Source organism: Engystomops pustulosus, chromosome 2, assembly GCF_040894005.1.
Source record: "Engystomops pustulosus chromosome 2, aEngPut4.maternal, whole genome shotgun sequence".
In the NCBI taxonomy this organism is placed as follows: Eukaryota; Metazoa; Chordata; class Amphibia; order Anura; family Leptodactylidae; genus Engystomops; species Engystomops pustulosus.
Window position 1 is genome coordinate 106771078 of NC_092412.1, and position 141401 is coordinate 106912478.

At 41.9% G+C, this 141401-nt stretch overlaps 2 protein-coding genes and 1 long non-coding RNA gene across 5 annotated transcripts; 2 read left to right on the forward strand and 1 right to left on the reverse strand.

The window, feature by feature from the left end:
* Window positions 1–23589: 23589 nt before the first annotated feature.
* Window positions 23590–71237, reverse strand: LOC140118247 (uncharacterized). Of its 2 annotated transcripts, none has more exons than XR_011853160.1 (3): window positions 71162–71237; window positions 50978–51041; window positions 23590–24198 (listed from the first exon to the last, which is right to left on the reverse strand). It is a non-coding gene; the product is annotated as an uncharacterized lncRNA (long non-coding RNA). The 2 variants fall into 2 exon arrangements; XR_011853159.1 differs by lacking the exon at window positions 71162–71237 and adding an exon at window positions 70868–71030.
* On the forward strand, window positions 70903–113630 carry MRPS9 (mitochondrial ribosomal protein S9). The gene is made up of 11 exons (XM_072135888.1): window positions 70903–71093; window positions 75090–75269; window positions 88622–88684; window positions 88955–88985; window positions 90267–90346; window positions 100224–100312; window positions 104957–105032; window positions 106970–107138; window positions 107727–107835; window positions 111031–111200; window positions 113434–113630. The coding sequence occupies exons 1-11, from the start codon at window positions 70920–70922 to the stop codon at window positions 113523–113525; spliced, it is 1233 nt and encodes a 410-aa protein (XP_071991989.1). The 5' UTR covers window positions 70903–70919; the 3' UTR covers window positions 113526–113630.
* Window positions 113631–121076: 7446 nt separating this feature from the next.
* Window positions 121077–124377, forward strand: GPR45 (G protein-coupled receptor 45). Of its 2 annotated transcripts, none has more exons than XM_072133065.1 (2): window positions 121077–121407; window positions 122939–124377. In XM_072133065.1, the coding sequence occupies exon 2, from the start codon at window positions 123033–123035 to the stop codon at window positions 124188–124190; it is 1158 nt and encodes a 385-aa protein (XP_071989166.1). In that variant the 5' UTR covers window positions 121077–121407; window positions 122939–123032; the 3' UTR covers window positions 124191–124377. The 2 variants fall into 2 exon arrangements, with proteins under 2 accessions (XP_071989166.1, XP_071989165.1); XM_072133064.1 differs by having other exon boundaries at window positions 121077–121369.
* Window positions 124378–141401: the final 17024 nt, after the last annotated feature.

A 141401-nucleotide genomic window follows, 5' to 3' on the forward strand; every position in this document is an offset into this window, starting at 1 on the left:
TTCAAGGGGACCAAGGCTCTGCACAGGGAAGCTTGGCCAAACACCTGGGAACCTCAGAAAAGGATGGAAACACCACGGAAATGGACAGGAAACAGCAGGGGCAGCATGCATGGATGCCTCTGAGGCTGCTTAATCGCACCATTATGCCAAAATTATGGGCAACAGCATGGCCATGACAGAGTGACAGAATGAAGCTAGATAGCATCTAAAACATCCAATAATTGACCCTGACACTATAGGGGACTTCATGCAGAGGCAGCGGCAGCAGCGGCAGGCTAGAGAGTGGCATGGCGACATACCCTAAATGGACTCAGGCTTCAAACCAATGGGTGGCAGAGAGGAACCAAAGGAGGTGAGCAAGAAGCGCTCAAATAATATCGGTACATGATAAAAGTTTGCCAGTATATTTTGTGGATTACACAGCAGGGTGGCGACAAAGTTAACATGGAAGCCATGAAAACAACCCAAAATTCTGCCTGACACAGCTCGTTTGATAAGGGGACCATGTATGGAGGCAGTGAACTAGTAGTAGATTAAAGGTGCTGCAGTTAAAACTATGTTAGTTGGATCTTGGCATGGAGCTGGCGCTCCGCTGCCAGGCGAGCTTTCGCCAATCCAAGCCCCTGTCTCTAGGCTACTCCCCAAACAGCACTTCTAAGAACCTTTTGTATAAGATCAAGTGTAATAGCGTTCTTATAAGTTTAGGATATGGCGGGTGAGGGGAATGGAAACAGATGCGCAAGAAGCGCTGAAATAATATTGGTAAATGATAAAAGTTTGCCAGTATCTTTTCTGGATTACACAGCAGGGTGGTGAGAAAGTTAACAAGTTTGATGTGGAATGCCCTGTAATAGCTCTTGGGCGGTGTGCCTTTTATCGGCTAGGCTCAGCAGTTTGAGCACCGCCTGCTGTCGCTTAGCGACGGCACTGTTGCTGTGCCTAGAGCTACCGACTGATGGCGCCATGGCCACGGATGGTAATTCGGAGGAGGAGGAGGTGGAGGAGGGGTGGGAGGAGGAGGAGGTATAGTAGGCCTTTGAGACCTGGACCGAGGTAGGCCCCGCAATCCTCTGCGTCGGCAGTATATCACCAGCCCCAGGGTCAGACTCGGTCCGAGCGTGCACCAAGTTAAGTGTAGTAGCGTTCTTATAAGTTTGGGATATGGCGGGTGAGGGGAATGTAAACAGATGCGCAAGAAGCGCTGAAATAATATTGGTAAATGATAAAAGTTTGCCAGTATATTTTGTGGATAACACAGCAGGGTGGCGACAAAGTTAACAAGATTGTTGTGGAAGCCATGAAAACAACCCAAAATTCTGCCTGACAAAGCTCGTTTGATAAGGGGACCATGTATGGAGGCAGTGAACTAGTAGTAGATTAAAGGTGCTGCAGTTAAAACTATGTTAGTTGGATCTTGGCATGGAGCTGGCGCTCCGCTGCCAGGCGAGCTTTCGCCAATCCAAGCCCGTGTCTCTAGGCTACTCCCCAAACAGCACTTCTAAGAACCTTTTGTATAAGATCAAGTGTAGTAGCGTTCTTATAAGTTTAGGATATGGCGGGTGAGGGGAATGTAAACAGAAGCGCAAGAAGCGCTGAAATAATATTGGTAAATGATAAAAGTTTGCCAGTATATTTTGTGGATAACACAGCTGGGTGGCGACAAAGTTAACAACTTTGATGTGGAATCCATGAAAACAACCCAAATTTCTGCCTGACACACCTCGTTTGATAAAGGGACGATGTATGGAGGCAGCTATATGGACGACTTTTGGAGGAAGCAATGGAGACAACGTGTGGAGGCTGCTATGGAGACAATTTAATTTGGATAGTGCCTGTATGTGGCAGTCCAAAAAAGTTTTCAAACCAGAGGAGCAGGTAGGTGGCCCTCCAGAAAAATGGAATAGATTGAGTGCCTGTATGTGGCAGTCCAAAAAAGTTTTCAAACCAGAGGAGCAGGTAGGTGGCCCTCCAGGAAAATGGAATAGATTGAGTGCCTGTATGTGGCAGTCCAAAAAAGTTTTCAAACCAGAGGAGCAGGTAGGTGGCCCTCCAGAAAAATGGAATAGATTGAGTGCCTGTATGTGGCAGTCCAAAAAAGTTTTCAAACCAGAGGAGCAGGTAGGTGGCCCTCCAGAAAAATGGAATAGATTGAGTGCCTGTATGTGGCAGTCCAAAAAAGTTTTCAAACCAGAGGAGCAGGTAGGTGGCCCTCCAGAAAAATGGAATAGATTGAGTGCCTGTATGTGGCAGTCCAAAAAAGTTTTCAAACCAGAGGAGCAGGTAGGTGGCCCTCCAGAAAAATGGAATAGATTGAGTGCCTGTATGTGGCAGTGCAAAAAAGTTTTCAAACCAGAGGAGCAGGTAGGTGGCCCTCCAGAAAAATGGAATAGATTGAGTGCCTGTATGTGGCAGTCCAAAAAAGTTTTCAAACCAGAGGAGCAGGTAGGTGGCCCTCCAGAAAAATTGAATAGATTGAGTGCCTGTATGTGGCACTCCCAAAAATTGTTTAAAACAGAGGACCGGGTCGGTGGCCCTCCAGAAAAATTAAATGCATAAAGTACTATAGGTAGAGCCAGTGGGCCCTGTCAAAAAATAGCCAGTTTCCTCTGCTTTACTGTACAAAGAGCAGGAGAAGGAGGAAAATGAGGAGGAGGAGGAGGAGTGGATAAATTATTCAGGTTGAGCTTCCTTCACCTGCTGGAGATTGGAAATTAGGAGAAATCCATGCTTTATTCATCTTGATAAGCGTCAGCCTGTCAGCGCTGTCAGTCGACAGGCGTGTACGCTTATCGGTGATGATGCCACCAGCTGCACTGAAAACCCGCTCGGACAAGACGCTAGCGGCAGGGCAGGCAAGAACCTCCAAGGCGTACAGCGCCAGTTCGTGCCACATGTCCAGCTTTGAAACCCAGTAGTTGTAGGGAGCTGTGTGATCATTTAGGACGATGGTATGGTCAGCTACGTACTCCCTCACCATCTTTCTGTAAAGATCAGCCCTACTCTGCCGAGACTGGGGACAGGTGACAGTGTCTTGCTGGGGTGACATAAAGCTGGCAAAAGCCTTGTAAAGCGTACCCTTGCCAGTGCTGGACAAGCTGCCTGCTCGCCTACTCTCCCTCGCTACTTGTCCCGCAGAACTACGCACTCTGCCGCTAGCGCTGTCAGAAGGGAAATACTGTTTCAGCTTGTGCACCAGGGCCTGCTGGTATTCATGCATTCTCACACTCCTTTCCTCTCCAGGGATGAGAGTGGAAAGATTTTGCTTGTACCGTGGGTCCAGGAGAGTGAACACCCAGTAATCGGTGCTGGAATAAATTCTTTGAACGCGAGGGTCACGGGATAGGCAGCCTAGCATGAAATCTGCCATATGCGCCAGAGTACCAACGCGTAAGAATTCGCTCCCCTCACTGGCCTGACTGTCCATTTCCTCCTCCTCCAACTCCTCCAATTCCTCTTCTTCTGCCCATACACGCTCAACAGTGAAGGACTCAACAATGGTCCCCTCTTGTGTCTCGCCAACATTCTCCTCCTCTTCCTCCTCCACCTCCACCTCCTCCGATATGCGCTGAGAAACAGACCTAAGGGTGCTTTGGCTATCAACAAGGGAATCTTCTTCCCCCGTCTCTTGTGAGGAGCGCAAAGCTTCCGACTTCATGCTGACCAGAGAGTTTTTCAACAGGCCAAGCAGCGGGATGGTGAGGCTGATGATGGCGGCATCGCCACTGACCATCTGTGTTGACTCCTCAAAGTTACTCAGCACCTGACAGATATCAGACATCCACGTCCACTCCTCATTGTAGACTTGAGGAAGCTGACTGACCTGACTACCAGTTCTGGTGGAAGTTGACATCTGGCAGTCTACAATCGCTCGGCGCTGCTGGTAAACTCTGGATAACATGGTCAGTGTTGAATTCCACCTCGTGGGCACGTCCCACAACAGTCGGTGAGCGGGCAGTTGGAGGCGGCGCTGCGCTGCCCTGAGAGTGGCAGCATCTGTGCTGGACTTCCCGAAATGCGCACAGATGCGGCTCACCTTCGTGAGCAAATCAGACAGATTGGGGTATGTCTTGAGGAAACGCTGAACTATCAGATTTAACACATGGGCCAGGCATGGCACATGTGTCAGTCTGCCGAGTTGCAGAGCCGCCACCAGGTTACGGCCGTTGTCACACACAACCATGCCTGGCTTCAGGTTCAGCGGTGCCAGCCACAGATCAGTCTGCACCGTGATGCCCTGTAATAGTTCTTGGGCGGTGTGCCTTTTATCGCCTAGGCTCAGCAGTTTGAGCACCGCCTGCTGTCGCTTAGCGACGGCACTGCTGCTGTGCCTAGAGCTACCGACTGATGGCGCCATGCCCACGGATGGTCGTTCGGAGGAGGAGGTGGAGGAGGGGTGGGAGGAGGAGGAGGCATAGTAGGCCTCAAACACCTGGACCGAGGTAGGCCCCGCAATCCTCGGCGTCGGCAGTATATGACCAGCCGCAGGGTCACACTCGGTCCCAGCCTCCACCAAGTTAACCCAATGTGCCGTCAGAGATATATAGTGGCCCTGCCCGGCAGCACTCGTCCACGTGTCCGTGGTCAGGTGGACCTTGTCAGAAACGGCGTTGGTCAGGGCACGGATTATGTTGTCTGACACGTGCTGGTGCAGGGCTGGGACGGCACATCGGGAAAAGTAGTGGCGGCTGGGGACCGAATACCGAGGGGCGGCCGCCGCCATGAGGCTGCGAAAGGCCTCGGTCTCTACTAGCCTATAGGGCAGCATCTCCAGGCTTAGCAATCTGGAGATGTGCACATTAAGGGCTTGGGCGTGCGGGTGGGTTGCACTATATTTGCGTTTCCGCTCCAGCGTCTGGGGTATGGAGAGCTGAACGCTGGTGGATGCTGTGGAGGATCGTGGAGGCGACGATGGGGTTTTTGTGGCAGGGTCCTGGGCAGGGGGCTGACTATCAGCTGACACAGGGGAAGGAGCAGTGGTGTGCACGGCCGGAGGTGAACGCGCTTGTTGCCACTGAGTGGGGTGTTTAGCATTCATATGCCTGCGCATACTGGTGGTAGTTAAGCTAGTAGTGGTGGAACCCCTGCTGATCCTGGTTTGGCAAATGTGGCACACCACAGTCCGTCGGTCATCCGGTGTTTCCTTAAAGAACCTCCAGACTTCTGAAAATCTAGCCCTCGCCGCAGGAGCCCTCGCCACGGGAGCTTCACTAGTTGACACATTTGGCGCTGATGCACCAGCTCTGGCCCTGCCTCTCCGTCTGGCCCCACCACTGCCTCTTCCAACCTGTTCTGGTCGAGGACTCTCCTCCGTCTCAGAAGCACTGTGTTCACCCGGCCTCTCAACCCAGCTTGGGTCTGTCACCTCATCATCCTCCGATCCCTCAGTCTGCTCCCCCCTCGGACTTCCTGCCCTGACAACAACTTCCCCACTGTCTGACAACCGTGTCTCCTCATCGTCGGACACCTCTTTACACACTTCTTCCAGTACGTCAACAAGGTCATCATCACCCACAGACTGCGACTGGTGGAAAACCTGGGCATCGGAAAATTGCTCATCAGCAACCGGACAAGTGGTTTGTGACTGTGGGAAGGGTCCAGAAAACAGTTCCTCAGAGTATGCCGGTTCAAATGGCAAATTTTGCTGGGAGGGGGCAGACTGGGGGGGAGGAGGCTGAGGTGCAGGAGCTGGAGGAGTGCCGATTTCGGTGACATGGGTGGACTGCGTGGAAGACTGACTGGTGGACAAATTGCTCGAAGCATTGTCGGCAATCCACGACATCACCTGTTCGCACTGTTCTGGCCTCAACAGTGCTCTACCACGAGTCCCAGTAACTTCAGACATGAACCTAGGGAGTGTAGCTCTGCGGCGTTCCCCTGCTCCCTCATAAGCAGGTGGTGTCTCACCCTGCCCAGGACCACGGCCTCTGACCCCTGCAGTAGTTGGACGCCCACGTCCCCGCCCTCGGCCTCTACCCCTAGCCCTCGGGTTAAACATTTTGAAAATGAGAGTTATAACTTGAATTTTTTTTTTAACTTTTTTTTTGTTTTTTTGGTTTTTTTTTGTGTTTTTTAGTTTTTAAAACCAAACGATGCTATCCTATTGCTATGGCTATTTTATAGCCAAGTATGAAAGCACACTGCTATGCCAGATGAGATGACGCTGAGTTATGAAAAAAATAAACGTAAAATAAAAAAGGAAATGGCAGACTGTGCCTAATTGAAATACAACCCCGGGCCCTAATAAATTTTCCCACTTCGGTCTTTGCGATGGATATGTGCGTCACTAAAACACAGTGGTCGCAAGTCTGACTCCAAATTGCTCACAATTTGCTAGTAGATGCACTGCAACAACTACAGCCACCAGCAGATCAACCAGAAATCAAATATATATAACGCTACTGTAGGCGTAATTAAGCCGTTTGTATTCTCCTATGGCTATTTTCTAGCCAAGTATTACAGCACACTACTATGCCAGATGAGATGACGATGAGTTATGAAAAAAATAAACGTAAAATAAAAAAGGAAATGGCAGACTGTGCCTAATTGAAATACAACCCCGGGCCCTAATAAATTTTCCCACTTCGGTCTTTGCGATGGATATGTGCGTCACTAAAACACAGTGGTCGCAAGTCTGACTCCAAATTGCTCACAATTTACTAGTAGATGCACTGCAACAACTACAGCCACCAGCAGATCAACCAGAAATCAAATATATATAACGCTACTGTAGGCGTAATTAAGCCGTTTGTATTCTCCTATGGCTATTTTCTAGCCAAGTATTACAGCACACTACTATGCCAGATGAGATGACACTGAGTTATTAAAACAATAAACGTAAAATAAAAAGAAACTGGCAGACTGTGCCTAATTCTACTCAAACCCCTAATAAATTTTCCCACTTTGGTGTTTGAGGTGGATATGTGTGTCACTAAGAGCTAAACACAACGGTAGCAAGTCCCCCTGCAAATTCCTCACAATATGGTACTAGCTGCAAATAAAAAAAAAAAAAATTATAACGTTATTGTAGCCCTAAGAAGGGCTGTTGGGTTCTTTTAGAATCACTCCTGCCTAACAGTAAGCTAATAGAACACCCTAACGCTTTCCCTGACCAGCAGCAGCTCTCTCCCTAGCGGCATCCAGACAGAGAATGATCCGAGCAGCGCGGGCAGCGGCTAGTCTATCCCAGGGTCACCTGATCTGGCCAGCCAACCACTGCTATCTACGTGTAAGGGTACCACGTCATGCTGGGTGGAGTGCAGAGTCTCCTGGCTTGTGATTGGCTCTGTTTCTGGCCGCCAAAAAGCAAAACGGCGGGAGCTGCCATTTTCTCGAGCGGGCGAAATACTCGTCTGAGCAACGAGCAGTTATGAGTACGCTAATGCTCGATCGAGCATCAAGCTCGGACGAGTATGTTCGCTCATCTCTAGTAATGATCCATTTCTAATCTTTCGGGAATTTATCTGTGCCTATATTTAGTGGGGCCAGCAATGGGGACAGATCAACAGATAGGTTTATGACCATAGACACTATGGAAAACATTTCTTTCCATAAAAAAAAGTTTTGGGCATGTCCACTGAATATGTACTTGGTCACCTTTAATCTTGCACCCCTGCAAACAATTAGAGAGATGGGTCTCCTTCATTACAGAGTCTTTTTGACGCACGGTACCATCAGAGATGCATTTTTAAGTATGATTTATGCAGGGGGAACACTGGGAAACCCATCTAATTGTCCTTTCCCACTTAGGAATAATAAAAGATATTTGCGGTAATTGTGCCATTTTTGTTACAAAAAGTGCTGCAAAAATGGAGCAGTTACAAACTTTTTGGGGGATTAAAACACACCCATCAGGCCCTTTAGTCCAAAGCTCATGTAACTCCTGGTAATTACTTGAGTTAGTCAATTATTATGACATCATTCATCCTGGAAGTGTGTTACAGAAGTATAGCCTCACATTAGCCATGTGTTAAAATAATTGATAGCAAACATTTCAAATGTGTTTTTAGAACCTGTTGCAAAAAAATGATGAATATGACTGGCAGATAAACAGATCCTTATTGATACCTGCTAGAAAGGTTACACAAACAGCTAGTTTTAGAAATGTAATGTATCCTTCAACAATTTGTCAACAAGTAGTTTCGCTTCAGTTGCATATAGCAAACATTCATCTATAGTTACTATTTGCCATAATGTCATAGCTCTTCCACAATACACAGTGTTTATTGCGTTCCAAGATGAGCAAGGCTTGAGCATCGCTGAAGCCAAAAAATCGATGAGTTAGAGCTTAAGTTGACAGAGAGCTGGAAAAATAGTGACATAGCAAAATATCAAGAGAGAAAAACCTTCTTTTAATGCAGGACTGTGTGGTCAAAATACTGAGAATGAGCACAAGTAATAAATACACAAAATTGTTTTCTCAGGACATAGAAATGAGTGCACAATACAGTTGAACAAATATTAATATTTCTACAAGGAAATTTATGGCAGCATAATTCTCGAGAGCCTTCAACATCTTGAAATAGTAACATCATAAAAACACAGATTGCTTTCTATTGCTACAACTGCAAAAAATATGAATAGTAAATATTAATGCTGTTAGTGTTATTTTTACAAATGAAACCTAAATGTGCATACTAATAATATAAAATAATGCCTAAAAACATCCTCTACATGCAGGAATGTACACAAATACTATAGGGTAACATAGCAAACACAGGCTCTTGCATCCTTGAAAATGTAGCTGGAAAGGAGGTAAAACAAAGACCCGTTTAGTCTCTGTTCACTCTGTTCATTTTATTAATGTGAAAAGTTCTGCTAAGGGAGAATTACCAATACAGTGTCATATCTATTGTATCTTTTTTCTTTTAAAAATACAAATAGTTGGTACTTACATTTTGTTAGATTTCACTATATATATATATATATATATATCAGACATCAAAAATCTATTATCGATATATTTATGAAGTTGATATATGATGCATAATTGACAAGTAATATTCCGAATCTTTTCAATTTTTTGTGCCAAATCTTGGAACAAATGTAGGATGGAGGGAACGATGCATTTCAGAACATTTTGTAGATGACACTACATAAAACAGACAGAGTTATCCATAATTACATTTTACAACATGTATTACTGCATGTAAAGTGTTAAGTTAATGTAAAAGTTAAGATGTGAACATTATAAGTTGGGAAAGTGTAACTGGTGGAAGGAGCAACCATAAAAGGACAATGTACTGGGGTAAATGTATACATAAAAGTTTCCATATAAACCATATGTGTTTTTTTTATCATAAACATTTCCTTTAGTATTAGTGTAATATTTAACATTTTAGTGCCCATCTTAAAATAAATCCCATCTTCAGCATGACTTTTATAGAGGAATTGAGTGATATATGTTTTCATAAGAAAAAAGTTGTTGAATTCCAAATGTGGTAGAATTGAAGCAAAAAACACAGTTTCCCCACATACTTCAATGTCCAATTGACACATCCCCTTTATTCGTTGGGTTCTCTGTAACACCATACGCTGATGTCCATAACTTTTTCATACTTGGATGTATGGAGCTGGGTGATTTTTTTGTAGGATGGTTTTTTTGTAGGATGACATGATTTTTTCATTGATATTATTTTGGGTTCTATACAACCTTTTCATCTCTATTTTTTCAAATACTTATGGGTTACAAATGTGTTAAAAAGCAAGAATTTTGATATTTTTAATTTTTCCCATTATTGCTCTCACTGTGTGGTATAAGTATTTTTAATATTTTTATAGATTTTGGGAGACCTAACATGCTTATGATTTTATCCATTTTTATACATGTTCTAGGAAACATTACATATCGGGCTGAATGTCAAGCCTGGGAGTCTCAAAGAGACTACCAGCAGTCATGGCAGTGGTTTGTCCACAGGCACTTTCACTTTCAGCAAATAATTGATATTGTTTGTGTAAGGAAAAGTTATACAATTTTCCAATATACTTTCTATCAATTCCTCACCATTTTGCAGATTTCTGCTCGCTTTGCTTTTATAGAAAGTTTCTAAGGTTACCTCCAGTGAATAGAAATCTGTCCATGGTGATGTGATGGAGGTGCATGTGCACGAGCCGTTTTACTCTCAGTGATAATAACGGCTCGTGCACATGCCTGTCCATCACATTACCATGGACAGATTCTTACCACTGGAAATAAATAGAAAAGATTTCTATAGGAGTACAGCAAGCAGAGATCTAGAAAATCATGATGAATTGATACAGAAAATATATTGAAAAATTATATAACTTTTCATTGCACAAATAATATCAATTATTTACTGAAAGTGGCCAACATGATCAGTGGCAGCATTGAATGCAGCAGTTAGCAGCAGGTGTCCAATTTATTATACCTCCCTATATTGAGAGGGTTCAGCCTGTGAGCTCTCTCTATACAGCCCCTACAACACTATGTAGTATACAGTTGTAAGGAACTGGTTAAAGGAAACCTGTCCCCTGCTTTTATCAACTTAACTAGCAGCACTTTCAGGCAGGGTATGATTTATGCTTTCTATCATTGCTTCTTTTATGTGCCTCCAAAGTAATGTGAAAATGAAGAGAATCATGGTTCTTGCTACAGAACCAAAGATATAGGCGTCTAAGGTGACACTTCCCGTATAGCCTCTAAGCCTGACTCTTCTCTGGCAGAAGATTTGTTTGTTTTCACTTTTTAGTTTTTTTTATAGGTAAATAGACAAGATTTCACATAAAAGAGGGAGTTCCAAAAAGGACATTTCCTCTAACTGAGGAGGCCATTAGTTTATTGAGGTAAAAGTTAGTGACCGGTTCTCTATTTAAGGCTTTTTACATCAACTATACTTGATGTAAAACAAAACTACACTAGAAGAAAAAAGACAAATAAGAGAAAGGTCCAGCAAAGCAACTACACATATGTCTCCCCAATGCACAAGAACAACTCGCATCCCAAAAAAAAATGATTGCATAACTTAAAAAATTAATTTATAGCTGATTTAAATAAAACACAAGTGCTTTTGGGGGGTTTTCAACAGAGCTCCTCCAGGCTCCTGGGCTCTAGCTTTTACATGCCCTCTGAAGCACCTGTGACAGCCTCCAACTTTGGTTCCCACCCTGTGCCGGAATCTCACGACAGCAGTGAATATCATCCTTTCTACTCTGAGGAAGTGGAATTCATCACCAAGAACACCAAAAACAGACACAATAACTGTGCCTTTGTTGAAAAGTGGTCCTGGCTTTAATCTGCCTCCTCTCACCAGTAAAATCATTCAAACTTTTTCTGCCTTTGTCTATGTTAGCTCCACCTACAGCAGCTTGGCTTCACACATCTTGGGGTGCAGTAAATCATAGTATCATAGTTTATATGGTTGAAAAAAGACACCAAGTTCAACCAAGGAAGGGATTGGATGAGGTAGAGATTTATGGGAAACAAACATAACCATCAATGGTATTTAGGTGTAAAAAGGCATCTAGACCCTTCTTGAAGCTATCTGCTGTCCCTGCTGTGACCAGTGCCTGAGGCAGGCTATTCCACAGATTGACAGTTCTCATAGTAAAAAAGCCCTGTTGCCTCTGGTGATTAAACCTTGATTTTGAGTGCCCCCTCGTCTTTTGATTTGATTTAATCTGAAACAACTTTCCACCATATTTTTTGTGTGGACCATTCATATATTTATATAAATTAATCATGTCCCCTCGTTGTCGTCTCTAAATAAATAAATAAATGTAGTTGTTTTAATCTTTCCTCATACTTGAGACCCTCCATACCCCTTATCAGTTTTACGGCTCTTTGTTGTACCCTCTCCAGCAATAGGGCATCCTTTTTGTGAGAAGGACAGCATTGTGCTAAGGACAGGAAGTGAACAGGGAGATGACTTCCTGTCTGCTCAGGCCAAGATATGAAGAGACACTGAGCTGTCAATCAATAGTAGGATCATTGGAAGCCTGGAGAAACCATGACTCTTCTATTTAGAAATTAACTCTTTGTCTACTCATTTGCATATCAAAAATGGCTATAACTGAGGTACAGTGCCTCAGTGGAAGATAATTTTAGATGATACAGGGAGGACTTTTAACCCTTTATCAACAGGTATTAAATGGTGTGAGTGGTATAATTCTGGTGACAGGTCTTCTTTAAACTTTTAAGTTTTAAGGAGGGAAGTGGTAAGATCTTCTCAGCGTCTATTGTCCTCTATAATAAGCTGTTTTTCCCAAACGGGATGGGTGTTACAGGGGAGTCCACAGTGTGGGTATGCATCCTGTCCCTGTGTTAAGTCAGTATGAGACTTTATAGATCCCCATCAGAATTGAAAGATTTGTTAAATAAGATGCAACAGGCAAGATTTGTTTTCAAGGGTGAAGTACAATTAGGCACTCCCAAAAAACGTGGAGAAGTGACTCTTCATGTTCCCTTTCACCTTCCAGTATTCACTGGCTGTTTTATCTCTGTCAATTACTCATGAATATTTCTACATACAATGGGCAACATTTATTAACCCCTTAACAACCTGGCTCTTGTTTGTTTTTGCAATTCCATTTTTCTCTCCCCACCTTCAAAAATCTATAACTTTTTTTTTTCCATGTGAAGAGCTTTTTTATGCGTAGCAAATTGCACTTCATAGTGACAGCATTAAATATTTCATGCTGTGTAATGGGAAGCTGGAAAAAATTCCAAATGCAGTGCAATTGGTGAAAAAAACACATTTGCGCCATTTTCTTGTGGGCTTGGATTTGACGGTGCATTTTGGGATGCGGCAATACCTAACATTTTTATGATTTTTACTGTTCTAGGGAAAGAGGAGTGATTTGAATCTTTAGGGGTTTTTTTCTATATCATTTTTTTTTTACTTGTTACATTTTTTTTTACTACTTTCAGACCCCCTAGAGTACATTAACCCTAGGTTGCCTGATTGATCCTACCACATACTGCCATACTACAGTATATGGGGATTTTCCTCCTCATTCATTACAATGTGTGAATCGCACATTGTAATGAATAGGTTAAAACTAGACAGCCTGTGAGGCCTCTTCGGAAGCCTGTGAGGCCTCTCCATTCACCCACAGCCGACGTGTGATGCACTAGTACATCACGTGTCGGTAAGGGGTTAAAGAGTTTGCGCCAGTTTACTGTCTGACTTTGCACTAGAAAGACATGTACATGTATTTATGATTTGTCTGCACCAGTTTGGCGTCGCAGCTGCACTGACAACAAGACATAAAAAATGTGCACCAAACGGGGTGCGTTAATGCTTAGTCAGAATGTGTGCCACAATTCTATCTGTACCACAATTTTGCCATATGCACCCAAAAAAATGTGCCCAATTCCAGAGCAGTGTAGGTTGCACCAGATTAATGAAGGCCGTGCACCAGTTTTGATGAATCTGGCACACACTGCTCACTCCAAAGTAACTCGCTACTATATTATATGGAAGTATTTGGCATAAAGATGTGGGTTAAAAGAGCATCATGTTTAAATGGTTCTTACGAAAATTGTTGCTTAAAACTCCATTTTATAAAACTGATCCTGAAGACAATGACAAATACTGGATACTATGGGGTATTGACATAAGTATATGTCTGAACTGACAACAGTCTAGACTGAACAATCACAATAAATGGAACATTACACATTGAAAACATCTGCAGTAATTAGACTGTAATTATTTGATAAATTTGATCTCTGGGACGTTGTGGAAATTATAAATACAGTCCAAAGTGACTAATCAGGGAAAAAGTAATTTATTTAAATAATTTATTATACATTTTTTAGTTAATACATAGAGAGTTGACACATAGTTGTGGGGTGTTCATTGGGGAGTTACACTTCAATTCTAATTCACATAGATCTGGCCAGGAAGCTTGCCCTTAGCAGTGGGGCACCCCCGTTCTTGAATTACTTGGGATCAAAGAGCATGGGTTTTCTGGTGTGCTCTATGCATATACTTATTGTTAATTTTGAGAGGGGCATATTCCCCAAGGCAGATTATGGCACATTTAATTGCTTCTTTGATGAACTCCTGCAATTGTTAAAATACCCCCAGGGTTATGAAAATGAAAGTGGTATATTTTTTTGTATGAATGCCTTCCATGTCTCAGGGAAATACAGGGGAATTAACGTGTTAGAAAATTAAAAAGGAAATATGTAGATCTTAGAAAAGTGACTAAGGTCAATGGGGACCAGGAGAAGGTCAATTGAGGGATTGATTGCTTATATGGTGTCACATTCTATATATTTTTATAGTTGAAGTATATATGGATGAAAGGCTTATAACACTTCCTTTACACTGAGAAGATTAGTGATAGCATTAAACTACTTTAAAAAGGTATAATTCATTAAGGCTTTTTAACAATTTCCATGATGAAACATTCACATAACATAATATAGTTGAAGTCTCTTTATACACAAAAGTGTTGTATGTATATTAACAACATTAGCAACAAAGCAGAGAACAAACGTATACATTTTGAAAGGAGTGACAAATTTGAGCAAGTTTTTATTTAGCATACATTACATATTAAACACAAATGAGTTTTCCAGGAATTTTGGGGAACACCATGGTAGCCAGGGCAGGTATAAGCATAAAAAAAATTAAAACTGTACTTACCCTCCTCTGACTCTCCAGCCAGCATTGTGGAGGTTCAGTCCTTCGGCATTGCCAACTGGGATGGAAGCTGTGGGGATGGGTCACTGGACCTGCTTTAGCCAGGTAACTGGTGCCCGGTGACGTAGTAAAAGTGAATTCTTGGATGTTAGATCACCACTCCTTTTAGCCCAACCAACTGGACCAAAGAAGCTAGACCACTGCAATTCTGGAATCCGGAACCAGGGTCTGGTACGTATAAGTAGATATGGATGTCACCAATTTGAGCAGATAAACAGAAGTACAAATACCCCTGTTATACTGTAATTCATTACTCATCTCACAATTAGGAGAAAAACATCTTCAAGATTTTTTTTTAAGTCAACAATAAACTTTATTAAAGAGAACTGTGATAGACAATATGCACAGTGAACAAAGCACATATGGGTTGGTCTCGAAGGACTTATTAGAAAGGGAACAAAAGGGAACAAGAGTTCAAGATACATGGGTCATTACAAACAGAGAGATATCTCCACAAGAATGTAGGTATTCATGTAATCAGTCTCACGGTTGCTCCCGCGGGCCAGCTAATTGGTACTGGCCATTTCCAGGAATTGAATAAAAGCCGGCCTCTCCCAGCATTCCCTGCTGTATCTTTGTGCTATATGCTTCAGAGAAAGCTTGTTTCATTGCCTAGTGCCTGTCTGCTGATTTCCCGTTGTGACCACAGTTCTGTTTCTGACTTTGACTCCGTTCTGCCTGTCCTGACCTCCTGCTTTGTTCCTGATGCTGATCCCGTGCTGCCTATCCCCTACTCACTACTTTGTATCATGCCTCGGCCACCACCACGGGCAAAGTCGTGCCTGTGGAGCGACCTGTGGTATCCTGCCGCAGCAACTCCCTCCCGTTTTGCGGCAGCATCTGGTGAAAAGCAGGTGCCACTTAGACTCCGCTCCCAGGTGTCGGTTACGCCATTGCTCGCAGTGGTACAGAGAATCCACTACCTCAGATCCTGACAATCAGTTTGAGCATATAAAACAGGAGTACAAGTCAGACTGTACATCAATACAATACAGGTATAACAAGGAACAGTATAAAATTGAACAACATCAAACAGAATACACAACTATGCACTGGAATGCCACCACTGCCTGTGAGCCCAGCTCCCACAATAGCATTCAATGAAGATGGCAGAGACTAAAATCTAAGCTTAAAGGAAATCTACCATTTGTTTTTATGCATTCTGAACCAAACATACCTTGAAAATACTGTAATGACACTGATGCAGAAACATTTCTTGTTTAATGCCTTATCTGAGTGGTTTTGCTGAAAAATTCATTATAAAATTCAGGACCTTGGGAAAGCTGGGTTGCAAGCTGCCCGCCATTCATAAACACATTACACAGAGCTTCCTGAACTGTCCAGACAGGACTTATCAACCTAAGCTGGATGACTCAGCACAGCACCATCGCCGCATCAGCAGCTGGGGGGATGCAGTAATACACTAATTGATTACTTCTGCCTGTAATGAACAACACAGTGATTACAGTCATGGCCAAAAGTTTTGAGAATGACACAAATATTATATTTCACATGATCTGTTGCCCTCTGGTTTTTAAGTGTGTTTGTCAGATGTTTTTATCACATACAGAAATACAAGAAAAAGAGTTCATTTTCTAGGCAAATATTGATTTTGCAATTAATTGCTGTAAAGCTGATCACTCTTTATAACATTCTGGAGTATATGCAAATTGCCATTATAAAACCTGATGCAGTAGACTTTTTAAAAATTAACATTTGTATCATTCTCAAAACTTTTGGCCATGACTGTACAACATTCTCTGGAGCAGTACAAAATTAGGGTGAGGAGAAGTGCTGAGCCAGCCACAAGAGCGACAGAGAAATCAAATAGACACCAAATAATCCAAACCAAATAATTCAGCAATTAAACAAGATATGTTTCTGCATCAGTGTAGCAACAGCCTTCTTTATTGGTTCACAATGCATGAAAACAAATGGTAGACTTCCTTTAATTAGAAATTTAAGGGACAATTCAAGCCATTTGTCCTAGATAGCATGAAATTCTTTTCCTTTTTTCTATGGATAAGTATCCACTTTTTGAGGGGAAGTGTGGTATTGACTGAATGGTCATGAATGGTGGGAGGGAGGGGCAGTCATCCAGAATCTAAGCACCATTTTCCTAGCGTAATACAGGGTTTCAGTGAGGAAAGCATGGTCCATGGTAGAATGGAACAGCTCCTGATCCACCAGTAGTAGGCATAGCTTAGGATCCACAGGGACTGTTACACCCATCTCGTTGAACAGGAATTTGCTGACCTGACAGGACCGTAATAGGTGTAGAAAAGTGCTTGAGGTTGCAGAGCACTTTGGGCACAAATCTGGGAAGCCAGTATAGAATTTAATAACTCTGGCAGTTGTTAGATACACCAGGTGGAGTACAAAGATCTGTGACATCCTGTCCTCCATATAAAAAGTTTCATGGACTGAACATACTATAGTTGGAAAAACGAGAGATTGTCCTAGAAAACATAGCATTGTCCTGCAATGCATGAAAACAATTTAGGGAAACCTTATTTACTAACTAATTGTACCTGGTCGCTGAAAAAATATCCCTCTACAGTAACACTTCAGTACAGTAACACTGTAAGGATATCTGTGCTTTTGCAAGGAAAATATAACTTAAAGGGTTTTCCCAAGTTTTATGATTATCACTTATCCACAGGGGGCATTACCTCCGTGCTTTAGTATTACAGGAGCATGACTCCCCCTATTCCCTCAACTCTTCTACCTCTGTCTATCAGTTGTAACAGTGGGAGGGGGAAGTGCTCCTGCACTGTGTAACAGCCTGTGACCCTGAAGCATGGAGGGCTGTCTCATTTGTATGATTTTAAAAGTTGATTTTAGAAGGAATGCAGCAAAGGAGATTTAGTCTTTTTGACTTTTCCGGCCTGTTATAGAGTGTTTCCTGTGCCATTGGGGAACTAGAGTTTGCACTTACAGGGGAACTACGTAAATCTGTCTCCCACATCTAGATGCACATGATAAACTAAGTAAGCTGTCTTTACTGAAAAATGAGGTGAACAGGCAAATGTAACAAATACATCCCTCATGGTTTCATCAAGTCATTCAAATTCACTGATACATGTGTTCACATTTTATAGCATCCAAGTATTCAATAATGAATAGTTCAATTTATTTCACTGCATATGTATTCTGATTATGTATGGTAATGTGTATTACTCACAAAGGAGGGCAAACATAGAATTAAACTTCGTGTTTTATGCTGGAGATTGTAGTGTACCAAAGTCTAAATGTCTAGCTTGCTTGATATAGGTTATTATAAAGATTTCCATGGACATTTCCAAGCAGTAAAGTATAAGTGTACACATAAACTTGTATATGTAATGTACATAATATAGTTGTTCACAAATGGTAGCAAAGCCATATTGTTATAAAAGTAATTTTACAGCCGCTCATAAAGAATCCATCAGGAGCTTATACAATTATTAAAATGCCTAGAAGGTGTAAATGATATAATGTGAATTCAGTTCAGCTTAAACAGTTGGGAAGTCATTTCATTATTACCACCATTTGTGTTAATGCTAGAACTAGATGAGGAACTATGACTACTTGCTACTTAACACAGATTCATAAAAACATAACCTGAACAGTAAGAAGCATGCATTGGTAGACAAGGTGCCAAAACCTAAGCAAGTTAAAACATGAATTTGAAATGATATGTTCTTGGACAATAATATAATGCAATATAATGGAAATATTTCCTTGCTTTCTATACAGTGCATATGACCTTTTACCTTCAAAATGACTTTCTTACCTTCCCTGAACAGAAAGTACCTGTTTATAAAATAACCATTACATGGCAAGGGATACAATGGATGTAAGCGCTGATAGAAACTCTGCAGCATAAAATGATTTAAACAGCATGTCAATTATCTATTAAATGGAATACCCTTGGCAGTAAGATTTTGGCAGAGTGCTTTTTTTCTGAGAGGTTACTTTCACTTTCATTGAATATAAAAGTAACAAATTGGTTCTTCCTCAAAGATATCAGGGAACCATTCTGTTTCCTTGGCAGCCGGAAGCCTTCTGAAGACTCCCAGGCATGCTGATCTTCTAATACTGTTCGCCAAGTAATATTGTATTTCACCTATAGTCTGCAATACACGTATTTTTTATATGCATATATTGTATGTGCATACCATGCGTGTATATGAAGAAAAGGCAGGCGAGCAGCACTCCGTGGAAGAAGGTGTCTTTATTTCACAAGTGGATACAGCGACGTTTCGGCTGGCTCTATGCAGCCATTCTCAAGCATAGTGAATAGTGTTGCAAGGCGGGCTTAAATCTCCCGCAGGATGTGACATCATATATAACAGCCAATCAGTGTACATAGTGATCGGTAACATAGTTACAAAGATTATATTATACAAATTACAGCACCAAGTGATACTCAATACAGTGTAACAACATGTGAGTACATGTGAGTGCTTAAGCATATAAAATACTGAGGAACAACCACCGTAGCTCAACCCATTATTGAAAACAAAAGCACACATGTCAGTGGGTTGCGTAGCAACCATGGAAGCTAAACCACGTCATAAAGGATACCAAAGTGTAGGGCCCGGAGATCATGCCCAAACCTCTATGTGATAGCCATACCTATCGCGCGTCATGAGGGCACGCTGTGTGTAGCCACCGATTTGCCGCTATTTAGTCCAAATATCGGAGATTGCATGCGTGTATATGTATACACTGGATATCAAAATAAGAGAATAACACACAATTTCCTAAATGTAGTCCTAGGTTAATATATCCTAATGTTTAAATTAGCAGTATTTTAGGTTTATTTCATAAATTGTATATATTCTAACGCACAGAAATTTTTTTTTTTACTGATCGTGGGATTTTTGTGTCACAAGATCAAGCACTTACATGCACCAGGAAGAAGAAAGTGAACTCCGTAGGACCTGAGCGGGGAAGCGACACATGCAGGATGTCGGGCGCACAATCTTAGTGAATTGCGGCACAATGCATTATCGTTGGACAATGCACTTTCTGTGAACTCCTCGGACCGGGTAAGTAAATGTGCCCCAGTGTCTAAATGTTTAAGAACATTTGGACTAAATACAGTTCCCAATCCTCTCATTGGCAAAAAGAATCGAAAGGCTGGATTCATCTTTGATGAGGAGCATGTTGTGAGGACAGGGTAGAAGTGGTCCACAGTTTATATTAGTGATTAAAGCAATTTTAATTTATTTGGGTCTTAGATGAAACCTTGGGGGTTATTGATTATCAGGCCAGATCTATGTCTGTATATGGAACTCTGGTGCTCGTCAGATTCATTAAAGTGGATTTGACCCTTTAATAAATGTTCTTATACTCTACTTACTGTCTGGGATAGTTTTTTTAAAGAATCACAAAAAAGTCATAAAAGCATATAGACCAGCAGGAGACTGGAGTGACTATGCAACTATTGTATGTATATGCCACTATTGTAAAGTGGCAGAAATAGCCCTGTGTGACTTTTAATCAGTGAAAATTTGCAAAAAACTAAATGCAAGCTGTTTTTCAGACTTTTTTCACCAAAAATTCCCAGCAAAACAATAACCTCCATTATGTTCAATGACAAACTGGAGAAAGGTGGTGGAAGTGTAATGGTTCTGGGGATCTTTTCTGCAGCAGGAGGTGCTTATCAGAACCTTCTCCACAATACATTGTACCTTTGTTGCGTTCAACATTTAATCAGCCAGCAATTTTCATGCAGGACAATGCCCCCTGTCACATATCAAAATGGGTAAAGCAGGTCCTTGAAACAGAAAACATTGAAACAATTAAATGGTCAGCTCAGTGTCCATATCTAAACCCAATAGAAAACCTCTGGGAAATCCATGGTAACCAAGAAACTTACAGCAGTCACAGAACTGTGAAAGAGACTGGAAGAAGATAATGGACCAAAATCACACTAGAGTCTAACCCAACCATGGCCCCTAACAGTGCTGTACTGGGCGTCTCCAACTTAAATGTCTAATCGGCGACACCCGTGACATCATCATAGGGTGTCGATTAGTAGTCATGACAGCTGGGAGCCCGTTAAAAAATTACACTATGCAGTAGGAGAAGAAGCAGTATATTCCCAATATAATGCAAAATAGTTGTATTGCAATTTATAGTATGAGTGATTATGGCTTATGAAAAGAGGGGAGTTAAAATAGAAAGGAAATATTGGAAAGTAGCCCAGTGAGGAAAAGGTTTAAAAAAATTATAAAATGTTCAAATTGGTCGACTTTTCTAAATTGAAATGCAACAATTAAAGACAAGAAAAAATCTGAAACACATTGGGGAACATTTACTAAGAGAAGTGCAAACTGCACTAAAAGTGGGTTTGCTTTTGTATGTTGCATGGTGCGCCAGATTCATGAAGAACGTGCACCAGAAACCATGAATCTGGCACTTCCCTGTACTGGCCAGACAGAGTTTACTAACTTTTTTGTGGCACACGGCACACTTGTTATACAAAAATAACTTCTTAAACAAGAATTGTCAGAAAATAATAATAATAAAGTTTTACATTTTTTTGAGTATTAAAAGTAAAGCAATTAGGTGTCACAATAATCATTCTAAGCTGAAGAATAAAGAAAGATAATGACCCAGATATATTAAAAGTGGCGCACTGTGTATTAGTCTTCTTTGCACCACATTATTTATTAATGGCACAGGCTCTTAGTTAATCCGGTAATGGCACACAACTGCACCTATGTTTTTCTTGGTTCACTTTGATCATGCTGTGGTGATAGAATTGTGTTGCACATGAGTTATAAATGTGTCTCATACTAGAAACTGTCAGTACCACACCCCTTTAGGTGCACAGTATTAAATACATGTGCAAGTTCCAAAGACACTTTTTTCATGCAAACGTGACAAAGGACTGGCACAGACACAACAATATATCTGTCAATGGGTCATTCATGTTGCATAATAAATGGCTTATAAATAAGATCTGTATTTCTTTTTTTCATTACACTGTATTTAAATGTATTCCAGCTTTGCAGTCAGATGTACACAATATTAAAGGAAACCTACCACTACGGATCTACCTATTAAGGTAGATTCGGTGGCAGGTTCCTCTAATGTAGAATAGTATAGCCCTTTTTAATTCTTTTGTGGCCCATAACTTTTTAAAATTTTAATTTCCCCAATATTCAAATTTCCTAAAGAGGCTACTAGCCGGAGCTGAGGCTACACGGCGTGGCTACTCCACGCCCCAGTAGCCTCTTGTGTTCCACCTATCTTGACATCTTTACTCGTCCGCGAAGCTGGGTTCTACGCATGTGCAAAACCCAGCTTTGCAAACGAATGCACGCAGCTCCTGGTAGATGTCAGCGTAGGCGGAACACAAGAGGCTACTGGGGCGTGGATTAGTCGCGCTGTGTAGCCTCAGCTCCGGGTGCTCCACACCCCAGTAGCCTCTTTGAGAAATTTGAATGTTGGGGAAATTAAAATGTATAAAAGTTATGGGCCACAAAGGGCTATACTACTATACATTAGAGGAACCTGCCACCGGATCTACCTTAACAGATAGATCCATGGTGGTAGGTTTCCTTTAAGTAGTGCATTTAGGAAGTACAATTCGTTTCACAGAAAGCAATATAAAAATTTTTGGCCTATGAAACTTGTGGAGTAGAAACAGAAATGGTTAAATATCTGTACCACTTGGGATCTTTAAGAAGTATCCAAAGATTATGCTCTTTATGTCTGAAAGATGCTAGTCCCACCTGTGAGCCATACACTAATCTATAGAATAGAACTATCCTGACTTATTCTCCTAGATGTGGAGCCCTTATGTGCCCAGAATTACAGAAACAACCAAAAGTGCTTTGCTACACAATTTCCATAAATGTCATAGCAATTATTGTGCTTCTCTGTAACTTTTCTACAGTACCTTAGATATTATGTCTCCTGATAAACCATCTCTGGCTACTTTATCTGGGTGGGGAAAGGTCAGAGGGTGCTTATTCAATGGTGAGACCAGCATCTATCACACATTATTGGCACATATCATGGATATACCATAGAACAGTGATGGCGAACCTTTTAGAGGCTGAGTGCCCAAACTGCAACCCAAAACCCCCCTTATTTACCGCAAGGTGCCAACCAAATATTAAAGCAGTAACTTATTGCTTCCTGTTCAACAACTTTCAATCATACTGGCCTCCTGAGGACAGCAACACAGTAGAAAGATGGAAGATTTGCATCATTTTAGCTTTTTTCCAGTTTCCCTCTGTGCACAGAGAATCATGGGGCCAGCAGGAGATCCTCCAAAAATAATTCAGTCTTGTCTAATTCTCCCTCTTCTTACAGTCCCACGTAGTCTAGTAAATATCAAAATATGACTGAAAGCAGCCAGAAAGGACTTCTTTGAGTCCTTTCTGGTGTGCTGGGGCGATGGCCCAGGTGCCCACAGAAAGGACTCTGAGTGCCACCTCTGGCACCCGTGCCATAGGTTCGCCACCACTGCCATAGAAGTTTAAGACTAAAATACTATCTTAAGGGAAATTGTGGTTGTGGATTTTGATAGTTCTAAAGATTTCAAGGAAACAATAAATGCTTTTAAAAAGAGAAATAGTTGTAATGTCTACAGATACCCTAAGTTGTCTTGATAAAAAAAAAAAAAAACTTGGAATATTTTATAAAATTCAACCCCATAACATAAATAGCAGTAATTTCAAGAACACCTGAATTATTTCATTAAAAACATGTGGAAAGCAAAACATTGCCTCCACAATCTGGAAGATGCACAAACCATTTCATGTTTGTGACTTTTGCTGGCAGTGAATGGACTGTGCAGCAATCTTTGATTCCATTTGGCTGGAGGGTGTAGTGATGCAGTACGCTGTTGGCCTCTTCAGCTGTTAATGCTTCAAACAAAGAACTAAAGGTTTCTAAATACAAAGCTGTCATTTATTAGAAAAGTCAACCCTCATTTGCTTCATTCTTTGGGCGAGCTGCCTTTTTTTTAACCATACTTTTGTGTCACATCGTTTTGTATACATTAGCCATTGCCTGGAAATATAACAAAATCTTGCAAGAAAGAAAAAATTCTAAATGAGTTCTTAACTCAGTGTTCATCGACGCATCCTTTACAACATTACAGTTAGCAAAAATGGGGAAAAAAAATCCTGGATGGCTCAGCATTACATGATATATCTTCATTGTTTACAGAAATGACAGCTCTTAATGGACCATATTAGTTTTAACACAAACTATTAAATCTCCTTCATTAAATTGTTCTGTCTTCCATTACGAGGCCTTGTTAGCTGTGGGAAGAAGGTGCAAACTCGTCAGGAAACATAAGCACACATTGAGACTATTACAGATAATGCTTATTAACTAAGCCTCTGAGGAAGTTTTTCTTGGGTTGATCTCAAACATTTTCAGGGATTCATGTTCCACGTCTGAGGTCCCATGTTTCTTCCTCTTAAACTATCAGCAGCTGTAGCACATGACCTACTTCTGTAAAGTCCAATAATGATTTCCTTCCTTCAGTGGTTTTAAGATCCCCTTCTATGCCCTGTGAAAAAGGGGACAAATATGTTTAATTCAAGCACAATGTTCAAGAGGGACTTGTTGGTTTCAGGGTAGAAACTCAATACAGCTTCACTTTTGAGTGTTGGCCTAAAATTGGAACCATCTGCGTCAAAGGACCCTGTAAGATCATTTGGAGATGTATGGATATTGTAGCCTAAGGCATCAACATATCCACCTGCAGTTGGTAGCAAGGAAACTTAAGGTTTTCTTACAGTCTTAAAGATGCCTATCCTAAGAAGTCATACATATCACTTAACTAGGAAAGACATGTATTTAAGGAACATGCTAATTTGACACGTCAAGCATCGGCACACAAATTTTACAGCTGCTTAAAAAGAAGATTACCAAGTTCTGGAATGTATATTACATCACACTTCATTGAATAAAACATTACAAAGACCCTTTTTCAGAGGGAGAATCCATGTTATTTATCAGCAAAGAAAATTATAGTATCATTACCATTTTTGAATTTCAATTATTTGCTTCCCTCTTTCCACAGACGTTTTATTTTTATCTAAAAAAAATAACGTGTAGACACCTCCTCCATCGATCCTGATGTCCGCCGTGGTCCGTCTGATCTGTACCCATGCTTGTTTGCAAGGACACGGAAGTTGTGCTCAGGGAGCTCCCAGCCGGCAGAGGTGGCCGGCCACTTCCATCCGCCCCGATCTCTCAGCATTGTATGTGCTGGCACATGGTGACAGCTGGGAGTGGCCAGCCGGCCGGAAGATCCCCAAGCGCAGCTTCTGTGCACGCATCAGACGGACTGCAGCACGGGACATCAGGAGTGCCGAAGGAAGAGAGTACATGCCCCAGACCGCCATTTTCTTAGAGTCAGTACAGACATGGAGATACCAAATTTATACAGATATCTGCATTTATATAGTTATTATAAGTTTATTATGTTTCAATACATTGCACAGAAAAAAATATTACTGTAACTGTACATTCTGGCACCCATAACTTGTTTATAGCACATCGTATGGAGCGGTGTAAGGTGATTTTTTTTTTTTTTGCAAGACGAGCTGATTTTTTCTCATCATTTTGTGGGCTGTATGACCTTTTGATAATTTTTAAATCAAACTTATATGAGTAGCAAAATAGCAAAAAGTGACTGTTCAGAGACATGGATGATTTCTTTCCTTTACAAGGTTCACCACATGGAATAATAATTTTTATATTTTGATAGATAGGGCATTGTCATGGTTGCTCATGCGACCCATGTCGCTGGCAGCAGCAAGAAACGATGTCCTGCTTCTTCTGAAGAAACCTGGCACAAAAAAGTACCATCAGCTGCCATAACAAAAATTGATAAGACTGTCATTAAAAGGTCAAGGAAACGCTCTGTTGATATACCACCACCTTCATTATATCTCTATTCTCCCAGTATGTACAAGAAAGCTAGTATTACCTTTGTAATTGTTTCCTATATGAAAATTCCCAGTACTGATCTTGGCAGGTCACATGATCTCAACGTGAATTCATCAGAATGAATTTCTGGATATAACCAAAGGTTTGACTTTCACTTTCTGATGACTCAACTGCCTGGACTGTACCACATAGGCTTGCCACTGGGGGAAGCACAAACTCGTTTCACAGCTACTGAGGATTATAATTTACATAACATAATGACCAAATAAGAGTGCAGTCTACTGGCGGTACACTTATGATCTAGCCAATGTTGTTGGAGAATATAGCGCCCAGTCTTCCCAGCAGCCAGAGATGGTACAATCTTTATGTGTCTATGCGGTGCTTATTGATGCATCATGAGTAACACAGAAGACAGCAAAGAGGTAGAGAAGTTTAACAGTCACTATGGTGTCTGTGGAGAGAAGACAAGAGGCTGCACTGCAGGAGAGTCAATGGGGCTGATGTATTAAGACTACCAATTTGTAAAGATTGCTATACCCGATGTGCAACTTAACAGTATTACTAAGATTTTTCAACCTCTTAGTGACTGAGGTGGTGCAGAACTGATTAAATTGAAATTACCAGGTCCGGGCTCGCATACATTTTGTAGACACAGATTACAGTAAATTTGGCTGGTCAAGACGCCCCCATTCCTAGCTCGCCATGTTCCACACCTCGTCGTGCTGACTTTTAAAATGTGGTGCAGGTGGTTCAGAACGCCACATATCATGAGAACAGGATCTCCGAGCATGTGCCCTGCTGTTCCATTTAATTCTATGGTCAAATAAGGGGTTCGGCTATTTTTAGGCACCCCCATTCACTTTCCGTTTAAGTGCCGAAGATAGCAGAGAGTGATGCTCTGCAATTTCTGAGGATCTCATTCTCATGATTGATGGGGGTCCCACCAATCTGACCCTCACCAATCCGCTTGCATCCCCTATCTTGTGGATAGAGCATAGCTTAAATAGTTGCCAATACCCCTTTAAGAAGACATGCATATTAGTTGCTTATAGTCTCTCTATAGTTAGATGCAAAGTTATGCAGACAAAACAGAGTTTTTACAATGAGTATGACTCTTTTCTATAAAATAAGACATTGTCCACACGGCAGTAGAACAGATAAATGTAACCTACTGTTCTTTTGGCATTCCAAGATGGTTGATCACAGAGGACCATAAAGTATATACTTAGAAGAGCTTATTATTTGTTTTACCATGTAGGAATGAGAGGTGAGTCTTTCATAGCAGAATCATAAATTCTTAGACATTTGCCGTCTTCTAATATAAGTAGGTTATACATTATTTAATAGTCTATATTATTTCTCAAGAAAATTGAATTGTTACAGAATTTAAAATTGATATAAAATGTGTATGTAGACAGCAAGATCCAGTATAACAAGGAATAGTAATTTTTCAAATGCCATTGTAAAGCATAATATTTTTAATATTGTGCATATAAAAACAAAATGCTAAATCAATGAGATGTTTAGAAATGTGAGAAATATGTAAAAATGTTAAATAACCATAAAGACATTCATTCTTTAAAAACACATCCTTTTCTGTACTCTTCTGTAATACATGTTGTAATATAGCATCTACTCACGTATAGATATTTTAAGGTAATATATTATAATAATTTCTAATTAACTACAATACATTTCGATTTAATATATTACCCACAGTTTGACCTTTTGATTACTGATTACTAATTGTTACAACAGGTAAACAATAGTTTTGAATGAAACCATTGAAGTTTGGGTTCGACAAGTTCATCCAAATTTCTGAAAAAATTAAGTTTGGGCACCAGGACTTGAACCCAAATCCAAACACCATTGAAAGCAATGGGGACCAAAACTTAATAATGGCTGTAAAATAAGAGTAGTAAGGGGTAGAGAGCTACAAAATGGGGGTAATAACAGGTAATCACCCTGCCCAAAATGCGCTAGGTAATGTACTTAAAAGATATAGGGGTTTATTTACTAAGGGTCCGGCGGCCGCATTTCTGTTGAGTTTCTGATGTTTGCGGGGATCGCGCCGCTGGGACAGGGATTTGAAAGGGGATTGTGTGGCACGTGATCAGATTTTGGCGCATCGGTGCCGGCTTTCATGCAACTGAAATCGGGGGGGCGAGCTGTCAGACAATTCGACTGATTCAGACAGAGCGCGGGATTTAACTTTAAAATTGTGTTGCAAGCCATTCACTTACATGCACCGGGAAGAAGATGGTGAACTCTGGCAGACCTGAGCGGGGAGCGACACATGCAGGATATTGGGCGCACAATGTAAGTGAATTGCGCCAGACAGTCAGGATTGGGGAATGTACAGGACCGGGTAGGTAAATGTGAACCATAAAGATGTAAAAGATATAAAAGATATAAGATAAAAGCATTTAATAAAGGGCCCCTCTGCCTACTGTGACTTCTGGTGAAGCTCTCTGGATGCTTTACTATAGTCCCAGATTGCAATAATCAGTTGTAAAGTGCCTGTAATGAAGATTTATTGATAATCCTTGGTCCCATTAAAAAAAAAATTTGCCTGGAACTGCAATGATAAAATCGACATACAAATTCAACTTAAGAACATACCTATGTACCCTATCTTGTACGTAACCCGGGGACTGACTGTATATACATATTATGCTGCACATTGTACAGCATAATGGGGCACATTTACTAAGGACAGTGCAAAGTGCACTGTGTGCAAATAGAAAAGAAAGTTTTTATGCAGCTCACCCACTCGTCACACTTCTTGAGGAATGTCCACACCGGGTCCAAACACGTATGACTAGCACGTGTGGGAGTGCAATCGCGTGATGCCGATTGGACTGCAGACAGGAATCATAAGCTTCAAAAAGGTGAGCAGACGCGGCACATCCTAAAAACAATGTTGATCTTTATTCAGGTTTCTTTAAAACATCACAGGTGGTAGAGATATCGCCTACGTGTTTCGAGCACGTCTGTGCTCTTAGTCATGGCATATATTCTACTAAACAAGTAAAACATTTAAAACCATAAACCACCAATCACCGTTGAGGAGGCATATACACATACGTAGTGAGGAGCGTCACAGGGGTTGTGTACTCCCGCAGCGTCATCACAAAGATGTGATCTCCTAGGTAAGTAAATACATTAATATTACAACATTGCATGGCAAAAATCATTACTTTAGCTGGAAAGGTGAGTATCAATACAACAATCGCTGAAGAACAAGATATGCCGGAGAACAAGGTATGCAGAAAAATGTATACAGGAATATTTCTTTGTATGAACAAAAACAATGTTCATTTCATAGAGGGTATCTCAAAATGGAAGTATATCCTAACAAAAGAAAGAAACATCCGATCTTAAATTCAGACCTGAAGGGGCCCTTGTGCCCAGTTTGAAGATCCAAAACGCCTCATGTTTTAAAAGGACCCTGCGCATGTCACCTCCTCTCTTCCCTCTATGGATTTTCTCCAACCCAAAAAAACGATATGAAGAAACATCTCCTGTATGAACAGTGGCAAAGTGTCTGGACGCTCCAGACATGTTATTTTATATGCTTTTGGAGCAGTCCCGTAAATGTTCCGCAATACGTGTCTTTAATTTCCTCGTGGTACATCCTACATAGGACATTTTACAGGTTTCACATCTTATCACATAAACTATAAATGTGGAATCACAATTAATGAAAGTTTCTATTGAGTGTGGTCTGGCATCATTATCAAGTGAAAAGGAAACTGTCTGTTTGGCATGTTGGCATACATTGCATCGCACAGATCCACAACGGTAAAAGCCCTTTGTACTCAACCAAGTTTTCTTGTTATGACTATTTGTGTAATTTTGGAAGAGACTTGGGGATAATTTTGTTCCTAAGGTGGGACCTTTTTTGTAAACAAAATTACAACCGTTTTTTAGTATTGTGTTCAATCTGTCATCTTGGTATAAGATTGGAAGATTTTATTTCAGAATCCTTATTATTTGAGGAAAATCGATGCTATATTGTGTTGAAAAAGTCACCATTACAGATAATTCCCAGGCTCTGGAAGTCAAGTGTGTGCCCATCAAGAGCCCAGTGGGCAGAAGCCCTGAACAATATAATGAGGATGGAGGAAATGAGAGCCATAGAGGGATTGGTGGACTCACAATTTGATAGGTACACCAAGGTTTGGTCTCCTTGGATAGAGTTCCGCAGCTCAATGGAATTTGCTTCTTGGATAGAGGGAGTATAGACTGAACAGGTAAAATTTAGGATCAAGTGGACGAATCCTCATACCCCTTACACCCCCCCTTCCCTATTGTATTCCCACCCCTGACCCTTTCCTATCTCCCTTCCCATTGTTCCTAATGTGTTTTCCCGGTATATGTTCGTTTTATGTTTTTTTTTGTTTGGTTTTTTTGTTGTTTGTTAATGTTGTTAGTTTTGTTAATCAAAATTGGTCTTTTACAATACCCTTAAATATAGATCTTCATAGAGGGATGGCCTCTTTGGTGGCACTCATACAATGTTTTTGCTTTCCATGAAGCGGTTATCCATACTATGTTAGTTGTACCATTGGTTGTATGACATTTGTCTTATGTACACGAAGATATACATGCTGATATGATGAGTACCCGATTCACCGTTGTTACTTTGAACCTTGTTATTTGCCAATTTCAATAAAAGTCTATTGAACAGAAAAATGCCTTGTTTTCAATCAAAACTGTTTATCCTGGAAATAGTAATAAAGTCCGTGCCTTTTTTATGGATTGTAAGCTGTCTGATGAGCAAGTTTCTGTACAGAGTTTACAACCTGTCTGTTTTAAGGCTGTTCTATAAATAAACTTTGAAAAAGTCACCATTATACCCCCTTTCCACATAGCACCCCTTGATATAACATAATAATTACCTGAAAATTCTAAGAGTTTTATTTTTGTGCTATGTTGTATGCCAAACTGGCAAACTGGGGTTGTAATCCTGTAAGTATAACCTACTCCCATATTGCCCCTCGCTATTCCATATTACTTTGCTTCATTTGCTGGGACTATATATATATATATATTTGCTGGGACTATATACTATGATTGTTACAGTGCCCTCTCTTAATATTATATAGGATGTTCTCCCATATTGCAATATGCAGTGTCCTCACTTATGATTATCTATGCTTCTCTACTTTATTTTTATCAGTATACTGTACCCTGTGTCTTGCCGAGTGATTACAAAAAAAGGTCCCCAAAAATAGGTCCCCTTATCCTAGCCCCAATCGCGGCTGTTACCAAACACCAAACTTGAATGGAGAGGGCTTAGCCCGTGAGCCTTCCCCATACAACCGCACGTGACATGTGACATAGATATGTCTCACATTGGTAAGGGGTTAACGGAGGGGAGCATAAAGATGGAATTGCTAAAATGAAAATGTGCATTGGTGGGATGGGGTTAAGGGAAGGCAAGCTTCCATACATTCAGGGCCGCATCGACTATGAGGCGAGTTTATGTTCAGGCGGCAGAATGCTGAGCCCTTTAAAGACCGGCGAAATTTGCCGCTGTAATGTGGACAATTCGGGCGCCCATCGCCGCCCGAATCGTCCACCAGATAAATAAATCTCACCTGTCTCTTTAAGACACAGGTGCAATTTACATGCAGAGCGACACAGCGCCTTCCTGGCTGCTGGCGTCGCTCCGTTCTATGCAGCAACACAGGCGGGTGATGACGTCACGCCACCTGTGTCTCTGATCGGAGGAGCAGCTGATAGAAGGGCCCACAAGAAGACGGGAGTGGGCGTGGGAGCACCCTGCCTGGAGGCAAGTATGAGCTTTCATGGGCATTATTAATTAAGTGTGGCCGAATGCTAATATAACAATATTAACGTCATTAATATTAGCCTCAGGCAACAAATGCAGTATTCTAGAATTGAAGCTGAAGATTATGGTTATAAAACTTCTGGATGTCTTAAAGGGGTTGGCAAAGTTTTCCAGGATGGGATAAGGAAAACCACACCTCTTTTAGCTTCCTTGTAAGGTAGCTCCCTTAAAATAAAACATGACCTACAAGAGGCATTATGACATGATGCAGGGTTAAAACCAAACCAGTATATCTATTCCAGAAGGAACAAGGCCTCTTGTAGGTCATGCTTGATGTCAAGGGAGCTGCCTTACAAGGTAGCTAAAAGTGCCATGATTTTCCTTATTCCATCCTAAAAAACTCTGCATGTTTTCTCAGAATCCCCCTAGTGGAGCATCCATGGCGTGCGCCAAAAACCCGGGGCAATTCAGTGCAAAACGGAAAAATTTGGGAAACCCGACGGATATGGCCTTAGTAAATGTGCCCCATTGTTTGTTTTTTTTAAATAGAGCATTATTCCATACAACCATCAAATCACCAGCATGTATAGCTTATACATACTTAATGTTTTTAAGAAATACTTTCTATGTCGAATATATATCAAATAGGCATAAAGTGCCAAAAATCTAATACAATGACAACTTAATTTCAGAAGAGACTGATCCAGATGGTAGGCCAATTACTAGGCAGCTCCCTGTTTGATTCCAGTGTAATTCACTCATCTCAAGTCATTTAGGATCTCAGGCCCACACAGGGGTGATATTTCAGTTTCTTTGCTTTGCCACTGACAATTATATTGACTTTAGCTTTTTATAAGCAATGAAGAAGTCCCTTGTTTTCATACTGAAGGTGTTTAGTATGGGCAGAAAATTAATTGAAGTCAATTAAGCATCTGTCATTTAAGCAAGATAAATACTATAGCTCTAAGTCCTAAAATCTTTTAATTCTGTTTTGGTAATATCAGTTTTGTCATTGGCCTGCCTTTTTACAACTGTAGAGGAGAAATCTTATAAATCAATAGAAAGCAAATAAATACCCATTTTTATCTTTAAGTATGGCTGGCTGTATACAAAAGGGGAATGGATAGCTGTATACAAAATGGGGCTAGCTATATACTACAGGGGGCTGGTTGGCTATATACTACAGGGGGCAAGCTATATACTATTGGGTGATGGCTATATACTGGGAGGCTGTGACCAATGCATTTCCCACCCTCAGCTTATACTTAAAGGGAACCTACCACCCCGATTCTACCTATAAAGGTAGAAGGGGTGGTAGGTGGATGGATGGGACGTGAGGATAGCCCTTTTTTGGGCTAATCCTCACGTCCCAGGCGTCTTTTACAAAACTTTATGACCTCTATATGAAAAATTTTTTATGCGGCTACTGGGGCGGGGAGTAGCCGGACATTAGGCTACTAGTCGCGGCTACTCCACGCCCCAGTAGCCGCGTTACTCCGCCTACCAGGAGCTGCGCGCCGAAGATTATCTGGTAGGCGGAGTAACGCGGCTACTGGGGCGTGGAGTAGCCGCGACTAGTAGCCTAATGTCCGGCTACTCCACGCCCCAGTAGCCGCATAAAAAAATTTGCATATAGATGTAATAAAGTTTTGTAAAAGACGCCCGGGACGTGAGGATTAGCCCAAAAAAGGGCTATCCTCACGTCCCATCCATCCACCTACCACCCCTTCTACCTTTATAGGTAGAATCGGGGTGGTAGGTGCCCTTTAAGTCAATAGGTTTTCCCAATTTTTGGTTGTAAAATTAGGGGCCTCGGCTAATACTTGGGTTGGCTTATACTCAAGTACAATAGGAAGTAATAGGAAGAATTGCAAACCGATTTCTTTTCTCTAAGGGTTAAATGTTATTTATATGATTTCTATAGGGCTTTGATTTTGCCCATAAAAATATTTGACAACTGCCAAAAACTATTATACAGCACATTGAATGAGATTGTTGTTCTATTTAATGTATTAATTTAGTTATTGTTGGTTATAGTACAGGCGGTCCCCTACTTAAGGACATCCGACTTACAGATGACCCATAGTTACAGACAGACCCCTCTGGCCACTGTGACCTCTGGTGAAGCTCTCTGGATGCTTTGCTATAGTCCCAGACTGCAATGATCAGCTATAAGGTGTCTGAAATGAAGCTTTATTGATAATCTTTGGTCCAATTACAGCAAAAATTTTGAAACTCCAATTGTCACTGGGACAAAAGAAAACAATTTGCCTAGAACTTCAATGATAAAATATACAGTTTCGACTTACATTCAAATTCAACTTAAGAACAAACCTCCGGACCCTATCTTGTACGCAACCCAGGGACTGCCTGTATATAATACATGTTTGGAGGTTTCTATTCAGTAATTTCTATTACATAAGAATATCTTTATTCGGGGTGACCATGACTGGCTGCATTCCTCTTGGTGCTCTCACCCCCTGAACTAGGAGAAATGTGAACAAAACTGTTTATTTTATGTGCAGCAAAGACATTGTTCTCCCTATATTGGAGCCGTACTGGCCCCCCTCTCTGCTAGATATTTACGCCCGTATAAAGTACATGCAAACGCTAGAATACATGACAGCATCTCTACAAGAAAACACTGACCAGTTTTTTTAAAGTCTGGTCTCCTTGGGATGATGGGATGATATTGGAGACAACCTTCCTGCATTTTAACTCCTTCATTTTCTTCCCTTTTTCCCCCACTCCTTGATGGAGTGAAAAATCCATCAGTATATTTTTGCAGTTTTTTTTAAAAGTTTTTCTGTTATTTCACATTGTACATTGTTATAACCCGCTGGTTTACATGGCCTGACGTGTAGGCTACCATACAAAGCCGATCAGTTAGGCTAGCTGAACAAGACCCTAATCGCTCAAGTTTGCAATTACTCTCTCCAATTGGGACCAACTGCAGTCTTTGGATTCACTTAATTTCATTGCCCACCTTATGTAACTTTGCTAAGGGCCCTACGTGGCCCGCTGAATTGTCCTAGAATTGATGTACGGTATACTCTTTTACAATTGATGTATACTCACAACTGTATCAATGTCTTTTTGTAAAAATGTTTGTTTTTTAATAAAAAGTAGGTTGAATAAAAAAGAATATCTTTATACAATCAATATAATAATTGATGATACATAAGACTATGTAAATTTTTGATAACCATAGAAAAATTTTGCATGAAATTAATTTTTCCAAAGCTACACTCATGCTACATTTAGCCTATTTTATTATTGGTCCTGTTGGGAAAGCGACCAGTGCAGGCATTCAATGGATATTTTAACACTTTTATAACTCCATTTAGATAAAACTTGTCCCATTTCAGTTTTGCCCTATTTCAAAAACTGGTTGGGCCATTACAATCTATAGATCAAAGAACGAAAATGACTTATAAAACAAAAAAGGATGCAACAGAAATGGAAAAAAAGAGACAATTAGAGTTTTTCATGGATGAAGAGTTTAAACAGTTGTGCAAAGTGATCCATGGAAAAAAACAAAACTTTTTGCTGTTCATTTTTTAATGTCATGCTTCTCAATGAGATATATGCAGTCTTCTGTGATAAACCATACCTCTGACAAGATACAAAAAGTATATTTTACGCCACATTTATCAAAAGAGTTTCAATGTTATGTCACCTGAACACAATGGGGGGAGATCATTAAGGGTGGTGTTTAGAACGCCAATCTCAAAGATCCCCTTGTTGGCGGCCCTGCAATCATATTCACTAAGATGCTGCAGCCTTTTATTGGATATGATGTGTCAGGATCTGTACCACCACGGACGATGACATAAGCCGACACTCGGTTTTCACCAGTGCCCACCACAAAGCAGGTTAAACTTGTTGCGGCCTGGTAACACCAGGCACAACTTTGTCTGCAGTGGCGGCCAAGGCGAAGTACAGAATCGTAAGGCAAACTCGTGGTCGGGGACAGGCAGGAGGTCGAGACAGGCAGCACAGGATGGGAGTCGGTAAAGGAACCAGGGTCACAACAGGAATTCGGTAACACAGCAAATCGCATGAAATAGCTTTCTCAGAGGCACTAGGCACAAAGATCTGGCAGGGTGTGAAGGGAGAGGCCGATTTATATAGAATTCTATATAGAATTCTATGTGCACGGCCAGAGGACCGGGTCCACAAGCGGGGACCGGTAAGGAGCGCGGGCGCTGTGCCAGCATACACGGGGGGCGCAGATGAGCTCACTACTCAAGATACTGGACTGAAACATGACCTTGTACATGAGGCCATGGAATTGAATAAGGACAACAATGGCTAGCTCTTGTCCCAAATTCATGTTCATGTTGACACTCTACTTCATATTAGTTGGCTTAGCAGGGCTGGATTATAGGGGGCAACCGGTATGCGCGCACAGGGGCCCCCAACACTTTGTCTTTAAAGGGGCCCCTACCAAACCTGGGCGATTCGGGCGGTCAATCACCCACATTGTTTTTTGGTCCGGGCTCCCCGGGCCATATCCAGATTATTATTATTATGTGCCCCGAGGCCCCCGACTTCAGTCTATAGCAGAGTGAGCGAACAATAAGTTCAGAGGCATACCGTACAAAGATGGCGGCGCCCACTTGGTACACCTTTGATATCCACTTGCAAGGGAAGGGATGGAGGTCGGGGCACATCGGGGGAACGATGGAAGGTGAGTACAAGTTTATTATTTGACCTTGGACTGTATATAGTAATATGGAGGGGTGTATATAGGTATAATAGGAGTCTGTATATAGTTAGTTATGATAGGGGATGGTATATAGTTATAGGGCAGTGGTGGCAAGCCTATGGCACAGGTGCCATAGGTGGCACTCGGAGCCCTTTCTGCGGGCACTCAGGCCATCTTCCAAGGACAGAGTTCACCAAACACTGAATCTTCCTGCAGTCCTAGGCAACTTAAAAGATGCTGTTCTCAGCGCTAATTTAAAGCAACACTTTATTGGCTGTTTGGAACTGCAGGGAAAGTAAGAAGGTGTTGACAGAACTGCATTATCTTTGGAGGTCCTCCTGCTGGACCCACCATTCATCCTGTACAGAGAGGCCCTGGAGAGAAGCTACAATGATAGTTTGAATTTGCCTTCCTTCTGTCAACTCTATTAGTGGCATTAGGCGGCCAATACAATTGAAAGATGTGGATGAACTGGTAGCAATAAGTTACTGTATAGAATTCCATGCTGGCACTTCATGGTAAATAAGTGGATTTTGGTTGTAGTTTGGGCACTCGGTCTGTAAAAGGTTCGCCATCACAGTTATAGGGGGATGTATATAGTTATAGAAGGTTGTATATATAGTTATTATAGAGGGACCATATATAGTTATAGGGAGGCTGTATGTAGTTATTATAGGTTAGAAAGATAAAGTAATTGTATTGAATATCATCTTTATACTGGAGGCTTTTTGTTAATTATCTCCTCCCTTTCTTTTCCCCGTCATTGTTGTCAGAGGAGGCTAATTGTTGGTCTTATTATACAGCTAAAGGCCTGGAAAGGAGAAGATACCTGACAAATACAGTCACTGGTACGAAGATTACCTAAACTACAACACGAGGGGCTAGAAAAGTGATTCTTTAAAGGGGTTTTCCCACAAAGGAAAATTCTCAAATAGCAATCCCCTGGTGATATTTACACAATAAAGATCATTTTAATCCCTTACTTTATTCAGTTTTATTGCTGTTTTAGCTCCTTTCGCTCTCTAAGCAGACACATTATGATCCATCTAGTTCTGGTCAGTACGGGGTTACCTGGTTCCAGACAGCCCAGTATATCCTCTACTGAAGGCATTTGCAAGGTAGAAGCTGCATTTACCAATTCTGTCTTCTCAGCTCCATCCTGCATAGCACTTGATCGAGTGCTGCGCAGAGAAAAAAGGCTTTCATTTAACAAAAGAGAGGAAAAAGTTAGAGCCATTAAACCCCTCACCACATAAAATTTTGTGGGTTGTGAAGTGATTTATGGAAAGGGCTCTTCACTAGTCTGAACCCTCAATCGCAGCAAATAACCTCTTTGGAGCCACAGTTTAACCATAAACATAGAGATGTTGTCAGGATCAGTGGATCCTCTGGACCACCGCGGGAGATGTAACTAGCCAACACCCGGAACCGGAGCCTAGCGGCACCTGGTATTCACCAGAGCCCGCCGCAAAGCGGGTTGGACTTGCTGCGGCAGGATACCACTAGGTCGTTCCCAGGTGTGACTAGCCCACGGTGGCAGCCGAGGTCGAGGTACCTTAGCGGATGACAATCTCGTAGACAGGTCCAGGCACAGGGTCAGGGCAGGCGGCAGAGATGCAACGTCAGGTCCAAGTCCGGGGTCAGCAACAGGAGGTACAGGCAGAAGGGGACGGGAACACAGGCACAGGAACACAGCAACACGGAGGAACACGGGAAACACAGGACTTGGGAGCGGAGACACACAGGAACGCAGGAATACACAGGAACGCAGGAATACACAGGAATGCAGGAATACACAGGAACGCAGGAATACTCGCTTGGAAGCTTTCTCTAAGGCTATGAGGCAAAAAGATCCGGCAAGGGTCACAGGAAGGGGAAGAAACTTATAGCAGGCCAGCGCCAATTATTGGCGTGCTGGCCCTTTAAATCTAAGAGTGACAGCGCGCGCGTGCCCTAGGAGACGGGGACGCGCGCGCCGAGCTGCGGGAGCCAGGGAGGACATCGCGGGAGCCAGGGAAGGTGAGCGGGACCCGGGACCGGGGGCAGCAGCAGGAACACGGGTGCGCCCGCGATCCGAGACAGCGATCGCGGGAGCACCCGTGACAGTACCCCCCCCCCCTTCGGCCTCCCCCTCTTCTTCTTGCGGCCAATAAACCTCTGGAGGAGAGTCCGATCCAAAATGTTCTCTTCGGGCTCCCAGGATCTCTCCTCAGGCCCGAACCCCCTCCAGTCTACAAGAAAGAACCGCTTACCCCTCACGAACTTCATGTCCAGAACTTCCTTAACCTCATAGACGTCTGGGGAATCCGCCTCAGGAGCAGGAGGAGGGGATTGTTGGGAGAAGCGGTTCAAGATGACAGGTTTCAGGAGGGAGACATGGAAGGAGTTCGGTATGCGCATAGAAGGAGGAAGGCGGAGTTTGTAGGCCACTTGATTGATGCGCTTGATTACCTCGAAAGGACCAAGGAACCGGGGACCGAGCTTGTAGCTAGGTATCTTGAGTCGGACGTATCTGGAATATAACCATACTTTTTCACCAGGAGAAAAGACGGGAGGAGCCCGACGCCTCTTATCAGCCTGGGTCTTGATACGGTCTGTAGCTCGCAGAAGAGACTGGCGGGTCTGGTCCCAAATAGAGTTGAGGTCCAACAGCAGATCCTCAACCGCAGGGACATCAGAGGGAGTAGATAGCGGAAGAGTAGGGCGAGGAATACGTCCATAGACCACGAAGAATGGAGACAAGCCAGTAGACCCAGAGTCCAAGGACTTATATGAGAACTCAGCCCAGGGTAGGAGGTCAGCCCAGTTGTCCTGACGGGCTGAGACGAAGTGACGGAGATAGCAGCCCAAAGTCTGGTTCACCCTCTCCACTTGACCATTAGACTGAGGGTGGTAGGCAGAAGAAAAGTCAAGGTTGACCTGCAGTTGGTTACACAAGGAACGCCAGAATTTTGACACAAACTGCACTCCACGATCGGACACGATGTGCAGCGGAAGACCATGCAGCCGGAAGATATGTCTGAAGAAAAGGCTGGCAAGCTGTGGAGAAGACGGAAGACCTGGAAGAGGAACAAAATGTGACATCTTCGAAAACCGGTCCGTCACCACCCAGATGACAGTACAGCCCGAGGAGACAGGCAGATCAGTGACAAAATCCATTGCCACGTGGGACCACGGGCGACTGGGTATCGGTAACGGTAATAACAGTCCAGCTGGCTTGAGATGAGAGGCTTTGTTGCGGGCACAGGAGGAGCAGGATCCCACAAACTCCCGAACATCTTTGACCAGGTCAGGCCACCAGTAGTAGCGGGAGATGAGGGCCACGGTGCGGTGCACCCCAGGGTGCCCAGCCACACGGGAAGAATGTCCCCAAGACAAAATTCTCCCCAAGACAAGAGCAGGTCTAACATATGTCTTGCCAGGAGGTAGCTGCCGAAGATCAACAGGAGCTGCAACAACAAGCTGGTCCGGAGAAATTATATGCCGAGGAGCTGGTTCATCTCCAGTCACATCAGAGGCACGGGATAGAGCATCAGCCTTGACGTTCTTGTCAGCCGGACGAAAATGGATTAGCAGGTTGAAACGGGAAAAGAATAATGACCACCGGGCTTGCCTGGGATTCAGGCGCTGGGCTGACTGGAGGTATAACAAGTTCTTGTGGTCAGTGTACACACATACAGGATGAAGAGCACGATGTGGAGGTAGTGTCTCAGCTTGTCTCTTGGAAAACACATCTGCGAAGTCCATATACGGATCGGGAAGTCTCTGCAGGGATTTGTGAGACAACGTAGAAGTCCTGACAGGCAGTGGATGAAGGACCCGCATGCAATGTGAGGAACAATCCGGACCCCAACGGAGAATCTCTCCAGAAGACCAGTCCAGAACAGGGGCATGAAGCTGCAGCCAGGGGAGACCCAGCAGTAGAGCAGATGTGCTTTGGGGCAGCACAAAAAAAGAAAGTCTCTCTTGATGTAGGGCACCAACTTGCAGAAGCAGGGGTTCCGTGCGAAACCAGATGGGCACGGAGAGAATCTGACCATTGACCGAGGCAATGGACAATGGCTTCTCGAGACGAACCACCGGGAAGTGATGCTGAGAGACCAAGGTTGCATCCACAAAGTTCGCTGTAGAGCCTGAATCCAGGAAGGCAGACAGGACAGGAACTGATGAAGTGCTCTGGGCTGGCACAGTACAGACAGAGGTTCTCCTGTCGTCGTCTTGAACGCTCCTGTAGGGAGAGCCGAATTCTGTCCACCTGCATAGGTTCCTCAGCAGACAATTCAGGCGAAGGCTGGAGAGGTCTTTGAAAGGCAGGAGCCAGGCGAGGAAAACGTCTTACCCGGGCTTGAGGGTGCTTGGTGCGGAGTTCCTCGGCGCGTTCCTTGAACCGAACATCAATCCGAGTGGCCAGAGTGATAAGACCACTCAGAGTTGACGGGAGGTCCCGAGCAGCCAGAGCATCCTTAACCTGCGCAGAGAGTCCCTTCTTAAAGGTAGCGATGAGGGCTGCATCGTTCCAGGCAAGTTCAGAGGCCAGGGTGTGGAACTGAACCGCATACTCTCCCACAGACGAGCTGCCTTGGCGCAGGTTCAGTGAAGCAGTCTCGGCAGAAGAGGCCCGTGCAGGTTCCTCAAATACGGCCCGGAACTCTGCCAGAAAAGCCGTGAGAGTAGTCGTGACTGGGTCGCCTCTATCCCAAAGAGGGGTAGCCCAGGCCAGAGCTTTCCCGGAGAGGAGACTGACGAAGAATGCCACCTTAGACCGCTCCAAGACAAATTGCGAAGGCATGAGCTCTATTTGCAGAGAGTTATAAAGCCCCGGCAATCCTTGGGGTCTCCGTCAAACTTGCGGGGCATAGACAGCCGAAGTCGGGGTTCAGCGGCAGGAGGACAGACCGGAACGGCAGGGGTTGCTGGAGAGGGCGCAGGAGCCTGTTGCTGTTGCTGGGTGGCTAGCAGCTGTTGCAGCATGGTGGTGACTTGATCCAGCTGTTCACGCTGAGCGGCAATCTCCCGGGATTGCTGGACCACAATGGCGGCAAAGTTGGGACGAGTAGGAAGCGGAACCTCGGCGGGATCCATGGCCGGATCTTACTGTCAGGATCAGTGGATCCTCTGGACCACCGCGGGAGATGTAACTAGCCAACACCCGGAACCGGAGCCTAGCGGCACCTGGTATTCACCAGAGCCCGCCGCAAAGCGGGTTGGACTTGCTGCGGCAGGATACCACTAGGTCGTTCCCAGGTGTGACTAGCCCACGGTGGCAGCCGAGGTCGAGGTACCTTAGCGGATGACAATCTCGTAGACAGGTCCAGGCACAGGGTCAGGGCAGGCGGCAGAGATGCAACGTCAGGTCCAAGTCCGGGGTCAGCAACAGGAGGTCCAGGCAGAAGGGGACGGGAACACAGGCACAGGAACACAGCAACACGGAGGAACACGGGAAACACAGGACTTGGGAGCGGAGACACACAGGAACGCAGGAATACACAGGAACGCAGGAATACACAGGAACGCAGGAATACACAGGAACACAGGAATACACAGGAACGCAGGAATACTCGCTTGGAAGCTTTCTCTAAGGCTATGAGGGACAAAGATCCGGCAAGGGTCACAGGAAGGGGAAGAAACTTATAGCAGGCCAGCGCCAATTATTGGCGTGCTGGCCCTTTAAATCTAAGAGTGACGGCGCGCGCGCCCTAGGAGATGGGGAGGCGTGCGCCGAGCTGCGGGAGCCAGGGAGGACATCGCGGGAGCCAGGGAAGGTGAGCGGGACCCGGGACCAGGGGCAGCAGCAGGAACAGGGGTGCGCCCGCGATCCGAGACAGCGATCGCGGGAGCACCCGTGACAGATGTTCAGCCGCTGCTCCTTATATACCAGTGAAACACACTACTTTAATATACTGGTGTGATAACATTTATAAATATAAGACACTTATTGGTTGCTCAGCATTAATTTTATAACCTGCTGTGGGAAAATTTAAGCTGAGCTCTGATTGGTTGCCATGAACAGTTTTGCACTTCTGATAAATCTCCCCAAGTGTGTATGATGCCGTTTGTAGACATATTTTAATTGGTATATACTATCAAGGGTGTATTTTGGTCATTTAAAAAGTGGGTATTTTTATGTTACCCCTTTATTATAATCAGGTTGCACCAAATGACCCCCAGTTTAGCTGGAAACTGGTTGAGGCCTTCTCATGGGTAATTCCTTTATAATTCACATTAAAGAGACTTTTTTTTTATTGGAGTTCTTGCTGAAAGGGCCAAGTAAAGTATTTGTCAGTGACTCCCAGTAATAACTCAGCAAAAAGACATATATCACCAAAAAGCAGCAAGCTTAGCAGGAGCAGCAAAGAGCACCTAGCATTTAGCGTTTATGTTGTCCCTCTGTTTATTAAAAACGGATGGGAGCACTTGACAGAAAAATCAAACTTGTGGTCATGGCTCATTAATCTCTGTTGTATCTGTCAGATGTGTGTGTCTGGAGTTTTAACAAGGCTGTAGGATTTAGATTACTGGTGTGCCTTGAAATAGTATCCAATTTGTGTGTTTGATAGAGGGAGAGCAATGCATATAGAAAGGAGGTGGTTTATGGCCTCCTTTGCTTGCCACTCTGTGTTTTCTATCTTCACACCAGGCAATTCTATGTAGCTCTTACCAGGCACTTAAAATCTCTATATAATTAGTTATGTGAGCTGAATATGTATATCAGGCTGTGTTCCCCATATTATCTTATAAGAAAGAAAGGATACTTTGATGAATGTAATGTTTTTAGAGATGTTCTCACAGTGAAGTTTTTGAGAGGAACCTTGCCATCATTATTGCAGCTTTTACTTTATTTTTGCTTTATTGATCTATTTTAAAGGACACCTGTCATTAGGTCTCTGCCACTAGTCCTGTCACTACTACCTGTTGGAGCAGCTCACAAGGATCCCATCCCAGCCTTTATCTAGTTATTTCATACATTATTCATTGTAAAATCATCTATTCTTTATCATGTAAATGAGGCTGGTCACATGGTCAGAGGCAGTGATGTCACCCCTGTTACCCCTCCCCTCTCCTCCCCCTGCTCATGTCTGTGTGTAATGTACAGTAAAGCATGGCTAGTGTGTGTGCTGCATCTGCTGACATGCTGCATCCTCCTAATATACAGGTGTGAGACACAGACATCAGCTACACATGAATCTGACATGTTCTGCTGTAACATGGCTGCATCCTGGAGCTGCTGTATCTCTCCTATACACACGCACACACATGCACACACAGGCTGCAGGGGGCGTGGCCACCAGCACCAGGAAGCACATCATTATACAGCCTCACATCATTATACAGGCTGTCAGTCAAGCACTGGGGGTGTGGCTGTGCCTCCCACTCATGAATAGAGTGGACAGCTTGAATATGCTAATGCTTCATTGGACATTTCACAGGTCATTTGCATACAGCTTTAGGACCTCATTGCTTAAGTTTACAGGCATGTAGAGGGACAATGAAGGGATAGAGGCAATGCTCTCTAATGGCAGTTTGTGAAAATATATTTAGTTTAGGGGGGTTATTTTGCCTGACGGGTTCTCTTTAAGGTCAAAGGCCACATAGGTTTTTTTTTCTGTGGGTCCTAACACACAAAATGATTTATTTTTATTTTTGCAAACAACATTCTGATACAAAAAAAGATCTATGATATATGCCCTTCATCATTAAATCTCATGCACATGATTATGTACATACCACAAGCCATAAACAACAGTCCTGTGGTCCAGCAGCAGCTGACATCACAATTGTGCGCTGGCCATGCCGTACGCACAATGTTGTTGCAGACCTGGAGTCGGCACCTGCGCATATGAAGACAGAAGAGGAGCTCCCCGGGCGTCGGAATGGTTAGTACTCTGTTTATTTTTTTAATGTGCTGGCCATACTGGGTGCTGGCAAGCTATAAACTAAAATGGGCTGGGTGGCAGGCTATATACTACACAGGGCTGGCAGGCTATATGCTAAAGGGGGCTGACTGGCAGGCTATATACTACAGGGGTGTGGCTATATACTAAAGGGGGCTGGCTATATACTACAGGGGGCTGGCTATATACTACAGGGGGTTGGCTGGCTATATACTTCTGAAGGCTAGCTGGCTATATACAGGGGAGGCTGTGACCAATGCATTTCCCACCCTAGGCTTATTCTCGAATCAATAGGTTTTCCCAGTTTTTAGTGGTAAAATTAGGTGGGTTGGCTTATACTCGAGTATATACAGTAATGTAATGTTATTTATCATGTATTGGAGAGATTGGATTTGGAAACATCTAGTTTACTTACAGAATAATATTGGGAATACAGGGGATATTTGTACATATTTTGTGTATATATTGCTTTTAACCGCTTCCAGACAAAGGAACAAAAGAACGAAGAACAGTGCAGTAGAAAGTGCACAGCGCCATATTCCCCAATAAAGGCTCCCACTCAGGAGTTGTGGCAGTGCTGTAAACTGTGGGTGTCAGCTGTAACTAAGTCACTGTCAAAGTGGCTTCCCTCCATAAAATTTTTGTATTCCATAATAAAGTAAATTATTTTTTTTACTTCTGATCCCCATCACATTTTTAGACAAAAGATTAGGGTCATGTATTTAACATTTCCTAAAATCCCATTATAATAATAACTAGAGAGATAACTTTCAACACTGGCATGAGTTTACCATGGAATAATGGGCACAGATATAGTGTATTAATTGCAAAATAACATGTTCACTTTGTATTAGTTATTGTGCATTAATTTATGGTAGTTCCCTCTGTGGTAAAATCCTGAAATATGGAACATTTTCAGGTATATTAGGTGCAAAATATGTCTAGCCCAGATCTATCAACCTGCATCAGACACTCTCATAATTATAATGTTTGCCATACATTAGGACCAGGGCCGGCTCCAGGTTTTAGTGGGCCCCTCCGTGGGCCACCCTCCAGTGGCCACACTCCCCCCCCTCCCCACACACTAACCACCCCCCCTCCCCTGCGGACACACTGACCACCCCCCCTCCCCTGCGGACACACTGACCACCCCCCCTCCCCTGCGGACACACTGACACCCCCCCTTCCACCTGCGGACACACTGACCCCCCCAACCTCCCCCTGCGGACAAACTGACCCCCTCACCCCCCCCTGCGGACACACTGAACCCCCCCCTGCTGACACAATGACCCCCCCGCTGACACACTGACCCCCCTTCTCCCCCTGTATACACAGTGACCCCATCCCTCCCCCCGCGGACACACTGACCCCCCCTCTCCCCCTGTATACACACTGACCCCCCCCCTCCCCCTCTATACACACTGACCCCCTCCCCCCCCCCCGCGGACACACTGACCCCCCCTCTCCCCCTGTATACACAGTGACCCCATCCCTCCCCCCTCCCCCTGCGGACACACTGAAACCCCCCCTCCGGGAAAGAAGTATTTTACCTGTCCTGGTTTCCCCGGCGCAGCACCTGCAGCTGTCTTCGGCCTGGGCCTCCCGTACGCGCCGGCTCTAAAGCCGGCACACGTGACCCAATGACGTCATCATGTGCGCCGGCTTCAGAGCCGTCGCATACCCTGCGGAGCGCCGCATCGTGGGAACCGGGACAGGTGAGTTTTAGATTCTGCCTCTATGCTGCGCTCCCGACCAGCGCAGCATAGAGGCAGAAAAATGATCGATCCGGATGGTGATCAATTGTACCAGTGTCTCATAGAGACACTGGTACAATTGATCCGGGGGCCCGAGTGGGCCCCTCCAGTACCCCGGGGCCCCGGCACTTGCCCGGGTTGGCCGGGTGCTGGCGCCGGGCCTGATTAGGACACTTGATAAATTTTACCCAATGTTTCAGGCTCATTTGCATACAGTTCATCATCCTGGTGGTAGATGCCCTTTAACATTTAAAGTTATTTCCACGTAAAGTGAAACATGTCAGATTGAAAAATTGGCCTCTCAAAATAGTGAAAACTGGCTGTGATGGCAAGGTATGGTAGAGATTTCCCAAAATCTGAAAAGTAAGCAGAAATTTTGCACTTTTAAGAGGTGATAGATAGATAGATAGATAGATAGATAGATAGATAGATAGATAGATAGATCAATAGAAAAAGCAGGGTTAAGGGAAGACTACTAAAACCAAGCAGATGGGTTAAGAATTAAAAGATCTCTCAAATATGGCCTGACCACTCCACTCTACCTGCGCTGTGCAGAAGGTGCTGACTACGCAAGCGTGAGTTTTTTCTTGCTGTTTTCTGCAAGAACAGGAAGAAGAGGAGGGAGGTGAAAAGAGTGAAATAGAAGTTTTACTAGAAATTCAGTGTGATGATTCATGGAAGGCGAGGGAATCTTATGCTTGCTGAAACCGCGACCAGGGGACAAGATGGCATGGAGCCAGGTAAAACTTACATCTCATTCATCTTTTTCAAAATAAATGTCAGAAATTTTATAAAAACTGTTGGAGGATATGATGATTAATGTCTGTGGGGACATAGGCAACTTAAAAAAGGGGCACTTACGGCAGGTTCCCTTTAACCCATCTGTCTGATTTTGATAGCGTGTCTTCCCTTAACCCTGCTTTTTCCATTGACCTAGTCATTGTCCACATCCCAATTTACCTTCGGATTCAGGGTGATGCCGCAACCGCAAAGAGCCTGTTGGGAGAATATACACCATACTAGACCTCATGACTATTCTGGAAGCGCCATGCACCCACTATTCAAAGAAATTATCTGACCATTCAATTTCCATCTCAAATAATCCTTGGCTGAAGCAATGACAATACTCTCATGCTATCTCTTTAAATAATAGAATATTTTATTGGCACACCTTTTGCATTAAAGTCTTTGCATTCATACACAGAAAAAGGATTCAGAACCTTTATGGCTAATCTGCAATTGGCTTTTACAATCTATTATATTGTAGATAAACCTTTAGAATACCTGAGAAAGATATCAGAGGTGGTAAATCACTCCGGTCGATGCAAGGTTTGAACGACTTCACCGAGCTGAGGTGTGACCAGGATGCAGTCAAAACTACACTGTAATGTTAGCCTTTCGGTCTTGTACACCAATTTTCAAAAACAACCGCTAACAAGTTAGTGAAAACATAAGGAACTAAATAAAAGCAACAAAGGGGAAAATATTGATGGTTAGATGACTGGCTCAGGGCATCTTAAAAACAGCAGACCTCGCTGAAAATCCTGATACAGTGGGGAAAATAAGCAATTGATACACTGATGTTTTTTCACGTAAAAAGAATAGAAAGGTCTGTAATTTTCAAAGGAGTTACGAGTAGCTTCAACTGTGAGAGACAAAATCTAAAAACATCCCACAAAATTCACATAATTGTATGATTTTTATAGAAGTAATTTGCATTTTATTGCATTAAATAAGTATGTAATACGATGGAGAAAAATTACTTTGGTAATTACACTGGTAAATAGGAGGGACCTACAGCAAGAGATGATGATTCATCCTGCTGCCCACCACCTCCCTGTGTCTGTGAGTGCGACAGAGAGAAAAAAGACGCACTGGAGGCTGTCATGACAAGACGGCCTGAAAAAGAGAAAAACAGGAAGATGTGTGGAGATGCAAAGTGCAGCATGGGGAGAACAGGGAAAGGCTGAAGCTCTCACAGGAGGCAAAGACACAGGTAAATACATACAGAGACCTGTCTAATGGAACAGATTTATTGAAAAGTGGCCAACCCCTTTAAGTTCTTGACCTAGTTTGCACACACTGCAGCATGGATTGTGGCCCACTTCTCCATTTCGGGGCTTTATCAAATATTTATTTTCCCCTTATATGTAATGTTATTACCTTCCAAAAGTGGTTGAAGGAGGACCAGTTGGCAACCCTGCAATAGGGTTATGGGTACCCAAAGCTCATTTATGAAAATAGGGAGTGAATGCTTGTCTGCATGGGCTGAAAAGAGTTATCAAATACACAGTACTTTGCCCCTTGCGGAGCCAGAAATCCAGAGACCAGCTCTGAGTGGCCATGGCTTGTACATTGCCTAACGCGACTGCCATGGGCACCTTAGCATCAGTAATGGACCATGAACCAATGGTAGAAGGTGATCTAATGAATGTTTTCATTTACTTCAAATGAATGGTTTAGTTTGGTACCTATGTATCACATATTTGAGAAAGAGATGGAACTAGAATGTAGTGTGGCTCTCTGGGAAATGATCTTCTTGGAAACTCTTTTAGGAGAACAAATTACCCTGCCACAGTGCATGACAAACTATTTTAAATGACAACCTCAAAAGACCCCAGATCCCAATTTTATCAAGAATTTGTCCTACCAAAGGACAAGTTCTCAGGTCTTGTAGAGTCCATGTCATAAAATGTCAGAGATGTTTTGGCGGTGTGGATCTACACATTATTAGACAGGTGGTTTAAGTGTTACAGCTGAACGGTGTACATACGTATATTGGAATTTCTCATCAAGAATAAAATGCTAATTTTAATTTACATTAATAGTTCAAATAATAGTAAAATGCATTGGATGGTTATGGTTTGACCATATTTAGTTCCAGTTAGTGAAAAGTAAGTAAAATGTAACGTTTTCAAATGTTTAACCTACAACAGCTGGCCCACTGACTTTGAGGATGTAAAATATATGAAAGTGAGACTTATTTAACTAGGTGCAAGGTTTATTTTTCTTTCTGAATTCTTTCTCTTCAGACGGAAAGGAATAATAATTAAGCTGCACTTGACAAAGACCACTGTCACAGCGCGAACACTGTTTATCTTATGGCTGAAAAATATAATGTTCTAATCAAGCTCCAACGTAGCATTCATCTTTCCAAGACTAGTTGTTAATTATCTCGGGTGATTACTTAAAAACATGGGGCAAATTTCAGGACTAACAATAATGCGTGTCTGACTAATCAGTGTCAATAATCTAAAAATCTGAATCCTAATGTTGGCCACACATGCTGTGATTCTATGAATGGCATATGGCAGTGATGGCGAACCTTTTTGAGCCTCAGTGCCCAAACTTCAACCAAAAGCCACTTATTTATTGCAAAGTGCTAGCGCAGCAATTTAAGCAGTAATTTATTTCTCCTTGTTCATTGACAACTTTCAATCCTTCAGCCTCCCAAGGACACCAAAGCAGTTAAAAGGAGGAGGGCAAATTCACCTATCATTGTAGTAAGATTCTGCAGGAAGATTCTTTGAGTTCTGTCTGGTGAACTTTATCCTGGGGTGATGTCCTGGGTGCCCACAGAGAGGGCTCTGAGTGCCGCCTCTGGCACCAGTGCCATAGGTTCGCCACCACTGGCATATGGTGACTGGTCTGAAGGTAAAGCAGGCATGGTCACTAGCCACTATATTCTACAGAAAAATATATTGGCACACATTTATCAAAAGTATTGCAAACTGCACTATATGTGCCAAATTATTGAATACTGGGGCACACTGCACTCCGGCAGAGTGCACCAACTTTTTTTTGGTTCACCTTTAACATAGAGCGTGCAACACAATTCTGTTGAGTATCAGTAATAAATGTGTCTCGCAGTCGGACTTTGCACCGGAATGCCCCTTTAGGTGCAGAATTTTGTGGCGTGGTGCACAAAGACACTATTCTGGCACAGACACTTAATAAATACACGTGCAAGGAGTTTCCACATTCTTTTCAATGCAAAGTTAGACAGAAAACTGGCGCACTTTAATAAATCTGGGCCATTGTTCTCTGTGTACAATTTATGGAGTCAAACATTTGTTCTTAGCTGTAACATAGCTAAACTAAATATAATACTGTCTTTGGATCCATACATTGGCTGGCAGATGTCCAGTTGGCTTATTAGAGAGGTTTTAGATTATAGTATTTCTTTCCTACAATGTAAGGTAAATAAATCATTAAGCTCCTTTAGAGTGTAATCATTTTATACCCCAATAAATAGCAGTTTCTACAATGTACAGCACTTTTTACAAGATTATAAAAATGTCAGTTCATATTTCTATATGTACATCATTTTTGATATTTATACTGAAAGGTGTTTTCTCCACTTCTTTTCATCATATATACAATCCGTGCCTGTTCAGTCCATACATCTACTGCTCATGATTTACTCTTATAAACAGCATATAACATTACATGCTACAGAATTATATCTGACTCCCCTTGACAAAACCAATGATCAGCTAAATGAATTAACGCAGAGTATACATAACGTGCTGTTATAAAAGTGGAATGCCTCAGCTGTGAAGCTGGGTTACAAATACTGATGAGCGGACCCCCTCAAAAGTATGTGTGGGGTTGGGTTGGAAATTGCGCTAATTAACACCTGCAGGTGTTAAAGGACATCTATCACCAGATTGATGGTGGAAGGGTGTCCTAATTGGGCTGCCTGTTCCGTCTGGGGGATGGAAGGACTGTTTTATTACACATTTTCTGGCATCTTTAATAACAAAATATTAACTTTGTAAAACAGCCAGAGGTGCTCAGGCTGATGGTGCCCGGAACCCTCTTGGCTACTCCGGCTGTTAATGTATCCACACCCCCAGCTGCAAGCCTCCTCCTGCTGCCGGAAAACTAGATGAGAGCGCGTGTCCAGCTTCCTCCACGGCCCGGCTCTGACGTTATTGGCTGGATCCTAATTCCCCGGCCAGGAGCAGGAGGAGGTAGGGGTGGCTGGGCTTGCATAAAGTTAATATTTTGTTATTAAAAATGCCAGAAAACTTGTAAAAACAGTCTCCCCATTCCCTAGATGGAAAGAGCAGCCTAATTAGGAGAGTAATCTGGTGGTAGATGTCCTCTTTAAATACTGCCACCATTTACCCAGGTACCATCATGCCCCCTGTCACACCGAAAAATCAGTAAAGCAGTTTCTTAAAATAAAAATCAATGAGACAATGAAAGGACCATTTAGAAGTACTGACCTAAACCCAATGGAAAACCTCTGGGAAATCCTTGGTGACAAAGAAACTCACAACAGGCACCGAACTGTAGAAAAGATTGGAAGAATAAGTGGCCGCAGATGTGCTAAAGTCATTCAAAGCAAAAGCATGTACACTGAAAATTTTTCATTTTTTTCAGTGCTACAGTCATTGGCCCACATTTATCAAAAACAGTGCAAATTGCACAAGGTGCACGTCCTTTGTGAATCTTTTTTTTTGGTACACCTTTAACATATAGCGTGCAACACAATTCTGTTGAACACTGCATGTTAAATGTGGCGCACGGTCCGACTGTGCATCGGAACGCCCCTTTCAGTGCAGAATTTCGTGTCTAGTCAGGTAGAGTACAGCCACGACACAAATGTATTGCAGGCACTTTATAAATACACGTGCGAGCACTTTGTACTGAAAAGAACGTGCAAAGTCAGACAGAAAACTGTTGCAGGAGCTTTAATAAATGTGGGTCATTGCTGTGCTCGAATTATGATCATCACGTTTTTGCAAAATAAAAGTTTTATGTTGATATACTTATTATTATAATTATTTTATAAAACACTATCCTAATGGCATAGTGTATCCCTTAGTGGCATAGTGTACAAAAAAATCCATCAAATGTTGATCAATGTAGATTAGGTTTTTTTGTGATCATTCATTGTTCTCCAATTTTGATCTTTTTATTGATGGCACTAAGCAATAAGAAGCAGTACTTTAAATGGCTTTTGAAATAACAGTATGAATTTTAAAATTCCTTAAAATACGCAACAGACTAATTGAAAAATTACGTATTAATACTTTTATTGTAAATCCTCTTTAAATAAAAAGTGCTACTGAACAGCTATTCACCTTCACAGCTCTGTGTTTCTATAGCAAGGCTTAACAAATAATGATAATGAATCCTGCTAAACATATGCCACTTTTGCAAATTAAAAAGTGCAATAGTTCTAAATTAATTTTGAGACCTAATTTTAAGCTTGTAATTTGCTTTCTTTGGTTTTAGTACAATTTGATGTCATTTTTGGTGGCACTTGTTGAATAATTTATTTGACTGAACCTAATTAATTCAATAGCCGGCACTTAATAATCTTGCCTTATAAATGTCTGATATCAGAAATTCTCCTCTACAAAAAATGGGTTTTAGGCTTAGTTTGTAAATTGTGCCAGTTGTAAATTTACGAGGTGAACCAATTATTTTCCCTTTACAATTTATTTATGTAGATCAAAAGGTGTAAATAATTAATGATGAATTAAATGTCATCTAGACTCATAGGAATAATGCATCGCTGGAAATGTGTAAGAAAATAATATTGTAATTGTTTTCATTTTGTCATTTATCATTTCTATAGATGAAGAATTGACACCATCATATTGTATTTTTATGCATTTTTCTAGAAATCTGAGGAGGAGATTGGTGGGGACTGGGTTATAGAAGCTGGGCCAGTATACATCTGTTGGTTGCTTCGCTGCCTTTGCCACTTTCTGTCATTTTAACGTCAGCAAAGGGGTCTACAAATGAAGACACTATAAAAACTATTCGGTAGTAAATTGGCTGCTTTTCAGCACTTCTTGTACTGGAAAACTAAACATCACATTTGCGTTATAGGCTTAATTATGATGCAGATTGTGTAATATGCCAGTCCTACAGAAGCCTTGCATGATGCTCTAATCTTCAGCTGCACCTTCAGTTGGGATATGGTTACGTACTTTGGGTGACATTTTTTCATCTCCATTTGTTACATTGTTACATACATTGCACTATTTGTTACATTGTTACATACATTGCACTATTTGTTACATTGTTACATACATTGCACTATTTGTTACATAGGCACTTTGTTGTGATTCCTGTCATTTTGACTGGGCATTGGGCACGTTAATATCTGGGCATAATGCAATAGGAAGTATCACTAAGTTACCATCTTTAAAGGGTTGCAAACTTAGGTGCTAGGCTCATGACTAGGATACTTATTTGATACTCTTTTGACATGATTTGTTATCTATGTATGTTGGACAGGGAGGTGTACAGTCATTATTAAGTTACCAAACACTGGTGTTGCGTGGTTGACCTACACAGGAGTCACCGCCTTGTATCTCTTGTACATTATATTTTTAAATGTTCTTAAATGTATGTCTTTGTTTAGGTCTGTTTCTAAATAAAATAGATGACTTTTGTTTACAAAAATGATTTTGCTGAGCTGTTTCGTGCATCTCTTTTTTTCTCTTTGTCGATTAACAAGAAACCCAAAATAGCCACAGAACTGTGGTAGAGATCTCCAGTGTATATACACACATACAGATGTGGAAGTATTCCTTTGTGGTCATTGATGGTAATAGAGCAGAAAACTTTTATGCAAATAAGGTTAAAAATGCAAAGTGGTTGGCAATGGTAAAAAAAACTTGCAAGTGTCCAAATTCACTATTTTGTATCCCATAAAAATCAGAATTGTAAATGGTTGTACAGTCTAAAAAAAAACACCTTACACAGCTCTGCAGATACAATTTGTCCTGATGATAACAAGCCCTCATAGGGCTCTGTAAATGTAAAAAAGTTGTGGCCAGGGATGTAATTAGGAGATCACATGATGGGGCTTATTTACTAAGGGTCGCTTTCGTCGGACTTTCCAACATTTTTGGGGATTGCATGGCTTTGACAGGTATTTAACAGGGGTCTGCGCTTGCATTGTGTTGCAGGCGATCGGATGATCCGACTGATTTGGACTGAGCGAGGGATTTAAATTTCAAGACAATGCACTTACATGCACCAGGAAGAAGGTGAATTCCATCAGACTTGATCGGGGAAGCGACACATGCACGATCGGGCGCACAAACTTAGTGAATCGCGGCATATTGCATTCTCGTCGGACAATGCACTTTGTTGGACAGGTGAGTAAATGTGCCCCGATATCTGCCATTCTACCTAAATTTGTGAAAAGAGTATCTGCTAAGTTTAGTTTTCTGGCCCCCCTTTTACCCGCTGCAGGTCTTAAAATACAGTTGGAGTAATACAGTTGGGTTTCCAGCCACAAAATATTAACAGCCTTTCTGTAAGATATATTATTAATATGAGTTGGGTGGAGATGTGAAACCTGGCACCATTGCCAATCAGGTGAAGTAATATACACAGGACAGAACCAGAAGTAGACAGAATAGCAGCTGAACTTGTGTTCATGTTTAAAGAGGTTGGCCACTTTTCCTCATGTTTTTGTAATGTGTGTGTGGGGGCAGGATATTAGGGAATTTACCAAAATACATTTATTTAAAGTTCTGCTCTGCTTTCTTAATATGTGAAGCTTCCTGTCACTTACCTCATTAGCCAGACATTCCCGACCATAAAATGGCTGCAGATGGGGGAGTCATGTGATCTCTAACTGTCCATGAACAATCATTCTGCCAGGACCTTATGATAGTATTCATGAATAGAAGAGTAAGGTCCTGGCAGGGGCCAGTTGGTCAGGAATGTCTGGCTGATGAGGTAAATGACAGGAGGCTTTACATTAAATATAAGTATACAGAAAGGGTTCCCAAACTACGGCCCACGGGCCACATACAGCCAGCGGCCGGTTTTTATCTGGCCCCCTCGTCGCCTTCGGCAGTCGGGCAGGGGCCTCTGTCCATCCGGACAGGAAGCTCCTGCCTGTCACTGTATAGTGCTCGATGCGGCCGAAAGCAGCTGCTCAAGCACTATTACTGCAGGTGAAGCGATGTGCCCGGAAGACAACTCCGGCACACAGGTTCTGTGAACCTGGATGTGATTATGTCTTCATGCGGTCGCGCACCCCTTCCTGTCCAGCAGCAGCCAGAAGAAAGAAGACGCGGGAGCCAGAGGTGAGTACAGCAGTGAAAATATTGTGGCAGCATATGATATAATTAATGGTGGGGGGCAGCATATGATATAATTAATGGTGGAGGGGCAGCATATGAAATAATTAATGGTGGAGGGGCAGCATATGAAATAATTAATGGTGGGGGGCAGCATATGAAATAATTAATGGTGGAGGGGCAGCATATGAAATAATTAATGGTGGAGGGGCAGCATATGAAATAATTAATGGTGGGGGCAGCATATGAAATAATTAATGGTGGAGGGGCAGCATATGAAATAATTAATGGTGGAGGTGCAGCATATGAAATAATTAATGGTGTAGGGGCAGCATATTAAATAATTAATGGTGGAGGGGCAACATATGAAATAATTAATGGTGGAGGGGCAGCATATGAAATAATTAATGGTGGAGGGGCAGCATATGAAATAATTAATGGTGGGGGGCAGCATATGAAATAATTAATAGTGGGGGGCAGCATATGAAATAATTAATGGTGGAGGGGCAGCATATGAAATAATTAATGGTGGAGGGGCAGCATATAAAATAATTAATGGTGGAGGGGTAGCATATAAAATAATTAATGGTGGGGCAGGATATGAAATAATTAATGGTGGCGGGGCAGCATATGAAATAATTATTGGTGGGGGGCAGCATATGAAATAATTAATGGTGGAGGGGCAGCATATGAAATAATTAATGGTGGGGGCAGCATATGAAATAATTAATGGTGGAGGGGCAGCATATGAAATAATTAATGGTGGTGGGGCAGCATATGAAATAATTAATGGTGGTGGGGCAGCATATGAAATAATTAATGGTGGGGGGCAGCATATAAAATAATTAATGGTGGGGGGCAGCATATGAAATAATTAATGGTGGAGGGGCAGCATATGAAATAATTAATGGTGGAGGGGCAGCATATTAAATAATTAATGGTGGGGGGCAGCATATTAAATAATTAATGGTGGAGGGGCAGCATATGAAATAATTAATGGTGGGGCAGGATATGAAATAATTAATGGTGGAGGGGCCACATATGAAATAATTAATGGTGGAGGGGCAGCATATGAAATAATTAATGGTGGAGGGGCAGCATATGAAATAATTAATGGTGGGGGGCAGCATATGAAATAATTAATGGTGGAGGGGTAGCATATAAAATAATTAATGGTGGGGCAGGATATGAAATAATTAATGATGGTGGGGCAGCATATGAAATAATTAATGGTGGGGGGCAGCATATGAAATAATTAATGGTGGTGGGGCAGCATATGAAATAATTAATGGTGGTGGGGCAGCATATGAAATAATTAATGGTGGAGGGGCAGCATATGAAATAATTAATGGTGGAGGTGCAGCATATGAAATAATTAATGGTGTAGGGGCAGCATATTAAATAAGTAATGGTGGAGGGGCAACATATGAAATAATTAATGGTGGAGGGGCAGCATATGGAATAATTAATGGTGGAGGGGCAGCATATGAAATAATTAATGGTGGGGGGCAGCATATGAAATAATTAATGGTGGGGGGCAGCATATGAAATAATTAATGGTGGAGGGGCAGCATATGAAATAATTAATGGTGGAGGGGCAGCATATAAAATAATTAATGGTGGAGGGGTAGCATATAAAATAATTAATGGTGGGGCAGGATATGAAATAATTAATGGTGGCGGGGCAGCATATGAAATAATTATTGGTGGGGGGCAGCATATGAAATAATTAATGGTGGAGGGGCAGCATATGAAATAATTAATGGTGGGGGGCAGCATATGAAATAATTAATGGTGGTGGGGCAGCATATGAAATAATTAATGGTGGTGGGGCAGCATATGAAATAATTAATGGTGGTGGGGCAGCATATGAAATAATTAATGGTGGGGGGCAGCATATAAAATAATTAATGGTGGGGGGCAGCATATGAAATAATTAATGGTGGAGGGGCAGCATATGAAATAATTAATGGTGGAGGGGCAGCATATTAAATAATTAATGGTGGGGGGCAGCATATTAAATAATTAATGGTGGAGGGGCAGCATATGAAATAATTAATGGTGGGGCAGGATATGAAATAATTAATGGTGGAGGGGCCACATATGAAATAATTAATGGTGGAGGGGCAGCATATGAAATAATTAATGGTGGAGGGGCAGCATATGAAATAATTAATGGTGGGGGGCAGCATATGAAATAATTAATGGTGGAGGGGTAGCATATAAAATAATTAATGGTGGGGCAGGATATGAAATAATTAATGATGGTGGGGCAGCATATGAAATAATTAATGGTGGGGGGCAGCATATGAAATAATTAATGGTGGTGGGGCAGCATATGAAATAATTAATGGTGGTGGGGCAGCATATGAAATAATTAATGGTGGAGGGGCAACATATGAAATAATTAATGGTGGAGGGGCAGCATATGAAATAATTAATGGTGGAGGGGCAGCATATGAAATAATTAATGGTGGGGGCAGCATATGAAATAATTAATGGTGGGGGGCAGCATATGAAATAATTAATGGTGGAGGGAGGTGCAGCATATGAAATAATTAATGGTGGAGGGAGGGGCAGCCTATGAAATAATTAATGGTGGAGGGAGGGGCAGCATATGAAATAATTAATGGTGGAGGGGTAGCATATAAAATAATTAATGGTGGGGCAGCATATGAAATAATTAATGGTGGAGGGGCAGCATATGAAATAATTAATGGTGGGGGGCAGCATATGAAATAATTAATGGTGGAGGGAGGGGCAGCATATGAAATAATTAATGGTGGAGGGAGGGGCAGCATATAAAATAATTAATGGTGGAGGGGTAGCATATGAAATAATTAATGGTGGGGGGCAGCATATGAAATAATTAATGGTGGTGGGGCAGCATATGAAATAATTAATGGTGGTGGGGCAGCATATGAAATAATTAATGGTGGTGGGGCAGCATATGAAATAATTAATGGTGGTGGGGCAGCATATGAAATAATTAATGGTGGTGGGGCAGCATATGAAATAATTAATGGTGGTGGGGCAGCATATGAAATAATTAATGGTGGGGGGCAGCATATAAAATAATTAATGGTGGGGGGCAGCATATGAAATAATTAATGGTGGAGGGGCAGCATATGAAATAATTAATGGTGGAGGGGCAGCATATTAAATAATTAATGGTGGGGGGCAGCATATTAAATAATTAATGGTGGAGGGGCAGCATATGAAATAATTAATGGTGGGGCAGGATATGAAATAATTAATGGTGGAGGGGCCACATATGAAATAATTAATGGTGGAGGGGCAGCATATGAAATAATTAATGGTGGAGGGGCAGCATATGAAATAATTAATGGTGGGGGGCAGCATATGAAATAATTAATGGTGGAGGGGTAGCATATAAAATAATTAATGGTGGGGCAGGATATGAAATAATTAATGATGGTGGGGCAGCATATGAAATAATTAATGGTGGTGGGGCAGCATATGAAATAATTAATGGTGGTGGGGCAGCATATGAAATAATTAATGGTGGTGGGGCAGCATATGAAATAATTAATGGTGGAGGGGCAGCATATGAAATAATTAATGGTGGAGGGGCAGCATATGAAATAATTAATGGTGGAGGGGCAGCATATGAAATAATTAATGGTGGAGAAGTATCAATTAGGGTGTGGCCAAGGTATGGGGCTGTGAGACACACGCTCACCTGTGCTCCGCTCCTCAGGGCTTGAACGAGGAGGCTCCGTTATCCTGCCCCGACACCATGCCGGCTCGACGAGGGAGCCGTGGGTCATCTCGGGCCGCTGGTCCGGCCGGTCCGCGTCGCTCCCTGGATATAGGGAGGCTGCTATCCCCATCTGGCCGTACGGGGAACGCGGCGTCAGCATGTGCAACGCCGCCACCAGCTGGCCGCATGGAGCGGCTCTCTCTCGATACCGCCGACCCGGCTCTTAATACAGGAACAGCGTGTGGATCTACACCGGGCTCTAGGATCGAGGTGGGAAAAGGGAGAGCCCAGACGCCTGTTACGGAGGTTCGCATACCGGTGACACAGGAGACATCTGGAGAAGAGGGCTTTGGAGAAGAACTGTTCCAGCCGCAGACCAGCCTGATGGGAACTCGAACACATACGCTACAGCCAACCCAGATGGGAGAAGAAGGGAGGAACCCTCCCGGGTTGAACCCTCAGGTTAGTGGGGAGACCACACGGGTAACCACACCTGAGAACAGATTGCAATACGCTTCAGTTAATGGGAGCCCATCATGTACAGAGGGGAACAGGACATTAAGCCCACGGGCTGAGTATGGGGCATCTGCAGTCAACGAACCCCCAGTAAGGAACAGAGGACAGGGGTTAGAACCCTATTGTGATACCCTGGCCAACCAACCCAGCGAGTTCCAAGTACTAATGGAGATGATAAAAACTCTCCCCAATAAGGAATACTTGGACTCAATGGTCACAAGGCTGGAACAGTCCCAAAACCAAGCTTTGGACATTGTGAGGCAAAAGGTGGAACATTTAGCCACACAGACAGCAGAAACTGAACAAACTGTTAACGCCATAGCCAGTAGGGTGGAGGACTTGGAAAGAAATCTAGCACAGTCCCAGCAACATATACTGGCCCTCTCCCTTGAAATAGATGACCACGAGAATAGAGGACGTAGGAGCAATGTCCGGATTAAAGGGATCCCTGAAGATGGGCCGCGTGAGGATCTTACAGGAAAAATTAGGACTATCTTTAATTTGATTACTGGTAACCCAGCAGAAACCGTCTATGAAGTGGACAGGGTTCACCGGGTATATAGACACGGAAGGGTCTCAAGAGAATTCCCAAGAGACGTACTATGTAGGTTGCACTATTTTAAAGACAGAGAAAAAATTGTGCAAGCAGCCTGGCTGCGCGGACCCATTACATTTGAAGGAAGCCAGATAAAAATTTTTCCTGACGTATCAGCAAGGACACTATATATGCGACGGACTCTTCAACCAGTGTTGGTGAAAATCAAGGAGGCTGGTGGAACATATAAATGGGGACACCCCTTCCACCTGTTGGTTAAACTTGCCAATGATACGTATGTGGTTCACCATCCCAGAGATCTGAGGGGATTGTTTGCTCTCCTTAATGTATCCCCATTTCATGTAGAAAATTGGCTTCAACCTATGGAACAGAGGGTGGAATCGGGTCCAAGACAGCATAGGCGACCCCCAGGAAGTCATAGAGAGAGGAACAGGAGGGCAGAGACAGAACAAATACAGCCAGCCCTTGTAAATATTGGGGCACAGTTTGGCCCAGATGATTTTCCTGACCTCTCAGTGTCATTGCCCCAAGAAGCCTAAAAAAATCAAACAAACACGTGGTCCACGATTGGGGGACGCCTGACCTCTAGTCCTCGGTCTGAGTAAAAGGGGGGAGGGGGAGACTATAACGAAAGAGGGATTAGGTTTATTAATGGAATGATACTATAACTTGAGTAGCTAATGACAACTGCACCATATCCAGATATCACTTAAAAAAAAAAAAAAAAATTCTATCTATGTACCTATGTAAGGAGGTTAAAACACTGGCCATACAATAGACATAGACTATGTAGTATTATTGAATTATTGGGTTAAGGGTAATGAATGGCGTAACAGGTATGGCCCCTTGGAAGGGGAGGAGGGGGGGGGGGGAACAAAGGGAGAAGAGAAATTTTGTGGGGGCACGAGGGGGGGAGGGAAGAAAGGGTAAGGGGATAATAATGAGGGGAAACACAATTGTGCAAACAGGTAGATTTTGGTTATCCCCGGTTAGCAGTGGGGTACCACACTCCAGAAGAGGGGGGGGGGGAGGGGGAAGAAAAAGGGGAAGAATTTCTGTGGGGTTTGGGTGGGGGGAAGGTATAGGGGTAATAATAATGTGAAACATAAATGCACAATAGGCTGAAATGGGTTATCTTTAACTCGGGAAGTCTTTTTTGGGTTAATCCCTAGACACTGGTGACATGGCCAATTGGCCTCTAAAATTGTTATAATGATGCTTAATTGTCCTATTCTAAGGTTTATGTGTTTTATATAATTAAGCTGTTGGGAGAGGAATAGTAGTGTGGAAAAGAATCATATCCTAACACGAGTCACATATAATTGAATCACAAAGAAAGGAGATGGGGTAATAAGATAGAGGGTTTAAGGGATGGGTTTTTTTTTTTTTTTTTTCTCTTCTTCCCTCCCTGTGCCCCAATAGAGCCCCTGGTTTGCCCGCCCGAGATTATACATCTGCTTAAGTTTGGAGATGAAGGTCCCAGCCGGATAGGAACAATGTTTAAAGAATGTTAGATATTACCTATTGGCAACTAATAGGGTAAAATAGGATTGACTAAGTTACGTCTTATTGGTTTTCCGCTTTCCCCTTCCGCTTGGCTTTTCATTCTTCTTTTTTCCTCTCTCTCCCCCTATCCCTACAACTACCTACTTTAGAATTTCAGCCCCACTGGGAAATGATCTCTGGAATAAGGACCCCTATCTAATTACCGGTATTGCTGTGGGGATAAGGACGGAGACCTCTATGTAAAGTCTGGTGATAGAAGTTGGGAGGAGGTGAGGGGATTGGAACCCCCTCCTCTCACCCTTCGGAACTTTATTTTTTATTTTAAGGCCCTGAGAATATATGGAGCAGGCCTCATACTTTGTTCTTTTGACACCCCAGTATTAAGTAGGACAAGAAGTTTCCTACAAAACCCATTAACTGAGTGGGTGGGCCACTCTTGTCTCTTTTTGTACGTGTTTCGTGTAGTGTGGTGTCGTACTTCCTTTAATCACTTCCTCTCTCCCTTTTTTCTTGTTCTTTCTCTCTTTCTTCTTTCTCTTGGTTTTTTCTTCTTTTCTCCTCTTCTCTCTTTTTTCTTTTTTCTCCTTGCCCGCCTTGTTGACCCTGGGGGCATCCATATCGGGATAAAACATTGAAATGGCTCCCCCTGATCCACATATATCTATGTTAATAGGATCATTGAATGTAAAGGGTCTGCATAGCACAGGTAAAAGATCTATTCTGTGGAATCTTTTGAGAAGGAAAAAGTTACAGGTGGTTTTCCTACAAGAAACACACCTGTCTCTCCGTAAACCATATCGCTTGTCAACGACTGCATACCCACATGCATACCATAGTTATACCACCGACCCCAAAACAAAAGGGACTAGTATATTAATATCTAACACTATCCCCTGGGTCTTTATGGATATGACTACAGATGAAGAAGGGAGGATGATATTTGTAAAAGGTAGTATTGCCTCGCAGACATACACTTTTGCCTCTGTGTACTTACCAAACAATGGACAGGGTAGAGCCCTGACTAATTTCTTGGAACGTTTGGCCGACTTTGAAGAGGGAACTGTGGTCCTGGGAGGGGATTTTAATGTCGCACTCGATCCCAGTCTGGACATCTCATCTGGGGCCTCTCAACATTCGGGGGCTGCCCTAAGACAGATAAGGCGCACCCTATATAGACACAGATATATTGACTCTTGGCGCTTATTGCACCCAAATGAGAAAGACTACACATTTTACTCAATCCCACACAACATATACTCAAGATTGGACATGTTTTTTATAAAACATCATGACCTAGCCTTGCTCCAACGGGCAACCATAGATAATATAACTTTTTCAGATCATGCACTAATAGATATGACCTTGAACCTGGGCAACCCCAAGGTGAAACAATGGCAATGGAGACTCAATGAGTCACTCCTAGAGGACGCACAAATAGTAGCAGAAATTAAGGAGGCTTTGTTAGAGCACTTCTCGGCGAATCGAGAAAATATAACTAACCCTTATATGAGATGGGAAGCACATAAAATAGTAACAAGGGGAATTCTAATAAAGCATGGAGCAAGAAGAAAAAGGGAAAGGGAGGGGCGCCTGAATGATCTCTTGGACCAAATTAAAAGACTAGAGACACAACATAAAAGAAATCTAGACAATGATCTTAAAATAGAACTGTTTCAAGCGAGAGAAGACCTACGCTCACTTTTGACGTATAAAGCCCAAAACACTTTACTTAAAGGTCGACGGTTTTATTACGAACAAGGTAACAAATGCGGCCGGGGATTAGCAAGAGCACTACGGGATCAACGTGCATCTACATATGTTCCCATGGTTATAAATGCACAAGGGAATAAGGTCTCTAAGCCGGAGGAAATAGCAGAAACTTTCAGAGAGTATTATGCCTCCCTATATTCAGTAGACAAAACGAACCATAACATCTCAAATTCAGATTTTAAGTCTCGGATCCAAAAATATATAAGAGACTCAGGGATGGCAAAAATATCAGAAGCAGACCTAGAAGACTTAGAAAGACCCTTCTCGGAGGAAGAGGTAAGGGAAGCAATTAGGAACTTACCCCCAGGAAAGGCACCAGGACCTGATGGGTTCTCCACAAAATATTACAAACTGTTCCAAGGGGAGCTGGGGCCTCACTTGGTAGGGGCCTTCAACTCCCTGACGGAAAACGGGGCTCCACCATACGATTCACTGAGGGCATATATCACGGTCCTGCCGAAGGCGGGTAAGGACCCCTCGCAGTGTCACAGCTATAGGCCAATTTCCCTTCTCAATGTGGATTCTAAAACTCTGGCCAAGATATTGGCAGAAAGATTGACACCAATAGTAAGTAAACTTATACATTTAGATCAAACAGGTTTTCTCCCCGGCAGGGAAGCCAGAGATAATACAACCAAAGCAATCAATTTGATGCACCTGGCCCGGGTACAAAAAAAGGCAGTTGCTCTGTTGTCAACGGACGCAGAGAAAGCCTTCGATAGGGTGAATTGGACATACATGGCTGAGACACTGCGGGGAATTGGCCTTAAATACAACATGATGCAGTGGATCCTGGCCTTTTATACCCATCCCACAGCAAAAGTCAGGGTAAATGGGATTCTTTCTAAAGACCTGCCTATAAAGAACGGGGTAAGGCAGGGATGCCCACTTTCACCCCTAATCTTTGTACTAACCCTAGAACCCTTCCTGAGATACATTAGGGCAGACCAAAATATCTCAGGTATTGCAATTCAAAATGAAGAAGTGAAGGTGGCTGCATTCGCAGATGACCTATTGTTTTTTGTCTCTAAACCTAGAATTTCCATCCCCAATCTTCTGAGACAATTTAAGGAATATTACTCCCTGTCCAATTTTAAAATTAACTATGCCAAGTCCGAGGCAACTGCGGTGTCAATGTGCGTGGAAGAGATTAAAACGCTGGAAGAGACCTTCCCCTTTAGATGGCCAGGGGAGGGAATGACATATCTGGGAGTAAAATTGACGAGGGACTTAAAGGACCTGTATAGAACAAATTATATAACACTTGCAAATTCAATTAAAAAGGATTGTGAAAGATGGATTAAGGGAAGGTTCACATGGCTGGGACGTATTGCGATCTTTAAAATGAATGTTTTGCCAAGGATCCTATACTTATTTCAAGCGTTACCGATCCGTATACCGGAGAAATTTTTTAAGTTAATAACAACCATAGAACAGAAATTTATATGGGGAGGTAAAAAACCACGTATAAAGTTAGAGATATTATGCAAACCAAGAAATAGGGGAGGACTGGCAGTCCCGGACCTCAGAATGTATTATAAAGCTACACACATGGTAAGGGTCGTAGATTGGTGCAAAAATTATAAGAACAAAAAATGGATAGCAATAGAACAGGAGGCTATCCGGGTCCCCCTTTCTAATACTCCCTGGTTGGAATACAAATATACAAAACAGTTACTTATACATCCAACTATTGGAGCAACATTGCGTGTATGCCACACCCATCAGATTAAAGGTAAGCTTATTCCCACAGCGTCCTTAATGTACCCTATACTGGGAAACTTGAGATTCCCTACTGGGATGGTTGATCCAGTATTTAAGGAATGGAACAGGGCAGGGATAAATAAGGTTTTACATTTTAGAACAGAAACAGGCTGGATGCAACCTTTAGAAGTTTCAGAAAAATGGGGGGTCCCAGTATTATCTCCATGGAAAAGTTTTTTCCTTCAGGTATTTTTAGACTCACTACAAGGACTAGGGGAGTTTGAAAGTAACCACACGGAATTTGAAAAAATGTGTCTAGGGACGGATCGAGTGCGACATCCCCTCTCTAGGATATATGGTTTGCTCCTAAGATTTAATAATTTCGAATTGCCATCCTTTACTTTGAGGTGGGAACAAGATCTACAAATTAATATTTCAGAAGAGCAATGGGAACGCAGTTTTGAGTTTTCACATACCTCTCTACTCAACTCGAAATTCCAAGAAAGTAATTATAAACTAATTTCCAGATGGTACCGTGTACCTACTAAAATTAATAGAATGTATCCAGAGGTTAGCTCAGTGTGCTGGAGGTGTATGCAAGCAGAGGGTTCATACCTACATATATTTTGGTCCTGCCCCCTAATAGTACCATTCTGGGGAACTATTCGTGATCTGATCCAACAAGAACTACACATCAATTTCCCTTTTGAACCAATTTTTGTCCTCCTCCAGTGCAGTGACTTACCAAGAAATGAATACAGGAAGTCTTTGTTAAGATATTTAATGTTGGCTATGCGCCTTTGTATTCCAACTATGTGGAAACAACCTAGACAGCCACCAGTGTCTTTGTGGCTCCAAAAAGTGGACGATATTAGATGTATGGAGGAGTTAACATCATTAGTAAAAGGGACAAGGGATAGATTCAATGAAACATGGCAAGCTTGGTTAGACTTCAGGAAATCCGAAACATTCAGATCCTTCACAATAGGTGAAGATTAATAGTGGATATTATTATAGCTGGAAAGTTGGACAATAGACAGGAGATTGATTATAGAAGATGCAGTACCAGGGCAAACAGTGTGGGGATTTCTTTTTGTAAATGGGTTAGAAGGGTTAACCCCTTCCTGGTTTTTCTTTCAATGTAATTGTATGTTATTGTATTGTGTTATTGTCGAACAATGGTTCTATGTATGTCTCGTCTTTAATCTTTTTGTATTGGAAAATTAAATAAAGAAAAATTTTCAAAAAAAAAAAAAAGAAATAATTAATGGTGGGGGCAGCATATGAAATAATTAATGGTGGGGGGCAGCATATGAAATAATTAATGGTGGAGGGAGGGGCAGCATATGAAATAATTAATGGTGGAGGGAGGGGCAGCCTATGAAATAATTAATGGTGGAGGGAGGGGCAGCATATGAAATAATTAATGGTGGAGGGGTAGCATATAAAATAATTAATGGTGGAGGGGCAGCATATGAAATAATTAATGGTGGAGGGGCAGCATATGAAATAATTAATGGTGGGGGGCAGCATATGAAATAATTAATGGTGGGGGGCAGCATATGAAATAATTAATGGTGGAGGGAGGGGCAGCATATGAAATAATTAATGGTGGAGGGAGGGGCAGCATATAAAATAATTAATGGTGGAGGGGTAGCATATAAAATAATTAATGGTGGGGCAGGATATGAAATAATTAATGGTGGTGGGGCAGCATATGAAATAATTAATGGTGGAGGGGCAGCATATGAAATAATTAATGGTGGAGGGGCAGCATATGAAATAATTAATGGTGGGGGGCAGCATATGAAATAATTAATGGTGGGGGGCAGCATATGAAATAATTAATGGTGGGGGGCAGCATATGAAATAATTAATGGTGGAGGGGTAGCATATAAAATAATTAATGGTGGGGCAGGATATGAAATAATTAATGGTGGCGGGGCAGCATATGAAATAATTAATGGTGGTGGGGCAGCATATGAAATAATTAGAGGTGGTGGGGCAGCATATGAAATAATTAATGGTGGTGGGGCAGCATATGAAATAATTAATGGTGGGGGGCAGCATATAAAATAATTAATGGTGGGGGGCAGTATATGAAATAATTAATGGTGGAGGGGCAGCATAGTAAATAATTAATGGTGGAGGGGCAGCATAGTAAATAATTAATGGTGGAGGGGCAGCATAGTAAATAATTAATGGTGGAGGGGCAGCATATGAAATAATTATTGGTGGGGGGCAGCATATGAAATAATTAATGGTGGAGGGGCAGCATATGAAATAATTAATGGTGGGGGGCAGCATATGAAATAATTAATGGTGGAGGGGCAGCATATGAAATAATTAATGGTGGAGGGGCAGCATATGAAATAATTAATGGTGGGGGCAGCATATGAAATAATTAATGGTGGAGGGGCAGCATATGAAATAATTAATGGTGGAGGTGCAGCATATGAAATAATTAATGGTGTAGGGGCAGCATATTAAATAATTAATGGTGGAGGGGCAACATATGAAATAATTAATGGTGGAGGGGCAGCATATGAAATAATTAATGGTGGAGGGGCAGCATATGAAATAATTAATGGTGGGGGGGCAGCATATGAAATAATTAATGGTGGGGGGCAGCATATGAAATAATTAATGGTGGAGGGGCAGCATATGAAATAATTAATGGTGGAGGGGCAGCATATAAAATAATTAATGGTGGAGGGGTAGCATATAAAATAATTAATGGTGGGGCAGGATATGAAATAATTAATGGTGGCGGGGCAGCATATGAAATAATTATTGGTGGGGGGCAGCATATGAAATAATTAATGGTGGAGGGGCAGCATATGAAATAATTAATGGTGGGGGGCAGCATATGAAATAATTAATGGTGGTGGGGCAGCATATGAAATAATTAATGGTGGTGGGGCAGCATATGAAATAATTAATGGTGGGGGCAGCATATGAAATAATTAATGGTGGGGGGCAGCATATGAAATAATTAATGGTGGAGGGAGGGGCAGCATATGAAATAATTAATGGTGGAGGGAGGGGCAGCCTATGAAATAATTAATGGTGGAGGGAGGGGCAGCATATGAAATAATTAATGGTGGAGGGGTAGCATATAAAATAATTAATGGTGGGGCAGGATATGAAATAATTAATGGTGGAGGGGCAGCATATGAAATAATTAATGGTGGAGGGGCAGCATATGAAATAATTAATGGTGGGGGGCAGCATATGAAATAATTAATGGTGGAGGGAGGGGCAGCATATGAAATAATTAATGGTGGAGGGAGGGGCAGCATATAAAATAATTAATGGTGGAGGGGTAGCATATAAAATAATTAATGGTGGGGCAGGATATGAAATAATTAATGGTGGTGGGGCAGCATATGAAATAATTAATGGTGGAGGGGCAGCATATGAAATAATTAATGGTGGAGGGGCAGCATATGAAATAATTAATGGTGGGTGGCAGCATATGAAATAATTAATGGTGGGGGGCAGCATATGAAATAATTAATGGTGGGGGGCAGCATATGAAATAATTAATGGTGGAGGGGTAGCATATAAAATAAATAATGGTGGGGCAGGATATGAAATAATTAATGGTGGCGGGGCAGCATATGAAATAATTAATGGTGGTGGGGCAGCATATGAAATAATTAGAGGTGGTGGGGCAGCATATGAAATAATTAATGGTGGTGGGGCAGCATATGAAATAATTAATGGTGGGGGGCAGCATATAAAATAATTAATGGTGGGGGACAGTATATGAAATAATTAATGGTGGAGGGGCAGCATAGTAAATAATTAATGGTGGAGGGGCAGCATAGTAAATAATTAATGGTGGAGGGGCAGCATAGTAAATAATTAATGGTGGAGGGGCAGCATAGTAAATAATTAATGGTGGAGGGGCAGCATAGGAAATAATTAATGGTGGAGGGGCAGCATAGGAAATAGTTAATGGTGGAGGGGCAGCATAGGAAATAGTTAATGGTGGAGGGGCAGCAGGACCTCACAGCTGGATGTTGTGCGCCAGACTATGGTGTTGCCCAGTAATGTTAGCAACACAGCAAGCTCTATAGTCAGTGGAACAACTAACTAGTGTGTCTTGTTTTTTATCTACAGTAACAGTGTGTCAGATCAGGTGCCGTGTCCTCTGACACTCTGGACCCCATATATAGGGGCCACTGCTACCCCTGTTGTTATGCCCCTGGATGTGGCAGATGTACAGTGGGTAAGGAAAGTATGCAGACCCCATTACATTTTCACAGTTTTTTCATTGCAGCCAATGGGCAAAATCTAAAAAGTTCTTTTATCATTAAGGTACACTCTGCACCCCATCTTGACAGGAAAAAACATTAACCCCTAAACAACCAGGCCCTTTTTTGTTTTTTCAATTCCATTTTTCACTCCCTATGTTCAAAAATCTATAACTATAATCTATAACATGAAGATTGAAGAGAAAAATTCCAGCTACAAACGGTGTCCACGTGCGGTTAAAACACTGTTGTCTTTATTCAAAAAGTGTAAAAGCAAAAAAATATATGGTTAAGGCAAACAGCCTATAGCAGTGATGGCAAACCTTTTTGAGACCGAGTGCCCAAACTACAACAAAGACCCGCTTATTTATCGCAAAGTGCCAACACAGAAATTCAATTTGTGATTCAAACTCCCTTCTCTGTCAGTTTTCATTGATACCAGCACCTGAGGACACCAATAAAGCAGAAAATAGTCCCAGGTACAGCTGTCGCTTTAAAATATCTCTGTGCACAGCAAGTCCTGGGATCTGGGACTGCAGGAATATACCTGGAGTCCTCTCAAGTGAGGGCCTGAGTGCCCACAGAAAGGGGTCCGAGTGCCACCTCTGGCACCAGTGCCATAGGTTAGCCATCACTGGCCTATAGGCATGATAAGCACTGGCATCGGGTAGTGAGGGGACGGGTAGCAGCCTACGCGTTTCAGAGAATCATCTCCTTAGTCATGGCAGATAACTCTATAACAGAGGTGTGTGGTGTCTTGTTTTCTGCGTAACAAATTACACTTCATAGTGATGGTATTGAATATTCCCTGCCGTGTACCGGGAAGCAATTCCAAATGCAGTAAAAATGGTGAAATTACGCATTTGTGCCGTTTTCTTGTGGGCTTGGATTTTACAGCTTTCACTGTGCGCCCCGAATGACATGTCTTCTTTATTCTTTGGGTCGGTACGATCACAGGATACTAAATTTGTATAGGTTTTTTAATGTTTTCATACATTTACAAAAATTAAAACCTCCTGTACAAATAATTTTTTTCGATTTTGCCATCTTCTGGCGCTAATAACTTTTTCATACTTTGTTGTACGGAGCTGTGGATAGTGTCATTTTCTGCAACTTTTGATGACATTTTCAATTTTTTATATTTTTAAAAATGGTAATTTTCCATTACGGGTTTAACACATTTAAAAAAACGTTATTATACTTTGATAGATCAGGCGTTTTCGGAAGCAGAAATACTTAATGTGTTTATGATTTTTATTGTTTATTTATATCAGTTCTAGGGAAAGGGGGGGGTAATTTTTGTTTTTTTTATTATAATGTACTTTAACCCTAGGTTGTCTGATCGTTCCTACCATATACTGCCATCCTACGATTTAAAAAAAAAAAAAAAAAAGATGTACACGCTTCTTTTGTCTGATTGATCCTACCATATATTGCCATACAACAGTATCACAGTATATGGGGATTTACCGCATCATTTATTACAATGTTCAAATCAGCCTTAGTTCTTTGTAAGTAATCGCCACCCTCCGATGACTTCACAGAGGCTGGTGATCGAATCAGATCTCATAGACTCGTAGTTTTAAAAGTTGATTTTTAGAAGGGAGGAGGCCATGAATAACAAATATAAGATTAGCACAGTCAAGGTGCCTGGATCTTTGAGTAAAGGTCCCTGGTTTATCATAATGGATTTTGATGGTTGATTTCCTGTAACATTTCCCAATAACTGGCGCTAGCCATGTGTTTGCACTTAGTAAGGGTATGTGACAGAGCAGTATGCTATTGTTAGAGTCGGCCGTGTCTATGCTGTCTGATCAGGACCCCGGTACCAGTACTGGGTCTCTACCGCAGTGCTGCTGATACTACAGCTTTCGCCCTATACTGTGCATAGGCATCAGTCCGCTATGTATATTATATATATATTGTATATATATATCGACATAATGTATATTCCACCCTGCAAGCATAAAGGAAAACACATAAGTAATATAAAGAATATAAAATCTATGAAACTATACACTGTGTATGTAACCGGGAGCATAGCGCCGCCGTATCACATAGCTCCATCTGATGCCGGCACACTACGCACTCCTCTTCAGCCTCCTCCCGCGCCTCCCCGTCCGGTCATGTGACCTCCAGCAGCTTCCATCCTCCAGCATGGCCGCCGTGTGCCTTAGACCGGCGCTGCGGGCGGGCGCCGGGGGACCCTGGAAGGCCGTAGCGGTGGTTGCAGCGTGCAGTCAGGTAGGTAATGGGGTGCAGAAGCCTCCGCTCCCCTGACCTCATCAATAAGGGGGGACACCGGGAGTTACCTTGTGATGTCATTCACCTGACCTGCAGTCGCTTATGTGATGCGATACCACGTTGTGCCTGGCAGCTGCAGACGGGTCATCAGGCTGCAGTGATAGGCCTGGCATGCACTACTTCTATGCTGTAGCCACCGCTTGGGGGTGTTAGAGGGAGGGCTCTCTGGCACCCATGGGCACTTCTCTAGATGTGATTGCTGGGTGCTAGTGTCATAACATAGCCTCACAACTATATATATATATATATATATATATATATATATATATATATATATATCCACTGCTAAGAACCCTCTATGGTTTAAAGATCACATTATAGCAGCTTTATTGTCACATACCTCACAATTGTATGATTCTGGAAGAGGGACAGAAGGCATGTACACTGTGCAAGATTTTCTATTTAGAGATAATTGTGGGTACAGAGCGAGTCAAGGACAGAGCATTTGTCCTTGACTCGCTCTGTACCCACAATTATCAGTATTATGAGCCTCCAGTCAATATATCTCTAAGCGGCCCACTCCAGCATAATGCCACCCTCAAACAGTATTGGGGATCATTCACATTGCCGCTATGGGGGATGTGATCTAGTCCCATGATGTGCACAGCACTGTGCACTCGGGCGGCCGCACCACAAACTATAGGCCTGAGCACCTGGCCACGTGAATGAGGCTTGCCACTGCTATACGTGGTTCTGAAGCCCACTAGCGTGTCATCACATCGTGCCTGCTAACCTCTGCATACAGCTGAGACTTATTGGTGTAGCAAATGGCTCCCTGCTACACCGTTGCATCTCTATCTGTATCCCAAAGTGTCGCATTGCAATCTGGGGCAGACCCCCAAAAATAAATATCACCATACCCTTAACTTTTAAATAGTTTTGGGTGTTTTTTCTTTTTATGCAGGATGAGCTGACATTTTCATTGATAACATTTTGGGAACTTGACTTAGTTATGTCATGTTGTGGGAGTGTCTTGGAGTAAGTTGACTCCTGAGCCTAATAGCTTAGTAAATTTTTAACAATGTATATGAAATTACAATGGCTGTAAATGGGGCATGCTGCAATTTTAAAGGGGTTTTCCCACGAACGCAAGAATAGGCCCTATCTTATCCTCCATGACTCTGACAGAGTGCCGCAATCTCTGTCAGCTCCATAGAGTTTAATGGAGCAGAACTGTCATGCGGGGTTGTCTGCTCCATTAATCTAAGGAATGGCGAGGTGTCCGATGGAGGTACATGGGACTCCATCAGACCCCATGTTTTAGCGTTCTGTCGGGGTCTCCTCACTGACACCCCCACTGCTCAGCAACTTAGGCCCTATCCCGTGGATAAGGCCTAACTTTTGTTCGTGGGGAAACCCCCTTTAATTTTCACCTTTACTTTATTTCATAAATTGGATGAAAAGAGAAGTGTTTGTGTCTGTATTAGACATTAGCTGGGATGGTGCTGGGATATCAAGTTTTCTTTTAACCAAATAATTTGCCTATATTTAGTCTGTGGAGAAAATGTTTTTGCATAATAGGCAGATAAGTTTCTTGCCTTTTTTAAAGTGTTATTCCAGGAATCAGCATAATTCATATGCAAATGGATACTCAAAATATAAGCTAATATGTAATTAGTTGTTGTTTAAAATTTTCCTCCCCTTAGCAGAAAATGCTGGTGACATAGACTGTAATGTAGAATTAAAAGGCTACTGGCCCTTTAATCAGTCCGTTAATTTCCACAGGACAGAAGATGGCCGCTAATCACATGTCCACATCACATGTCCTGCACCTGCCCAGGCAGGTCATGGGATCTCCACTATGATTGGCTGTAGTTGGTTGGTTGCAGTGCATCCAGTATGGCCAGTGTTGTGGTGATGTGCAGGCATGGCAGTTACACATCATTACTATGGTAACAGAACAAGAAAACCTGTTAGATCATCACTGGGAGCAGAGCATAAGAGGGAGGAGGAGTTACTGAGAACTAAAGGATCTTGGGACTTGTATTTTTAAGTGGCGGCCATCTTAGGGATAACTCCACCTACTTTAGAGAGGCCATTCATTTTGTAAATCATAAAATCAAACTATTTAAGCTCCATTTTGTGACTATCCATTTATTTATAGCATCGTGGGTTTTTGTGTCAGACGTTCATATTCCTGGAATACCCCTTTAATAAAAAGTAAGAGAAGCGCATAAAAAGAAGTTAATGTCAGACACTACGGGGCGGATTGATCAGTCTAAAAGAGTGCACTATTGCAGCTGAATATACAAAGTGATTGGTGATGCCTGCAAAGTTATAACTAAGCATTAATAAGAGATATTAGTGGATTCCCTCTAGTAGGTATGCATGGCCTAAACCAAATCAGTCACACTAAGCTAATAAGATAGAACAGAGAATAGGGCAGGTACTTCATTGTGGTTCAGAGAGACTGGTGGACTGATGTCACTCAAGTACAGAAAGTCTCAAAGAACACAGAGATGTGTTTCAAGGGCAAGGTTTCTTCATCCTTCATTATTATGCCACATTTATAAAGGACAGAGGTATTTTTAGATGCTTTAAAATAATAATGCTTTCTAAAGTTTAGCATGTAGTGTATGTAGACGTGTGTTTGTTCAATAAAAATTGATGGCGCATGCCTGTTTTTCACTATTCATCTATTCAACTATTTAATATTCATATTAGTGTTTGAACTGCTTTACTGCAGAGACTCTCAGAAGTAAATTACATGACGAATACCATCCAGAAATGCTCCACTCTATGGATGAGGCAATGTTATTACGTTGTTTTATTTTTCCTGTAGAGTGTAGGTGTATACAGGTGATATATAAAACTTACCTTGCCTTAGTAATGTCAAAGCCAGATTTCAGCATCATCTTTTCAAGATTGCTTACAAAATTATATACATAGTGTATAGAAATATATTATATATACATTAGGTTAGCCTTTTAATGTAGCAATTTGTAAATGTTTGAAGAAAAATACATAGAAAAAGCCATCTAATTCTATCTTACCAGCAGCATGAGGAGATTCGTGTGTATTAAACTCCATTAAAGTTAAACAGTAGATATGGGAGTCCTGAATGCATTGCCAGGATTTGCAGTCTGTTCTGTCCAGCCGGATCCGACAACCTTCCGGCCCACGTTCACAATGCTGTGAATAGGGACAGATAGGCGTGCCTGGCCACGGCCTACCGGAAGCTGAATCCAGCGCTGCTGTGGTGGCCATGTTGCTGGATACCGGAGGGCACCGGAAGGTAAGTAGGACTTTATTTTTTTAAGCAGCGCCCTCCTGGCCTCCCTTATTTTTTTTTTTTAAGAACTCGGACAACCCCTTTAACATCAAGGATAATCTTGCACCAGGTTGCACTTTTCCCTTTTCTTTAAAGGGGTTATGCGGGTATACAAATTTAATTATGGCCAGGCTGGGCTATTTAAAAATAACAAATGTGTATTTGCCTCGTCCGGCACCGCTGATGACCCGCGCCGCGGTCAGTCTCATCTGTGCGCCGGTTTGTATACAGCGGCGCACAGGGAGTTTCCGGCCGGAAGCTCCTATCCAACAGCATCTTCCAGCGCTTACAACGCTGAGAGATGGGGACGCGGACCGGAAGTTCCCTGTGCGTGGCTTCTGTGCGGAGGACATCGGCGCCGCCGAAGGAGGTAAGTACACGTTTGTTATTTTTAAATAGCCTGCCCCAGCCCGGCCTTCAGTAAATTTGTATACCCGGATAACCCCTTTAACCCTCTCCTTTTTTCTTATTTGTTATGTGCTGTAGTATGTGTATGTATTTTGCAATATGATTGCATTTGTATATCATTTTTGTGCTTGTTTCAATTTCCATTACATTGTTCACGTGCTGCTGTATTGTGATCAGAACTTTGTGCTCTTATTTTATTGTGTTTAGTGAGATGTGAATAACTAGTCCTCTCCGCACCCCCTTTTATTTTGGCACAGGCGTCTCGGCTAATACATACCAGCTCCACGCTACAGAGGAAAAATGTTGCAGCCTCGGGACCTGAAAAGTACACAGAGGCTTTTATTAAAAAACAGATTGAAGAGTTCAACATTGGAAAGAGACATTTAGCCAACATGATGGGAGAGGATCCAGAGACATTTACCCAAGAGGATATTGATGTAAGTAGAGCTACTCGGTTGGAGAAGTAATTTAGTGTGGAGTTTCATATTGAAATCCCTTAACTCTGGTGAGACTGTCCCAACTCCCTGTGAATTTTAATCAAACTTTTAGGATAATGCTGGGCACATTTCTGTAGAAAGCAGGGTGTTTGTTCCTCTGTCTTACATAGGAATAGTCACATCAAATAACACACCGCAGTGCTTTCATTGTCCTGAGCTGACTTCCTTGTGTCATGTAGGATTGTTACTGCCGCTGTGGGACTATGACTCTGTATAACACAGGAGACTTGTGGTGTGCTTTCTATTATGCTGTAATTCCACCATTTATCAGAGAAATCCTTCATCTGGAAGTGTTGCTGTATGTTCAGAGCTGTAAGGAAGATTACCTGTGCTGGAATAGTTACCCTGAGAACAGTAGGATAGTGATGTTTGCTCCATTTATCAATGTCACGGGAACACTTAAATTATGGAAGCAGTCTGGGAATTTCTTATGTATAGGTCATTTTTTAAATTTTTGTTTTATTTTACAAAAGTGAATCTTTTTGTACTTACTTTAAATTGTTAAATATGGATTCTGCACCTGAATATAGTGGGCAATATATCCAATTGCACAACATAGTCAGTATTGGGCTTTATGCACACGTCCACATGGGCAGAAGTGTGCTGTGAGCCGCCTACCAGCTGGAGAAGGAGAGGTTGAGCTGTGGCCTTTCCCTATAGGGAAGCTCAGTGGCTGTGCCGTAATCCAGACAGGTATAGGACCTGCTCTATCTTCTGCTTAGGCACGGTGAGATAAATGTGTTCTCACTGCACAGTGTCTGTATGCAATGTATCAAATGGCAGCCGTGAGCTGCCGGTTTTGGGGCTAACTTATGGCTGCGATCATTTGGATGTGTGCCTGTGGCCCAAGTGAGTAAGGTATTTTTAATACTCTATTAACATGCTCGGAAGAGCATCCAAGAAAATGAATATGTCCGTTAGGTTGGGTTCACGTCATGTTCTATGTAAACGCTCAACGTATGCATCAGAAAAGCTCCGGCTGAGTATATACATTGACATGTAGTGGCAGACAGAGGCATGGTTGCAATACTGCAGATTTGTTCAGAAATCTGTTCAGGGTTCACAGGGGTTTAAACAGGTCGAATAAATTTATGCTACAAATCGGCTGCATGTGAATTCCTGGGGATATTCCTAAAATTTTAAGTCAATAATCCGGGTGCAGTCTTAAGGCTTGGATTTCCTGTGGCTGTTTTGGCGAATGCGTAACTTAAAAGTATAACATAACTGTAAAATATAAGAAAATTTTGCTCTGCACTAAGAAAAAAATCAAGCAATTTTCCAGTTTACTCTAATTAGCTAATTACAAGCATGCTATCCTGTTTCATATAATTGCCCTCAATACAGGCGGTCCCCTACTTAAGAACACTCGACTTACATACGACCCCTAGTTACAAACGGACCTCTGGATATTGGTAATTTATTGTACTTTAGTCCTAGGCTACAATAATCAGCTGTAACAGTTATCACAGGTGTCTGTAATGAAGATTTATTGTTAATCCTGGTTCTTATGACAACCCAACATTTTTAAAATCCAATTGTCACAGAGACCAAAAAAATTCTGGCTGGGATTACAATGATAAAATATACAGTTCCGACTTGCATACAAATTCAACTTAAGAACAAACCTACAGACCCTATCTTGTATGTAACCCGGGGACTGCCTGTACTCTGGCCGCAGTGCCCCAAGCTGTATTCACAACTATGGAGGGCCGCTCACTTCTGGGATAGCTATGATTTTAAAAGAAATAATAATGGATATACCATGCTATCTCTCAGGCTATGAAGAAGTCAGCAGCATGATACTGATATTGTTGGAACTGTTATCAAAGGCTCTCTCCAGCTGTGCTAAAGCTATTTTTTTTTGCCAGTAACTTGACAGTTACGCTTTAACATCAACTCTAAAAACATATCTCTACATTGAACTATCTATGATCTGCAAATGAAGGCAAAGTATGAATGTGGTCTTCAGAATTTAATGGCCTGTGACAATGTACAGTACTAAACATGTTTTGTCATTTTGTTTGATTTTTTCTTTTTAACTGCACTTGAATTATGTGGGTTTTTCATATTATTCCTAAGCATTATGTTGGTGCCATATAAATCGTTGGTAAGTATATAACTCATCTGGGAAACCGCACATTTTAGTGGAGAAGCAATCCGTTGCCACATGCTAGTGCATTGTTCTATCAACTGCAATGCAAGCAGATTGATAAATAATGCTGCCAAGTTCTCTTCAATTGCTTTTTAATTGTTATCTCATCTCTTGCTCAGAAACCTGCATGTTCTCCTCCTGCTAGGAGAGAGAATTCTGCAGGAAATTTCTCTAATTGATTTGCTGTGTCCATTCTATTTGCCGTATCATTTTTCACAATATTTCATAATTTGTGCTCATTTCTAATGAACAGAGTCATTAGAAGAGGCATGACTAAGTACAACTGACAGCTAACATTAGGTGCCAGATGCAGTCTCTAATGCTACGTACAAGTGAAGAGAACAGCTTAAATAAATTAGCACCTGTACATTAGTCTCACTTGCTGGGAATTTAGAAGCGAATCAGTTGAGATGACATTTAGGTAAGTCATTGATCACGTTAACAGCTGCCTACCCACTGCCCAGCTGGGATGGCAAATTAATAGAGATAGCAGCACTGACCTGGTGCTTTTCCCAGACCAGGCAACACTCTCTTGTTGTCTTTAGTTGAAGCTCAGCTTACTGCTTTCTATTGTGCTTTATTCTTTGTTTTGCTGGCAAAGCCTGTAGTAATGGGTGGCAGTACTTTACCTAAAACTGGGTAAGGCCTCAACTATAATGGGCATTTGGTGCAGGGGCAGACATGAGCAAAAGTGTGAGCGCCTCTGTGAAAAGTCACTTTTGCTGTCTGCTAGTTTACAGATTTACTGTTGCTTTTAGCGAGATATTACCGGTAAATTCAGTAGTTGGGTCTTATACCAGTCTCAAACAAGTGGCGCAGAAACCGATGTGAAAGATTTTGTCATATTTCTTCGTGTGTGTGTCCCCAGTCTTAAGGTGGCAAAGGGCAGAAGCACATATGGTTTGTCTGTCCTTGACTTGGCCCACATTTGCTGCTCCAACTCATAGAAAGTCTTGCTTCCCAAATAGATGAATAGCTGAAACCAGAATTTTAGAAACACTATATAAAAAGACACATATGCATGCCCTCCGACAGGACCAGAAAATAAGATTATATAAAATATTCAAATGAGCCAGAAGTGCTCAGGGTCCTGTCGGCCGAGCACCTTCTGACTCCTCCGATACGTAATTTACACATGCACTCCGCTTCTAGTTATGCACCCCTCCCAGCCCTCTCTGCAGCTGGGTGACATCACCAGCTGATATGCTTGTGACTGATCAGAAGGCTGTGACGTCAGTAAAGGTCTTTTAGCCTACTCGTGCGCGACAGCCTCTGCCTATGTGCTGCCTATGTGCCTGTCCGCACATCCTCTCATGTCTTATCATAACATTCCTCCCAGCGCTCTCCGGTGACAGCCAGCTGTCACACTGCAGGACACGCTGTGGCCACTAGTAGGCTAAAGGACCTTTACTGACGTTACAGCCATGTGATCAGTCACATGCATATCAGCTGGTGATGTCACTCGGCTGCAGAGAGGGGTGCATAACAATGAAGCGGGGGGCATGCATAAATTACGTATCGGAGGAGCCAGGAGTTTGGCAACACTCTAAGGGTTTTAACTAAATATGATTACTGGAAGACATAAACATTGAGAATACTGGTGCCTTATACATTTTTCCACTTGGTGGGCTATTGGAAATCTCTAGAAACACTGATATTGGTGCTTAATCTAAAATTTTGCTGTCAACCTTTAGATTTGTCCGTAAATCTGGAGTTACATGTTCAGCATAGTGCTATGGGAACCTGCCATTAGGTTTATTTGTGGCAATCTGGTGAAAGGTTCCCTTTTAATGGGACAAAAAAAATACTTAACATTTTTTTTTTCCACAGGCTGAGAATTTTATGGGTTTTTTTTTTGTCAGTGGTATTACTTAGCCCTCTAGAACTTAGCGAACAACATTTAATTCTCTGTTGGGCATAGCATATGGCCGGCTGGTGTAGGGGGGCAGAGTGCGGTTTTTTTTTTTTTTTTTGAGAAACTGTACAGTAATGCATTACTATATTGTGTCCTTTACAATGCACTTCTATGGCAGCCGTATGCTAACTACTGTTTGTACGGTTAACATGGCCGCCATATACTGACGTGTGAATTTGGCCTAAGATGTTTCATATGTGAATTTCGCAATTCAAAATATGTCATGAGGCTTGATATAAGCTTCATAAAACCAGCTTAAAGATTTGCTCCAGTGGAGTTTGCTCAAGCATATTATGGTTTCCTTGTTAGCATCCCATCCGTTTGCCATTTTAAAAGCAAGTACAAACCCCTTTTCATATGAGACAATGACAAATTGCTTTTATGTCATGTTTACTGGATGTGTAATCAAGTTAAAACCTGTGACTGGGATCCCTGGCATTACGGCTTTAATGCTTTAATCTTGATTTCAAGAACACCGGTGTCCGATGACCATGCACATGGAGTCATATTTTTTTTCGTGTTGCCACCCGTGTCGACGTGAGGGACATTATTGGATTTCATAACAGTAATTAGTCAAAAACCCCTTTAAAATTATGTTGCATAACTAGATCTTTACAAATTCTACATTTTGTTAAAATAATGTTGGAAATGTTCAGTGCATAAAGCTTTATACATTACAATCTCATTAAATACCAAATGTAAGAGGTAAAAACATAATGAAAATGCATTCAGTCTGTTCTTGAAAAACACGAGAAATGTGAGGCATAAGGTTATGTTTTATTCATGGCACTAGTCTTACTCAGCTGGAACACATAAGGGGCAGGGGAGGAGGAGGTTTCTAGACAGCTTTGGTCTTTGTAAGGGTGGGAATGCCATGTAGTCATCCTTTTAGTTGCACGTGCAGAGATTGTAGTGTGTATTTTTGCTATTGAGACCATCTTTATTATGTATTCACTCAAAATGTAGGTTACTCATTGTATTCTATTACAACATGAGTGACATGTAATCTCCATACTTCATAGATTAACAATGGTTAGTATTAGTTTTGATTCTATAGTAAAGACCATATGTAAAATCGAATATTGTGTTAAATACCATAAGTGTCATACTAGCCAGACATGACTCTGTCTGTACTCTTTACTTTTGCTGTTTAATATAAAAATAAAATTTCTTCATAGATCTAGTTATGCAAGCTGGTCACAAATCATTTATTTCAGTCATGGTTTGTGTAAATTACTCTATCCAGTAGAGGAATATTTTTGGTAACCATAGCATAGATGCTACTGGTGGATCTTATGAGAAACATATCGGCATAGCTTTGGTTAATTTCTTTTAAAAACCATTGTTATTATTTTTTACGAGCTTTGGTTATTAATCCCCTGCCATGATGCTGTAGGACTTGTGACATCAAAGTTCCTACCTAAAGTACACTGCTCAAAAAAATAAAAAGAACACTTAAACAACACAATATAACTCCAAGTAAATCAAATTCTGTGAAATCAAACTGTCCACTTAGGAAGCCATACTGTTTGACAATCCATATAATTTGCTGTTGTGCAAATGAAATGGACAACAGTGGTTGGGCAGGTGGGGACCACAGACCACTTCTCTTGCAGGATGGCACATCTGTAGAACTGTGGCAAGAAGGTTTGCTGCATCTGTTGGCGTACTGTCCAGAGGCTGGAGGCGCTACCAGGAGACAGGCCCGTTCACCAGGAGACGTGGAGGGAGCCGCAGCATCAGGGCCGCAGCATCGGGACCGCTACCTCTGCCTTTTTGCAAGGAGGAACAGGAGGAGCACTGCCAGAGCCCTGCAAAATGATCTCCAGTAGGGCATAAATGTGCATGTGTCTGCACAAACTGTTAGAAACCGATTCCATGAGGATGGTATTAGGGCCCAAAGTCCACAAATGGGGGTTTTCTCACAGCCCAACACCATGCAAGACGCATTGCAGTTGCCAGGGAACATCAGGATTGGCAAAATCGCCACTTATGCCACTGTGCTTTTCAAGTTTACACTGAGCACATGTGACAGACATTACAGCCCTCTATGTGTTTGCCTGAGGTAGCCTGACTGCCATTAGGTACAAAGATGAGATCCTCAGACCCCTTGTGAGAAATAATCTTTATTTAAAAAGCGCCATCAAATTCTGTAACTCTTTACAAACATGCTAGTTTGGTTGGCCCATGGTTCCTCCTAATTCAGGACAATGCTAGACCTCATGTGGCTGGAGTGTGTCAACAGTTCCTGCAAGATGAAGACATTGAAGCTATGGACTAGCCTCATTTTGTTTTGTTTTACGGACATTAGGTCATAGTTGGGTCAGTCTGTAGTGTGTTTTTCCACTTTAATTTTGTCGGTGACTCAAAATCCAGGCCTCCATTGGTTAATAAATTTGATTTCTCATGATGATTTTATTCTTGTTGTCGGCACATTGCACTTTGTTCAGAACAAAGTATTCAATAAGAATATTTCAGATTCATTCAAATCTAGGATGTATTATTTGTGTGTTCCCTTTTATTTTTTTGAGCAGTGTATCTATTCAGTAGAACAGGAAAGTTATAAAACCACTGCACTCCACTCACTGATCGAAGCACTACCATTTTCTTCACCTCCTTGACTGTGCGACATCGGCACTAGATGTGCATACCTCATGGCAGAGTGAGCAAAGGCGCAGTCATATCTAGTAACTCGTTTAGAAAGACCCCCTCATTACAAGGTGACTGAACTCAATATGGACATATCCAGTAGGGTAACTTGTTCCAGAATAAAATGCCTAAAATGTAACTTTTTATTCATACATTAAAATAAAAGGTCATCATCAAAACTCTATAAGATTTAATGGACATGCACATATCCTTATTCTCTCTGAATAACTGTTGGTGATGAGCAAATCATGCCTGAATAACTGTAGGGAGGTAAGTTGAGGGACAATGGGTGTTCCTTCCTTAGGGCAACCAACCCTGATATCAGGAAGTATTGTAGGATAAGAATACCCCAGATACAAACACCTTAGTCCCAAGGCTGAAATGTAGATTCTAACCTGTTTCTGATGACAAATTTCTACACTGGTTTCTGTGCATGTCTAAGAATAGCTCTGAATAATGAGACAGATGTGCAATATATAATCTATATATCACACATAATAATGAGACAGATTGGGTCTCATAGTCTCACTTTCTATGGCCTTTATAGACTATTACTAACAAACGATTGCTACACTAATCTTCCTGCACACTATACTATCCTAAATCAGCTGCGATGTTGGCTATCACTCCGAGATTAAATCTCCCACTATTGCTGAGCCGCTTGGATTTCAGCTGATGCCCTAAAAACAGCTATATCATTATTCTACTCTATCAATTTTATACTTTTTACAGAGATTAGATTCTGGTTATGTCTCCTTCAGGCAGATTGTACAAAGATTAAAAATTATTCATGATCCTACGCGTTTCTGACAAGAAACATATTGTCAGAGGTCTGTGTTTGCTCAGAGGTTACATGTATGCATATATTAGACAGACTTGGTTGATGGTAGCTGATTGGTGCTGATTGTCAGCACACTTGATGGTAGTGTATTGGCTAAAAAGATCATACAAAAAGGGAAGCTGCCTGTTGTGGTGTGCCTGTATACTTGCCTCTGTAGTGACCCCATACATTTAATTGTTCCTGCCACAGCTTGGGTATGTGCCTAGAAAATAACACCTACAAAGGTTGACATCCGTTGCATATAGACAATCCTATATGACAAACCACATCTCCTTGCCATAGTAGAAACTATCTACTAATAAAGTTCCTTGTGCTGGCTGGAGGAGCTATCAAGCCCATACATGAACAAACCACTGATCTTATAGTGTACTGTTTAAAGAGAACTTGCCAGGCAAATTAACCCCCTAAGCTAAATATATTTTCATAAACTGCCATTCAAAAGCATTGTCCCTCTACATGCCTGTAAACTTAAGCAATCCGCTCCTAAAGCTGTATGCAAATGACCAGAGTTGTCCAATGAGTCATTATCATATTCAAGCTGTCCAGCTTATTCATGAGTGGGAGGCCCCCCCCCCCCCCCCGTGTTTGAATGACAGCCTGGATAATGTTGTGACACTCCTGGTGCTGTTGCCCCTTGCAGCCTGTGTGTGTATGAGATACTTGTATACACATGACTGACAGCATGTATAATGGTGTAATGGCTACTTTCTATACTTCCTGGTGTTGGCTTACAAACCACTGCAGCCTATGTGTATATAGGAGGGATACAACGGCTCCAGGCAACCATTTTTTAGCAGAACACGTCAGGTACTTGTGTAGCTGATCTCTGATTCTAACACATATGTATGAGGGGAGAGAGCATGTCGAGAGAGCATGTCAGCAGATAAAGCACAGACACAAGCAATACTTTACTATACATTACACACAGACATGAGCAGGGGGACATAACTTTCTCTCTCCATGTGCCCAGCCTCATATACATAGTAAAGAAAAGACAATTTTAGAATGATTAATGTATACATTGACTAGATAAAGGCTGGGATGGAATCCTTTTGAGCTGCTCCAACAGGTAGTGGGGACAGAATTAGAGACCTGATGACAAGTGTCATTTAATAATTCTCCTATTGGTTAGGCTGCCAGGATCGTGACCTTGTTTTTTCAACTTATTTCAGCAGGACATTAACTTATGAAACTATTGCAGAGTATCAGTACAAAGCTAATTTGCCTTGTATACATACCACTTTCTCCTTAATGGTTATTCTTCAGTGAATGTTTGGTAGCATATGACTGTGCTTGGTAAATGGAAACTGGGGAAATGGGAGCCCCTATATCATTTTCCGTCACCTGAAAGAAGCATGCATGTCTAAAAGATTTTTGATGCATAATTACTTTAGTATTTTGCCATCTTTTCTTTCCTCTGTCTGTTTAGGATGAAGGCTTGATATATAGCCAATGTAAAACAGGTGTTTTCCAGGAAAATGTTCTGTTTTATAACCTTATTTAGTCGGTTTAGGAGAGTCCTTAAACTTTGATTAAGAAAAGACATGCTAAGTAATAGATTAATGCAGCCCAGATGCCTCCGGTGAGCCTGCTCCGCTTCCCAGAGTCCATTTAGTAAAGGCTCCAGAGGAAGATTCTAATGGATAAAAGAATTACTGGAAGCCAAACAAAATGAACTTTTCAGTAGCTCAATAGCTTCCAATAAAATAGAAGTTACAGGTAGCACTTTCCCAGGTTACAGATGCATTTTATTTTTAACCGTTGGGAGTTTCTGACACAATCACTGACTTGGTTTGTTGCCAAGAACACATCAAAGTCCCTTTATCTCTGGGATTTTAGCATCTGGATAGGAAACCATTCAGCATTTATTGCCTAAACAGGGTTTTGTACTGACCTTTTTTGATCAAAATCTTGGGACCCAAATAATATGTTATTTATCTAAATAACCAATCCAATGTGTTCAATGTGAAACAATAACAATATAAATATTTAAAAACCACCTTAAAAAAAAAACTTTTTTTTTTTTACAGTTTTTTATAATTTTAAATTTTATTTATGTAGGAAAAACCTTTGCCTTAGCTTCAGGACATCCATTTAAAGCTTTTTTTTTTTAAAGTATTTTACAATAAGCTTTTTAATGCAAATATGAACAAATTGTATTTTGCCGTATAATTTTCATTTTTCTGACTGGACAGTGGGCCATATGTGCCCCTTGCATTTATGAAGTAGGAAATCTGTGTATCTGAATTATAAAAGGTTGGAATATTTCCTATACCACAAGTGGCTATGAGCATCTTGGGATCAGTGTTCTAGTGATGAGGGATTGTTCCTAGAGCACATTTTTTTTCTTTTGCTTTGACATGCTGCAATATAAGTTATTTATTGCACATTTCTCTAATGATGAGGGTATGGAAAAACAAATGCACTGTAGACATTGATGTATCCCTTTACCCAGACTTGGTAAGTAGATAATCACAAATTTATAATTGTCAACTTTTTACTGCTGCGTAATTAATCCATAATTTCCTTTTGGGTATGATTGAATTATACTTGCCACCTATCTGTCATTGCCAAATTCTTTATTCTTGGAATCATTATCATAAATCAGTGCATTCTATAAGAAAGTCTGAGGATCTCATCCAAGTAACAAATAAAGTGAATAGGAGGTGATCTTGGGATCCTACCCAAAAATGTGTTTTTTGTTTTTTTTTTTTGGCCTGTCAGAACTACTGAAGTTGTATACCAAACAGCACTATGTGAGTAGTGTGATATGATATTGTACAAGTGATCAAATGGTTGTGTCTTTAGGTCCCATGTGATAGTTATGAAAAACAGTTGTAGAAGATATAAGGTTAAAAAAGATTTAAAAACAATCCCACGTCTGTCACAACCTGAGGTTTATGTGTAGCATAATATTAAATTCCCATCATGCAAAGGTCAAATAAAAAAAGAATTCTGACAAAATTTTACAAATTTCCCCCTTAATAAAAAAAAGAAAAGTTTTGTCATTAAATTGTACTAAAAAGTCTACTCAATACGCGAACCCTCATATCGTAATGATGATAAATATGTAACAAAAGGTTAAATGCACATTTTGTATCAACCAGTTTGCAATATAAAAATGTTACCACAAATGACCAGAAAATTTGTAGTTTGAACAGGGTTAGAGAGAGAACTGTCAATCTTACCAAGACAATAAGCAATAGAAACAAGATGAAGAAAGGTTTTCTGCAACACAACATCTGTCTACTCCTGCATGGAGATGGCGCAAATACCTCCTATTGTTTTGTCTGTAAAGTGGAGTAGAATTATAACAATAGAGATCCTGATAACAATAATTTATTGTCCCCAAAGGGGAAAAGAAGTTATCACGACCAGGTTAGTCCCATAACATTAAAAACATTAACAGTACAACAAACCTAAAATAATATTACATAAAAGCAACTAAAAAGTTGTTACAGCGTAGGACAATAAACAACCCCCCAAAAACTACACGATTCCATATCACCTTCCCACAGGATCTACTGACGAAAACAAGACCTATGGAAAAAGGGAATGGTTTGGGAAGGTACATCAGTACAGACTGTCCTCTACTTAAGGACACCAGACTAACAGACGACCCCTGAAGCTCTCTAGATGCTTTACTATAGTCCCAGACTGCAATTAACAGCTGAATGTGTCTGTAATGAAGCTTTATTGATAATCCTTGGTACATTACAGCAAAAAAAATTGAAAATCCAATAGTCACTGGGGCAAAAATTTCTTGTCTGAATCTACAATTCTAAAATATACAGTTTCGACTTACATACAAATTCAACTTAAGAACAGACCTATGGAACCTATCTTTTATGTAACCGGGGCCTGCCTGCATCTCCATTGCTATTCTGCTCCAGGTTGGTCAGTTTACCATCTCCATGTATGAATTGAATGATGTTGTGTAGCTGAAAGACTTTTCTACATTTTGTATTCAGTGTCTTACGACTTGCCCTACAGTTCCTATAAATCTGTATAGAGGAGAAGAGAACTGATCTAGTCGGTTTCCAAAATGACAATGTGTTGAAATTGTTTGACGTTTTCCACTATTGACTGGGTTTTCTTTCTTTTTGGATACTTTAAGATTATACTGTCACCAAGAGTATTATTATTAACTCCTGGAAGGTTCAGTATTTTAGCCGTCTTAGGATAGGCCCCTGGGTGACTGAGCCTCGCTGGGCCCCATTGTAGTGAACTCATGTGGCAGCACTTAAAATTCAGATACTAAAACAGTTTCCTGTTCCCTTAAATATACCCTAGTTTATCAGGCCAATCTCCCCCCTGATGGTTATTTATATACAGACCCTCCCCCCCCCCTTCACTCCCAATGGATTTATTATATAAAGCCTTATGTGTACCCCCTCCCCCAGCAGCTTTGGGCATGCCCAGGACTGGTGCTGGCTTTGTGCAACACTGTTGGAAGGCCTAGGATCATATGTGTAATTCATATACAGTTCTATCTTACTACTGTTCACTCCATTCTGTTTGACTATACCCATGCAAGGACCCATGCATGGACTATGGAACAAACAGGTTTTTTTTCTTTCTCTACAGTTCAAATCAAGTTAACATTGGTTGTGATGATGGGAGATACCTGTACAAGGGATGGTTGGGGAAATGAGGGTGATTACAATAAAAAAGAAACCTAGTTCATTATGTTTGTTATATTACAAAATTTAAATCAAAGTAGTTTTATGGGGCCATAAAATCCTCATAGACGGCTCCATTTACTGAGTGCTTCACCTAAAGCAGAGAATGGAGAATGACAGCTCTGTTTCTCTTCCCTGCATAGATCTCTCAGGTTTTGGAAGATGCACATGACAGCGCTCTGTTGGTTGCTCATATGTATCCTCCAGAAGAGGAAAGAGAAGCAGTAAGAGGCAGCAGACGGCTGAAACTACTTTTTGTTGAAACAAATAGTGGTACTTTGTACAGCTGCCACTATAATGGGCAAATATGTTTTCCTGGCACTGAGGAATTGTAAAATAGTTTTAGCCTGTCTAGTTTAACTTTACACCTCTTATTTAGTATGAGGGCTAGGTACCTTCCGGTCATTCCCTGCTCTCTGTCCATATTTGGCCCACCACTGTAGCATATGATCTGCTCTCATGTTTGGCCCAGAAGTCTGTTTCCACCAATATTCACAATACGTGCCCCATTGATCCAATTAGTATGTGGAAGTAATGATTGAAGTAAAATTTGTATAATTCTTTTAAACTATCACATATACGGACCATCTCAATTTGCCTTTGTATAGTATTTCACATCCAATGACATTTCTAGTAGAATCATGGCAATAAAGTGGTCAAGACTTTATTGGTGATTTGTTACTTACCACGTTAATTGTGTGCCACATGTCCCTATTTCAGATCACAGAATGCATGTGATAAATTTATACATAAATCTAGTTTTTCTTTTTGTGACTTTTTTTTTAATCATAAAGCCCATTTAATGGGTGGAATCATATCTTTATTCACACAAATTACCTGAACCAACCACATTACGTATCTCTATAAGAGTACTGGGTGCAGTTTCAATGGGATTTAGTATTAATGTAAGTGCAAAAAGTTCAAATGTAAAACTGACCTTATTTTGTGTATTTTAATATATATATAATATGTATATTAATCACAACTGTCCTGGTAATAGATGGTTATAATCTTGGTATCACACGCTTATCTCATTTCATTCTCTGATTTCAGAAAGCTATTGCCTATCTCTTTCCCTCTGGATTATTTGAGAAGAGAGCACGGCCACTTATGAAGGTATTACCCTACCACTGCTATTATCTTACTGTTAATTATAAAATGATATATAACATATATAATATATATCATTTACTTTAAATCCATTTGCACAATAAGATGAAATAATAAACAAGAGCAAGTTGAGAAATTAATTCTTATTTTAAATTCTTTTTGATGTGAGCTATTCACTGTACACCTTGAGTAATAATAAAAAATGTTCCCTTGGAACTCTTCTACACTCTGTTGTATTACTAACAAAAACATTTCCTATGTTTGTTTTTCTTATAGCATCCTGATGAGATTTTTCCCAAGCAGCTGGGTAAGGTATTTTTTAACCTCCTTTAAATAGTCGATTCCTTCCCCACAAACAACATATTGCCCTATTCATATAACAGACTATGAAAATCGCATAATTACTATGGAGATCACAAGTCCCTATTTGCATGTCCGCTGTAAGAAGTATAGGATAAGGAAAATAATGCCTCTTTAGCTACCTTGTAAGGCAGCCTCCTTTTAACATCTAGCAGCCGTGTTCGCGTGGGTTTCCTCCCACACTCCAAAACATACTGTTAGGTTGTTTAGTTTGTGAGCCTCCTGAGGACAGGGACCAATTTGGTATGCGTTGTGCAGCGCTGCATACTCTGTAGGCGCTATATAAATAAAAAGTGTTAGTGCTCTACTCTTTAAAATGTCCTTATATCGCAGTCCCAAAGGACACTCACCAGGTCCTTTGTAGGTTGGAAATTGAGGAGTTCCTCATAACAAAAAAGTATTTAAAAAAAAACGCCTAAAGGTTCAAATCACCCCCCCTTTCCGTAGAACTGATTTAAAAACAAACAAATTAAATCATAAACATGTAACATCAGCGTTCCCCAAAATGTCCAGTCTATCAAAATTTGATAACTTTTATTCTCAGAGTTGAACCCCAGAAGAGAAAATATCCCAAATGTCTGAAACATCACTTTTTTTCGCCTATTTGTCACATATAAAAATTTTAACGAAGAGTGATAAAAAGGTTGCTCAATACTCAAAATGGTAGCATGACAATGTCAGCTCATCTTGCAAAAAATGACACCTTACACAGCTCGGTACACAGTACAGTATAAGTATGAAAAAGCAATTGGCGCCAGAAGATGTCGAAACAAAGGTTTTTTTACATGCACATGTATTAAAACATAATAAAACCTACTGTGCATACTAATTCTAAGCCGACCCGAATATAAGCCGTGGTACCTAATTTTACCACAAAAAAACTGGGAGAATCTATCGACTTGAGTATAAGCTTTGAGTGGGAAATGTATTGGTGCCAGCCCCTGCCCCCCAATATAAAGCTAGCCTGCCCCCCAGCATAAGCCGAAGTGGAGATTTTCAGAACATTTTTTGTGCTGAAAAACTCGGCTTTTGTTCAGAGTTAATTGTGGAAATGTACAGAACCAAAATTAGAAAAATGTTAATTCTCACCAAATATTTATGGACCTAACTGTATGTGTTCTGGTCTAAAAATGTATGTATTAATTATGTCTGTAAATAACTGATATTATTAACGTCTCTGTTTAACAAAAACCCTAAAGTGATTTTTTTTTTATTTTTTTACCCCCAGCAATTCAGTGGGGAGAAGACAAGCGACCGTTCCATTTTCTATTTTACACTGGCAAGCAGGCGTTTTACTCATTACTGCACGTGAGTATCTTATGTTGTATGATAAATGGTGTGAACTGCAAGCAAATGCGGTAAATTACACCAGGGACGCCTTCAAAATTACTCTGGGGTTTTCCTGTTTTTTTTTTGTTTTTTTCTTCAAACCCCCCCAACCCAAGACAATAAATACACATCCTTTTAAATACCACATTACATTTAACAGGGTGTGTAGTCTATGGATAAATGTGATTCATTCTGCACATGGGGGATGCTACCTATCCTATACTTCTCCATAATACTCTGTCCGATTTGGCAAGTTTCTTCCACAATGTGTACACATATATATTTTATCTAGTAACTGGGACAGAGGGCTTGGAAGGTTAGTTAAGCACCCATGGCAGTATTCACACTTGTCGAATCTGTTGTCAGTCAAAAGCTGTGCAAACTGTTGCACCTCCTTTTCTTGGCACATGAAGTAGAAAGGCCTGACCTTTGCCTGGTTTCAGAAGACTCCTGAGGTTGAAAGGACATGCTCTTATGCCAATGCAGTTGGTTAAGATTCTGTCATTTAGTGAATTTTGGTTACTAATGATGTAAATGACCAAGCAAAAAATGTTTAATTGTGGATGACCACTAATAAGATAATTCCCATAATAGAGAATAGGTATTACATGTCTGATTGCAATGTGTCCAGTAGCCATCCTTAAAGGAAATCGAAAAATCAAGCACAATAATCCAGGAACATTTGGGTTGCACACTGCATCGAAAACTCGGTACTTATATAATACTTTCAAAGCCAGACCTGTTCAATACCATGTTTCTGTTACTTGCGGTACTGAATGACTTCCAGAGACTCTACAGACTCCTTGTATCTATCTGCAGGGAGGTGACATCGGTCAGGAAATCCTTTGTGTAGGAGTGTTGGGTTAGCGGCAGAGCAGGAACCATGTTATCAGGGAGCTTTCACCATCTGTCCATATATGGTGTTTCTACATCTCTCAGGGCTTCCCCAGACACAAGACTCTAAAATATGCAATTAAATAATTTTTTTGCCCAGCCCGGGATTTGAACCTACAACCTCCACCTGCCATAGAGAGACAGGACAGGGCCTCTATCCACAAGACTATGGGAGGATTTTGTGTAACCGAGAGTTTCACTGTGACACAGGCTTAATGCTCTAGTACAGTGACGGCAAACCTTTTAGACACAGAGTGTCCTAACTATAACCAAAACCCACATTTTTTTCATAAAGTGCCAGAGCCACAATTTAAACAGTAACTTATTACTCCATGCTCTGTCACAGGTTTAAATTGTATAGGTACCTGAGGGCACCAATACAGTAGAAAGAAGGAGAAGAAGTTTGGATCATCATTGTAGCTTCCTTCTAGGGTCCTGTGCTGCCTGTGATTGCAAGAGGCCTTGAGTCCTTACTGGCGAACCCTGTTCTGGGGTGATGGCAAGGGTGCCCATATAGAGGGCTCTGAGTGCCAAATCTGGCACCAGTGCCATAGGTTCGCCACCACTGCTCTAGTATATAGAGTGGGATCTTCTCAGAGATTATTATTATTATTTAGATGATTATGATTATTATGGAGATGATTATTTCTATGGAGATTATTATTATAATAATCTCCATAATATATTACTAATAATTATTATGGAGATAATATTTTCAGCATATAATACAGTTAGATTAAATGAATAAAAATGTATAAGACAAAAAATGAGGGCTTATTAAAATGGGCGTGGGCAAAAAAGGCTGATGGATTTTTAATCTACTTCTTGCCCTGCCCAGTTGGTTGCCTACGAATGTTATGCATGTGCCATCCATTTTTTTGCAGATCCGTTGACTTCTATGGATGTATGGGGTCTGCATGCTGCAATTTCTTTTCTCACTGTCTGCACATCCGTAAAAAAATGGACATGTGAACAGACCCATAGGAAACAGTGGGTCCTTTGCCATTCACAAAAAAAGGATATCACACGCACATCAAAAACTCCTGTTTACATGAACCCTAAATTATGCTATTTTATATTACCATCACCAGGATAACCTTTAAAACACTCATAAAGCACTAAAGCCTCCTGGCAAATCACCGGTTTACAAATCACACGTGTTTCAATGGAAATGCAAATTTGCAATGTAAACTTCCCATGTGACTGCACCTTAAAGGACACCTGTCATCAGGTCTGTGTCACTTGTCCTGTCACTACTACCTGTTGGAGCAGCTCACAAGGATCCATCCCAGCCTTTATCTAGTTATTTCATACATTATTCATTGTAAAATCATCTATTTTTTATCATGTAACTGAGGCTGGTCACATGGTCAGAGGCAATGATGTCACTCCTGTTACCCCTCCCCTCTCCGCCCCCTGCTCATGTCTGTGTGTAATGTATAGTAAAGCATTGCTAGTGTGTGTGCTAATATACAGGTGAGAGTCACAGACATCAGCTACACATGAATCGGCCATGTTCTGCTATAACATGGCTGCAGCCTGGAGCTGCTGTATCTCCTATACACACACACATATTCACACACAGGCTGCAGGAGGCGTGGCCACCAGCACCAGGAAGCACATCATTATACAGCCTCACATCATTATACAGGCTGTCAGTCATGCACTGGGGGTGTGGCTGTGCCTCCCACTCATGAATAGAGTGGACAGCTTGAATATGCTAATGCTTCATTGGACATTTCACAGGTCATTTGCATACAGCTTTAGGACCTCATTGCTTAGGTTTAAAGGCATGTAGAGAGACAATGAAGGGATAGAGGCAATGCTCTCTAATGGCAGTTTATGAAAATATATTTAGTTTAGGGGGGTTATTTTGCATGACGGGTTCTCTTTAAACATTCAGATAATACTTTTAAGATAAGAAAAAAAGTATTGTATCGATATCGAGTATCGCAATACTTTTCTGGGTATTGTATCGCACTCAAAAATCTGTGCAACCCTAGGTACACTTATTCCTATTTTTTTTGACACTCCTAGATCCAGGCACCATGACTGGTAATCATTTCTTCATGACATCCTTCCTACTAAAAACTTTTAGAATTATGTTAATGACCCAGAAGGGCTCTGGGGGTGTTACCAGAGCCCCGTCGTGTTGTAGATGCACAGGTTCTTACAGTATGCAAGGAACACTTCCCCTTCCCACGGTACTAAACCTTCCTCTACCTTATGTAATCTCCCTGCAGGAGAGAGCAGAGCAGCAGTATGAGACAGTCTATCATGCTTGATTTTGATGGTAGATTTCCTTTTAAGGAGGTGAATTGTTTTGTATTCAGTCAGCTGGGAAGTCAGTGGCTTAAAATGGAATTTGTTTCCACTGTTAACGTTCCAGAAATGGGCGCACCTAATTTGACATATCATCCTGACCGTGATTAATAAATTCCCACTATACATTTTTCTTTTCATGGGTACACATTAGTTCAAACACAACCCTGATGATTTGACTTCTTTATGGCTGCTCTTTGCAGTCTTTTGAATGGCTCCTTTCTGTAGTTTTAGGTGTTTTCTGGAGTCCTATAATTATCCATAGAAGTGAATGAGAGCTGTGCATCTCTAGGTCATTAGAAGTATAGGAAAGCCCCTTTATTTGTGGTTTGCATCATATCTGGTGTATGTGAATTTTACACTATATTGTACAAAATTCTATTTTCTCAAGCAAAAAATACCACAGGTGAAACTGGTGTCATTTCTGTAATCACAGCAGAAAATGAGAATTTTATGGTAGATTTGGGATATTCACTGGAAGAATAGGATGAATAGCCCAGCCTAAGAACCTGGAACGTAATCCCTATAGACATTATGTGTAAACCCCACCTTGTATCCTGATGATCTCAGAGAAGGCAGTCGTCAGTGGTATATTATCTCTTTACCCTATATAAGAAGATACATGTGGTGTCTTTATTATCCTGAGCCTCTCTTGGTTTCAGCGTTTCGGTGCTGGTTTTCTCTTTTTTTGTTATTTTTTTTTTAAAATGCCATTAAAAAAAGCAAACGGTTAACCAAGTGTCACGCAGAATCCTATAAGCACATGAGTGTGAGCTTTCACTTATGCCACCTTTGCTGAATAGTGTGTTTTAGTCGTGTCATGCTGAACATGGGAAATAATTTGTCATGGGCATTTTACATATAATTATGTACTTATGAGAATAGCTATGTGGTATATTTGAGCTTGTAGAAGGTCTGTACCTTTTCCCTTACTAGACACATAAATGTGTATATAATATGTTTTTTAATGTAAGTTCTGTTGTTATCGTTGACCTTGAGCAAATGAGTTTTTGTGCCCTGGCAGAAATGAAAGGGGTGATAAATGCAGAGTGTGCCTTTGCTGAGTAATGGAGCCGCAGCACACTTTCCACAGAGGTTTTCTCTCCTGCTCAGCCTCCGGCAGCCGCAGGACCCCTGCTGTTCATTTAAATAGGTATGTCAAATCTGCCTGGAGATGCCGCCGGTTTGATCTGTGGTAATATTTGTGAAGGTTCCATATGGACTTGAGCCCCCCGCAGTGCTAAGAAATAATGTACAACGCTTCATGGTGCAGACGCAAATTTCCTCTGAAAAAGGATGCAGTGCTGCGTTTTAGCTGTCGGAGTGGATGATGGAGAGGACGCGCTAGGCCTGTCAACTCGTTACACGGATGGGTTGCACGCAGCGAGGCTGTGGAAAATCTGTGCCTTTTAACTTTTCTACTTAATCACGGTTGTAGCATTGCCTTTAGACTGTATGCTACATTAATTCTCTTCCTGCCTTCCGCCTCTCATCCCAAGTTTCAGAAGGAAAAAAATAGAAAAAGTCTAGAATGCAGGTCTTGTCGAGGCCTTATCAAACAGCTGTCATCCCACAAGCCATTTGCATTTGTTTTGGCTGAAACAGAGCAACCCAAGGGCAAGATGTGTTTGTTGCATTCCATCATAATAAAGAAATTACACATTTTGGAAGGAATAAAGCTTTTATTTGTAGTGCTTGTGCTTCAGAACCATTTAACCCTAACACCTCAAAGTATAATGTTATAGACAATACTGAAAGCTCTAAAGTACCTCAGGCGTTTAACCTGCTGGGGATTCTGGATATCAGATCTGAGCTACAATCAAAGAAGCTTGCCTTTTCTTCTTCCAGTTTTATCATGTTGTTAGTGAATATGCATAATATGTGCATAAATATGTGTTTGTGTATGTTATATAGAAAAGCCAGAAAACCTTTACATTACAGACCCTTGCCTTATGGAAGAGCAATAGAACTCCAAAGGTGACCTTTTGAACTCCCATAAAGACTTGAAAAGGCCTTCATGACCAAGCGCTTCTATAGTGTTTTTGTGCTTCATTAGAATTAACAAATTCTCATGAACTCTGGCTCCTAGAAACACAATTCTGGTGTCATATTAAACATGCTTTATATTATTATATGGATGTTTCACTAAACTGGAGATATCTACTCTTAAAAGTTGTAGTAAAAATTTTGATTTTTATATACAGCTTTCTATTTCTGAGATGTCTCATTGTAAATTTAAGAGTGAAGATCTTACCGATTCTGGGAAGTATTCATACACACTCCTTTAATCAATATTAAAGATATTCTACTGTTTTAATATGACACTAGAATTGTGTTTCTAGGTGCCAGGCTTCAGGTGTTATAGGCGTTTGGAGTTTACTCTTCTCTAGCTTCTTCTGTGTTCTCCCTTCAGCTGACCAGCTGGAGGGAAAAATTGGCTTACAATTTCCAGAATTGTAGAAGTACATGAATCGTCTGCATTTGTTTCTGAACTTGGGTAAAGGATGACTGAGTTATGCTGTAAATAGTTATATTTCTGTAAGAGTTATCCTTGCTAAAAACAACAAAAAAAGCATATTTTTTTCATTTATCACTTAATTTCATAAAGCAAAAAAATATGTAATTAAAGGGGTATTCCCACAATGTTTCTTAAATGTGCTCAGGATAACAAAATAGCACATTCTCTAATTCACTGTTCTTAACAAAAAATACAGCATTTCACAGATATAAGTCTAACCTGTCTCTCTCAGTCCTGGTGTACACAATTTCAGTTGCCCCTAGACACTACCAAGTAACTTCTGACTTGGGGTCGGGGCAGCCATCTTCGATTTCTGTGTGACAGCCGTGGAGCTAAGTTTCTCTCCCTCTGCTCACTGAACTCTAGCCCCGCCCCCGCACTACTCCTGAAGTTCCAGTCATTTTAAAATAGCTATGAACATGGTATGCCCTGGGCTGACCACAGGAAGAAGTCTGGGCTTGGGTAATGGCCTGGGTGCCTACAGAGAGGGCTCTGAGTGCCACCACTGGCACTGATGCCATAGGTTGGCCACCACTGACATAGTGGCTCTACTTTCTGGAGCATGGAGAGTGTCCAGAGCTGGACATCGACCTCTGAACTTCCCCATGGCCTAATATGGCATATGGATAGAGCGATCACCCAGACACAACCATTTCCACATACATACACGGGTTATGGGGATAAAACATTTATTTAATTCTTAAAGGTTGGACTTGATGGACTTGCGTCTCCTTCCAGCCTTATATACTATGATACTATGATACTTTTAATAAATTCATGGAACTAGGAACTTGCCGTAGATAAATGGAAATGGTCTTATATGCTTTTTGTATATATTAACCCTGATGCACTTTATGGATAGAAACAGATCTGGTCCACAACAGAATTTCTTTTTCAAATATTCCGTAAAAACTTGCAGAAACCCATGATTTATCTGAACTGACCTGACTGCACAAGAATCTGTAACGGTTGTGAATAAACAGCAGATTCAAAACCTGCAACACAAATACAGCATATGGCCGCATGCACACTGATGTTCGATACGTCAGCTGCGATGGAGAGGAGGACGGTGACCCCATCCCCCTCTCCATAGCGGCGCAGAGCCCGTAACGCTGGGAAATGTAGGATGTGTCCTAACTTGGGGGACGTAAGCAAGTTTGCGGCAGTACATATGTCCTCCTACGGTTGTGTGAATGCGGACTAAGGTTGGGATTGGTTTGCACCTCATCCACCATGCTACTTCTGTAATCACTGTAACTATAAACCTGGGATCTTGACCTGTGGACCCATCCTAAGGAGGATGTCCTGATCTCAGTACATTTGAAATTAAACCAAGGATATTAAATATTTTTACCATTTTAAATGCTTCTTCAAAAAAAAAAATAAAGTTCTATTCCCAGAATAATGTTAGAACACCCTTTCCCATCTTCAAATAGTCTTCTGCAGCTGCCGCATGCATTTTCCATAATAGGAATTGATGAAGGAGAAGGTATAAATGCCATGTGACATTTCCATCTTTTACAATGTATTGTTTGTCCCCTCTTTAGTGAATAAAGACACTATTAAACATACAGAAGGTAACCTCGGCCACCCATAACTGTAAGATATGTAGCAGAGCATGTTATGTGACACTAAATGGCTTCTCGGCAATTACCAGTACAGTTTTGCCAGCCTCACAGCATTTATTCTAGAGTTCTGTCCATTTGCAGGGACCTTTCTGTTCACCCTTGACTTTATAAATAAATGTTATCATTTATTTAGTTGTGTTTTACAATATGTCTTTTCCGCTCCAGTGACTTGAAGAGTTTAGTCTGAAAGCAGTGGTAGCACAGCTGTGAATTGGCAGTGTTTATAAATGGCACACAGTGTTCTGGGTAATGTGGTCCTGTAGTCTTGTGCTTGCCCCCCTGCCTCAGCTGGTGTCTCGTATAGTGACAGCCTCATTGCTCTTGTCTGTCCTCTGCTCAGTGGAGGGATCGGCAGTGAACAGCAAAGTGCTACTGAGTACTAAATCTGGAAATATCACTGCTATTAGTATTCATTTACATACAGTTTAAATCCCATTTCTGGTCATTAGAGAATAACTAGGATGGATAACAATGTGTAAACCTGCTTGCCCTTTACAGAGCATGGCATAGTCAATACCTGCACACACAGCTTCTTCTCTACAGTATAATCTGGGTTTTCATTTTTAATATGAAAATATGTGAAAAACAGGAAGTCAGAATTGACAATTTTTTCTTTTCCTCCATACATGCAAGAGTTAATAAAATCTCATCTATAAGCTAAAGACCCGCTAAAAATAAGTATTTGTGAAGTGCATCTAATCTTGCACAAAATAAGCCGCTATATGACCAAATTGCCAAAAAAAAAAAATATTGTCACTAGTTGTCATTGGCTATACAATGTTAATCTGCTGACAATGGTGCACATTCCCTTCAATTCCACGGTGTGTGCCCAGGGCCGGCTCCAGGTTTCAGTGGGCCCTCGGGGGACAGAGCCTCAGTGGGCCCCTTTGCAGTAAACTTGCGTAGTGGCATTGATTTTTTATATACAGCCTATTCACCCCCATAAATTAATTATATGCGGCCCCCCTCCCCCACATGAATTATATGCAGCCCCCAAACATTATATGCAGCCCCCTCCTCACCTCCATTCAATATCTGCAGCCCCCTCCCCCACATGGATTATATGCAGCCCCCTCCTCACCCCATACATTATATGCAGCCCCCTCCTTTCCCCCCAAACATTATATGTAACCCGCTCCTCACCCCATAATAATAATAATAATTTCTTTATATAGCGCACACAGATTACGCAGCGCTGCACAATGCATGTCAAATTGGCCCCTGTCCCCATGGGGCTCACAATCTAAACAACCTAACAGTATAGGTATTTTTTACATTATATGCAGCCCCCTCCTCACCTCATCCATTATATGCAGCCCCTGCCTGACCTCCCATTCAAAATATGCAGCCCCCTCCTCAAACCCCATTTATTAAATACAAGCCCCCTCCTCATCCCTCCATTCAATATATATATCCATCTCCTAATCTCCCGTTCATTATAAACAGCCCCCTCCTCATCTCCCACTCATTTCATACAGCCCCCTCCTGACCTCCCATGTAACCATTCATAATAAAAGAATTAGTACTCGCCTCAGTCTTCTGCAGAACTTCCCCTTCGCCGACTTCCTCCTCCTGCCCGCAGCCGCGCTCACATGCAGAGACTCACGGCAGCGTCCTGCAGCAAACGGAGCGCCGCTTTACGTCTCAAACATCCGGCACGGCCAGGCTGCAAGGAACGGGGATGTGGCCACGAGTGGGCCCTCCCAGCAGCAGTGAGCCCCGGCGCTTGCCGGGTGCTGACGCCGGCCCTGCGTGTGCCCATACAGCTGTTAACCACCACATATGGAGTATTGAGATTGGGTAACAAACTTTGTACTTGTTTTGGTATTTTATCTACTGAGAATATGTAATTAAAAAAAAAATATTATTTATCCAAAACATTTTAAATTTAAAAATTGCAACCAGTTTTTAAAGGGGATCTGTCATCAGAAATTCGCCTAATAAACTACCAGCAGTATGTGGAGCAGCCTAGCAGCTTCTAGATGATGTTTCTTTCGTGGCCTGGTGTGGTGGCATCCTCCAGAAAAAGGGTCTGCTAGCTATATACTAGGTGACAGGGGGCTGGCTGGCTATATACTAGGAAGCAAGGGGCTGGCTATATACTAGGGGGCTGGCTGGTTATATGCTTAGGGGCGGGGGATTGGCTATAAACTAGGGAGACTTGAGCTGCTGGTTATATATTGTGGTGCTGCTGCCTATATACTATGCTGTGCTGACCATTGGTCTGTGACCAATGCATTTCCTACCCCAGTTTATTTGTAGTATACAAAACCCCATGTTTTTTTATATGTAAGTGACTATCTTGTAGCTCTGTGCAAGAAAATCTTCGCTTCCAAATCATGGAGTCCTATGTCTGTATAGAGAAAGAAAATATGTATTGTTTGATATAAGTGGTGGGGGTTAAAGAAGTACTCTATGTATGTGTATACTCTATGTAAGTAAATGTATCTATATCTATGCTTGTCTATAATTCTCTTTATCTTTTGGTTTTCAGGATGCACATGCAAAGTTTCTGTCAATTCGAGCATATGGGGAAGATGTTAGGAAAAAAGGCTCAAAAGAAGAAAATGAAAAACCAGTGATGTAGGTCTTCAAAAAAATGATTCTTATTTGCCTAGAAGCATTAATTAAGTTTCCTTGTATAGCCACAATTGAATATGTAATTCACCTTTGCCAACATGTAGTACTCTCATTTGTCCTCTTAATTAGAAGTAGTCTGTCCTTCTGGTTTATATGCAGTGAGCATGTTGCTACAATTTTACCCATTACTCTGCGACACAAGCTCCAGCAATGGGACATGAGTGGATGTCATTAGATGCTTTGTCTCAGTCTGACCCTGCAGAGAGCTCTTGATAGTTTTTGTTGGCTATTTTGAAAAATTGAAAAGCCTGTAGTGTACGTTTTATGAATTTTTTTATTGTTGGCGTGTAAGGCCACCGTGTCACTTCCACCAATGTCATGTTCCTGTTTGTGACCCAGAAAGCACACACGGTCTTGTACATGATGCCTAAATATGTATGTAGGATATGGCAAAAGGTTCTAAAAAAAAAAAAACTATCAAAAACATATAACTTGCTGAAAGGCTGCTTTTCTGCAGCTTTTTTTCACTTGCAAAAATAGTTGTATTTTTATTTGTTGAATTCATAGCTGAAATGATGCAATTCTGCAGGACTTCAGTGGAGAAAAAGCTTAGGGAAGAATTTCTCAAAACTGATAAATCTGGTGCACTATAAATGACTGGCACATCAAAGAAAAGGAAAGAAGACAATTTTACAGGAGAGCTACAATTTATCAATAAATGTTATTGATGTCCAGCAAAACAATTCATAAAACCAGTTAAAAATGGGGGTCAATATATTCTAACCCTTACAGACACAATACTTATCGCGTTAAGGGTTAAACCCTTGAACTCCCTCCTTATTGCAGATAAACTGTAATACCGTATTTTCTGGACTATAAGACGCACTTTTTTTTCCCCCAGAAAATAGTGGTGCGTCTTATAGTCCAGATGTACTGCGGGAGGGGATGGAGCTGCGCTCTGCCAGCTAATACTGGCAGTAAGCGTAGCCCTTCACAGTGACGCGCAGCGGCTCTGTGCTGCGCTCCTCTCCTCCTCTCAGCCCTACAGCTAAAGCTGGCAGAACGCAGCGCTTTGTAACTCTCATATATATCGATGTCCTCAAGCTTTGTAGCAGAGCAGCAGCAGTGGAGAGAGAGGGGGGAGGAGAAAGGAACTGACTCTGGCCAATCCCCGCTCGGCTTGTAAGTAGCCCGGGAGGTTCAGAGGGAAGAGAAAAGAGAGAAGATGAAGGCTGCAGCACTGTGTGCAGCTGCAGTGTCTGACATGTAACTTCTCTCCAGACAGGATCAGATAAGTGCCCCCAGGTCTCTGCTCTCTCACTCTTAACCCCTTGTTGCCCGGTATGTAGAGGCTGCTGTCTTGTGAAGGTGCCTTACCCCACAGACCAAGCTCTTGTGGCCATTGTACAAGGACTATCACCTCCTGTGTCCCCTCATCCTCCTCATAGATTGTAAGCTCTTGTGGCCATTGTACAGGCACTGTCACCTCCTGTGTCCCCTCCTCCTCATAGATTGTAAGCTCTTGTGACCATTGTCACATATACTCATACCTATACAGCCCTGGTAACTCTTGAGACCCCCTGACTACGTGCCAGCATAATTCTATCTAAAGATAGACGGCGGTGCCCGGGAGAGGAGGAGGGGGGGTGATATCCAAAGAGAAACATGGCTGCACTGCACCGCCCAGTTACTTTATTAAATATTTTAGCATACTATTTGGGGAAAAAAACATTTTTTCTTATTTTTCCTCCTCTAAAACCTAGGTGCGTCTTATGGTCCAGTACGTCTTATAGTCCGAAAAATACGGTATCACATCATGGTAAAATGCATTAGTACGGATTATAAATAAAGGCATTATTAATTATTATTATAGCTGCACAAAGCTTGCCAAATCGATCCTTGTCTCCAATGGAGCTCACAATCTAATAAACCTACCAGTATGTTTTGGAGTGTGGGAGGAAAGTGAAAGAGCCAGAGGAAACCAGCGCAAACACGGAGAGAACATACAAACTCTTTGCAGATGTTACTTCAGGAGTATACTCCTTTCTACTCTAGCTTTGCGTCTATTATAGCCACACCCCTTTTCAAAGGCCATGCCTGATTTGTTGTGCTAATTAAGGCGTAATGTTTTTTTGCTGCAAATTACAATATAATTCGGTCTTAAATAGATTCATAAATCTGCCCCTAGTTCTCCAGATTTATGGAAACTTTCTAATGTGTCCTCCATATTTTAAAGATGTGGTTTTCAGGCTTAAAGTTAATTTGCTACTAATAAAGTGCAGCAGATTTTAAGTTTATAGTAATTTTTGGTAAAATTTTAAGTAAACTTTTTGTTCGGTTATCTTTGGTCTTTCTACACTTAGAAGCAGTCATATAGTGATGGGGGGAATTTAAGTTGGTAATTGGAAGCCCTTCATGGGGAAAAAAGATACCTGTCAGTCACTGATGGCACCTCCCCCATAAATAAATCATTGTACATACAGATTGGATCGCCCCCATGAAACTGAAGAAAATAGATGAATGACTGATAAGTAATAGTGAATTTTTTCTTCAAAGCTGTGTATTACTCTTCTCAGCTCTGTTTTCATACTGAAAGATATGCTTTAACCCCTTCCTGCAAATTTAGGTAATAGTATGGCGCTGCCGGAAGTGACATCCCACAAACTACCATACTATTACATGCAGCTCACAAGCAGCCTGTAAGGGTATTCCTCTGTGGATTGGACCCACCTCATTAGGGTAATCTAACCTTTCCATGGCAGCTGCAGGGTCTGATGAATGCCTGATGCTGCCCAATGCCAGGTTACATCAGATAACTGCCCCATAAGCATGAGACCATTACAGTACTGTGCAAGACAATAATAGTGCAGTGCAGTGATTTGAATCGATAAAAACAATGTTCTAGAAAGTGATTGAAAAAGGAAGTACCCAAAAAAGAGACCACTGAAAAGAACAACTCTTATTCGCAAACAAATAAACCTTCAACCAGCTCAACAGAAAAATATAGAATTTGTGCCTCTGAAAAGATGATGATGGTAACACGGATTTGGACGTTCTCCAAGTGGTTTTTTAATGCAGTAAAATTGTGAGGAAAGAAAAAAAGAATATGTATATTAGGTATCACCATAATAAAGTTATAACATATTATTTTATATGCTGGTCAATACAGCACTGTACCACCCAATATGGGGTATTGGCTCACTCAGGAGAAGTTGGGTATCAAAACTTGCAGAGCAGTTATTTTAATTCATTGTGAATGTGTCATTTTTTTTAAAGTACATTTTACAAGTACAATTTTTACTCCCGTTAAATACAGTAAAAGGGTTGACAAACTTTGTAAAAAAATTTTTTACATGCTCTGATGGGAGAAGTTTCTAAAATGTGGTTTTACTATTATTTAGGACTTTCAAAATCACTGGAAATCAGTTTTTCCATGAAAACTTGAAGAATTGCACCAAGTTTAAACCATGCAAACATAAAACAGACATTCAGAGAATGTTATTTATCAAGTTATTTTGTTGGTATAACTATCTCCATGGAAATGAGGAAAGTAGAACTCCCTTATTTTTAAGAATTTCATGCAAAACATATCACCCCAAATTTTTAAACTAACAAAGTAGAATGTGTCACGAATAAACATTCTCAAAATCAATTTCATGTTGATGTTATAGTGTTCCAAAGTTATAATCACTTAAAGTGATGCATGTTAGATGAGAGAAAGATCCACTGGATGTGCAAAGACGATGATGAGCGTTTTTATGGCGCTGGGACGATCCAAATTGAGGTTTTTCAAAATTCTCTCCTCGTTCCCCGCAGTCATTCCATCTTCTCCCTGCTGGAGTCCGACTGATTCGCGGAGGGGGTGGGGCCAGCCAGGGGATTGTCCCAGCGCCATAAAAACGCTCATTATCGTCTTTGCACATCCAGTGGATATTTACCTTCAAGATTCACCCTTTGAACTCTGGAGAAAGGGTCCCTCTTGAAAGCGTGGCTGCAGGGGAAGGCTATTACCCCAAAACACGTGCATCAGAGTTGTCTGCCAGCACAACTCCATCAGGTGAGCAGTTATACTTTATACAATACTTGATCACTTACTAAGGGTATTACACCATAGAAACACTCCTCTTTTGTCTCCAACAAATTTTCTAGACGAGAGAAAGGTCTGCCAACAGATGACTAAGACTGGCAGTCAATGTGTGCAAAATTGGTACTATCATCAATTTCCCAATATTTCTGTACCACAGAGGAGGGATGGTGCTGGTCGGTTACAAATAATAGGATGAACCATTCCATTGTTTTATTTGTTCACAAAGTGGTTATCTACTCTGTTTGTATCTTTGCATGAACCTAGATTTCTTCTTTATTAAGTAAAATATTTATTTTGTGTTATATATTGATTTTACACCTTTCCTTTGAAATCTTCATCTTTTACCACCCTGCCGCCTCTCTATGTTCAGATATCACTGAAGCTGAACTGCTGTTCTCATAGAAAGATGCTATTTTTAGCTGCAGTTGAAATTGTGATTTTCTACAGTGTTTTGGTTTATCATCACGCCACGGATGCCAATATTAGTGATGTCAGGTGATGCGTCTCTAATTGGCTGCATAATTAGTGGATGCGTAATGTGGTGTGTTTGTTTTGCACAGTGACCTCTCTGGCAGAAGATGGATGATTAAGGAAGAATTAGAGAACCTGCTAGTAGAAAAACTCTCTGACCAGGACGTAAGTAATGTTTTACTGCAAGTAATTCATTTTCTCTATTTTGTGTATGAAAAAATAAAAATGATCATGCAATAGCCCCAGTGTAACTTTTATGTATGACTGTACTAAATTATGTGTTTTCCATCCTTGCATAAAAGTTGTAGCACTTTCCGTATAAGCCAAGTTTTTAGCACATTTTTTGTGCTGAAAAAGCTCTAATCGGTACATAGTGCTGTGGCAGTTGTTACACGTAGAGATAGGCTTAGAGTACAGTCACACAGTGCTTTCGTGCACAGTTCTTGGACCGTTTTTAAACAGACTGAAAACACATGCATGTTTACCATGTGTTTGGCTGGTATGAATAGTTTTATCTTCATTTCTAGATATGTAAGCAGCTGTGAAACGGATTAAAACCAGCCAAACGAATGGTGTACATACAAAAATGCATGTGTAAAAACGGTCCAAGAACACTCCATGTGACAGCATCCTAAATGTTACAGTTACATACAAACACTCAGAGAAGCGCGTTCTTACAGATCGGGTGAACCGCTGATAAAGCATTTCCCCCATCTCATGAGAGAAATGCCTGTGCACTGCTCTCCTCCCTGCCATCCCAGCACGCAAAAAACAGGATTTGCGAAGATGTATAGGCTGTATACACAGGATAAGATGCCTGTTACCTTCAGATGTCTGGATGCACTGAGTAGCTATGGGGTTGCAGGGAAAGTATTTAAAAGATGTTGTGAGCTGTTATTGTGTATGCAGGGGGTTAACTCAAAGGATAGGGAGCAAATTTAGGAGATCTGGCGGATAGGGTGCTGAGGGTATTTAGGGGGTTAGGGTTACTGAGGGGTGAGGGTGCTATGACCAAGTGTAGAAGGAGCTGTCTGTGTGCATGTAGCGCAGCTATGTGTATGTAGTGGAGCTTTTGCAGCAATGTGTGTGACCAACAGGTAAAATTTAATGAAGGCTACATTCACATATTGTTATAGCCCAGGTGATTTAACTATCCTTATATAGACAGTTACATCACTGGAGACCTCCCATAGTGGATACTCAGCGGACGCTGAGGATGGATGCAGTACAGTTGTATCCGTTCTCTGAAGGCTGTTTATAACCTCTGCTGAGCTTATTGTCATTCTGCTGTAGGAAGCTGGATGGAAAAACACAGCTAGCAAAAAGGAAGTCTACTTCTGCCAGTATGATATATGGATACATTTAGCATATATGATGGGAGATTTCCAGGCAAATACACTAAATGCATCCAAAAGCGGGATATGAATGTACCCCAAGTGGCAGATGATTATTGAGGTCTAATTGGTTTGATTTAGTAATAAGCCCATGTCCAATTTCCACCAATTTTGATACTGTTCTTTAACTTAAAACATTTAACAACCTTTCAGAAGAGAATCTTTCAATGATTTCTAGTTATTGTTTTGAATTTAATTTAAGGGTGCACACAAACTGCTTTGTCTTAATTTTTACTATATAAATAACTGCATTTTGGCAACAAAAGTTCCTTTAATAACAACCGCATCCTCATAAACAAAGAAATTAATTGTGCAGGGAGATTAAAGTCTAATAAGGTCTTAAAGGTGGCAAAATTTCATAAACGCCATTTGTAGAAAGTGCCAAAAGGAAATGCAAATCAGCTGGCAAGTGGAAAGAAATTCTTGAAGGCTCATATAATTTGCAGAGGTTTGTGACAAGATTCCTTCAATTACAAATGAGTAGCTTAAAAATGCTTTGATTCATTGTTGTCTGCAAAACAGGTCCTGGGGATTTTGTGGAGCATAGAAATGTATTGTCTCACACTGTTTGAAAATGAACATCCATATGCCAAAGTGTCAATCTGACAGGGAATGTCAATGAGAGTCCTGCTTTGCCAAGCTTCAGCCTGGAACTATAGCACAGGCAATTACACTGACACCTCCTAATGAGTTTTTGTTTGCCTGCAGTACCTGTATTTTTTACAAACCATGGAACGCTTGGTGAGTCTGCCGCACAGCAGTATTGTGGAGGACTTTGTACTGAAATACTGCAAGAATCTTGAGATCCAGTCCAAAAAGCAGATGGTTAATCCTTTGCAGTATGATGAGCATGGAGTAGCATTCAGCACAGGGGAAGGTAACTATATTACTGAATATATGCTACACTGTAACAATTTATTCCTCGGGTTGTGATATTGGGTCTTTTCATTTTTACTATTGAAAAAATTAATTCTGAAATATTACTAGGCCACATACAATATGCTACTAATTCAGACGAGTGGTGTGAAGCTATAGAGAGTTATTAGGATCTGTTTCTGGCATATCATACAGCAGAGGAGAGCATCCTGGATGCTCTTGCTCAAAGCCTAAGTAGTATGGTCACAGGATTCTGACAGATGAGCCACTGCAGAGATTCAATGTGCTGTGTACAAAGTAAATCTGTTGTTCGCTCATTGAACGTAACGAAATGTGTTTGTAAGATCCAACTGTTCAGGTAGAAGATAACACAGACCACACGCGGCTTCCTTACAGATGCATTGCCAGGATCTGTGACTTGCACAGTGCGTAGGGTTTTCAGCTTTTGAACACCAGTACCAGTGCTTGTCCAGACTAATAGATACACCAGCAGGTTGCATAAAGCTTTGAGCAAAAGGGAAAAAAAGTGTGGCAAAAAGTTTTATAATTTTTTAGAAGCTGAATAGCACTTCCTATGTTTTATTTTTAGGTCGGAGGAAAACTGCAGAGGCAACAGCTGTAGTACGGGATCAGGGAAAAGGAAAAATTACCATCAATGGGCAGGAGTATTTGGATTATTTTACAGTACTTCAAGACAAGTAAGATGGCTGTTTATTAATATGTATAGGGAAATTTATTGTATGTGACTGTGAAGCATTAAAACCACATCATATACATTTTTGGGGAGATTTATCAGAAGTGTCTGAGGTAAAACTGTTCTAGTTACCCATGCACACCAATCGGAGCTCAGCTTATAAATGGTTGTGGGGAAATGAAGGCTGAGCCCTGATTGGTTGTTATGGCCAACTAGAACAGTTCTACTCTCAGACATTTCTGATGCATCTCCCCCATTGAGTTGAATCTCATTGTGGGCCCTCTATCCTACAAAAACAGAAAAACATACATACAAGAAAACTTTTTATAATGAGTAAAAAAAGGGGTTATGAGGGTCTTGTAACCAACCAGGTTTTTCCCTCAAATCAAGGAAGTTTTTCTAGGCCCTGTTGTTTGGGAATAACAAAAGAAGCATTTTCAATTTCCGGCTGCAGACACATTTTGGTAACTGTGTTATAGGAATCAGATTGTTGCTCCAGGCTTGGGGTACATTTACACAGCAGTATGCATACCACCCCTGTGCGGTAGAGGAGAAAGCCGCACACTGGGAAAGATAAAGCATGCGCTATCTTTTCCTCGTGTGCGGCACGGATCATGCCACACATATGTGGCACCATACTGCCGCCATTGCCGTCTATGGGGATGTATATGCGGCCGTGTGTATATACCCTTAGTCTGTTCTAGTTAGTCTGCAGGAGGTCTAGACAAAAACAGTTATATAGATTAAAGACCTGTGTTGCGGTTATGTGTATTTATTCTCAAAAGAATAAATATATATATCGTATATACTCAAGTATAAGCCGAGACCCCTAAAAAATGGAAAAACCTATTGACTCGAGTATAAGCTGAGGTAGGGAAATGCATTGGTCACAGCCCCTTGGAGTAATATGGCCTGCCAGCCCCCTGGAGTAATATGGCCTGCCAGCCCCCTGGAGTAATATGGCCTGCCAGCCCCCTGGAGTAATATGGCCTGCCAGCCCCCTGGAGTAATATGGCCTGCCAGCCCCCTGGAGTAATATGGCCTGCCAGCCCCCTGGAGTAATATGGCCTGCCAGCCCCCTGGAGTAATATGGCCTGCCAGCCCCCTGGAGTAATATGGCCTGCCAGCCCCCTGGAGTAATATGGCCTGCCAGCCCCCTGGAGTAATATGGCCTGCCAGCCCCCTGGAGTAATATGGCCTGCCAGCCCCCTGGAGTAATATGGCCTGCCAGCCCCCTGGAGTAATATGGCCTGCCAGCCCCTTGGAGTAATATGGCCTGCCAGCCCCCTGGAGTAATATGGCCTGCCAGCCCCCTGGAGTAATATGGCCTGCCAGCCCCCTGGAGTAATATGGCCTGCCAGCCCCCTGGAGTAATATGGCCTGCCAGCCCCCTGGAGTAATATGGCCTGCCAGCCCCCTGGAGTAATATGGCCTGCCAGCCCCCTGGAGTAATATGGCCTGCCAGCCCCCTGGAGTAATATGGCCTGCCAGCCCCCTGGAGTAATATGGCCTGCCAGCCCCCTGGAGTAATATGGCCTGCCAGCCCCCTGGAGTAATATGGCCTGCCAGCCCCCTGGAGTAATATGGCCTGCCAGCCCCCTGGAGTAATATGGCCTGCCAGCCCCCTGGAGTAATATGGCCTGCCAGCCCCCTGGAGTAATATGGCCTGCCAGCCCCTTGGAGTAATATGGCCTGCCAGCCCCCTGGAGTAATATGGCCTGCCAGCCCCCTGGAGTAATATGGCCTGCCAGCCCCCTGGAGTAATATGGCCTGCCAGCCCCCTGGAGTAATATGGCCTGCCAGCCCCCTGGAGTAATATGGCCTGCCAGCCCCCTGGAGTAATATGGCCTGCCAGCCCCCTGGAGTAATATGGCCTGCCAGCCCCTTGGAGTAATATGGCCTGCCAGCCCCCTGGAGTAATATGGCCTGCCAGCCCCCTGGAGTAATATGGCCTGCCAGCCCCCTGGAGTAATATGGCCTGCCAGCCCCCTGGAGTAATATGGCCTGCCAGCCCCCTGGAGTAATATGGCCTGCCAGCCCCCTGGAGTAATATGGCCTGCCAGCCCCCTGGAGTAATATGGCCTGCCAGCCCCCTGGAGTAATATGGCCTGCCAGCCCCCTGGAGTAATATGGCCTGCCAGCCCCCTGGAGTAATATGGCCTGCCAGCCCCCTGGAGTAATATGGCCTGCCAGCCCCCTGGAGTAATATGGCCTGCCAGCCCCCTGGAGTAATATGGCCTGCCAGCCCCCTGGAGTAATATGGCCTGCCAGCCCCCTGGAGTAATATGGCCTGCCAGCCCCCTGGAGTAATATGGCCTGCCAGCCCCCTGGAGTAATATGGCCTGCCAGCCCCCTGGAGTAATATGGCCTGCCAGCCCCTTGGAGTAATATGGCCTGCCAGCCCCCTGGAGTAATATGGCCTGCCAGCCCCCTGGAGTAATATGGCCTGCCAGCCCCCTGGAGTAATATGGCCTGCCAGCCCCTTGGAGTAATATGGCCTGCCAGCCCCCTGGAGTAATATGGCCTGCCAGCCCCCTGGAGTAATATGGCCTGCCAGCCCCCTGGAGTAATATGGCCTGCCAGCCCCCTGGAGTAATATGGCCTGCCAGCCCCCTGGAGTAATATGGCCTGCCAGCCCCCTGGAGTAATATGGCCTGCCAGCCCCCTGGAGTAATATGGCCTGCCAGCCCCCTGGAGTAATATGGCCTGCCAGCCCCCTGGAGTAATATGGCCTGCCAGCCCCCTGGAGTAATATGGCCTGCCAGCCCCCTGGAGTAATATGGCCTGCCAGCCCCCTGGAGTAATATGGCCTGCCAGCCCCCTGGAGTAATATGGCCTGCCAGCCCTTTAGTTCCTCTAGTTCTATGAAATTATAGAGCAGTAGAAGCGGCTAGAAAGCAAAATTCTCTGTCTTCCTTCTTCTTCACAGAAACACTTGGCCCTTACCCTCCTGTACATTTCCTGTCTGGGTATTAGACAGTGTCTTAGAAGCACTCCGCTAAGCCAGTGAGAGATGTGCACTGTACTGGTGAAAAGTTCCCTTTAATACATAATGAGCCATTTCAGGCTCTTTTATTGTCCAAATGTCTGATTAAAAAACAACAATTTTATGCATCCTGCAAGCATAAGGGTTAATCAATATTGTAGATCTTTATTTTTTAGGTTATTGTATTATGAGTTTTTTTGTATGTTTTGTTAGAGAGCAACTCATGTTCCCATTTCAATTTTTGGACCGATTGATGAAGTTTGATACAGAATGTACAGTAACAGGAAGTGGAAGATCGGCACAAGCTGGAGCTGTCCGTTTGGCAATATCAAGGGCCTTATTGAGTTTTGTCTCTGAAAAAGAAATGGAGGCTATGAGACAAGGTGATGCAATATTATACGTTAAGTAGTTGTATGGCTACAGCCACATGGTTAGATGTAAACTGTAACCAATGTACATTACAGCCAGCTAAGATATGTATATAAATGTATTGTTCTAGGTACTATGCATCTTGTTCACCCTCAGGGCAAGTACTTAGTATGGTCTTTTAATTATTTTTTTTTGCACTATACGGAGTTCCTGACCATATGAAGTCCTGAAAGAGGAAAAAAAGTTATTTTTACAGTAAACTTCTGCCAATATAGTATGGTGATACAAATACCACACTGCCACCTCCATCCCACAATGCCAGTGATTGTGCCCTCACAATTCAACACAGGCACAGTACCCCTCAAATTCTCTTTAAAGACAACCTGTCATGCAAATTAACCACCCCAAGACTAAATATATTTTCATAAACTGCAGCCCGTGTGTGTATGAGATACTCCTATACATATGAATGACAGCCTGTATAATGATGTGATACTCCTGGTGCTGGCTCCTCTGTGCTTCCTGGTGCTGGCACCCCCTGCAGCCGGTGTGTGTATGAGATACTCCTATACATATGAATGACAGCCTGTATAATGATGTGACACTCCTGGTGCTGGCTCCTCTGTGCTTCCTGGTGCTGGCGCCCCCTGCAGCCCGTGTGTATATATGAGATACTTCTATACATATGAATGACAGCCTGTATAATGATGTGACACTCCTGGTGCTGGCTCCTCTGTGCTTCCTGGTGCTGGCACCCCCTGCAGCCGGTGTGTGTATGAGATACTCCTGTACACTTGACTGATAGCCTGTATAATGATGTGACACTCCTGGTGCTGGCTATTCTGTGCTTCCTAGTGCCCCCTGCAGCTGGTGTGTGTATGAGATACTCCTATACACATGACTGACAGGCTGTATAATGATGTGAAACTCCTGCTGCTGGCTCCTCTATGTGCTTCCTGGTTCTGGCTGCCATGCACCCTGCAGCCTGTGTGTGTGTGTATGAGAGATACAACTGGTACAGGATGCAGCCATGTGTATAGGAGTAACAGCCTGATATTCTGTTACTCCTGTACACTACTTGTGTAGCTGATGTCTGTGCCTTTCACAAAAACACTAGTAATGCTTTACTATAAACTACACACAGACATGGGCAGGGGGACATAACTTTTTACAATGATGAATGTATGAATTGACTAGAGAAAGGCTGGGATGGAATCCTTGTGAGCTGCTCCAACAGGTAATGGTGACAGAATTTGTGACATAGACCTGATGAAAGGTGTCCTTTAAATGTGTCACCACATCTGCACATTTACAGTGACAGTTTCCTGTCTCTATTCACTGACTGTCACCTTTCTTTTAGCTAAAAATAGTTTTGCTTGCATCCACATAAATCACTTTTTATCTTATGTTACCTGGAATCAGCGGGGGGGTGTTCTGCTCGGCTGGCTCCTCCCATCTACTCCTCCCCTTGCCTTATGCATCCTTACTGGTCACAGTTCGTGTCTTGTGACCAGAGTGACATCACCTTTAGCGTGCATGTATCTGACCACATGAAGTCACAGTTGCCTCCATGGCCTTCTAATCCTCTCCATCCTCCATGGTGGCTGCTGTGATTTAATGTACAAGGAGGCAGAGCAGTGATTTAAAGAGACACAGAGCTCTCAGTCAGAATAATGGGGTGTGGCTCACTGCCAGCCTGAGGCCGCGGCCACACATTCCGCTAGTGATGTGTTCAGAATGCGACGCTAGCGCACAGGGGACTGGCCTTGGCCCGATCACATATGTGTTTCCCGGGAAACACATGTGATCGATAACCCGATCGCATGTGTTTCTCTGGAAACGCATTTGCGATCGAACCGAGGCCCACCCCCTGTGCACTAGCGTCGCGTTCAGAACGCGGGCCTGCGAGAGAAAAGAGTCACAAAGACCAGACATGAGTCAAAAGAGCGAATTTGCATATCAGAAAAACATCTGTAATTAAGGTATAGTGCATCACTGGCAGCTAATTTTAGGTGATATGGGGAGTACTTGTAACCCATTATCATCAGGCATTGGTAGTCATGGGGGTGGGGTAAATCTGGCGACAGGTCCTTTTTAAGGCTCCATTCACACGGTCGTTGGGGCCGTATATAAGTCCCATTTTGGTTGTGAACTTGTTATTACAACAGGCTGTGCTTTTCTTTCTTGAATGTTCTAGTTGTCTATAGAAGGTCTGTCCAGGTCTCTAACTTGTTAATATTCCCATAGCTGGATTACTCACTGTAGATCCACGTAATAAGGAAAGGAAAAAACCAGGCCAAGAGGGTGCCCGCAGGAAATTCACATGGAAGAAGCGTTAACCTGCCTCCCCGATGTTGGAAGAAGCTGCAGGAGTACAAGAAGCCTGGCTGTATTATAGCTTGTTATTTTGTTTTCTAATAAAATAATAATATATAACTTCATAAGTTGTGCTTTTTTTATTAACTGGTTATTGACTGTAGGGCTTCACATAACACCTGCAACAAGGGCTACAAAAAACTCATGTAACGTGTTAGGGTGGTGGCACACATGCTGTTTCGGCTGCGTTTGCAAACGCAGACCAAACTGCACCCACCGGGGCGGGACGTTGCCCGATCGCATCAGTGTTTCTATGGTAACGCCCGCAAATTAATGCAAAACACCGGCGGGTCGTACCGGAACGCAGGCGTTTCGTTTGGTTTACGTTTGCAATTGCAGCCAAAAACGGCACGTGTGCCACCACCCTTAGAGGGAACCTGTCGCCAGAGGGCTATTTTTCACTGGGGACAGGTTCCCATAGAGGCTGAAAAATATATAGCAGACATGTTTTTATATAAAATCTGTGTTATTTGGTTTGAGAAATAATCATTAGGAGACTTTAACTGGCTCCCTGCCGGTGTCAAGGAACGACTCGCCTGAAGTCTGGTGAATGATGTTGATCACAACAGAGGAGTGTGGGGAGCTGGACTTCAGTGCTAAACTATCCACCACTGCGACTTTACACAACCACTTTGCATCTCACTTGTTTTCTGTATACCACCACCATGCATGGCAGTGAAAGAAACATGATCTGGAAGGTGTTTTCTGCATCACTAAATACTGGTAGTGATTCAATAGGTCAAATTCTGCTGCAGGTGCACTATAAGGGCCTGAGCATTCGGTTACACTCTTCTGCTCATCTTCTGTTCCCCATTAACATCAGTGTAAATTCTCTTACCTTCCTTTATGTTTCTATTATCTGCAGCAGAAAAGATGCTGCTGCGCTTTTTTTTTCTACCGCTATTGATAACAGAACCAGCTTAATGGTGTGCACGTAGCCTAACACAAACTAAACAAATCTGCTTTGTCCATGACCATACTGCTCAACATAATAAAGGTTAGGTTTCATTTTTTACACATTGTGATTATCATTAAAAAACAAGGGGAAAAAAATTATTTTGTTCTTACAAATGTATTTTTTTCCCCAATTTCCTAGTACATTGTACTATAGTATTAAAAACGTGGTATGGGAAAGTACAATTTCCCCTGTAGAACGGAAGCTCTCAGAAGGCTATGTAAGCCGAAACAAAATTATGGAGGGAGATTAAGGGTGATGCCACACGTGGCGTTTTGAACTCTGTTTTGGTCCGTTTTTAAGAAGTCCGTAAAAAACGCATCCATTTTTCAAAAATGCAGGCGTTTTTTTTTTGACCATTTTTAATCAAGATAATTGTTACACACCAAAAATAGAGCTGTATAGTGGAGGACCGAAAGCTACCAACGGCAACGACGAATACCACCAAATACTTGAAACATAAAGAGGTCACGCCTTCAAGGTATATTCAAAGTCACACACTTTATTGAAACATGCTAAAACACAAAAATCAAGCAGCAATAATGGACAGACTACAATGAAAGATAAAATACATGCGTCCAAAAGTAATCGCCGTAAAGGGCATAGAGGTAGGCAAAGCACAGTCCGTGCATGGTGAGAGATCCCGTATAAGTATGGGGCTAAAAAGTAGCAGATATCACTTAATGAATACAGTATAAAAAACACCAATGGAACACAGGTAATATGACTGGAATAAAAGACCATACCAGAGAGATGGGACCACATGTGAATGACCCCGACACGTGTTTCGCTGTCGCCCTTTATCAACGGGGTCATGTATGTTTCAAGTATTTGGTAGTAATCAAGATAATTGGTAAAAACTGTAAAAAAAAGAAAAAAAAAACTGATGCGTTTTCAAAAAAACTGATGCTATTTTTAACTCGTACAAGGGGCTTGGACCTCCTGATGTTTCGGATGGGTGGCTGTGCTGGCAGCCAAAACTAAAACAGCTGCTAGCTGGCATATTTTGTGCAAAAAAAACACGGAAATATTCAAGGTGAATGTTTGCGAGGTCCAGGTAGGAGAGGGGCAGGTCCCCCAAGGTTTTTGAAGGGAGGGAGTAGAACTAATATGAAAAATGGTTGGTAAGGGGTTAAATAATAAAATAAAACCTTTGAAAGACAGTATCAAATGGCATATCTATGCTTTACTGTCGTTATTAGTTTAATCTTAAATTCCCCAGTTCAACATTTTTACAGCAATGAAAGAAAAAGTATTTGATAGCACAAATAGGTGATCAGGTAAGCTCTTACCTGTACTTTGACTTTTTCTTTGATATTTTAAACTTTAAAGTACAATAATCTGGCATGAGTTTAATTCTATGAATGGTGACGTTTCTACCATTGCAGTTATCTATAAAGGCCACTAGATGGAAACCTTTACCTATCAATTTAAAACAAAAGCAGCAAAAAATACATTTGAGAAAAAAATCAATTGAACTGGAAAATTAAGTGTTAAACTACTTTTAATGCCAGGCATTTATACATGATTAAGCAAATTTGTCATATATTGACTGATATTTATTGAAACTCCCTTTTTGTTTCTATTCTTCAGGGTTTGGACTGGAAAGAACCACCAAGAATTGCAATTATTTTCACCCTTACGCCACCTCCAGATCCAAATGGACATGGAGGGGTGTGAAGGGGGCCATGTCGGGCAGCAGACTGGGCCAGGGTGTTCCTGTTCAGTAGCTATAACCTGCGCCTCTAATGGAAGTCTGTGGCGCAAATTTACGCCAGACAACAACTGGTGTAAAATTGTCTAGCAGCAGCTGGCACCAGATATATCCGGGTGCAAGAGACTCCTAGCGGAGGGATGGGGTTTACATTGTATGCTGGAGCATGATGCACCAGCATTAGATTAATTCCCCCCTCCCAAAAAGTTGTGTAGGTTTTTTTGTGGAAGGAATTTTGTTATTAATAACACAACTGGTTAACTTGAAATTGTTGAGGCAAGGTGCCAATGGGTGGCAGAGGGAGCTCACTCCCTCAGCACCTATTTAGAACCCATGGAGTATGTTTGCTCACGGGTGTTAATGAAAAAATAACCTTAATGACCTTCTTAAAAAAAAAGTCAATATGGCGGTCATTAACCCCTTATCACCGACACTAGTTTTCAGCTCAATGACCAGACTCGATTTTTCGAATCTGACATGTCTCACGATAATTGGTTATAACTTCGGAACGCTTTAACATATCCGGGTGATTTTGAGAATGTTTTCTCGTGACACATTGTACTTCATGTTAGTTATAAAATTTAAGTGATAAGTTTTGTGATTCGTTCTGGAAAAAAAGTGAAAATTTGGCAAAAGTTTGTAAAAATTCTTCATTTTCCAAGTTTGAAATGTTCTGCTTTCCAGACAGGAAGTAAAACTACCCAAAAAGCTTGATAATTAACATTTACAGAATATCTGCTTTATGTTGGGATGATATTTTATGCGTTCTGTCATTTTTCTAGGATGTTATGAGGTGCAGAACTTTAGGTGCAATTTTTCTCATTTTCATGAAAATTGCCAAAACTCACAGTTTGAGGGAAAACTCAGCTTTCAGGTGACTTTGAGAGGCCTAAATAATAATAAAACCCCATAAATTACCCCACTATAGAAACTTCACCCCTCAACGTATGTAAAACAACTTCTATTAAGTCTATTAACCCTTTAAGTGTTTCACATGGGCTAAAACAATATGGACCTGCGATTTAGAAACTTTAGAAATTTTTTTGGAAAATACATTCATTTAGGCCAAACTGACAGTTTCAGAATAAATTAAATGATGAAACGCACTGCAACGTTTGATGCCCAATTTCTCCCGAGTGTAGCGATACCCCATATGTGGTGGTAAACTGCTGTACGGGCGCACGGTCAAGTATAGAATGAATGGAGGCGCCATTCACAGCAGATTTGTATTGTCACATTGTACGACCTATACATTTTTATTTTTTTTTGGTAATGCGAACATATGAGGTCTTATTTGTTATGGGATGAGATACACTGTATAGATAATTCATTTAGGGGGTCTATAGCTTATTCATGAGATTTTATTAACTATTTCAAGGGGGACACAAACAAAATCATCAATTTTTATTTTGGATTGTTAGAATTTTTTTCCCCCGCTCACCGTAACGTAAAAATAATATTTTATCTTTAGTCTCTGGTTCACTACGATTGCGGTGATACCTCATTTATATAGTTTTTCTTATCTTTGCTCAATTTTCCTGAGCAAAACCAATATTGGAGAAAATCGCATTGTTTTTACTATTGACAACTTTTTAGGGCCATAACTTCTGTATTTTTCTGTTGTCAGATCTGGTTGAGGGCTTATTTTTTGCGACAGTTGTACTTTTCAGTCGTATCATATAAGGGAACGTAGCTTTTTTTGATCACTTTTTTAGAACATTTTTTCTGATGGTGTTTGATGAAAAATTGTATATTATGGGAAGTTTTCCGTAGTTTGTATTTCATCGTTCACCGAGAGGGTTCAATATTGATTTAGATTTATTGTACAGATTAATACGAACGCGGTGATACCAAATATGTACATTTTTCGTGTGTTTTATATACTGTATTTGCATTATATGTGTAACTGGGGAGATTATGGGACTTTATTTTACCTTATATACTCGAGTATAAGCCTAGTTTTTCAGCACAAAAAATGTGCTGAAAAACCCAAACTCTGCTTATACTCGAGTCAAAAAAATAAATATATCTAAACTCACCTTTCCGGCGACCCCTGTATATCTTCTGTGCGATCTGTCCGGCAGGGGCTGGCAGGCTATATACACTGGGGCAGGGGCTGGCAGGCTGTATACACTGGGGCAGGGGCTGGCAGGCTATACACACTGGGGCAGGGTCTGGCAGGCTATATACACTGGGGCAGGGTCTGGCAGGCTATATACACTGGGGCAGGGTCTCGCAGGCTATATACACTGGGGCAGGGTCTCGCAGGCTATATACACTGGGGCAGGGTCTCGCAGGCTATATACACTGGGGCAGGGTCTCGCAGGCTATATACACTGGGGCAGGGTCTCGCAGGCTATATACACTGGGGCAGGGGCTGGCAGGCTATATAGACTGGAGCAGGGGCTGGCAGGCTATATAGACTGGGGCAGGGGCTGGCAGGCTATATAGACTGGGGCAGGGGCTGGCAGGCTATAAAGACTGGGGCAGGGGCTGGCAGGCTATATACACTGGGGCAGGGGCTGGCAGGCTATATAGACTGGAGCAGGGGCTGGCAGGCTATATAGACTGGAGCAGGGGCTGGCAGGCTATATACACTGGGGCAGGGGCTGGCAGGCTATATAGACTAGGGTAGGGGCTGGCAGGCTATATACACTGGGGCAGGGGCTGGCTGGCTATATACACTGGGGCAGGGGCTGGCTGGCTATATACACTGGGGCAGGGGCTGGCTGGCTATATACTGGGGAGGCTGTGACCAATGCATTTCCCACCCTCGGCTTATACTCGAGTCAATAGGTTTTCCCAGTATTTTGTGGTAAAATTAGGGGCCTCGGCTTATACTCAATATAATTATAATTATTATTTAATTATTATTATGAAATGATTTAATCTTTTTTTTTTTTTTTACTTTCACATATTTTCCACCTTTTGGCTTGAACAAGCGATCATCCGATCACTTATTCAAGCCTTTACACTGCAATACACTTGTATTGCAGTGTATAGTGTAAGTAACTGAGCATGCCGCGCATGCTCAGTTACTTACAGCCGGGTCCTGCCAGGAAGGCAGAACCCGGCGAGAAGAAGAGCAGGAAGCCCCAGGTCACTCGTTGGGACCCGGGGCAGCGGCAGGAGGGATCGGATCCCCCGGTAAGCACACCGGGGGGGGGGGGGGTCCGATCCACGGGGGACACACTTGCACGCCGCATGGGGTTAAACACCCGGAATCTGAGTTTTTCCGATCCCGGGTGTTAGTGCCGGGTCTTGGCTGTTATATCACAGCTCGACACCGGCACTATACTGACCCGATGTCCCGAAATCTTCTTCTGACGCCACGCCGTAGAAAGGCGCCGCGTCAGAAGAAGTACCCTTAATGACAAACGTAGATTCCCGATAGGGCGGTCATTAAGGGGTTCATTCCTGGAATTTTTTTAGAGAACACAAAAACAGAAGGTCTTGAGGTTCATGTCAATGTGGGTTGCAGGTGTCATCCATGCATGTAAACTATGCAAAACATGTGGTGCTCGTAAGGCCGGCGGCACACGTGGCGTTTTGAACCTGTTTTTGTGCCGTTTTTAAGCATTCCGTTAAAAAACTTTTTTAACGGACAGCTTAAAAACAGCCCAAAAACGGGTTCAAAACGCCACGTGAGTCGCAGGCCATTATTTATCTCAGTTCAAAAAAATAACGGATGATAAATAAAACCCAGATAAACTGACAGTAACTGATGACGTAGTGTCCGATAATTTAACTGATCCCCTAATGTTCCCTGGCTAAGGAAATGGACACTTGTCTTTCAGTTAGTATCCTTTTTTTTTCTTTTGAAAATATTTGTTATGCAGAAAATAATCCCTCACACAGTTCTGTACACGAAAAAATTGAAAAGTTATAGACTTTTGAACGTGGAAAGCAAAAAAGGAACGAAAAAACGCTGCGACATGAAGGGTTAAGGCAAGAAGCAGCTTCAAAATGGGATTCAGAGTGGCGTTTTTTTATACCTCAGCAACGAAGAAAAACGCTTTCAAACCAGCCAAATGCATTTCAGAGGTGTGCTTTTCTGCAATGAGTTCCACATCAGCTTTGGACTCCAAAAACCTCATCTAAAAAACTGACCCCCGAGGGCGCGCTCACAAGAAGTGTTATGTTGCAGGTTTTTTGTGATTTTTGACACATTCCCAAGGCTTCAGCCTTGATCAGATGCTGAGGTTACACTGGGGCAGATTTACTTACCCGGCCCATTCGAGATCCAGTGGCGCGTTTTCTGCGGTGGATTCAGGTTTTCCGGCGATTCACTAAGGTAGTTCCTCCGCCGTCCACCAGATGTCGCTGCCGCCGGAATGAACCATCCTGTAACTGGTGAAATGCAGCGGTTTTTCCGAATCCGTCGGGTTTTCGTTCGTTCATGCCCCCCCCATTTCTGTTGCGTGCATGCCAGCGCCGATGCGCCACAATCCGATTGCATGCGCCAAAATCCCTGGGCAAAACAGGGAAATTCGTGCAAATCGGAAATATTCGGGTAACACGTCGGAAAAACCAAATCGGGCCCTTAGTAAATGACCCCCAATGCGTTTTAGCAGATGCAGTGGAAACGCAATGTAACCTCAGCATGAAATAAAGACTGAAGCCTTTGGAATGTGTCAAAAAAAGCGATGCAACGCATGGTGTGAACGCATCCTGTAAATTGAGCCATGTCTGCTTCCCAACCAATAAGAACATGTGTATTTTGGAAAGGTGAGGAAAACTACAAGCTTTAGAAAGCTGGCAGGATGCTTGGGAGCCTCTGAATGAGTCCTGTCACCTCACCAGCCATGTTTGATACATAGAACCCTCTGGCCCGGTGACACGGCGCTATAGAACAGCCATTACTGCGGAGGCCAGTGTGTACAGCGGCAGAGTGACTGGGAGACATGGAGCAGGCGCAGCCGCGCACACTGATGCTGGGCCCTCCCCTACAAGTCTCCTGTCGCTGTGGCTTCATGGCAGAGAAAGCGGGCTCCAGCTGTGCCCTGGGTATATGGCGACTGTGTGAGCTGGGCATCATGTGCCGCCGGACAGAGCAGTATTAGTAGTCGGGCCGGGTGTGTCCGTTCCCTGTGCGCCCCGGAACTGGAGCGGGAAAAGCGCTGCGTCTAGTCAGGCAGGTACTACTGACATGGTGGCCGGAGCTGTCCTGCACTGTGTATGTATGCGACTACATGGAGGCTTGATGTGTGTACAAAACAGGTACACCTTACACTTGTTGTAGATGGCACCCAAAGTACAAAGGGTGTCACTAATAAACAGAAGAGAATGATAGAGACTGCACATCTGGTTATAGCTGTGTGTCTGCTGCCTTGGGCTGGGTTCACACAATACATTTACATTGCATTGCAAATATGGTTGTGACTTCTATTAATAACTGATAAATAGTCCTCATGCCTCAATATTTATATAGTAATTCTTATGGGATAAAGAACACAATCTAAACTTCTTCAGCTGCACATATAAAAAGCTGACAGAGTAGATGCCACTAGCCGGCCGTAGCCATGATTCTGGGTTTTATTTACTGTTTTACCTCTCTACTGACAACTGCAAAATATATGTATTTTAGTATATATGTTCCCATGGGACTGGTATTCTGCAGAGTTTTGCGCAGTTGCTTGCAGAAAATCTACAGCGTACGTGTAAAGTGGATGTGAATTCTATCAAATAGTTTACACGTGGAGTCAAATTCTATGGTGTTCCCATATCGGACATGTATAGCATCAGCTGCACTGATCTCAAGAATCACTATTTTACATCTGCTGTGATCAAGGTGACGGTTATATGCTAAGTTGTCTGTTGTCTTGTTCACTTCTATTGGCTATCCTTGTTAAGCTAATCTTTAAATTCCTGTAGAAGTTAGGCCGGCGGCACATGTGGCGTTTTGAACCCATTTTGGGCTGTTTTTAAGCAGTCTGTTAAAAGCCCAAAAAAGGGTTCAAAACGCCACATGTGCCACCAGCCTTAATGGTAGAACCACACATGAGCAGGCAGCTATGTACTCCATGAAGTCATAAGACAGGTGTCAGTGTCCGCATTGCTGGGTCAATTGCAGAGGTGGAACTTATATCCATAAGATATCATAAGAAGTTGCTCCGCTGTACACTGACGTGATAGCACACATCCACATTTACTTCTGTGGGCTGGTTTCCATGGAGGAGCCGTCCACCTGAGAAGCAAATGGTAGAGTAGCACCAATTCCTGCCCAAGTTTGTAGCTCAGTCTTTTTCCATTGTCAGTTATGCATGAGGTGCGCTCACCCACTGATGACAGTTAGTGTGCGGTCACACGTGGAGAAATTCACTATGTGTTTTTAAATGCATTGCAGAAATGCTCTTTACATGTTACCATGCTTATGGCTGGTTTGAAAGCATTTTTCTTCATTGCCGGAAGTGGAAGCAGCTGTGAGAAAATGTTGTGAATCACCACTGCTTACACTTCCAGCAATGAGGAAAAACGGATTCAAACCAGCGAAATGCATGGTAACATTTAAAAACGCATCCGTTTTAAAATGCATTGCAATCGTCACATGTGCCTGCACCATCAGACATTAAAAAACCAATTTGCAGCCCAGGGAACTGTTTATACCACCTGCAGGAAGCCTTGTGTGTAGACAACTATGCTTTTAACTTAATCTTCTGCTTTTATTATTACATGAACAATTCATGTGCTTTCTTTCACTCTACTAGACATTAGAAGATGGTGAAATCCATGGGACAACATTGAGTTGAGGCATGAGAAGAATATTGGATATAATGTCTGGTTTTTGGGCTCCACAAAGATATGACAAGTAGACCTTCCCGTGTTATATTTGTAACAATGGCCTGCAATAGCACAGGTCTTGGCTACTGCTCTTCTCCCAACATGAATGGGACAACAGCGAGTGAAGACTCCACTTTTAACGCATTTCCAACTCCACTCAGGATATTATTGGCAATAGTAATGGTATTAATGATTGTCATTGCTTTTTTGGGCAATGCCATTGTTTGCCTTATTGTCTATCAGAAGCCAGCCATGCGTTCTGCAATCAACCTTCTTCTGGCGACGCTTGCATTCTCGGACATCATGCTGTCACTGTTCTGCATGCCTTTTACTGCAGTTACAATTATCACTGGGAGCTGGCACTTTGGTTCCCAGTTTTGCCAGATCTCAGCCATGCTCTACTGGTTCTTCGTGTTAGAAGGCGTTGCCATACTACTTATTATCAGTGTTGATCGTTTCCTGATCATCGTTCAGAGACAAGACAAATTAAACCCACACCGTGCCAAAATTATGATCGTCAGCTCTTGGATATTTTCTTTTTGCATCTCTTTTCCATCGGTTGTTGGTTGGACCTTGGTTGAAGTTCCAACACGAGCACCACAATGTGTTTTGGGATACACAGAATTCTTGGCTGATAGGGCATATGCAGTTATGCTAGTGGTGGCAGTGTTTTTCATCCCTTTCATTGTAATGCTATATTCTTATCTATGCATCCTAAACACGGTTAGGCGAAATGCTGTCCGAATTCACAACCATGCAGAGAGCTTGTGCCTCAGCCAAGTTAGCAAGTTAGGCTTGATGGGACTTCAGAGACCTCATCAGTTGAATGTGGACATGAGCTTCAAGACCAGGGCCTTCACTACCATACTGATTCTTTTTATTGGATTTTCCCTTTGCTGGCTTCCACATTCTGTGTTCAGTCTATTGTCTGTCTTCAGTAGGACTTTCTACTACAGTTCCTCATTTTATGTTATCAGTACTTGCATTTTGTGGCTCAGTTACCTCAAGTCAGTATTCAACCCTGTCATATACTGCTGGAGGATAAAGAAGTTTCGGGAGGCCTGCATGGAATTTATGCCCAAAACATTTAAGATCCTTCCAAAACTCCCAGGGAGGACAAGGAGAAGAATACGTCCTAGTACCATCTATGTCTGTAGTGAACACCAATCAGCTGTCTAGTAAATTTCTTCAGGGATTCTTGATGAACAAGCACAGAACACTTTATATTGCACATTGTTTAAATTTTTGTCTAAATGGTCACTGAGGGCTCGTTCACATTTATCAGTTGCCATCGTTTTTTGTAACCTCAAATCAGCACAACTGATGGTAAAAGATGCTGAGTTAAAGGAAACCTACCACTTCGGATAGGGCTTCTAAGCAGAACATGCCGTGCACCAGCTCAGGGTGAGCTGGTGCCGGCACTTATCTTCGTTATGTTTTTAAACGTTTTTAAAGAGTTTTAACACTTTATTAATCTTTATATCTGAACTAGCTTCACTGCACCGTGGTCCGCGCTCGGCGCACCATGCGCTTGACCACTTCCTATTCAGGCGCGCACACGGTAGCGCACATGGTGCACCGAGCGCGGACCACGGTGTGGGGAAGCTAGTTCAGATATAAAGATTAATAAAGTGTTAAAATTCTTTAAAAACGTTTAAAAACATAACGAAGATAGGTGCCGGCACCAGCTCACCCTGACCTGGTGCACGGCATGCTCTGCTTAAGAGCCCTATCCGAAGTGGTAGGTTTCCTTTAAACACTGATGCCAACTGATATATGGGAATGAGCTCTGACTCTAAATCAATTGTACATGGTTTTCTTTCACCAATTACTTGGCTCCCTTGCTTCCTGAATGAAAGAGGCCTAGCATGTATATCACACTGTATGCTATAGTGGGATATGGGTGATGTCACTGGGGGAGATTTATCAGAAGTGTCTGAGAGCAGAATTGTTCTAGTTGTTCATGACAACCAATCAGAGCCCAGCTTTGATTTTTCCACAGCTGTTTATAAAATTAAAGCTGAGCTCTGATTGGTTGCCATGGGTAACTAGAAAAAGTTCTGCTTTTAGACACTTCCGAAAAATCTCCCCACTGTCTTAGCAGAATGGTAAGATACAACTTGCTGTGTCTTTCTATCCTGTGTTTCCCACAGAATGGTACATTTATTGTCCAGAAGGAGGCACAAAGGATGTACAAGTCTATGGATACGGTAAGTGTATATGTGGGAGCTTTCTTGGCGTGTGACATAGCTCCATGGATAAGGGAGTGACGGCCATTACCTTTGAGACAACTGCAAGAGAGGAAGAAAGAGAGACAATAAAGATACAAAGTGATATAATGACTAGAAGTAGTGTTACTGCTTATGGACACACATTGGACTAAGGATTTATTTCAATTTTATTGAAAAATGAGCTACAGTTTAAATTTCCTATAACTATTTTATATTAATCTAAGAGGAAAGAACTCTGTCATGTGCCACATAGAATTTTATGAATAGATGGAGAACTGGAAGATACCATTCCCTTCTTCAACTAGTGCAAAGTTGCCCATTCCAGGGTGATGATCAGCTGTAGGAAAGATGGGTGTCATTGCATCATTGACACTCACAGCAGTGCCTGCAACATCACTTGTAGGTGTTAAATGGGGTTTCCCACAAACTAAAGTTAGTGTTGAGAATGCCATAGATTGTGAAAACGTCGCTCCGTCAGGCCGCACATGACCATCCTGCTTTATTAATCTCTATGGAGCTGACAAAAATTGGCGAGCATCGCGTCAGCTCCATAGATATTAATGGAGCAGAACGGTCATGCGTGGCCGTCTGCTCCATTAAATCTAAAAGGTGGAAACAGGCTAAAGGTGACAATGAGAAATTGGTGTGAGTTGCTACTTATCATGTGTCATAGTGATACCCTAGTGCCGTAGTGTTTCCCCCTTACTGATAATCGCACCCCGTCTGTTGCCTCAAGATACTGAATATATGAACCAAGAGTACTCCACAAAACAGGGGGGAGGAGGACAAGACTAAACTTATGAGACACTTGTAGTAGAAATTAAATACATCTTTATTGGTAAATATGAACAATAAATAATTGTTAGTTACAAACTATAAATAGCATGAGGGGCCCTCCCAATGGTAAATGCCAGTTATTACCTAAGTGAAAAGGTGATGTACTCCACTAGGTAATAACTGGCATTTACCATTGGGAGGGCCCTTCATGTTATTGCACATTATAGCGACCCCCTCAAGTTGTCTAAACATATGTATTCTTCAGATGGTACCCAACAGGTTTCATGTTACCCCATGCCCAGTTCCTCCTGTATCTTTACTCTATATATGCTTGGTCTCCACATTGTCCGGGTTTAGATAGCTATTTTCTCTTTCTTTCACCATTTATTACTGTACTGTATCCTGTGGACACCGTCACCACAGTGCCACTACTGTTTTACAGTTTGCAACAAACTATTTTTTATTGTTCATATTGTACCAATAAAGATGTATTTATTTTCTACTACAAGTGTCTCATAAGTATAGTCTTGTCCTCCTCCCGCCTGTTTTGTGGGGTACTCTTGGTTCACACGTCTGCTCCATTAGTCTTGACGGAGCGACGAGGGGTCTGACGGAGGTACATGGAATGTTTAGTTTTTGAGAAAACCCCTTTAAATCCTTAAAGGAAACCTGTCACCAGGAAGCAAATTTTTCAACAGTGACATGTTTCCAAAGCCCATTGCTTCATAATTTCGAAGCTGCTTTTGTCAAATTTCAGAACAGTATAGTTTATTTTTAATCAAATACTTTAGGTTAGCTCAGTGTTAGGCAGTGAGGATGTATGCAAACTATGGAGTTGCCCAGAGAGATCACTGCGCAAGCAATGGGAGGGAACATGTGGGAGGGAGGGCCTAGTGCAATCCAGGAGCAGACTGATGTTTAGTGTAGAATGACCCCCTTCCCTCCCCAGAACTCAGCTGTTGATTCTGGCGGGCAGCCTAGTGAGCTAAATTAACTGATTATGAAGAAACTATACTACAAACAGTCCCCGGGTTACGTACAAGATAGGTTCCATAGGTTTGTTCTTAAGTTGAATTTGAATGTACGGTAAGTCAAAACTGTTTATTTTATAATTGTAGATCCAGACAAAAAAAATTTGGCCCCAGTGACAATTGCAGTTTAAAAATCTGCAGTTTATCCAATTTTTGCTGTAATGGGACCAAGGATTACCAATAAAGCTTCATTACAGACACCTTACAGCTGGTTATTGCAGTCTGGGACTATAGTAAAGCATCCAGAGAGCTTCTCCAGAGATCACGGTGGCCAGAGGGGTCCGTCTTTAACTAGGGATCGTCTGTAAGTCGAGTATTCTTAAGTAGGGGACCATCTGTATTATGAATTTGACAAAGCTGATTTAGAGTTATTATGAAATAATAATGAACCTGTCATTGTTGAAAAATGAACATTCTGGTAACAGTTTCCCATTAAGATATTTGACTGCAGAATCTATATGATTTAACACATAGAGGGAACTCTAAGTCATCCCATTGACCTAAATGAAAGAATTTGGATTACCAGTAAATTGTTATGGTCGCATGGTACCTAACATTGCTTTTCACATTTGTCATTTTAGACCCTGCCAGAGTGCTTTAAATTCTATAGTGAGAGATATGTAAAATTAAGATAAGGAAAATTAATTCCAAGAAAAAACTTTTTCCCCGTTGACAAGCATGTATAATATCAACTACACATAATGGATGCTTCTATGTCCGTATTGATCTGAACCAAGTGAGGTGCAGGAACTAAGACCCCCCCCCCCTCTACAGGTACGTAGATTGTGATAGCTGGATCTAAAGGTTCCAATCTGGACTGTTAGAGCAGGGTCCCGGGTGTCATAAGACAGCTGGGGCACTGCTCTTCACTGCATGGGTGGCCCATGCAGAGCTAAGGTTAGTCCAAGCCTAAGGCCCCTGAGTGACCGACGGATAAATACGGGCACTAAGGGGTTCATTTAAAAAACGGGACCTCCCAGAATTCTGTTGATGGGGTAATAAAAGAGTAATACGTAGGGACAGAAAAACATATGTTTATTTAGTAAGACTAGTACAACATCTACAAAACCCCTTTTTCAGTCTCTCCCACGTCCCCATAGACAATTGTTAGCACATGCCCATACTGTTTTTATAATAAATCAGGTTTTTTGATGGTTTGTGAAGAAACTTTCCTGCCTGTGACTACCATCTAGATCTTTATGGGTTGGCAAGTGTCTGGCAGTATTTGTGGTTAAGTGACTGGCATCAGTAATAGTTTGGGGGCAAGTGGCTGGCATTATTTGATGGGCAATGGCTGGCATCATTTGGGATGATGAAGATGCTGAACGTGCAGGCACAAGATTTGCTTGAGGTGGTTGCTGAGAAAAGAAGCTTCGATGGGTGTATGTTGTGATATAGAGAGGGGAGAAGAGAGTGGGGAGGAGGGAGATGAGCTTTTTTTTTAAATTTGTAGCTGGCTGATGACAGAGGGGAGGGGGGTAACCTCACTACATACTACATACCCTTGGGAGATGGGACACTGCCTAACAGGGAAATTGGTAAACTTTGATATACCGTAATCTTTCTCTATAACTAAAGAAGCTTGATTTATGATATAAAACAGTTGGTGGGGCATAGTTCATACATATCCAATCCACATGTGAAAAAGTATGCAGCAGGTACTGATTCTCCAGTGTTAATTATTGATGCAAACGCAGGTCATGGAATTAATCTTTCAATTGGAAAGAAATGCCAAAAGACATGAGTTCTAAAAGAAAGATGCTTCAGAATTAAGGTTTAATGAATCTTCAGAATTTATATAAAAAGAGGCTAGGCAAGAAAGCTAAACATTTCCTCTTATGTCCTAAAATAAATGTGCTCCATTGCTTCTTGACTTTCAGAATAATAAGCCGTCTGTTTAAATGCCATGTATTCTTTATTTCCTGTAAAATCATGAGGTCAAATGCGATTAGAATCTTTAATGGAATAGTAAAAGAATTGCACTGAATAATATGTTTTTTAAAAGGGAAGTTGATTACTGAGCAATAGAGTAAAGAATGCCAAACCATTTGCAATAAGTAATAAAAGAAGAATTTTCATATATATATCTATTCTATTTTACAGTGTGCTGTTGTGAGTTTGTTATACCTCAAAGCCATCAGTATACCTTTTTCTATAGAAATATTTTATTCCATTGTGTCCTATTTTATCTCTTGCCAACTTTATGTCAAAGTTTACTGTAGCTAAGCATAGCCTGATGTACAGTTAGGTCATAATTATCACAGGTTTATTAACAGAAGGAGCTTGGCGATGATTGAAAGCTAATTCAACAGCTATGGTCAGCAATACAGGCAGTCCCCGGGTTAAGTACAGTATAGGCTTTATAGGTTTGTACTTAAGTGGAATATGATGTATATAAAAAGTTCTGTGTTGCATGTGTTTATGGATCCAGCCACTACTTTGGATGTGCACTGACCTGTGCCCCAGATCTTTTATGGCCCTGGCAACACCCCTGGCTCAAATATAGGGTCAAATTGTGTGACCCCTTCATGGTTTTCCCACATGCCTGACTGCTTTTTTCCATTTCTCCCACTCCACTATTGCTGAGTTACCTGTCTGCTCATCTCCCTTCCCTTCTGCACCCTCCCTCCACTTCCCCTTAACTCCCCTCCTTCCCTTTCCCTCCTTCCCCTCTCTGCTTATACCAGTGCCCCGTTGTTATATCATCAGGTATTTGACAGTATAATATATGTAAATATATTCAAATGTGGAGGAGGTTTCAATGTACTCACATATACAGATATATTTTTTAACATTGTGGTATGGTCTCTCCATAGTAGTCTATGTCTCCATAGAAGTAAATACTACCCGATCAAACTTAGTGACCCCCTCATCTTTTTCTTGGCTGCTCCTCTCCCTTTTTAGCCCATATATTCATCTCCCTCCGTTTGGTACATGTGCACTGGGGCCTGTTCCCTGGATCTTTTATGGCCCCGTTAAACCCATACCATAAAGTCAGGACAAGACTTATCAAAACATTTAGCTGCTGTGTAATCACAAATGGCTAACCTGTCGTAACTTACTTTGGTAGTTTAAGCAAAAAATAGGAACAGAAAAAACAGGGAAAAATGGGAGGACACAGCCTGCTCCCAGAAATACCCTGTATCCCTATATAGGTTATGGCACCTAGTCCACTGCCCCAGTAAACCGTAATATATATAACCTATTGTACTCCTCAGAAAAAGGGAAATAAGGCAAGACTATAAGATCCAAATAAGATAAAGTGTATTACAATCTTTATTAACATTGGTACATATTACAATACATATACATGATTTTAAAAGACATTAAATAGATGCAGAGTTACAATGATGGTGCACAGACAAAGGCAGTCATGCCCGGACATACAAAGGAGATGTGTAGTAAATTATATGGATGAGGACTGGTCAGGGAATGAAAATCAAAACCCACAGGCTATAGTGAACCAGTGGTAAATGTTTGCACAGCAAAAGCTTGTACCATCTGGTAGTTGTATAGAGGCACATGTGATGAGATACCAGTCCTTACCAGGTTAGATGATGTAAAACACTCCGGGGATGTCCCCGACGCGTGTTTCGGCCCCAGACGAATGCTCAGTACGAGCCGAAACGTGCGTCGGGGACGCAGTAACCCCCAGACATCGGCGTTTTTTACACCACCTAACCTAAAGGGGTTGTCCACTTTCAGCATATAATTGATATTGTTTGTATAATGAAAATTTACACAATTTTGCAATATACTTTCTGTATCAATTCTTCAGTTTTCTAGATCTTTGCTTGCTGTCATTCAACAGGAAACTTAATTGATTACTTCCTGTGGATTAACGCTGATCCATGGTCATGTGATGTTACACGGCTTGAAAGTATCACAAAGAGTAATTAAAACTTGTGCACCTGTGTGACATCACATGAATCAGTTCTTATACATAGGAAGTAAACACTGAAACGTAAACATTGACGGCAAGCAGAGATCTAGAAAACCATGAGGAATTGATACAGAAAGTATTGTGGAAAATTGTATAACTTTCATTACACAAACTATATTTGCTGGAAGTGGACAACACCTTTAAGCCATTAAACTGTGATACAAGGTGTCTTGGCCAAACGTTGTTTTACACAGTAAATCTACTATTAAAATCTTTAGGAAATGAAGTTCTCGCATTGAACAAACTGAGTAGTGAAGCACATATGGATGAATGTGTTTTACAGGGGTATTCCCATCTGCGTATTCACAGTTAATTATATTTATACCTTTCTTCAACTGCATGTTCTTAAAAAAATTACCTGTGTGAAGATAATTGCCATGTTGTCCCTTAGAAACAAGATAGCTGTCCTTGGATATGACCGCCCTTCTGGCAGCAGTGGACAGACGAGCGCTATTGAGGTGTGTAACCTTCCGGATTCATTGTTCATTACCCTTAGGACGGTAGTGGGACATGCAGTAACTCCTGGACATTTCTTATGCAGAAACTATTAGTTTCTTTGTGTAATCAATCCAGAAGTGTTCATTGTATCAAAGGACAATCTGAAACATATGGCTACATGAATGGGAAGTTATCTTAACACAAATACAAGAAATGTATGCATATGGTAGATGAATTAAATAAAATGTCAATAGCCAGATGAGAATACCCCTTTATATATCACCCCTTTCCTTTAGAAAGTGTTGTGTAGAAGTGAATTTAAAAAAATAGTCTCCATTTAGTCTACATAGTTACCCATGTCCTCATGCATTGTAACATACTGGACACTCTATAGCTGTTGTCTTTGTTCTGGTTTCTTCTCACACTTGGATCCGGTGTAATTGTGGACATCAAGGGTAATAAAATGTATGTGATTCAGGTGCAGTAAATTACTGCAATTCTTGGGGTTTGTCTTGTAAGGCACAATCACATACACGTTTCAGTCGCATTGTTTACATACAAAACACTGTGTGCTTTTAACAATCCCATGCATATGTTACTGGGCCAAGCCCTGCCTTGCATTTCTGAAAGCAATGAAAGTGCCACGTGTGACTGAACCCTGCATAAACCTATCAAGAGATACACACAGCTTTGTAATCATATCAATGTCTCAAAAAGGAAATATAAATTCCCATAGATACACAAGCAAACATATAAAACGGAATATTTCAGCAATACATAAAAAATAACAAAAACAATTTATATTAAAACATCAACATGCATCAATAAAAACATCCATAATAATAGAAACGACGCAATACCACATGTGAATCTTATGTGCTTTGGTAAACCTATACCTAATTCAATTCATGACTGGATCTTTATCTGTTCACCAGCTCTGCATCTGTAACATCTGTGTCAGAGTCATTCTCTGATGAAGAGGTGTTGATTGTATCTTTGTGTTTTTCTTGAACATTGTCAGTATGAACTCAGGCTTAGGATTGCTGGCTGTGTTTATTGATTAGCACCACACCCACACTCCTACAGCTATGCTCTGGCTCATCGATAGGTACCCTGCTGTTATTGACTGATTCTCTACTCACATTAATTCCTTGTTCCTCTGTTTTGTCTGGATCTCAGAGATTTGACCCAATCACTGTTTGGGGCCATTATTTTGATAAGTTGTGGCCAACCCTCATAGGGTGCCTCCTATAGTAGTTTCTAAGCAAGCTTCATATCTTTGAGTTATTCTTCTAGTTTTGTTGTTCCTCGGCCCTAGTCACCATTCTCAGTGTTTGTTTTGTCTTATTTTCTTTCTGTGTTTTGCACTTCAATGCAGCACAGAGGGAATGTCTTCTTGTTGTCCCTTACCATTTAGGGTAAGTTGAGGGAAGTAGGCAGCTGGGAAGGAGAATAGACCCCGGGCTCACTACCTCTATCTGTGTCTTCAGTTTGTTCCTACATCATGCGTTACAGTAAAGCACAGAACCACAACCCAGGTGGTTTTGAAATATGGTATTCTGAACTTTAAAATAACAAGCATAGGTCTAGTTACCAAGATAGTCTGTAATGCTGCTCCCCCAAGCCTCTCAACTTGTCTCATCTCAAAAATTACTAATTTCAGATCATTTGCATATGACTTTGGGGGCAAGACTGTGAAACAGCCTGTACAAAGAGAACAAAGCAACAGCGAACCATATGAGTTGCCAATGGTTAGAGTGTATGCTTGGATTAAAAGGGTTCAGAGGAGAGGTAAGTAATGTTGGGGAAATGCTAGCTACTACTCTGTGGTAACACCAAGAAAAGAAACCTAAACCCCCAATGACCCATAGGGTGTTCTTGGCACAGTTTGCACAAAAGAATCCTGTTACACATTAAACATACCCTCGATAACCTCAATTTGAAGTGAGAACCTATTTGTCAGTGTTGCAGTGTTCTGGGCTTGTGAACCTCTGCTTAAGGCTGTGATTGACATCTTGCTCTGCAGAGTAAGTTCCTTTGGCAGAGATGATTGATTACATCTTGTTTCTAAACATGGAGTGTGTCACATTTAAGTTGAACTTTGTGTTGTACTACTTCCTCTAGTCTACTCCTGCTTTGCATTCTGACACTTGCTACATTCTTTGCCTCATGATTCTGTACCTCACCGCCTTTCTTGGTTTTGATTATCCTGACTTCACTTGTGTCCGTCTCTGTCTCTCTGTTTGTCAGCACATACTCAGAGAAGGGAACATTAACAAATTTTGCCTGTGTAATACCGCAAGGCCTGGAAAGTAGGCAGGGACAGAGCTATTGGGTTAGCTCGGGACCTGCACCTCTTTCAGTGTGACAATATAACCAGCATGTACTTCTCTACTCTGGTATAGAGGCCCTGGTACTGAGGTTAACCAGGTTCAGAATCTAGTTCAGACGGTTCAGAAATTGGCTCAACCCATGAAGCTGCAGAAAAAGCATTTCCCTCCCATTTTGGTGTCAGGAATGATTTCTCTTTTGTGTGAGAATCTTCAGAAATAGTTATTTTCTGTGGCTCCTGGATCTCATGAGTAGTCCTTTGCTCTGCTTTGGGACTGTTGTACAGATAACCTGATAAGGACGCATCTGCAGAAGGTCAGTTAATCCAGTTAAGGATTATTGCACTGAATTTAGAAGGTGGTGTGTATCCTCTAGTTGGTTATGCTCTTAGGGCTTAGTTCAGACTAAACTAGGTCTGGCCGATACCTTGAGAGACCTACTAGCAAGTAATCCAAATCCTAATAAGATGCCATGGGGTTATTTATCATTGGTTTTGTTTGGTGTAAAAAAAGTTGTATTAAGGTTTTTTTTTTAAACTTTTTAATGCAAAGAAGTTGCAAAGGGCTATCTATATCTCCATAAACATATTAGCACAGCTGGTGCAACTCTGTGCAAAGCCAGTTTAAAAAGTTGCATAGTCACTCCACTACCCTGCTCGGTATCTGCTGCAATTTCTTTGGAGAATAAGTCATTGACAGCAAGCAGAACACGGCAAACTAAATTTATTAAAGGGCTAAAGCCACTTTGGAGATCTACTGCCGGTTAAATTTATCAGAACCATCCCAAGGAACTTGCTTAGTGATAACCCCCTAGGTCTCTGGCTGTTAAGACGGATACAAGACTTAGGGAACTCCATCAAAAATGCTCTTTACCCATTCCTCCTTGATTTCCTCTGTATCCTTCCTTTTATTTCTGCTATTATGGCAAAAATAGAGTGGTGCAAACCTACACAAGTAGAAGCTGATGAACCTTTGCAAGTTGAAGGGGTTGTTATGTCACCTCAGCAATGCAGTGATCTGCATCTGCAAGGGAATGCCCTTTGCTTCTATTGTGATAACTTCAATCCTTGCTTACAATCCTGTCCAACCACACCTCCAGTGAATAAGGTTTCTGTCAAAGCCATTTTTAACTCATAGTGTCTTTGGTCATTAGTGTCGAAGGTCTTGGTTTCTATGATCTGCAAGACTTTAAATCTGTGACTAGTTTGCCTCCTAAAGTTATTGTATCTGCTATTGAGCCAGATTTGTTTACTGTCAACTATATCATCAGTCATCAACACTTGCCTCCTAACAACTACCCTGCAAGCAAATTTGTTCCCAGTAAAGGTTATGGAGGTTATTCATGGTGCTGGACTTGCCAAGCATTATGGAGTCTTAATGGTGGCCTAAATGGTCACAAGATATAGAGAAATATGTTGCAGCATGTGATGTTTGTGCTACGGCAAAGGTTCCCTGTCCCTTACCTGTCTGTCTAGAAATCCATGGATTTCATCACAGATCTATCTCTCAGGTTATCACTGTGATTTTGGTAGAAGAAGAGTGAAGAAATCAGGCTATACCTTTTCTTAAAAAGTATGAGTATATTTGATGGTGAGTTTTCAAGAATACTAGTGCTGCAGAGAACTTGCCAAATCAGTCACTGTCCCCAATGGGGCACACAATCTAATCAACCTACCAGTATGTTTTAGGAGTGTGGGAGTAAACCACCGGACCCGGAGGAAACCCACGCAAACATGGAGAGAACATGCAAACTCTTTGCAGATGTTGACCCTGGGACTTGAACCGAAGTCCCCAGTGCTGCAAGGCTGTAATGCTAACCTCTAAGCCACCATGCTGCCTTAGATTACTACACAACTAATAGATTATCCCATCTGAGCTGTGGATATCTCTGGCTCCTCCAGAGTATCCCTGGGCCTCTTGGCTTGTTAACTAATTAGTACTCTCCTCTCAGTTTAGGTGGAAGTCCATGTCTTGATAGGTAAGCAGTTCTGCCTTATTCATGCCACGGTCCAATCGCATTTCTATGGAAACACATGCTCTAGGTGACCAGCACCTGGTGTCTAGCACTTAAAGAGCATATGCGATCGGGCCGAGATCTGCCCTGTGCACTTCGACTCCTTTAACAAATGGAATCAAAGCGGTATGTGTGACCCCACCCTAACAGAGATGTGAACTGGACTTACACACAATACACTTTGCTGTCTGCTGTTTTCTTTTATTATTATTAATGATGCTGCAGAGGCCCTCACAAAACGTTCATGTTGTACTATGGCAATTGGACATTGGGGGTAGGGTTATCATTAAAGGGGTATTCCGATTTCGTCAAAGTACTGTTATTGTTTGTATTAAAAATTGCACAATTTTCCCATATATTTTCTGTATCAATTCTTCAGGATTTTATGCTTACTTGCAGTGGACAGAAATCTGACCATGGTCACACAGGTTTACAGCTTGAGAGAGTATTCAGAGCTGTGTGATATAACAATCCGTGCACCTGTGTGACATTGTTTATTTCCAGTGGACAGAAATCTGACCAATGAAGCTTTGTATAGAATGACAGCAAGCAGAGATCTAGAAAATCATGAGGAATTGATGCAGAAGATATATTGGAAAATTGTATAACGTTTCATTTATTTGCTGAAATGGGAATACCTCTTTAAGCAGGTTTCTTACAAGTTTTTTTAGACAGTCCTAGGAGCTTATTTACAAAAAAGGCTTATATAGAGGCCTCAATGAAACCCAGTTGTCAAATGCAACACCCCTGCCAATGCATAGGCAGGTGGATAGTTGCGAATAGCGCCCTCTCCACAAGTTGCAGCTTCCACAACTTGGACACAGCTCCACCTCAACTACCCCAGCCTTCATCTACTATCATGACCACATTCCTGCAACCGAAACCTGCTGTTTAACTGTTTGTTGCCTTCAATAAAGAACTGTAAGTTGATTTGCACAACGTTGCCTCCCTCTGATCCCTGGATACAGCTGTTTACCACCACGTGCTTCCCCACCCAGTACCCAGGGACTTATACTACAGACACCTCTGGGGTTGCCCAGGGAGAAAGCAGTACACCAGCCTCTCTCTCCATATTTCTTGCACACACCACCTGCTGGACACCTGCCAGGCTGTAGGTCAGCCCTCCTGTGACCACAGCGTGTCCTAGGCTGCAGTAGCCAGTAACTCCAGTACTCTAGGCCCCGGTTGCCTCCAGGCCCAGAAGACAAACAGTTATTGGCACTGCACTTGTCTTTTCCTATGGTGACAACTTTCAGTACTTTAAAATATCCGTGATTTTGAGATTGTTTTCACGTGAGACATTGTAGTTTATGTTAGAAGTATCATTTCGCTGATCAGTTACTTTTGGGGAGGGGTTAAAAATTAATAATTTAAGAAAAATTTGAAAGAAATGACAATTTTCAAAGTTTCAAATGTTCTACTTTTAGACAAACAGTCATAGCACAAACATTTTTGTAGAAACCTTTTGGTATTTGTCTTCTTTATATTTCCATAAATTGTTTTACATTTCCTTTTTTTTCACGGATGTGAGAGTGTTTGTAGATTTAATAGCAAGTTCTTAAATTTTCAAGAGATTTGAAAAATGCTAAATTTTTGGTGACCAATTTAGTTTGGACGTGCCCTATAAAGGCTTATGTTCCATAAACCTCCACAAGTAACAGCATTTTATGAACCTTACATCTCAAAATATTCAAATTAGTACAATAGAAACCCAGAGAAGTGACACCATTTTGGAAACTAAACCACTCAAAGAATTTATCTGGGCTTGTAGTGAGCATTTTAACCCCCAGTATTCTGGTCAAAATGTAATACAAAGTACATGGTGCATTGTAAAAATTGCATTCTTTTCTCAAATATGCCATTTTAGTGCCAAATATATTGAGCCCACATGTGGCAATAATCAACAGGTTGGGCACACAGCAGGGCTGAGAAGGAAAGGAGTAAAATGTAGCTTTTTGAGCTCTGTTTTCACAAGTAAGGCCCCCAGAGCTGCCTGTAGGCAGTGCCTTTGAGATGGCGTATGTGACGCATGTGCATAGGCTGACACTGCTAATACCCTGCAATACATCAGTATTGCAGAGTATTATCATGTACAAATAATAATAAGATTGCTTGTTCATGTCCCATGGTGGAAATAGTGGAAAAGTAAAAAAAAATGTTTTTCAAAGGAAAATAAAGTAATAAATCAATAAAAATGCCCAAAAGCCCCAATTAACAGTAAATAATTATTCAACCCACTCGATGAACGCCGTTAAAAAAACTTATAAACCCTCCAAAAATTATGATTTTTACCTATTCAAGGTGGTAAATCTATCTGCCTGAAATTTCAATGATTTTGAATTTTCAAAAAAATCATCATTTTTTCTATGTAAACAACTAAAATGAAGTACAAAATGTGGGGAAAAAACACTCAGAATCGCTTTGATAAGTAACAGTGTACAAAAGTTATAACCATATAAAGCGACGCAAGTCAGAATCCAAAAAATGGGGCTGAGCCTTAAGTTACAAAATGGCTGCGTCCTTAAAGGAAACCTACCACTGCTCGCAAGATGAAATCATGCGCGCAGACCACCCTGTAGGCTACTTAATGCTGATGTCGGCACATAGTGTAGTTAGGCTCGGCGAACTTTAGTTTAGCTAAAAAAAACGATTTTCTTACATATGTAAATGAGCCCTCCGGTGCTACCCTACGTCATATTCGGGCTGGCAAATTATTCCTGCCTCCTTCATATTAACCGTCCTCCTTCAGGTGCCGAGAGCAGCGACGGCAGCAAGCTCTCAGCACCTATCGCCGGCCAGCTGTGCGAGACTTAGGCCCCTTCCACACTTGCGTTGCATTTCACGTCAGAGTTTGATCAGGGTGCGATCAGGGTTTGGTCAGTGAAAAACGCGCATTTTGCATCAGAGTTCAATCAGTTTTCAGTCAGAGTTTGTTCAGTGTCTCAGTTTTTCACGCGCGTTTTTCATGCAATTGCAATGCAATTTCAATGGACTCAGGACTCAGCTCTATCTTTTCTATGGCAATTGATGCGTGAAAAACGCATTGCACTTGCATTGCACTTGCAAGTGTCTCAGAGTGCAATGCGTTTTTGATGCATCTCCATAGACTTGTATGGTGCGTTTTTCACGCACGTGACTTGCAAAAGTAGAGCATGTCGAGATTTAAACGCGCGTTGGTTACAATGGGTCAGAGTGCAATGCAAGTCACGCGCGTCAAAAGCACGCGCAGAAAACGCGCGTGAAAAACGCAAGTGTGAAAGGGGCCTTAGTGTTTGCGCAAGCGCGATAAGTGCCGAGAGCTTGGTAACGTCACGGCTCTCGGCACCTGAAGGAGGACGGTTAATATGAAGGAGGCAGGAATAATTAAACATTGGAAGCCATCGCCAGCCCGAAGATGACGTAGGGTAGCACCGGAGGGCTCATTTACATATGTAAGAAAATCGTTTTTTTAGCTAAACTAAAGTTCGCCGAGCCTAACTACACTATGTGCCGACATCAGCATAAAGTAGCCTACAGGGTGGTCTGCTTGCATGATTTCATCATGTGAGCAGTGGTAGGTTTCCTTTTAGGGGTTAAAATGTACCAGGGGCTCGTCTATGGTCACGTTTGCGGGGGTATATGCTTGGGAAAACTTGGAACTAAAATGGTCTAATACATGGGTAATACAAAAACTGATGGAGGGCTTCAGAGTGCATCATGCTTATGTGGAACATCAGGGTGTGGTACAGTATGTCTGTGCTCCAGTAGTCCCTGATTGATGGCTTCTTTACAATCCCCATAAGAAGTAGTATGCCCAATACTTCTCCATCTCTGCTCCAGCGACAGGGGTCCACCTGTCGGGTTGTGCATAAAATGAAGTGGGGTTTTGGGAAATACCGTATTTTTCGGACTATAAGCCGCACAAAAAATCCTTTGATTCTCTCAGAAATCAAAGGTGCGCCTTATACATGAACCGTACTTACAGACAACAGTTGCCTTGAACTGTTCAGAGGTCTGCCACCTGCTGGTCATTCATCCTTATAATCAGGTGCGCCTTATATATAAACCTAGACATTTTAGCAGGCATTTATTGATGGTGCGCCTTATAATCCGGTGCGCCTTATAGTCCATAAAATACGGTATGCTGTGCAGCATAGAGATGTGTATAGACCCCCTTCTCGGGGGTTCTTACAGGTCACTGGAAGATGAGGAAGAGGTAGAAGGGGACATCATCTAGCTGGCTATGTATCATAGGCCAGCATGTTGTATGCCTCCAACACGGTGTACATCTTCTGAGACATTGTACACAGAAAAATAAGATAATGTGCACCCAACTACATGGATAAACCGACTGGCAAAAAATTTGATAATGCGCACCAAACTAGACAGACAATCCGCACTGCTGGCACACAGAAAAACTAGATAAGTGCACCAAACTACAGTTACACCTATGGGAACTCTGGAAAAAAAAAATACCAGGCTCCACGCAAAAAGGCGCTACAAGTGCACCAAGCTTGTCCTAAGACTAACTACCGCTAAAGATACTGAGCCACGCTATTCACACGGTACACCGAATAGTGCATCCAGTGCAGAACAACACAGCGCGCTGTATTTGGCTTCAGAAGGGACAGACAGGAGATGGGAAAAACTGAGGACAAGTGTGATCACGTAAGGTGATCACACAGGGAATATACAGGACGCAGGAGGGACCAGATAGGGATCAGACTGTGTAATAGTGATTTTGGTGTAACAGTAACGCTCAGCTCTTCTCTCCAGTGATACCAAACCAAAATGGTGCTGCTGGAGGAGAAAAAAAGATTAAACCTAGTTTTTCAGCCCCCAAACACTGCAATTGCCAGTTAGGACTGATCCGATTGGCCCGGTGACGTCAGTAGGAGGTTCTCCTGCCTCCATCACCTGAATCTACAACCTCTTCCAGACTATATGTAAATTATTTAGCTGGTGAAAGTGGTATAGGATTGTATTAGATGAAAAACTATGGGTCTCCTCCGGTAGTGAACTTATGTAGGCGTAGACCATACTCTCATACTAGCCGTTTCATAATATTAGGTATCACGAGACAAAATAGGGAATGCGTCTCCTATTAAGACACAAGACGTCAGTCTCGTTCATATTATTAGTAACCCAATTGTACCTATCTGATCCGCTACATTGTAGTTCCTTTCAATTGACACATCATATTACCATCTCTTTGGTGTAACAATACACTCTAAGACACATTTACTTATCCGGTCCTACGTGTACCCGATCCGGAGTGTCCGTCGAGATTATCACGCGATTCACTTACATTGTGAACCCGATATCCTGCAAGTGTCGCTCCCCGCTCAGGTCCGCCAGAGTTCACCATCTTCTTCCCGATGCTTCCTGCGCTCAGTCTGAATCAGTTGGATTGTCCGACGTCCCCCCCCCCTGATTTCTGTTGCATGAAAGCTGGCGCCGATGCGACAATCCCCTTCTAAATCCCTGTCTCAGTGGCGCCATCCCGGAAAACCCGACGGTAATGTAGTAAAACACTTTATCACTCATTCACCTCACCCTTCTAATCACTATGTTGCCTTATTCACACTAGTATCATATGTCCTAAGGTTGCTAACTTAAAAAAAAAAAAAAAAACTATATTACACAA

Excerpts from the sequence above, each read along its gene's own strand:
- MRPS9 (XM_072135888.1), top strand. The coding sequence starts at position 70,920 with ATGCCGGCACACTACGCACTCCTCTTCAGCCTCCTCCCGCGCCTCCCC. Across the intron at positions 71,094-75,089 it reads TGGTTGCAGCGTGCAGTCAG|GCGTCTCGGCTAATACATAC; the intron begins GTAGGTAATGGG and ends ATTTTGGCACAG. Across the intron at positions 100,313-104,956 it reads GAAAATGAAAAACCAGTGAT|TGACCTCTCTGGCAGAAGAT; the intron begins GTAGGTCTTCAA and ends TGTTTTGCACAG.
- GPR45 (XM_072133065.1), top strand. The coding sequence starts at position 123,033 with ATGACAAGTAGACCTTCCCGTGTTATATTTGTAACAATGGCCTGCAAT.